Source organism: Balearica regulorum, chromosome 5, assembly GCF_011004875.1.
Source record: "Balearica regulorum gibbericeps isolate bBalReg1 chromosome 5, bBalReg1.pri, whole genome shotgun sequence".
NCBI lineage: Eukaryota > Metazoa > Chordata > Aves > Gruiformes > Gruidae > Balearica > Balearica regulorum.
Genome location: NC_046188.1, coordinates 3,606,667 through 3,719,589, shown reverse-complemented (window position 1 = coordinate 3,719,589; position 112,923 = coordinate 3,606,667). Strand labels below are relative to the sequence as shown.

The following is a 112,923-nucleotide window of genomic DNA, read 5'->3' as shown; positions in this document are numbered from 1 at the left end:
GGGTTATGGAAGTCCCCACTGCGTGGCTGGGCCAAGGGGTGGTGCATTGGACAGCATGAAAGCCCCAGAGACCTGGCTGCGGGACGGAGGTTCTCATGCTGGCTGCCATCCTTGGGCGTTGGGTGCCGGCAAGCTCCCACCCGCTCCCACCGACGTCTCTGCTGGGTGCTCTCCGAACCACGGGACATGGGGAGCAATCACGGCGTTTCTCCCAGCTTTTCAGCCTTTTGAGCAAAACGAGGATGGTGTAAGACAAGTCCTTGCGGTGGAAGGTGAATTCTCCAAATGGGTTGTTCTCAACCCATCCTGGAGCACTGATGGCCACAGTCCTTCCCGGTAAGCCTGGCTCCGTGGCCAGGCTCTCGTCTGGCTCTGCCATAGGGCTGCTGGATGGCGGAAGAGAAGGCTGTGGCAGGGAGGAGGCGGGAGAGGACATTGCCCCCAGGAGGGAGATGCTGAGCGGCAGGAGCGGGGGCACGGGAAGGACACATCTGCCTGTGCGCAGGCAGCTGCCGCGCCAGCGATTCCTGGCAGCGCTGCCAGGATGTGAAGCAGGACATAGACCTGGTGGGCTGGCTCGTGTCTCTTGAGCTCATCGGTGCCTGGTGTCGCGTGGGGATGGGGGGTCTGGCAGGGCTGGGAGGTGGCGGGGACCAGTCACTCCATCCTATCTGGCAGTTCACCCTGGCAGAGATGCTTTCTTTGCCGTCACTCGGCAGGGCAGGTTCCTCTCCAGCCTGACTTGGCCACGATCCCTGCTGCGGGGCACCCTCCCCTGCCGCGGGGCCCTGCCGGCAGTGACGGAGCCGCGGCCGGGGCTGTTGGCCCGGAGTTGCTGGGTGAGGCTGGTCTCCTGCCGAGGCTTTCTTCAATCGCCTGGGGCAGGCGGGCGGCCGGCCAGACCTCAGTCCAACCTTGGGGGTGTCCAGTTTTACAAGGGTGATGCAAACCATCCTGGGGTTGCGATCCCCATGCCCTTGGCATTGCCCGAGGGGATGGGAGAAGGGTCTCGTGGCTTGGCAGTGCCTGGGGTGGTCCGTCATGGCCAGAGGGTCCTCCTGCCAAGACCTGGGGGGGGAAACCTGGAGACAGACAGACAGACGGGCAGACGTTGGTCCAGGGGTGGGACGGGAAGCAGTTGGTGTCGTATTGGCACGGCTGGAGGTGGCAGAGGCGCTGTGCTGGGGAAGGGAGGGTGCAGGGGCAGGATGGAGCTGGGATGTGAGATAAGGGGTGGTGGCTGGGCGGGATGGGTTTCCTTGTTGCATAGAGTGGTTCTTCCGCCTTCCATTGCTAAAAATACAGCCGAGCTCCTGGTGCAGGCTCAGGGCAGGTACCTGCTGCAACCAACCCTGTGCTGCCCATGGTAGCTTGCAGGCTGCCTGTGGTGGGGCCTCCATCCCTTCTCTCCCATGCTCAGTGTGGGCAGGGTCCGGGTCTTAAGGGCACCACTGGCTCCATCCTCCTGGAGCCAGGGATCGGGATGGAGCTGGGATGGCAGCACAAACCAGCTCCTCCCTGAACACCTTCTCTATTTTCCCTTCCCAGCAGAGGTGCTCCAACTCCAGCATCTCCTTCTAGGACTACCCCCATGTCTACGGCATCCCGCTCCATCCCCAAGCCAAGTGATGCAGGTGTCCACGCAGGGACCTCGCTGCTCGTGCCACTGGCCGGACAGGGTGACACTCACACCCAGTGGGTGAAGTCAAAGCAAGGGGAGACCAGGCCAGAAGAACAGCAACCACAGTGGACCATCCCACAGCAATCCCTCCACAATGTCTTTCCTCCCTGGGAAGCAGGAGGCCCTGGGGTTCCGCGGGGCTGGGAAGGGAGCAGAGGCGGCACGTCCCCCGGCGCCACGTCGCTGGCTCCATTGTTCATTGTTCCCGTTTGGCTCGGCAGAGCCAGCGTGGGGACGGGAGGCGATAAGGGGGGAGAGGGCACCGCTCCAGTTCCTGCTCTCTGGCAGGTTTTTTTCCCCACTTGCCCGACCTCTCCTTAGGTAAACTCAGCGCTTTGCCTCCCTTAGAGTTTGCTTTGCTCTACCGCACTCATCCAGCATGGCATGGGGAAAACAGCATGTCTCTATTAATAGCCCATGGGGTTGCCAAATCCCTTCTGTATGTTGAAAGAGTGGCTGCAATACCATGATTCAGCCTTCGGTGGTAACACACGGGCCGGTTCCCCCGTGGGGCCGTGCTGGGAAGGCTCCCAGCTTTGCTCCAGATCTGGAGGGTGATGCTCAGCTCTCCGGTGGGGTGGGGAGGTGGGGAAGGGCCTTTGGTCCATTGGCTGGGGATTTCTTGGCTTGCTTGCAACACAAATAGTCGTATCGCTAAACTTGGTGGTGTTTCTCTCCGTTGGCGGCTGCCCAAGCTCACGGGCTGGACTCGCTCTGCACATGGACCCACAAAGAGTAAAAACCAAGATTCCTGGTGAGGGCAAAGCCATGGACCAGTGGGTCCTTGCACCCAGGGCTGGAGCGGGCTCTCTCTTCATGAAGCCATGAAGTCTCTGGCTCAGCCTTGCTCCATGCACAGTCCTGCCTGGAGGAGAGTGGACAGCAGAGCCTCTTGGTACAGTGCATGGAGCATCTCCTCAGGTCCCTTTTGAGTTTTAACTCTTGGAGTCTTCTCTCTCACAGCTGAGCTTGTGAGTGACCCATGTTGGGTAATGGGAGCTCTGGAGGGCTGGATTACCCTGGAGAGATGCTCTGAGTGACTCTCTGTGGACCTTGGACCAGCTATGGGGAGATGGGTGGGAGAAATGGACCATGGGGAGAGGTGGGATCCTGGATGTGGAGGTACCATGGGGCTGCTGGATGGATGCTACGGCTGGAAGAGTTCAGCTTCACACGGCAATGAGCAGAGAAGGGAGCCCCAGCTGCAAGCAGGTCCAGGCCCTAACACCAAAGCAGATATTTGGAAAGGCAGTTACTGCCCAAAAATAACTACAAATTCTTTCAGGAGCTAAGCTGGAACAGTGTCCCTGGGCAGCAGCCAGAGTCCCCCAGCCTGGGGCAGCTCCCTGCGCGGCGGACAGAGGTAGGGCAGGGACATGGCCAGCGCCAGGCCATTTATTACCCTTTCTGTGGCAGCATGTGAGGTCTATGGGGCTTCTTTTGGCTGAGCTTTTTGGACACACCCCATCCCCGTGGACCTGGCTGCTGAGGAGGTAAAAAGCAGCCTCTCCTCCCTTGTCCGAACATGGATGCTGAAATGTGGGTACCAGCATCCAGACAGTCTTGTTCGCTCCAGGAATCCGCAGCTTTAGGTTCAAATTCAACCTCTCTGTTTTAACTACAGCCAGGAGAGGGTATTTGAGAGCCTAAAGGGATTAGTGCCAGCTGGGGGTCCTTAGGCAGGGGTCCCTGTCCCCACGGAACTGCCCAAACCCGAGCGCAGCAGGGCTGGAGCCAAGGCCGTAGCTCAACCTCATTGCGGGGGAGCCAGATGTGCTGCTGGCGAGCCAGATGTGCTGCTGGCAGCTGTCTGCGGGCAAACACGGGACTGCAGCCACAGGCCGTGACTCACCAGCCAGCATATTGCATCTTCGCAACACGAGGCAGCCTGCTTGCTCCCCCTGGGTTTGCAGAACCCTGGGGAAAAGTGGGGTGCATGAGTCGCCCGGCCAGGTGCAGAGATTTCAACTCCATCATGAGACATCGGCCTGGTGTCTGGGTCACTTGGGAACCATCTGAGCTGGGAGGTGGCAGGGAAAGGACCGTCCCCTCCCAGTGCTTGAGCAGCCTGATTCCCCAGGGACTGAGCTGCTCCGGGAATCAGCCCCGCGCCAGGGACAGGAGGGGGCTGGGTGGCTTGTGGGGACACAGGGAACCTGGCAGTCGCTCTGATGGAGTATTTCCACTGGAGAGCCAGTGTGAGGATCACAGGCTTCAACTGAGCTTCCTCCCCATCCTTGCGAAGCACCCAGGTGGCCCCAAATCTTGGCCCCAAGTCCCCAATCCACCCGCCATCCCCAGCAGCAGCCCGGCCAGGCAACCGTGGGGTGGGACATGCGGGAAGCACTGACAGCGACTGTCACAGGTCTGCTGCCACCAGCTCCACTGACAGAGACCCCTCTGGGGTGGGAACCTCAGCGAGGAGCCAGGTCCCACCAAGCCGAGGGTCTGGGCACAGCCCCCCTGAGGGCATCCTGCTGAGAAGCATCCTCCAGTGACCGAGGGTAGGTTTGAGCTTCCCCGGGACTGTGTGTTCTTTGGGGGTGTAAGGGGGTAGAGGCTTAGGGATGCAGCAGATTCCCACTCCAAACACCCAGCTTGGAGCTCCAACTGGCTCGGAAAACCTCAGCCAAAGCCCCTGCCTGCTCCCGCTGAGCCAGCGCTGGGCGTAAACCCACATAGGCAGCAGCAGCAGGCGCCCAGGACATCTGGATGTAATTCCTCATCGGGGCGATGTGCCCAGAGCCCTAATCCTGCCTCTTCCCGAACCATCCCCAGACGTCGGAGCTTCCCTCCTGCTGAACCCCCCTTCTCTCCCCAAACCCCCACCATCTGCCCGGGGAAGAGCACAGCTCCCAAAAGGACACACGGTGTCGACACCCATCTCCCAGGTGTAGGAATGAGCTAAGATGACAACTGGGGTGTGGATGACTGCGGTTTGACCTGCTGGCCACCGTCCCCTGCTGCGGTCCCCACCCTGGTGGCACTCATCCTTCCTCCTTGTGCTGCAGGCAGCAGTACCCGCGGGCAGGCATCGCTGCCTGCTGCCAGCCCTTTGCACAGAGCTGGGTTTCTCCGAGGTTAACTGGCCATGCTCTGAGCCCTCCCCATGTCCATCCTCTCGCCCCCCTTCAGCACGATACCACCTCCCCCTCCCGCCCGTGATGAAGAGCATGAAAAATATGAGCTTGCAACCCTCTAACGCACCACTCTCGGGGGCTCCGGCTCCTGGGGGGGACACAGAGGCCAGCTGAGGACCCCAGAGCGACAAATCCTAAAAGCTCCAGGTCTCTCTGCCTCTCCTGCAGCCTCTTGCTCTTCCCCTCCGGTCGGGGAGGAGGCAGCAGCGAGGCACCACAGGTTCCAGGTGCAGGCAGGAACCTGCTTCATTTCTTCTTCTTCTTCTCTGCAGAGGACAGGCTGAGCTCCTCACCAGAGCCTTCCTCACCAGGGATGCACTCAAAGTTCCTTTGAAGCCTTAATTACATGCTGGCAAAAGCTGTGACGCCACATCGGGGCCGGCTGTGACATTCATGTGTCCCTGGGTCCCGCTTGGCTCTCGGGCAGTGCTGCTCCATGTTCCCACTGATCCCTGTCCCCACGAGATCAGCAAAACCCAGAATCCACAAAGAAAAAGCCACCAGAAACCCAACCTGTTCGTTTAACCTCACCCCGTGATTTGCAGCGGGGTTTGAGTCAGGAGCTGGGGACGTTTGTGGGTGCCAGCTCAGCCACGATGCCGCAGCCTCGGGCAGTCAGACGTTGGAGCAGGGCTCAGAGACTGCTCCCAAGGAGCTCAGAGGTCCCAGCACCCATGCTGGGGATGGGTCACCTCCTGTGTGGCACCATCACCAGCCACGAGGACACCAGGATGGCCATCCTGGGTGGGACCAAGACTGTATCTGCAGCAGAGACCGACAGCAGCAGTGTAGGGCAGGACGGGGTTGGCATCCAGCCTTGCCTCTCCCTGTCCATCCAGACAGACACCCAGTCCTTTCTCCCAGTTTGCAACTGGTGAGCACGGGGCTTTCTGCATCAGATGGGTCCCTCACGCCCTGTGCCTGGTCGTAGCAGGGCTGGGATGCCCGGCAGAAACTGTTCCCAGTGCTTGGACTGGGCGAACGGGGATGTCCCTGGGAGGGAAGCAGGTCAGGACAAAGCCAGGACAAGCCATGGAGAGTGAAACGGGAGGGTGGGAGCGTGATTCAGGCTGTGTCACCCAGGGCAGTGCAGCACTGGCCGGAGGAAATCCCTCTTGATTCATGGCTTGGGAAGTCCTGTGGCTTATCAGGACCGCGGTGACCCAGCGATGCCACCCCACAGCAGAGAGGGCTCTCGGTGACGAGGCACAGCCAGACACCAGCACCTCTCCCCGGCTCGCCTGCAGCCTGGCCGCAGAGGCAGCGAGACGCTGGGGGCCACACACGGGTCACTAAAATGATGCACGGGCTGAGTAAGAGAGAAAGCTGAGATTTTTTCACCAGGAGGGATTTCTCTCTTCCTTTATCGCAGCCAGGAGCACAGCACGGTCCATTTTAAGGACTCGGCTCCAGCTGAGATGAGATCTCAGATATTTTACTTTATCTCTGCAATTCAATTCCCAGGGAACGGGAAGGGCTTCACAGCACAGCCCAGCCGTCCCCGGCTCCCCGTGGCAAAGCTTCAACTATTCCCCTGGCAAGCCGTGTCCCACAGTACCAGAGGAGCGGGGCCAGCTGGCTGCTCTTCCCAGCCTTTCACCCGTGCCGATGGCCCCAGCGACCCAGCAATGCTGGAGGAGCTCAGGGAGGACACCCCACCACATCCCCTGTCCCTGCGAGGTGGGTTTTCCACCCATGGGTACATCCCTGGCGAGACCCCAAGCTCCTTGCTGCGGGGTGGTGGTCCCTCCCAAAAGGGGGTCGGTGAATTCAGGAGGGCTGGGTTCGCTCTTGGTAACTGCTGACCATCACCAGCTGAGGTTGCTCTGACTTACCCTGTCCTTGAACCCATTCCCTAAATCCCAGCTAGCGTCTGCTGATGGAGACAAGCTACAAAGAGACCTTTGGCGTGAGCCAGCAGGGCCAGCCTCACATTTCTCTCCCCAAACAGCTCCCAGAGTAGATCTATGTTTTTAAGCCATTTAATCACAACCTTCCCGCTGTCCATTTCCTTTGGAGCCCCTTGGCTTTCTCTGATTTTTTTCTTGAGCGACATCCCTCTGAGATCCCGAGGACCGTTGAAAATTGAGTTATTGGCAGAGAGGACCACTCAGCCCTGCTCTCCTCTCCCCCATGCCACGGGTCATCCCTGATCCACCACGGTGCGATGAGGGAAAACTCCTGTGGTGTGCCCAGGGATTTCCAGGGAAAATAAGTGCTCTGGCAGTGCCGGAGCATCCTGCAATCTCCCAGGAAAACAGGGCTGGGCTTTTAGCCCAGAGGGTTTTGCTTACCCTTTGCCTACAGCCAGCCAAGCCCGGTGACAGTGCTGGCTCCGCCGGGGACAGGGTCCCTGCCACTCAGCCTCAGCAGGGAGCGGGGCCAGTCTTCATTCAGAGAAATATCTTATTTTACCAAGCCTGGTCCCCCAGCCTGAGCTCACTAGCGGTGTCCCAATGCCATGGGCACATTAATGTCCCCGGTCCCTGCACCAGCCTGAGGTTATTGAGACCCAGTTGCCCCAGCTCTTTCCCCAAGCCTTTCCATCTGCTGCTCGATATCAAGGATAGGAGGTATTTTTCTTGGACTTAACACATAGATCCCTTCCATTTTCTTGCCCAAATAGAGAAAGAGATTTTTTTTGTTCCTCCCAGCCTGCAAAATCCAGCTGGCAGCGGCCTGATGACGCTGCTGTCATCGTTTTAATCTCTGCAAATCTCAGCTCTTGCTAATTGCTCGTTGCTCTCCTGGCTGTTGCCTACTTGTGGTGAGCTGCGCCTGCCCTGTGCCGCTCCAACGCCCTTTGCACCAGGTTGCGGGGGTTTTTCCAAACCGCAGCGACCATTGGTCTGTGTTGGGGCCGGTTGGGGGGTCCCACAAACCAGGGTGGGACATGCTGCAGAGCTGTGGGCTGATGGGGAGTTTTCAGCTGACTCCTCATTCCCCTCCATCCTGGCTGTCCCCTGGCGTGCCAGGCCCTGGGATGTGGGTCCCTGTGGGATGCAGCCTGCTGCAGTCCCCTAAGGACCCCCTATGAGGACATGGATGCCCTTCTGCAAGGACAGGGACCCTCTATGAGGCCAAGGGCACCCTACAAGGGGTTTAGATCCTCTGCAAAGATGAGGACCCCACAATGACCCCCTACAAGGACTGAGACACACCCCCCCCCACCCCGAGAACAGGGACCCCTAAGCCAGGACAAGTACCCACAGTGATGTCCTAAAAGGACAAGGACTCCACAGGGTCCCCTTGCAAAGACAGGGACCTCCTAGGAGGACAGGGTCTGCCAGGTTGGGGACCCCACAGATGTCCCCTATGAGGTCTGCTGCTCCAACAGCCATACAGCCCCATGGGACTGGACTTCCAGTTCCAGAAAGGCACCAGCAAGTCCAAGCCAGGGGAAAGGGCAATTAAATATAATTTTAAAAATGTACCATGTGCTGCTGTTCATAGGCAAGTCTCAAAGCAAACACACCCACAAGAAGAAATCCTTCCTGGCTTAGCACGTCCTTCTAAAAATGCAGAATGACTTCAGAAAAATGTGAGAAAAACATGAACTGATCCTCTTTGAGAAGGAAAAAAATAGAGCAAAGCAGCAACATGATGGTGTTTGCTGACCAGACCTGCGTCCTTGCCCTGGCAGGGGACGGGGACTGCGCTCCCAGGGCCTTTGGGTGGGCTGGATGGAGGTGCACGGGCATCGGCAGCAGATACCCCTGAGGACATCGCTGCAATGCCCGGGAAAAGCTGATCTCCCTTAAAAAGTTGTCAGATGCTGAATATACACTTGAATGTGCCCGAACATCCTGCGGAAGGGATGCACTGAACCAGGGCCCTTCATCTTCCTCTGAGAGAGAGGTTATTGATTATAAACTTTGCAAATCTTTGTGATTTATTCTAATAGTTACAGCACATTAATAATAAATAATTAAGAGAATCAAAAGCCTCTTGCGTAACTATTCGAGAAGCGTTTGGCATCGTGGCTATTTGAAGCCGAGCCCAGCAGCAATGCGGGATTGCTGTGGCTGGTGCTGGTAGGATGCATCGGCAGAAAAACGCCGTGCCCGGGGAGGTAGAGCCGGCTCCAGTGCCTCGGCTTGTGCAAGCAGCTCCACCAAGGGGGAAAGTGCTGAGCAAGCCGCCCCGGGAAGGATGCTCAGGTTGCGTGGCGGAGGGAAGGACATCTCAAGGGGATAACTGGCTGCTTGAACCAGCGGATATCCTGCCATGGATTTCCTGGTATTTGTTTTTGACCCCTGAACCCCTCTCAGACTTGTCAGGGGCTCTGTGTTTTGCTGTCCTGGGATGCCCCCAAACACCCTGGCGGCACGAAGCCTCCCGCTCCCAGAGCATCTTGCAGGGAACATTCGGGTTTCTCGGCTGATTTAGCTGCCAAAGCTTGAGAAGGCAAAATGCAATGAATGGGGGGCTGACGGCAAAGTACTACCTGCAGAGAAACCAGCCGGCCGTGGCAATTTCCGATGGCCAAACACACCAGGACAGAGCCTGGAAGCTTTTCCCCTCTCCCCTGTCACCTTTCTCCTTTGCCCTTCCCCTTTCCTCTTGCCCCCTTTCCCCTGTCGCCCTTGCAGAGCTGCAGGTTTGCAGACGCTTTGTGCTCTTTCGTACCCACATCGCCGACACGGTCCTGCAGCAGAAATGGTGGTCAGTGATGACCTTGCTGCGAACAGCCCCAGGGGACCGGGGCATGTCGGAGACAGCGGCGACCCGGGGTACTGGAGGAAGCAGGAGCACTCTCGCAGGATGCAAGAGGTTTCCCAAACCGATCCCCGATGCGATCGCTCCGAGTCCCTGAACAGCTTCCTCCAGCAGCCCCCCGCGGACCGCTCGGCAGAGCCCCTCAGCCAGGGCACGGGCTGTCCCTGCCTTCCCCGAGCGCTGGCCGTGCATGAGTTTGCTGAGAGTAAGCGCTGAGGACTCATCCTCACGCAGCTATGGATCGGTCTGTCCTCCGCAGGGTCCTCGGAGAGTCCTCACAGCTGTCAGTGAGCATTTCCCAGCCCCGATTGGATGAAAAAGGTCTTCAGCAGAGGAAATAGCAGCTGCTCATGACAAATAAATGTTCTCTCGTATATACGTGCACTCGGCATGACAAACTCCATCACTCTCAATTAGCTGCGTGGCCAAAGCTCTAGTAGCACGAATGTCTGGGAATAAACACAGGCAAACAAAACAGCCCTGGAATGGTTTCTTGTAAACAGAGTTATTTTTCTTTTTAAGTCTGTTCAAAATGCTGTCTGCTTTGACATTTCACATCTGTCCTGGCCAACACCATCTCCCCCTATCGAGAGATAAAACCTTGTCCCTGGCGTGCCATGGCAGCGGTATTGGGGATATTGGGCTCCCAGTAAATGGCATCCTTAGTGGTTTTTATCCATCCTGGTTCTGCCAACTGTTGCTATGCTGCTTATTCAGCATCTTCTAGGTGGTTGCTAGGGCTGAAATTACAGTGCAGCTGATAGCAAAGGAGGCCAGTGAGGATGCTGGTCCTGGAGCAGGTTTGGGGAGGGTGATGGGCTCGATGAGCTCTGGGGGTTTCTCTCACTGCCATTTCGGTGCCTCTAGGAAGAGGGCGAGGAAGCAGCAGGGAGCAGAGCCCTCCTCCCGTGCATCCTTGCAGCGCTGTGCATTGATCCTTCCCTCTCCCCGGCATCCCAGCTAAGCAACGAGGTGTGCAAAAGAAAAATAATTCAGCAGCCAGGAAGGGCCTGTTGGGAAAAGCCCAGCTGGAGATGTTTGCATCTGGTGAGTGCTCTTTGGGAGAGATAAATCCGTGGATGCTCAGCATGAGGAACAGCTCCACCAGCCCTGTGGGAACCTCGCTCAGCCAGGGCCGGCTCGGCCAGGCTCCTCTCGGCACGGCACGGTGCCGGCAGCGTGGGGCTGGCTACGGGAGGGAAAAACTGAGCCAGAGCAGGGACTGTTCATGCTGCGACAGCTGCCAATGCTAACAGGAGCAAAGCCGGTCGCAGCTGGAAGCCGGAGGAAGCCAGCAGGTTTGGGCTGGGAGAGCCCTGCGCCCGGGGGGCACATCCCCAGCCCTGGCACCCAGGCAGTTTCCCCGTTATTATTTCCTCTTTTTATTCCCTTTATTATTTTTCTGGAGTTTCCCCAACTGATGCAGGGTGCTGAGGGAATGGCCACGGGAGAGATATGGCTCCCATGCTGGGAAGAGATGTTCCCAGAGCACGGAGGGGAGGCTGAAGCAGAGAAATGCAGCGTGCCAGACTCATAGGACTGGAGGGCTGGTGTTTTGACCATGACAGGACCTCGCTCACAAACTGGCTGCTCAGAGAAACAAGTTTTTTCAGGTGGTTTGGTTTTTTTTGGTTTTTTTTTTTAGAGGGTTTTTACTTCAGCCACAAACTGGCACTTTCTGCAGCTGAGGCGGCTCAGCAAGAACCGCAGCAAAACCAGAGCGGGCAGCAACTGTTCTCAGCCACGGCGCTGGGACCCAAAACCCTACACAGATTTATGGTCTGACTTGCTCGGAAACCCTAGGACCTTTGCTCTCTTCCTTGCATACGCTCAGCTCACGAGGCTGCTAACGGGGTCCTGTGTTTACCTAATAAATGGGGTTTGCAGGCGAGGTCGCAGCATTTGGTGTGCAGGGCAGGGTGGCCAGCGATCCGTCACGCTCAGCAATGCCTCGTAACTTTTACGGCCTTTTTAAAAGCCTGGTGCTTGACATGAGTTTGACACTGTTTAGTCTCTTGTTTTTGAAGATATAGTTCGCTTTGGGAACCACACCAGCGCTGGCAGATCGGCGGCATTTCCCTGCAGATTTGATGGGCGCGGATGTTTCCACATTTCAGGGAAATCCGGTTAAAAAAAGCAGCTCGGCATGAGAAAACCTTACGACTTCCAGGAGCCTCCCCAAACACGTGCCCACCTCGGGCTCTTGAGTAAGAACCCAATGTGCCCCTTTCAAACCTCTCGTGGTGCCTTCACCCCCACGGCAAAGCCCGTGAGCATCGGGGAAGCGTGATCCAGCCCTCGCCGCCGGCTTCTCCCGCTCAGGGAAAGGCGACGTGTCTCCCTGCAGCATGCATCAGGGGTATAAAGAGCGGCAAGTGAGAATATATATTATCACGTACCCCATCTGGATGCTTTTAAGGGAGTGGACTTTCTCTGGAGGCGAGTGCCAGGCCCGCCGTGCGTGCACATCGCCGCAGCAAACAAACAAGCGGTGGCCTTGGATGTCTCGCTTCCCCGCCTAGCCACGGCAGCTGTATTTTTAGCTCCACATCCCAGTTGGGTTTGTAAAACTTTCCCTCCTTGTGTTTTCAATCAGTCGTAGATCATCTCCGAGCTCGGGCTGGATTTTTCCCAGTGCGTCGGTTGTCCCCTTGGTTGGTTTTCCCGCAGCAGCACGTCCCCCCAGCCGGAGGGCAAGGACCCGGAGCGGCTCTGCTCCCTCCAGCCCTTCCCCTGCCCGTGCCTTTGGGCTTCAGGATGGCTGAGGGGCCAACGGGGATGCATGGCTGCCCTTGCCATCCCAAGGCTCAGCACCATCCCTGGCATCCTCCGGCTCTCCTCTCGGGACACCTGGATCCGGCTGCGGGAAGAAACAAGCCCGCAGGAGCTTTTGGCAGCGGCAGGGCTGCACCTCCGTCCCACATTCCTCCCTTATGCATCAGCTCCTGCAGCCGCAGCCAGGTACCGGGGAGGGACAGAGACCTGGGAGCGTGCCGGAAACCCTCGAGCAGCCAAAATAACAGCAATTCAACCACTTTTGTGGAAAACTCAGATGAGACTTTCACCCCCCCTGCAACACTGAACCAAAAAGCCAGAATGAATTTTTTTATTATTATTCATACATTGCAAAAAAAAAAAAAAAATCTTGAAAATGTGGCTGCAGAGAAGTAATCCTGCTCCAGCCCTGCTGCTTCCCAGGCCTGGTAACCCTGCTGTGGTAATGACAGGGGACGGGCCACGAATTACTCGTTCTGGGTCTTGGTGTTGGGCAACGGGCTCTGATTTTAAACTTCGGATGTCTGGGGTATCCCCGCAGCCTTCCTGAGGAGGGCTGATAGCCTTGTTTACTGGGCTGTAAGGTAAAATACAGCCTGATTTAAACTGCAAGCTCTCCCCTCTGGGGATGCTGCAGGAGGACAGTGCTTGGCGTTAGTCCCCAGTGACCAAAAAGGGACCCAGTGAATCCAGGAAAATGGGAGACGTGGGGTGACCTGAGGGACCCAGAGGAGCTGGAAAGGTTTTGTGTTAATAAGCGGGGATGGAGAGGTCTGAAACCAGCTGCAAAAGCAGGAGGTAGCTACAGTAAAGCCAAATCTTTCTCTTCCCTGCTCTTAAGCCGTGGGGAATTGCCATCAGCTCCAACATCTGATGCCAAGGTAAGCCCTGGCACCGCTGCAAAGCTGCTTTGGGAGCCCAGCCATGCCATCTTCCTTTAAGTCACTTCCTTGCCTAATTCATTTAATCCAGTTTAATAGCTATCGCTCCACACACCCTCCCGGAGCCCGGGGAGATGGGCTCGCTGCCAGCCCTCTGCCCAGAAACGCAGCCGTCTCGACAGGGCAGCTGCCTCCTGCCTGGCTCTCCCCTTCTTCCCGGGGCTCTGCTTTCCTTCCAGCCTCCCGAAGGACCGGACCCGCAATCCCAGAGGTGCTCCGGAGGGATGCCCGTGGCCTTGGCACGCAGCACGGCACGTCACCCACCTTTGCAGGCTGTGCCTAAACGTCGCCCGCGTTTGCTGACCCCCCGTGAACGGGGTCGCGGGGCTTTCGTGATCCCCGGCAGAGCCGCGGCTGAAGCACTGGGGCTCAGCCAAGAGGGCAAAACAGCTGAAAAACGAGGGCTAGCTCCTTGCTGACAGCACACAGACCAGGAAGGGATGTTCCAAACAAGCCAGAAAAGGAGCGAGCAAGAGGGAAGCTCCCCTCCTTTCTTCTCTACTCACCAAAAATGCCCATTTTCCCAAAAATGCTGCATTGCATCGCCATCATTTCCCACCCAAACCATGTCCCTTCATGTTTTTTCTTTTTAAGGGAGACAGCCCAGAAGGAGAGGCAGACTCTGGCCTCCCCGCTGCCATGGGGAGCAACTCGGAGCCACCCCCGGGCTGCTCCGGCCGACAGGGAATGTCCCAATCCCCTGGATCCCGCAGCTCCCGGCTCCCTCCAGCAGCTGTGGAAAGTCTCTCCCCATTTTTAAGAAGTCTGGTGGGCAGGTGATGGCGTCCCTTGTCCCCAAGGGGTGATTTCTCCCTCTCTCCTCTTTGGCAGCTTGATTTCCAGACGGAAATGCAAACGTAAAGACCCGCCTGGCAGTTCCTTGCTCTAGCATGTCTCCGGCTCTGCTCCACGACATGGAAATAAAAAATCATTAAGGGTCAGCGCAAAGAATGAAATTACACTTTGGCATCTTGCGTTTAAGCTGAGCAGACATTGATTGAGCCGAAGAGAGCCAAATTAATTCGGCTTTCGTAATAGCTCCTGTGTGATGCTAATAAAAGCAGGGTTTTGTGCAGGCTCATGGCTCAGGATGCAGAGATTCATGGTCCTCCTTGTCTTTGCAGAGCTCTAATTAAGGCCTGGTTTTTCTCTGAAAATCAGGAGGGCTGATTGCTTTTTTTTTTTTTCATTTTCTGGGCTCAGGGGGTGGCAGCAACTGGGGTAACCAGTGGGCTCAGAGGTTGGGACCCAAGCGGGACACCCCACTCGGCGAGGCTGACGCCCCATCCCTCCCTGAGGAGCGGCGTGGGAAGCAGTCCCGGAGCAGAGCGGTACCCCGCAGCATCTCCGGGCGAGGGACCCATCTCTGCAGGGTGCACCACAGCAAAGGGACTCGGGTCTCGGGGGGGGTTCCTCTCCTTGCATGCACTAAGCCTCTCCCTATCTCATAACCAATTTCTCTTCTTTATTTTTGCATTAAATTTCAGCCAAATCATTTCCATGACCCCACTTGTCAGGATTGCTGTCCCTTATTGGGGACATCTCGCATCAGAGTGACTCCGCTGCAGCATTACAACCCAGTGGGATGGATGCTGGGAGGTTGTCTCCCAGCCCCGCGTTTCCTGATGAGGAGCCATAAAACTCCCAAAAAAACAAGCAGCCAGCAATTAGTGGTCAGCAGCCAAGCTGGCAGTCGGTGGGAGCAGATCCTCGGAGTGAGAGCCACCAGGAGCATCCCGCTTTCGGGTTGTTCCCCTGTGCTGCCATGGATGGCCCTGGGTCCCCTTCCCACCGCTGTCACACACCTCAGCAGGCTGGATGTGACCCCTCTGCCACTTCCAACGTGATGTTTTGGGGTTGTTTTTTTTTTTTTCTTTTCTTTCCATCTTTTGCACGCCAGGCAGCCTTTCCCTCTGGCTTAGAAAAGGATTAGGCAGCTGGTCCCAAAATTCCAGCACAAGCAACCAGGTCACAACCATCCGGACAAATAAAACGCACGGACCCACTGCTCTTCTCAAAGCTTTTGGCTGCTTTTCAAGCCAAGCGCCCACTGAGACACAATGGGGTGCACAAGCCCTGACCCCCGAAAGTGTCTTTGCTGCTGCTGCGGTACGCACGGACGGGGAAATAATTGGGGAGGGGGTGACCATCACCTCCGAGCGGCGGGTGGGAATCTGCCAAATCCGGACACCCAGGGCTCAGCAACAGGGTTAATGACTTAATTGCACGAGTTACTTGACAGCATGGGGAGCACCTCAGCGGCAGCGCTGTCTGCAGGGCACATCTGCAGTCCTCCCCCTGAAACCGCCCCCCCGAAATTTCCCCCCCCCCTCCTCCTCGAAACCCCCCAGCCACCCCGCAGCCGCAGGGCGCTGCCAGAAACCCGTCGGCAGGGCTTGAGCAATAGCAGCCCATGCCTGACATCTGCCCACACGCATTTCGGAGGCCAGTAAACTTCCTGTGGATATTGGCTGCCTGACAAAAAGTGACATAAATTCTGCCTTTTTTTTTTTTTTTTTTTTTTAGGTTGGGTATTTTTTTTGTGCGTGTATTTTGATAACAGGTAGGAGCTTTGTCTGCCTCTCCCTGGCTTCAGGATATACAAGTTTTAGGGAAGAGCTCAGAGGTGGGGGTATTTCTGTTGCTCAGGGGTCAGGTTGCAGAGGTAAGGCAAAACTGTCATCACACATCTATAAAACACAGTTTATTTTCACTTTTTTAGGAAACTGGAGGCACACATTTCCCCTCCCAGCCTCCCCTCCTGCCCTCTCTCCCCATCCCTGAGGCTTCGTCCCACTGATGCTCCAGGCATGTGACACGTTTCCTCTGGGAGCCAGATCTACCCTGAGGTGCATCTTCAGCACAAATCCACACGCGACTCAGCAGGCTCCTTTGAGAGATATTTATTATTTAAATAATAACATTTAATTTTACATCACCTCAACTAACGTATCGCAGAAAAGCCCCAAATCTCGGCACCTTTGGGCTTTCTGAGCAGAGCTGTAGTTCTCAAACAGAGGACGACATGCCCTACTTGCAATAGCACGACGACACTGCGTTTGTTGGATGCTGCATGAACAGGAGCCACGAGCCCCCCCAGCAACCCCTAACGGCAGCGATGGCCTCGGGATAAACCCAGCTCACCCGTGGGGTCGGATGCTCCTTCCCCCAGTGGGGACCAGCCCAGAGACCCAAAGAGCAACAGGCGCATCCCACAAAACAAAACAGTGGCACTGAAGGATGCTACCTGATGGGACAGGATTGATGACCTGGATGTTTCTGCACTTTGCAGATTTTTTTTTTGTTTTCTTGGTTTTAGGTTGCTTTTTTCAAATAAAATCTCTAGAGAAGAGATGCCCCTGAGCAGGTTTTTCCCAGGCTGGTGGGAGGATGAGCAAAGGCTCAGGACGACAAGCCCTCCTCTGTGCCAACCCAAAACCCATCATCAGCATCACCCTGGGTGTGGGTAAAGCCCATGGCTGTGAGCAGAACCTCCCATTCCCTGGTTGGGCTCTTTATTATAGACTCATAGACTCATAGAATGGTTTGGGTTGGAAGGGACCTCAAAGCCCATCCAGTCCCAACCCCCTGCCATGGGCAGGGACACCCTCCACTAGCCCAGGTTGCCCAAAGCCCCATCCAACCTGGCCTTGAACACTGCCAGGGAGCCAGGGGCAGCCACAGCTTCTCTGGGCACCCTGTGCCAGGGCCTCAGCACCCTCACAGGGAAGGATTTCTGCCTCACATCCCATCTCCATCTCCCCTCCTGCAGCTTCAGGCCATTCCCCCTTGGCCTGTCACTCCCTGCCCTTGTCACCAGCCCCTCTCCAGCTTTCCTGGAGCCCCTGCAGGGACTGGAAGGGGCTCTAAGGTCTCCCCGCAGCCTTCTCTTCTCCAGGCTGAACCAGCCCAACTCTCTCAGCCTGTCTCCATAGCAGAGGTGCTCCAGTCCTCAGACCATCTCCGTGGCCTCCTCTGGACTCTCTCCAACAGCTCCATGTCCTTCTTGTCCTGGGGACCCTCAAGCTGGACGCAGCACTGCAGGGGGGTCTCCCCAGAGCGGAGCAGAGGGGCAGAATCCCCTCCCTCGACCTGCTGGTCACGCTGCTGGACACGCAGCCCAGGACACAGTTGGCTTTCTGGGCTGCCAGCGCACATTGCCGGGTCATATTGAGCTTCTCATCAATCAACACCCTCAAGTCCTTCTCCTCAGGGCTGCTCTCAGTCCATCAGTCCATTCTCTGCCCAGCCTGTCGTTGTGCTTGGGATTGCCCTGACCCATGTGCAGGACCTTGCACTTGGCCTTGTTGAACTCCATGAGGTTCACATGGATCCACCCCTCCAGCCTGTCAAGGTCCCTCTGGATGGCATCCCTTCCCTCCGGCGTGTCGACTGCACCACACAGCTCAATGTTGTCAGCAAACTTGCTGAGGGTGCACTCGGATCTCACTGTCCACGTTGCTGACAAAGATGTTAAACAGTGCCGGTCCCAGCACTGACCCCTGAGGAACGCCACTCATCACTGATCTCCACTTGGACATAGAGTCGTTGACCACAACTCTTTGAGTGTGACCAGCCAGCCAATTCCTTATCCACTGAGTGGTCCATCCATCAAGTCCGTGTCTCTCCAATTAAGAGTCAAGGATGTTGTGCAGGACAGTGTCAAATGCTTTGCACAAGTCCAGGTTTATTCCCCTTGTTGGCTCCTGCACAAACAACAAGGTAAAGACAACTGCAAAACAGGTGCTCAGGAGGGGTCTCACCGCTCCTCTGGTCATCTCAGTGCAAGGAAAATGCCACAATTTGGCTTTTTTTCTGCCCCGGTGCCCCTCAGACGTGCTGGGCTGGCACCCACAGGAGCCTAAAATCTCTGTGGGTGGGGAACATACAGACAGACACATGCACACAGACCTGATAAAGTGCATTTCTTTAGGCAACCAGCCTACCAAATAAAGGGGAATATTTAGGGATACACTGCTCCCTTCCTCTCCTACCCAGTCCCTGGGGACCTGGGGGCACAGATTGGTACTTTTAGCGATGGTGGCTGCCCAGTCCCCCCCCCTCCAGGACCCGTACCCCTGTCTGCACACTGCCTTCCACCCAAAACGACCGTGGGGACCTTGCTGGGAAGCACAGCAGCAGGAAGCTCTGCTCCCCGACACGGCCCCCACAGCAGTAGTGTTATATCTTCACCCTCCCCGACCCTCCCACAACATGGCCAAACACGGCCTGTACCCTCCGCCGGGTGGGAGCAGCCCCATCTAAGGGCGACAGCGATATCCAGGTACTGGTCAGCCCTTCCAATCTTGTCCCACTGTATTTTTTGCCCTGTGAGAGACCGCACTGGCTTGCCAGGGGCTTCCCAGACACGTGGTGACACCTGGCCGGGCCACCCATACTTGACCCACCCTGCAGCAGGTACGTCTCTTTATGAGCCTTAAGGCTTCGGTAACATCTGCCAGGGCTGTGCTTCACCTGGCAGATGTTTTCTGGAATGGCTGATGGATCTACTGCCCACAGGGGTCCAGGCGTACTGCCAGTTTTGTCTTTGCGGGGGACGGAGTCCGTCTGTCCTGGCTCGCGGGGGTCACCTGGCAGCACAGCACGGAGCGCATGAACCTCAGGATCGGTGGCCTCAGGATGGCGAAGACCCAAGGATCAACGATGGAATTAACAGAGAGAAACCTCAGAGCTAGGAGGTCCCAGTCGGAGGCAGCTCCCTTGCTGAACTGGTTCACGTAGGCGCAGATCTGCAAAACACGATGGGGAGAAATAACGCCGGGTCTGGGCTTCCAGGCTCCAGCCCCTGGGCAGCTTCTTGGGGAGACTTGGGCTGTCACAGCACACTTTCTGCCTCCACCGGTTTAAATAAACTTCTCGCTAATGAAAGCCAGGCCTGTGCTCTGCTATCGGCATGCAGCGAGGCTTCGCTAATTAAGCCAGCGGTTGCTTGAGGAAACGGGTCTCACCTTGAAAACCACGCGGGACAAATAAACCTGCAAGATGGAGAGGATGAGGGGTGCTGGACCACTCTGGTCCTTCCTGCAACGTGCCGACTCATAGCAGCTGACGGGGCTTCCTGGAAGGGTGACTCAGCATTTCTTACTCATACGGGTCGAATCACCACCCCCTCACTTTGGGGGACAGGGAATGCTCAAATGGGGATGGGAGCTGGGGGCACAGGAGATGTGAGCATCCCTCCTCCAGCTGGGACCTGTTGGGTACCACCCGGGGATGGTGCATCCCAGGGCTCGAGGTGGCCACGGATCAGCCGGTCCCCGGGGCTGCCGAGAGCGCGGCACTTCCGAGGGTTTCCCCGGGGTTGGGGCTTTGTGGTGGAGGATTTTGCGGTGCTGTGGCCTGATGCTCTCTGGGTTCATGTCCTGGGCTGCTCCTCGCAGGGTGGCTGCTGCGGGCAGCCAGAAGAAAAAGCGTCGCACCAAGGAGGCAACGGCAATGTTTGGGAGCTCGGTTTGAGACTCTGCCAAAACGCAGCCCAAACACAACCCCACATGGGAGCTGGGCGATGGGAAAAGAAAAGCCAGCTGTGCTTCTGGATAAGACTATATCGGCTACCACAGGGCCCATGGGATCCCCACCAGCGGCACTTTCCCATCCCATCTGCCCCCAGCAGACCCGCAGTGCCCTGCCCATGTGTCCCCACCAAGGGGTCCCACTGCATAATGACCACGGCACCCAAACCCGGGCTTTTTCAGGACTTGGGGAGAGCCGCCCATCATGTGTAGACCTATTGACGGAAGCCAAAGCGTCTCTCAGGATGTTGAGTCTGGCTCCTGGGATGCTCGCGAGCGTCTGGACATTATTGCTTTGTCTTTTCTCTGTCTTAAAACCCAGGCAGCCTGGCTTGGCTACAGCCTGTGGTTATTTTCTTTACCCTTGGGAAAAGAAAGGGCGCACAAAGGGAAGGTAGCATCTATTTAACTTTGTGAGCACAAAATTAGCACTGGCTGCGCTCCCAACCTTGGTGGAGCTTGCTTCTAATGGGAACAAAATAACCTCCCGCAGCAGTAGGCTCGTACACATGGGCAGGGGACAGAAGCAGCTCGAGGTGCTCCAGGGTCCGCAGTGCTGCTGGTGTAATATGGCTCGGATGGACGAAAAGCAGCCCTTTGGTGGGGAGAGCCTGGCGCAGACTCAGGGGACTCGCTCTCTCCCCTTCCTCGCTTGACTGCAGTGTTTCGATCTTGTATTTCTGCTGGAAGCCTCGCGCACAGACAGCGCACAGGATGTGGGCATGACCCTTGGGACAAGGGATGCTGTGGCCCATGTGCCAGATCTCCATTCCCAGCGATCTCTCATCTCCGTGCCCACACCCCGGCGTTGTAGAGGAGTGGGCACACCCGCAGTCTACGGGTGAGGTCGGTGCTGCCTGCCCGCATCTCCAGCTCCATCCTTCCCCCTGGGATAACTCTGCCCAACAGCACAGATACCCGCTGTCTCCAGCCCAGCAGCATCTCTCATCCCCATCTTTGGATGTCTAATTTATTGCTCTGCCACCCCTCACACCTCCACCATGAGTGCCCGGCTCCCACGACAGACTGATGGACGGTTGGACTTGATGATCTTAGAGGTCTTTTCCAACCTTAAAGATTCTATGATTCCATGAACCGCAGTGATGCCATGTGGTCCAGGGGACGCCTACCCCGGACCCTGCCTGGGCCATGCTGCCTGGCCTCGGAGCCTCTGTGGGACAGGAGGGCACCTCTGCTCCTGCCACCCCATCCTTCTGCCACCCTATTGTCCTGCCATCCCATTCTCCTGCCACCCCATCCTCCCTCTGGCTCTGGGGATATGGGCAGTGGTTCCCCCAGTTGCCCAAGGGACGTGCAAACTGCCTAGAGCTTGTGGCAGAGCTGGTGTCTCCCAGGCTTCAGGAGGAGATAAGCTTTGACCTCAGCCCTTGAGGTCTGGGCAGTGGAGTGTGGGGGACCCTTACAAAGGGAGGGAGAGAAACAGGGGTGCTGGGGAGAGGGACCTCACCCCAGGGGAGAGGTGGTTGCACTCACCGTGAACGGCAGGGAGCAGATGACGAAGGTGATGGTCATGATGGAGAGGAGAAGGAGATGGTCAATCTCTTCGGCCATGGAGAACATGCGCCGGCCACAGCCGCTGGCCGCCCGGGGCTGCTCGACTGTGCCCAGCCGACGGGTCTTCTGCCCACGGCGGTGCATGCGGGCCAGGTTGGCAATGACGCTGAGGTTGCAGAGCAGTACGGAGAGGATGAGGAAGAGGAGCAGGGTGGCGTAGAGCAGCGAGAAGGTGACATCCAACTCCGACACCTCTGTGCCGCCATTGTGCTGGAAGTAATTCAGGTGCATCTGGATGAAGCACCAGGTGCCGGGGCAATACTGCACGTACTGCCCGAAGCCCACCAGCGGCAAGGAGCAGAAGGCCGCGGAGAAGGTGTAGATGGCAGGCAGGGCAACCAAGCCCGTGCGGGGGCTGAGAAAGCGCTCGTAGAAGTACGGCCGCCCCAGGGCCAGGCATCGCTCCAGCGCCATGGCGAAGAGGATGAGCATGGTGGCGAGACCGAAGAAGCTCATGGCGAAGCCGAAGTAGAGACAGATGTGTCTTCCTTGGTCTAGGGCGTTCAGGGTACGGTTGTGGTGATAGGAGGCCAGGACGAAGGGGCTGACGGAGCAGGTGCCCAACAGGTCGGTGACCACCAGGGCCAGCACCAGGACGTGGAAGAGGGAGGGCGGGCGGGCGCGGGGGCCGCGGCGGCAGCGCAGCAGCAGCCCCAGGGCCAGGAGGTTGCCCAGGAGCCCGGCCGAGAACATGATGGCGCTGACCAGCGGCTGGGCCCCGGGCGGCAGCACCCCGTCCAGCCCGCACTGCTGCTGGCCCGTCCCGTTCATCCCCCCGCCGCCGCCGCCGCCGCCGCACGACTGAGCCGCCGCCACCGCCCGCCGCCCGCCCCGCTGGCACCGCCCTCCCGCGCTGCCTTCCCCCCCCCCCCCCCCGCCCCGCTCCCGCCCCGCCCGCCGCCCCCGAGCCCGCCCCGCACCGCGCCGGGGCCCCCGGGCCGCCCCCCCCGGCCCCCCCCCCCCCCCCCCCCCCCCGCACGGATGACCCCGGCACCGGGACGGGGAGCCCCGGGGCTGCTGCGGGAGCCCCGACGCCGCGCTAGTCCCGGGGACGGGATGGGAGCCCCGCTTACGGCCAGCACCCGGCCGGGCTGAGAGTCCCGGTACCGGGCCGGGAGCCCCGAGCATGGCGAGTCCCGGTACCGGGCCGGGAGCCCTTCGTACGGCCAGTTCCGGTGCCGGTCCGGGAGTCCCGGTACCAAGCCGGTCCCCGTGGCCGTTCGGGGGTCCTGCTGCTGCTCCGGGAACGCTGGGCTAGCCCCGGTGCCGGTCTGGGAGCCCCCGGGCATGGCGAGCCTGGGTGGCGGGCGGGGAGCCCCGGGCTCACAGCCAGCCTTGGTCCGGTCCGAGAGCCCCGGTGCCGGGGTAGCCCTGATGCCGATCCGGGATCCCCGAGAGGCACAGCAAGAGCCAGTGCCGATCCGGGCCCCCGATGCCGGTGTGGGAGTGCCGGGTTCACGTCGAGCCCTGGTGCCGGTGCCGCTCCGGGAGCCCGGGGGGGGGGGGGGGGGCAGCGAACCCCAGCACCGGTCCGAGGACCCCGAGGCGTGATGAGCCCCGGTGTCATCTCCACCAGCCTGGTGCAGGGCGGGCTACCGGGGAGCCGCAGCTGAGCCCCGGCTGTGCAGGTGGGTGCCCGTGGCCCGAGAGGCACCCGGAGCCCACGGAGAACACCCTGACCCCTGGCCAGCCCCCCACCATGTCCCCATTGCCCCCCCTCTCCCATATGCCATCGGAGTTCCCTGTAGGAGTGCAGCCTGCATGGCTGCTCATGACTGAGGTGAGGGGGGGGGACATCAGCGGGAACCCCCTTTCCCATTGCAAGCCTGGCTGAGCGCAGCTTATCTGCCCCAAATGCCAGCTCCAGGAAACCTCCTTCTGTTGGGGCTTCGGGCTCGCCGGGTGGCACAGGAAGCTCTCGCTGTTGCATAGTATTTCCCCAGTCGTGACCCCGATCCTCTCCCCACCTTGCTGAGAGCGAATCCTTTGCTCTTGGCCTCCGAGCTGGGATCAGCTGGGGGCCAGGCAGGGCTCAGGTACGGCCCTTCATCCATGACCTAATGGGAAACTGTCCTCGCTAGGTGCTCCGGTCCCCCCAAACCCCGGTGAAACGATGCACCATTCATCGACTCCAGCATGGACAGGGCAGGTCGCTGCTACAAGTGCATTTTGGCTGTTATTTTTAAAACCTTGGTTTTGTAACAGGAACTTCGTAAAGGAAATATGGTATACGGCAAACTCCAGGGCCGGGTGAGCTGTGGTTTGTGACACCACCTCCATTTCCGACAGGCTGTTCCTATTCCTCGCTTTGCTTTCGTTCCTCACGCAGTTCAGAGGCTTCTTCAGCACGACACGGAGGACATGTAGTCACCTTGCCGGTGGCAAGGCACCCGCAGCCTCAGCCCTCCCCGTTCCCGTGGCCAAAGCGATGGGTGTGATGGAGGGGAAGGTGTTTCAGCTGACTCTCAGACTAACCCTCCACGCAGGTGGGCAAGAAAAACGTACGTCTCAGGACTTCTTTTAACTCCCCTCCCAGCCTCGCAGGACCTGATCCAGCAGAGCACCAAAGCATGCGGACACATCCGATGGTGGGAACAATCCTGTCGGCTTCCCGAGGGCTGGATGGGACCCCGGCACGTTCAGTCCTCTGCGGTATCCACAAAAATCAGGTTAAAAAAAACGAAGCTGAGGCCAAATCCTGGCCTGATCCATCCAAGCAGCTTCCGGAGGCTGCAGTCTGCTTGCCAGGAGACCTTTTCCGAGCAGAAGGCACCCCGTAGGGTGGTTGCTCCAAGGCTTTTCTCAGCCTCCCACTCCTTTCTGGTGTTTTGTGTCACAGCTCAGGAAGGGGTTTTGGCATCTTTTGGAGCTCATTTTCCTGGCAGCTAATGGAGCCTTAAATACCCATTTGGGGCTTCAGGCTTCTCAACCAACAATCGCCTCTGATGGGATATTTTTGCAATAATAGGGAAATTGCTAGGCTTTGGGGGTTTTTTTTCCCCCCTTCTGAGCTCAAAACCAGGACCATGCCACTTGGTACAATCTGTCCGTTTCTTGGGAAGTGTTTGTTTTCTTCCTTTTGCTTCCATGTTTATCTCAGGTGTCTTGCCTCTAACAAGGACCATATGTCCTCCCAAGGGTCGTTGGCTTTGTTTTCCCTAAAAGAAGATTTCCAGCGTTGGCCCACTTGAAGAAAAAACTCTGGGCTTGTAGGAAAGCTGCATGAATTTCATATAAACCCTGCAGCCAAGAGAACTCAACCTCTGGAGTTTGCTGCCTATAGTTCGGGAGGGCGCTGGGATCCTGCTCCATCCTTGGTGGGTTCTCAAGGACAGCTTTGGAACCACAGGCAGGGAGGAGACCAGCCCTGCTGTGCGTGGAGGGATGGACTGCATGGGTAGATTTCAGCCCTTTTAAACCAAAATCCCATCTGACTTGCCTTTAGCAGATCCAGACATCATTTTTCTTCCAAAGCCTTCCCAGCCCATCCCTTATCTCATGCACCGGTGCTGCCAGCAGCCTCACTTACTCCCCCCCCCCCAAAAAAGGCAGGGCTGAGCCACCAGCACGGCAGGTTTGAGTTTCGGTGCCTTGGCTTGTCGTCCTGTGCAAACACCTGGGTGCATGGGTTAAAGAAATCAAACCGCTCACCGGCTGGTTGTGTCTTACAGCACCCCAGGGTGAGTGCCCTGGCTCGGGTGCCCGGCAGCCCCGGCGCTGCTGCCTGCCCAGGCACGCGCCTTCCTGCTTCCAGAATGGCTGAAAAATGCAGGCAGACAATTAAAAAAAAAAAAAAAAAAAAAAAAAATTGCTCTTTGCAAGAACTAAACAGTTTGCTGGGAAATGAGCATGTGTGAAGTTGTGCCTGGATTTCATAAGCTGGAAGAAAAAAAAAAAAACCAAAAACAAACCGTGCTTGATTTAAGTCCAGGGAAGGAGCGGGCTGCAGGGTTAGGTGATGCTGGTGACACGCAGTGACACACGAGCGTGGGACAGGGCAGCCAGCGGTGCTGCAGGGTACCAGGCATGGCGCAACAGTTCCAAAAAGAGGATTGTTGGTGTGAGCCACAGCCTGGAGCCGAGCGGCGTCTCTTTATTGCCTCCATTAAGCATTAGGTCCGTCCCTTTGAGGATCGCTGGCACAGGAGCAAGCTGGCGCGGAGGGGGCCCGCAGGGAACGACTGAGCAGTGCGGGGAGCCTGGGAGGAGGATGCGATCGGGAAGGGCTCGCGCAGCAGCTCTCACCCCCTCGGCATTCGGCCGGAGAGCCCTGAGCCTCTGGGCTTTTATAATTCCTGTTTAACAACATTGACAACTAAATCCCCGCATGTTGCAGGGATTTTTTTATTTTTTATTTTCATGTTTTCCAAGCCCAGTAATAGCAAGGGGCTCTGAGCTTCGATGTAACTCTTGAAGCCCCAAACCAAATGTGTTTGGGCATTAAAACATGGGTCGCCCAAGGGAGCAACTTGGGGTGGAGAGCGGCAGCCCACTCCTTGGAGCGGCTGTGCCCAGCGTGCTCAGGCCGGCTGGGAGCCCAGCTCTGGCTGGGGACGTGCTGCCATCTCTGGAGAGGACCACGATACGGCAATCCCGGGCCCCAGGAACATGCCAAGGAGTGATTTATCTGCTCGGAGGGCAGCCTGGCGTTCAGCCGCAAGTGCAAACCTTGTTGGCTGCAGCCGGAGCTTGGCTCGCCCGGAGGCAGCGGTGGCCAGCTGGAGACTCCAAGTCTGCTCCCAGAGCAGGTAGGACACCAGTAAGGGCAGAACGCCGATTAAAAGCGCTACCGAAGCCAGATGAGCGTGTCAAGGTCGCTGGGACATGCATGAGCCCAGCCGGGGAGCGGGGAAGATGGAGGGACAGGGGGGTCACCCCGGCAGCCTGCAAGCCCCCGCCACGTTCAGTGTCTCCATGATTTCTTTCCTCTGATGATAAACTCATGGATGGGTCAGACGCCCTGGTGTGTGCATCATCTCAGGGATGGATGAAGTCTACATCCGTGCACCTTAATAAAGAACCTGTTGGGGCTTTTTTACTTTAATTGCTGCTTTCCACGGAGCACGGTTGCCCTGGGCTCTAAATACACATATCGTGGGGCAGGGACCGTTCCTGGGATGCTCTCCAGGAGTGAATCCTCACTGGGGTCATGGGCAGATGATGGTCTGTCCCAGCCTGGCCACACACTGAGCACCCACGGCTCATGTTGCTGCACGCTCCTAGCCTGGCCGTGCCTGGTCCGTCTGTCCTGAGCGGTGCGTGGATCCATACGTCGGAGGAGATCCCGGGCCAGAGGGGACAACAGCAAGGTTTTGCAGAGCCATTATCTCACCTGGCCTTCATCCTGCCACGGTGAAAACAGGTCCGGTGAAAGCCACAGCGCAGACTTGGTGCTGTTGACTCTGCGGTCCCACGTGAGCCATCTCCAAGTCAATAACACGCCAGTAACGTGAAACCGATATGCAGGCCAACCCTCGTTTCATTGCTTTCTCCTTAGAGAACCCCAATGAGAAGCACTGAGCAGGGAGCCTGCAGGTCCCCCCAGTACCTCCCCAAATCCAGTCTGCCCTTTTCTCCAGCCAGGAGAGCCTGGCCGATCAAACAGCCAGAGCCAACCTCACCTCCAAAAAGCCCCAAGATGGATTTGCATGAGTTTCTTCCTTCAAAAACAGAATCCGCTTGACACCGAGAGTAAATATCGCGTGAGAACCGGCAGGAACATGACTACACCTTGCAAGGCTTAGCTAAATAGAGGGAGAGAAGTATTTGCCCTGGCTCCTCCAAGGACACTAAGCAGATCAGGACTTTGGACATCATAATTTTTTTGGCCTAAGTAGTCACTTGAGGCAGATATTAAATCCAGTTAATATGTGTGGTTGAGGGGAAATGGATCTTTCATTAAAATGATTGTTTGCTTGCATGCTTGCACCGTGAGGTTATACATCCCAGGCTCTGTATTCTCTCAATTACTGCTCTTATTAGGTCTTAGGATCGTCATAAATACCAAATTAAAATAATTACATCAGGACAGGTAGCCATCTGAGTAACACAAATGCAGCATTAGCCCTTGGAGGAATCAATTTTCGAGAGAAGAACAAGCCGTGGCGGAGAAACCGCAGCCCTGCTCGGGGAATGCCGGCTCTGCCGGGAGGGCCAACGGGCATCCCAGGCATGGACCCCACCTGCCCTCCGGCTCCTCGGCACAGCCGTGACCTGCCGCTCAAGTTTCTGAGTCTCCACACCCCCAAAGGCTCCTTCACGCCCCCCTCACCCAGGCCAGAGACACCCCTAACCAGCCCCGGATAACCCCCTTGGCGTGGAAGGGGCTGAGGCACAGGATGAGGCGATGGAGCAGGGCTCTGAACCACTTTTATTGATGGGGACACACACCTCTCCTCCCTGCGCGTCCCTGCCGCCCTGAAGCCACACGTCAACATCCTCCTGCTTTCCTGGAGCCGGGTGCTCCCCAAACCCTCCACAAAGTGCTGCTGCTCGGTAATATTCACGGGTACCCGGGAGCCACCCCCCCCGGTTCCTCTCCGGGGCGAAACGCAGCCCGGGGAGGGGGCAGAAACACTTTGCGCCCGCCCCTTGCTGCAAGCTGGACGCTGTCCCTGCCTGCGACAGCCCCGTGCTGCCTTGGGATGCTCCGGGGTGGGGGCGCGGGGGCCGAAGGCTCGCTCCTCATCCTCACCAGCAGCCGCCAGCTTCTACAAGACCCGTGCGCTCAGGGGAAACCGAGCTGCGGGGTGTCTGTCCTGCGCCAGCCCAGGGGGCAGAACTGGCCGTCCTTCCCCGGGCCGGGCCATTTCAGGGTGACTTTCCGGGAATTGAGCCTCCGGCAAACCCTGCGGACGAACATACGGAAGACGGAGGTGCGGAAGATGATGAAGACCCAGGGGTCCACGATGGAGTTCACAGAGAGAAACCGCAGGGCGCTGAGGTCAGCGTCCTCATTAAAATCAGCGGCAAAGGCCCCCATGTACGCCCGGATCTGTTAGAAAACCAAAGACATAGGGAAAAATGAAAAAAGATGTCACTACGGGGGTAAAGCTGAGAGCAAAACGATTCCCATGGGGGCAGCAAAAGTTTTTACCCCCCAATATCCTTATGCATCGAATCAGCACATGTCGTGGGGTGCAGACCCTGAACCCGGAGTTGGGGCTGGGTCATGGACGGTCGTGGCACAGGGGCACCGTGTCCCCAGCAGGCCCAGGAGGTCTGGGCTGAAGATTTGGTCCCAAGACCTGGGGTTGTTTCATGGAGCAAAAGGAGCATCACAACCTCCGCAGGCTGCAGCAGTGGGTGCTGCTCTGCCCCTGAGGCTGGGGCACCCCGCTTTTGTTGCCCCCCCTGTGATGGGTATCGGACTAGGCTTCCGTCCGATAACTCATCTAGACCGCAGTCGGACGGTGGCCCTTGCTTGTTTGAGGACCACAGAGTTTTCACGAGGGTTATTACAAAACCAGTATGAGCCCCGTCATGCCAGGGCTGCTGGTGGCTAGCACGTCACGATATGGCTCCAGGGTGTGACAGAGGGGACAGGGAGTAGAGGTGGAAGTTGTCATCTAGGGCAGTGGTAGCACCTGCACCTCCCACCCTGATTTCGGGGTAGCCCCCTCTGCAGCACCCTACAGAGGGTGATGGCAAGGCAGTGCTGCAGGATCTGGCCCCGGGACATGGGGTACTGTCGGGGGGGGGGGGGGCAACAAGGGCTCTGTCATACTGGGGCTCTCCCACTCCCACCCCACCAGCAGGACCCCCATCCCTGGGGAAGAAGCGGGAGGACTTCGGGGAGTATTTCCCCCAGGTCGGGAAATCCAGTGTGGTTCAAAGGGAGCTGGAGCTACCCAGCACCTCGGGGGGGGGGGGAATAGGGGGGTTATTGAAGGGTCTAACCCAAGGAACAAACCTCCCCAGAAATAGGCACTTGGGGGGGGGAGTTATTTCAAGGGGCTAAAGCAATGAACCAACCCCCCCAGCACCTTCAACACCTCTGGGGCAAGCCCAGAGGAACGGGGGGGTGGTGATGGGGGGGGGGGCGGGTTGGTATTCCAGTGGGGTTAAAGCAACGACCAGAACCCTGGGGTGGGGTAGGGGACACTCAGAGGGGGGCAAAGTAATTACCCGACCCCGTAAGACCTCTGGGACAGAGTGGTGGTGATGGGGGGGGGCTATTCCGTTGGGGTGACAGCAATGAACTAACCCCTGGGGACATGGTGCTGCTGGTGCGTATTCGGGGGGGGGGGGGGGCAATGCAATGATCTGACCCTCCCTGGGACAGGGTGGTGGTGATGGAGGTGGGGGGGACGGTATTCCAAGAAGGTTTAAGCAATGAACCAAACGCTGGGACAGGGTGGTGGTGGTGTGGTTATTCCAGTGGGATTAAAGCTGGAATTAACCCCCGCATCCCAGGATGGGGTGGTTGTGCAGGGGGGTTATTCCACGGGGGGTTAAAGCAACAGCCAGAGCCCTGGGACAGGGTGGGGGACACTCAGAGGGGGCAAAGTAATTACCCGACACACCCACCCCCCCCCCAACACCTCTGGCACAGAGTGGTGGCGATGAGGGGTTATTCCATAAGGGTTAGAGCAATAAATTAACCCCTGGGGACGTGGTGGTGGGTATTCAGAGGGGGCAACCCCCCCGGAACAGCGGAGTGTCTGTTCTAAGGGAGTTAAAGCAATAACCCGACCCTTGGGGACAGAGTGGTAGTGGTGGTTATTCAGAGGGGACTACAGCAATGAGCCCCCCCCAACCCCTCCGGGAGTGGGTGGTGGTGCCAGAGTTTATTCCAAGGGACCACAGCAATGACCTGACCCCCCCCCCCCCCCCGGACTGAGTGGTGCCGATGGGGGGCTATTCCACGGGGTTTTAGGCAATGACTTGACCCGCATGGACAGGGTGAGGGACTACTCAGAGGGGGTCAAAGCAACAGTCCAGCCTCCTTGGGAGAAGGTGGCAGGGAGAGGGGATTATTTTCCAGGGGGGTTAATGCAATGACCAACCCCAGGGATGGGGTGGTGGGTATTCAGGGGGGGTGCAAGTGACCACCTGAGACCCCAGGGGCAGAGGGCGGTGTGGGGGGGCTGTTCCAGGGAGGGGAGCCAGCGGGGTTACTCACGATGAGCGGCAGGGAGCAGATGGTGAAGAGGACGGTCATGAGCCCCAGCAGGACAAGGTGGTCGAGCTCCTCCATGTGCGGGGCGGCGGCGGGGGGCCCGCGGTGGGGCTGCCGCCGCGCCATGCCGTAAAGGTGCCGCATGCTGCTCACGTTGCAGGCACCGATGGCCAACACCAACAGGCCCATCAGGCTGGCGTAGAGGACGGGGAAGCCGAGCTGGCGCGGCCCGCCGCCCGCCATATGGATGAAGCACCAGGTGCCGGGGCAGTACTGCATGGGCACCCCAAACCCAAGCAGCGGCAGGGCGCAGAAAAGGGCGCAGAGCCCCGCCGCCGCCAGCCCCAACACGGCACCCAGCCGCCGGGTGAGGTGCCGTCGGTAGAAGTAGGGATGTCCCAGGGAAAGCCAACACTCCATCGCCATGGCCAGCAGCAGCAGGGTGGGGGCCAGCCCGAAGAAGGCCATGAGGAAGGCGAAGAGCTGGCAGAGGACGCCCGGTTCGCCCTCGGAGCGCCCGCCCGGTCCCAGCTCGCTGAGGCTGCGGTTGTAGGCGTAGGCTGCCAGCACGATGGGGCTGATCAAGCACTTGCCCAGCAGGTCGGTGACCGCCAGCCCGCTCACCAGCACGTAGAAAGCAGAGACCCGCGGCGGGCGACCACCGGGGGACCGGGAACGCCTCCGGTGCTGGCCCAGCAGCAGTAATGCCAGCACGTTGCCCAACAACCCGGCGGCGAATAGCACCGAGCTGGGCAACGCCGACTGCCCGCTCTCGATGTACCGGCTGCCACGGCACCGGTAACCCTTCATCTCCATCGAGATATCCCGCGCCGGGCTGCGCCGTTACCGGGATGGGATGTTTCCCCACCGCACCGGGCTGCACCGCACCGGGCTGCGCCGCGGCTGCCGGCGGCGACTGGCCCGGCGGGGCGGGCGGCCCCCGCCGGCGGAGGGAGGGAGGGAGGGAGGGAGGAGGGAGGGAGGGGAAAGGCGGTGCGGCACGGTCGGGCACGGCCCTCGGGGCGGCTCCTTCCCGCCGCCCGGCCCTCCCCGGGCCGTCGGAGAGCGGCTGTGGGACGGGGGGGACCCGGCGCTCCCCCCGGGAGACCCGCGGCTGCGGGCGGGAGGCGAGCCCCGGGAGAGGGGGGCACGGGAGGGGGACCGGGGCTGAGTCCCGGCGGGAGTACGGGGGTACGGGGGTAAGGGGATCGCGGTTGGGCCCCCGGGCAGGGCGGCTGGGGGGCACAGGACAGGGGCTGGGCCCCTGGGGGTATGGCTGAGGGGCTCGGGGCTGAGTCCCCGGAGGGGGGGGTACGGGGAGGGAGCTGGAGCCGAACCCCTCGGGGGGGCTGCAGGTAAGGGGACAGGCCTGAGTGTCTTGGAGGAGGGGGGGTAGGGGGTAGAGGACAGGGGCTGAGCCCCTGGAGGGGGGTTAGGGGTAAGGGGGGCACGGCTGAGTTCCTTGGGGTGCAGGGGGGTATGGGGTAGAGGACAGAGGATGGGGGGGGGCAGAGCTGAGCCCTTTGCGGGGGGTTGCAGGTAAGGGGTCAGGGCTGAGCCCCCGCGATGGTCACAGGTAAGGGAGTTGGAGGGAAGCCCCTGGGGGGGTTACAGGTAAGGGGGTCGGGGCTGAGCCTGTGGGGGTGTTACGGGGGGAAGGGCTGGCGACAAGCCCAGCTGCTGCACTGGGGTAGGTAAGGCAGGGAACAGACAGAGTTACCCCAGGGCCATTTTCCTGCTGGGCCCCATTTGCTGCCCAGTACCCTGCGATCCCTCGGGGAGCAGCGTGCCATGTGCCCTCGCTCCTTGGGGTGCTTGTGCGTCTGTAGGACTCGGGAGACATCCCGCACTTGAGCCTTCAACTCGGCAAGGCATCGCTTCTACCTGCACCCCATCCTGCACACCTGCCCTGTGGTGGTACCGCTGCCGAGCCCCCCGTTACGGGGCTCCCAGCCCCTCTATGCCCATGTCAGTGCTCTGCTAGCCCAGAAGCAAAGGCTGGGAGAAGCCCCCAAAGCTTCTTCCAGGAAAAGAAGTGGCCCTTCTTTAGCTGCAGAACCACCACTGCATAATGCATACCACAGCTTACAGGATACATGTGATGGTGAATAAGCATGAAACCGTGGTTGTCTGCTTTCAGGCTCCTTTTTGCTACTCTGGATGAGTGTACATGAAGCACAGGAAAGTATCGAGATGACAGGAGGGGCAGGAAAAGTGGTCTAAGGGGCCAGACATCAATCTTGGCACGTTTTGGTGGTGGGCTGTATTTCCCACGCTGCATGAAGGAAGCTGGTGACTTCAAGCCTTCTCCTGCAGGAGAGGGCAGGGACTGTTCGTGGCTGGCGCTCTGGGCTGGTGAGAGCGCCAGTGCTGGAAGAAATCGAGATAAAACTCGTTGCAGCTCGGCACTTGCACACATGTGGTGTTGAAGTGCTGCCCTCGCTAGGGCTGAACGCAAAGCCCGTGGCTGCTTCCTGCCTGGGGCCCAGGGGAGAAGAAACTCAATCGGAGTGATATCCTTCCCCGGCAGCACCTCGAAAACACCTTTAGCAGGCCCAGCACCCTGGCTCGGCCGACTGTTGTCGGCTCCCTGCAGGTGATGAGCCGGGGAGGCTGCCGTGGAGGGCAAAGGCGGCTTACCATCGCCCCGGTGAGTGTACTGCTCTGCAGAGCACACAGCACCTCTTTGCAGGCCTGGGATCCTCCTTTTGGGGTGATCCTGGCAGTATGGAGCAGGGGGAAGGTGGGCTGGCATCCCCCAGGTTTTCCCCAGGATGAAGATTGGGAAGGAGAAGCCAGCAGCTCCAGAGAGCTGATGTACCGACTCCCAAGGGCTGGGAGGACAGCGTCCGGAGCGATTCACGCCAGCCCTGCTGCAATGCTGCAAACACCAGGGAGGATGGTCCTCGCCCCGAGCTGGGGCTTGCACATGGACAGGGCATCTCCGCTCCTTCTTCTTCCCAAAGCCGCCTTGAACCAAAAACCCACCCCAGGCAAGCTGCCTCTGTCCGCCTTAGCTGCCTCTCCAAGCCAAACTCCTGGGCTTTGCTTTCCTTCCTGCACCATGGGTGTTAGGGGATGCTGTTCCCCATCACCCGGGCACGGCGGGTCCCAGGGACGTGCTGCCGGCTGAGCGATGACGCCGCATGCTTCCGTGAAGGGCATGTCATCACGGGTCCACTCTGATGAAGAAGACCAAAGTGCTGGGCTTCCCCACCGCCTCTGGGAAGTCCCTGACGGACACCAGCTTGCCAGACAAAAGCAGAAGGCCAAATTCAGCAGAAATGGGTTGCTTGCGGAGTGGAGGAGGAACCATCACAAAATCCAGCCCTTACTGGGGGTGGGTGCTGCCCCCCAGATGCGCCAGCTGGCTGGAAACCCTGAAGGACCAGGAGATGCTGCTGTTCCTGTCCTCATGCTGCTCCATACTGGGGAGACGGGGAAAGCCTGGGATGGAGAAGGCTTTTTGGGACTGTCTCCTGGTCCGGCCATGTCTTTGAGGCGCTGGGTACAGCAGCTGCCCAGCGCGGCCGAGGCTGGGGATGGCAGAGCAGCCGGGCAGGAGGATGCTTTTCACCCGGTCCCAGATGGGAAGGGTGCTGGAAGGTCTGACGCTGAGCGCAGCCGGCCACAGTGACCGTCCTTGTCTGCGGAGGGGTGGTCCAGCCCCCAGCACCGTTGAGCCAGGCTCGGGGCAGGGGTAGGTGTGCAGCCAGGAGTGTAACCAAAGACTCAGCTCCCTCCTTCATCTCCCCTGGGAGAGAAAGCAGCGTGGGCAGCCTGATGCACCGAGTCACTGTTTAGCTTTTTATTCATTTGCATAAATTACAGCTATTTGGGGAGGGAAAATGATTTTGAGAAAGTCTCGTCACAGCGTATGACGAATTTCTCCTGTTCGTCATGCTTCCGACGTGACCCTCTTCTCGCTGGTCACATTCCTGGCGGAGAGGGGGAAAAAAAACCCCAAACCCAGAATAAAAACAACCCAAAGCGGAAGAAAAAGCAGCACACCACAAAACCCAGAAGACAAATGAGGAGCTGGAAAAACTTGAAGCATCCGCAAGGAATTTCAGGGGGTTTTTTTTGCAAAATTCTTGCTGATCCCACGTGGCTTCTCCTTGCCATCCGGAGGACGACGAGGGTTGACGAGCGGGTGCCTGCCCTGCCGCCATGCCGCGTTATTGCCAAGCCCGGCTTTCCCTGAAGAGCCGCTGCTGCCCGGAGGAGCCGTGTCTGTCTGCTCTTCATCAGCGGCACGACTCGGGGCAATTTTCTCGCCTTCCTCCAGCTCAGCGCTCGCTTTGGAAGCATTTGTAGCGGTGTCTGAATAACCTAATTTAGAGCCTGTTAGACGGGGACGGTTTTGGCAGGCGGTGCTGTGCCGGGGAGCTGGACGGAGGGATGTGGCTGGCTGGGAACGGCGGCTTTGGCAGCTCTTGCTGGATATTCGCATGTCAAGCAAAGGTGGCTGGGAGGGTCCTGCGGAGAACATCCAACCTCCTCCCTGCCTGGGAGGGCTCTGTCACCGCTGGCTGGTGCTTCCTCACCCATCCCAGCCCCGCTGCCCTTCCTGGGGATCCCGGTCCCTCAAGGCATGGAAGCAGAGCATCGCCTTCTCCTCCCCGGTGTCCTGTCCTGAGTGTTCCCACGTCTTCCCCAGCTCCGGTTTCTCCAGACTAAACACTCACCAGGCTTTCAGCCTTTCACTCTTTCCAGGTGGTGGGGTTTTTGGGATTCACAGCTTCCTGGCGTGGGCAGGTGGGTGCTCCCACAGCCCAAATGATGCAGCAGCAGGTTGGGGTGCAGGGATGGGGTGCACCCACCTGCACCTGAGCCACTGACACCCCGGGGCTTTTCCTCCTGGGATGCCGAGGGGTTTTTTGTTGGGAGGATGCAGCGAGCATCTTAAACATGCCCAAATGCCCCGATTTAAACTGGCTGATAGAGGTAGAAGTGGCAGCTGGCGCAGCCCAGCACCTGGCAGGGCTGGTCCCCATGTCCCCTCATCCTGTGACCCAGGAAAGGGGGTTTTGGGGGGGGGGGGGGGGGCTGCTCGGGTGCACAGTCCCTCCGAGCTGGAAACACAGACCCATTCTGAGTCATCGGGTGACCTAGGTGGGAGAAACCCTGCCGATTGTTTCCAGTTGTGTTATTGCAGTGCCGCTCGCTCCGGAGCGCTCAGCCGGAGGAGAAAATAGCCCTGGCCAGCCGGGAAATCTGCCGAAAGCCGCTGGCAGCGGCTGGCTCAGGTCGTGGGGGGCAGCGGGTCCAGGTGCTGCGGCCACCTCCTCCTGCTGCGTTTCAGGGAGCTGCTGGCATCGCCGCCACGGCCGGATCCTGCCAGGTCTGCCAAAGGGAAGAAAACAAGGCGGGGAAAGAAAGCAGCCCCGGGGTGGGAAGTTGTTGGGCAAGGAGGGGACGGTGGAGCAATATTTCCCCAATTGCACAAGCTCCGAAAGCCCAGGGCAGGGTTTGGCCCAGCTGTGGGATGACCGGAACGAGCAAGGAAAGTGGTTTGAGCTCGGTGGCGTTTCCAGCACAACCACGGGCGAGTCACGGGACGTCTGCTCCACACGCTGCCCCGCGGCAGTTCCTCGGGCAGGGGTGGGAGCACCGGCGAGAGCAGGGGGGTAAGGGAGAGGGGCGCTGGAGCCAGGGGAGGGGTGTCCCCTGCGCCCCGGGAGTGAGAGCGGGTGGGAATCGCCTCGCCAGGGAGGAAGGATGGGCTGAACGGGGGTGAGGGGCTGGGGTACGTGGGAGCTGCAGGGGGGAGGAAGGGAGGGAGGGAGGAAGGGAGGAAGGGAGGGAGGGAGGAAGGAAGGAAGGAAGGAAGGAAGGAAGGAAGGAAGGAAGGAAGGAAGGAAGGAAGGAAGGAAGGAAGGAAGGAAGGAAGGAAGGGAGGAAGGAAGGGAGGGAGGGAGGAAGGAAGGAAGGGAGGAAGGAAGGAAAGAAGGAAGGAAGGAAGGAAGGGAGGAAGGAAGGAAGGAGGGGAGGAAGGAAGGAAGGGAGGGAGGAAGGAAGGGAGGGAGGGAGGAAGGAAGGAAAGAAGGAAGGAAGGGAGGAAGGAAGGAAGGAAGGAAGGAAGGAAGGAAGGAAGGAAGGGAGGAAGGAAGGGAGGGAGGGAGGAAGGAAGGAAGGGAGGAAGGAAGGAAAGAAGGAAGGAAGGAAGGGAGGAAGGAAGGAAGGAGGGGAGGAAGGAAGGAAGGGAGGGAGGAAGGAAGGGAGGGAGGGAGGAAGGAAGGAAAGAAGGAAGGAAGGGAGGAAGGAAGGAAGGAAGGAAGGAAGGAAGGAAGGAAGGAAGGAAGGGAGGAAGGAAGGAAGGGAGGGAGGGAGGAAGGAAGGAAGGAAGGAAGGAAGGAAGGAAGGAAGGAAGGAAGGAAGGAAGGAAGGAGGGGAGGAAGGAAGGAGGGAAGGAAGGAAGGAAGGAAGGAAGGAAGGGAGGAAGGAAGGAAGGAGGGGAGGAAGGAAGGAGGGGAGGAAGGAAGGAAGGAAGGGAGGAAGGGAGGGAGGGAGGGAGGGAGGAAGGAAGGAAGGAAGGAAGGAAGGAAGGAAGGAAGGAAGGAAGGAAGGAAGGAAGGAAGGAAGGAAGGAAGGAGGGGAGGAAGGAAGGAAGGAAGGAAGGAAGGAAGGAAGGAAGGAAGGAAGGAAGGAAGGAAGGAAGGAAGGAAGGAAGGAAGGGAGGGAGGAAGGAAGGAAGTCCTGCAGTGTGTGTGTGTGCGGTTGTGGGCACTGCCGTGTGTGTGTGAGGTGGGGGGAGCTGGATGGGTGCGGATCAGGTCACTGTGCGTGTGTGCTCTGCAACCCCGGGGGGGGGGAACCCGGTGTGGGGAGGGGGGTACCTGGGGTGTGCGGGGGGTGGGGGGGTCCTGGCGCTTGTGTGTGAGCAGGGTCGGACCTCGGGCGGGGACGGGACGGGACGGGACGGGGGGGGATGTCCTGGCCTGTGCCCCCGGGTGGGGGTGGGTGCGTGCCCCGGGTGCGGGCCCACGCGCGGACAGCAGGCGGCGGCAGCGCTCGCTCTGCGGGACACGGGACGCGCTTCCCCCGTGGGGGCCGGTCCCGCCCCGCTCCCCGCCCCGGCCCCGGCCCCGGCCCCGGCCCCGGCCCCGGCCCCTCCCCTTCCCCGCCGCCAGCGCTGCCTCGCACCGGGCACAGGAGCCGGCCGCAAAACTCTATTTTCTTTCTTTTCTTTCTTTTCTTTCTTTTTTTTTTTCTTTTTTTTCCCTTTAAATCGGGGATGTTTGGGCGGCTTCGCTCCCTGGGCAGGGGCTGAGCTCGGCCTGGGCTCAGCAAAAGGCTTTAATTCACCCCGAGGTGGCCCCGGCCACTGCAACGGGGTGCGGACCATCACCCTGGAGCTGCACCCACCGGCCAGTCACCCTGCCCCTTCGCTCCAGCGTCCCGTTTAGTATTGCATGAGAAAGCCCCTAATTCTTGTCTGAGCCTCATGTTCCTGCTCCCCAGCGAGGCCAGAGGCGAATTCCCGGCGTGGGTTCACCCATCGGAGCACCCCAGCTGCAGTGGGGAAAGGACCCACGTCCTGGGTGAAAAGGGACCCACATCCTGGGTGAAAAGGGATCCACGTCCTGGGTGAAAAGGGATCCACGTCCAGGCGAAAGGATGCAAGAAGCCCAAACAAAGCAAGACAGCCCTCAGCAGGGTTAGACCCGCTGCAGAGCAGTCCATACCTCTGTGGGGAAAAATCCTGGGAGGTTTTGAAACTTACTGTAAGGGGAGATGGATCCTGAAGTGAAAAAAATTAAAATAGAAGGGAAAAAAAAAAAAAAAGAGTTAAATTAAAGCAGTCTGGCTTGCTTCTGTAGGCAGGGGAGGCTGGTCAAGCCTATATGTGAGAGCTTACGTCCCTCTGAAACCCGGTGGGTCCACAGAGCTCCCCTGCGGATGCACAGCCTGTCCTGAGGAACGGGCTGGGCGGAGAAGGCGGCTCCCGAATGTGCTGCCCATGTGTTTCGCTGTTTCCCATTGAATTTTAGACTAGCCCAAACACTCTGTCCCCATTTAGCTGGATCGTTCAGCCCTAAAAATCCCTTTTAGCGTGAAACGCCCCTGGGTCTGCAGCAGTCTTCAATTTAAAGAACAAATCCTATTGCCTCCATTTTGAGCTGGCCCATCTGCTGCCGGGGGGGCCGGGGTGACCTCAGTGTTGCTGGGTGCTTTATTTTTTTTTTTTTTTTTTGGTCACCGGTTTGATCACAGCAGACGGAAGGGACACGTGTCGGGGGAGAATAACCTCTTCACCCAGCTTGGAGAGGCTCCGTGGGACAAAGGCTGGCGGGAGAGCTGGAGCCAGGAAAATGTGGCTAAAAGCATATTTGCTGGAGAGGCTGTCAGGGGGAGACAAAGGCAGGAAGGAGATAAACGCAGGGAATGAGGCTAATTGCTGGGATTAGTCACCCCGGAGCATTTGGGTGCTGCAGGGGTCAGGGCTGGAGGCCCAGGGAGGTCAGGCGAGGAGAGATGAGGTAGAGAGAGGTTTTGGGGAGAGCTTTGGATTTGTTAGAGCCATAGGATGGGCTGTTTGGACAACGAGCAAGGGGTCACCAGGGCCTGGACCCCATCTCTGATGGTGCTCCCAGGTCAAGCTGTGGGGTCCCAGCTCCCCCAGGACTCCGTGCTCACCCCCAACTGGGCTGGGCAGGTCCCAGGGACATCTAATACATACAGCAAATAAAGCCCAATTCTGCAGGGGACCCTTGATTCAGGCTGCAAACACCCAGAAAAGTGTCTCAACGCCGCATCAGCTCAGCCTGGTGCATGTCGGGGGCCAGAGCCCCGGGACGGGGCAGGACCGGACCTGCTGCGGGGAGCGATGGGGAGAGGCAACCTGCGTCCGCCGTGTTTTGTGTTGCAGGAAAAAACACGAGACGCTTCCCCTGGAAACACCGGGCATGGGCTGATTTTATCTTTGCCGTGAACACGCTCCCTCCCTGCCACCCCGGCGGATGCTCCCACCCCCAGCACAAACCCATCTGGGCTGCTTTCTCCGGCAGATGAAATCCCCTCTGCCAGGGAGTTTGCTGGAGCCAGGACCAAATAAGGAACTTGTGGCCAATCTTGGGGGAACGGTGCGCAGGAATCAGTCAGTGTCAGGCGCGCTCGCGAGCTCCCTGCGAGCTCCGTGCCGAGCTCCCGGCGCACCGGCAGCGTGGGGGGGACTCGCGGGGCTCGGCTCGCTCATCCGGCAGCTGCGGTACCGAAAAACAGCTTTGCAGCAATATTTAGAGGGAGGAAGGAAGGAAAGAAGGAGAGCCCGAGAGATTACCCCCCCCTCCCCTTTACCTTTATGTCTTAAAATACATTCTAAAACCTGGAGCAATCCTTTGGGCTGGGGCTCAGATGCTTTGGGAAGCTTTTCCACGTGGGACCGGTGTTTCCATCCCGCGAGTGTCCGGCTCCCCGGGGTGCTGGGAGATCCGAGTTCCGCTACCTTTCCATCCAGGAGGGCTCAGCACTTGCTATCTCACCTTTTAGAGTAGCGGCTTAATTATTTCTCCTCTCCATGCACCAAGCCACTTTCCCCCCAATTCTGCTCCGGCTGAGTTGCCCAGGGCCAAAACCCCCTCCTATTTCTATAAACCCCTTGGTTTTCCATATTATGGACCCACCTGTGATCTAGCACCCCATCTTCCCAGCTCCCCATAAGGATAACCTCTCTCCTAGAGCATGTTTGGTGTCCTGAGCAGAAAGATCTGCGCTGGGTCACGGCTGGAGCATGTGGGATGGACCCTGCGTATGGAAATCAGCAGCAGCGTGGGTGGACACCCTCCAGGCGCTGCAGGCTGCCGTGCCCAGGCCAAAAAACCTTGGGTGCGGGTAGGTGGTTTGGGATCACTGGGTGTGCAGTGAGCGCTCTTGCTGCTTGGGGCTGGTGGCCTCCAGACCCACCTGGGCAACATGTGGATCCTTGAGGATGCACCTGAGCAAGTCCTGATGTACCTTCTGGTCCAGACCCGCCAGGGAAGGGTGTCCCTGCGCGTGGGAGCGGTGGGCCAGGGCGAGAAGGTGGTGAGTCATGAAGCGAAGCTGATTCAAAGAAGTGAGACCAAAGTCAATGAGAACCGTTCCCAAAAATGGAAATGTCGAGAGCTGGGTGCTGCGCTGGTGGGAATCAACCGCGCTGCCGCGGCTTCCCCGCTGTCAGCACCCGACGGGATGCTCCCAGGAAAGGAAACAGCCACGGGGAAGGCAGCGAGCCCAGCCAGGAGTTACGGTCCCATGGATGGAGCCACCCAGAGAGACACCTCGACATGGCCCGAGGGGGAGCAGAGCCACCCCACGGGAGGGGCACGGCCACCCGGCGATTCCCCCTTTGCCCCCGACACAACACAGAGGCTGGGCCCGTGGCGGCAGGACGGCAAGCTGGGCTCACCCCAGCCGTGCGCCCGTTGTGGATTCTCAGATGGTTCCTAAGGGTTGAGCTCAAACCCAAGGCTACGCCCACTGTCTTAGGCAAGGGGGCAGCTAACAGGGTCTCTCGTTCTCTCTCTGGTTTTACAGACCCTCAGAGATGCTACTGTCAGGTTTGGCTGAAATTTGCCAGCAGATTGCAGTTATTAAGGATGGAGGGGAAACCCTGTAGACATCTCTTTTTCTTAGGATATGAGGCCAAAAAACTTGTGCGTGCCGATTCAGGGAGCTCAGACGTGCACAACCCCTTCCCTGCGAGAGCCCTTTCCTACCAGAACCAGAAGGATGTTTAAGGCACCGATTTGTTCCTCTTCCTGCCAAATAGCTCGACCTCGAGCAGGACTGGTTTCCGATAACCAGGAGGAGAAACACTCCAAGGGCATTATTATGGTGACCCACTAACCCGGCTGGCAACGAGACGCTGCCGAGCGAGCCTGTGCCGGAGCTGGCCGAAGCCCTGCTCTTACCCTAGCCCCACACCACCCCTGCTCCTTCCCAACATCCCAAACGAACGGTCCCGGTGCATCCTGCCAGCGCTTGCTTCCTGCTGCAGCCCCCAGCCCCGCTCCGGTCACTGGGAATCAAGTTTCCTTTCCCGACCACCCCAGGAGAGATGGACGTTTCCTGCTGCTTCCCTTATCTCCGCCGGCCGCAGCGGCTCAGCGATCCCGGGGCTGCCAGGCTTTGGGGAAGAGGCTGCCGGGATTTCCTGCCTGAAACTGCCTCCGTGCCAGGGATTCGCCTGCTCTTCCTCCTCCTTGCTGGGAGCCCAGGCCAAAGGCGAGCCTTCAGCAGGACAGGGGGTTGCGGCCCCCCCCCACCCCGGCAGCAACATCTGGCAGGAGCACGTTGGGGGGGTTTGCTGGGCGGAGAGCGGTTTGTGCTGGTTTGCCCAGTTTAGAGAGTGTCTGTGGAGGTGGGGGGGGACTTCTGGGTCCAGCAGAGCATCCTCCACCTCCTCCAACTTCAGCACATCTGTTTCTGTGCAAAACGCCGCCAAGTAAATGCCTATTGATTTTTTTTTATTATTTTTTTTTTTTAATGCCCAAGCTATGAGAAAAACTAACCCCCCCAGCCAAAGGCTCTGCTGCGGCACATGGAAGCGATTACAGGGATCAGTCCCTGCAGGCATCTCCTTTCCTGGCACATGGTGTGGGGGAGCATAGCCTGGCCCCATCCCTGTCCTTGGCCCCATCCTCATCCTTGTTCCCATCCCCATCCTTGACCCCCTCCCTGTCCCCATCCCCATCCATATCCCCATCCTCACCCTTGTTCCCATCCCCGTCCCTGTCTCCATCCCTATCCCAATCCCTATCCTGCTCCCGACGCTGCTCCGTGCCAGTGGGACTCCGCTCCCGAGGCCAGAGCACACCTCCACCTCTTCCCAGCTGCTGCTTTTTTAACTGGCTGGTACCAGTTTTGCCGAGGAGGTGGTAAAAAAGCATTTTTTAGCGTCTTAAAAATGGTGTAAAAAGCCTCTGTCCTTCCAAGTGGCAGAGGGTCCTCAGGGCCCACGGGGGCACGGGGCAGCGCTGGCTGGACCCGGCGTGGGGACCTTGTGGGGTTAGCAGCTCCTGCCTTGAAACCCCGAGTGAATTTCCCCTTTAAACGTATGTATTAGAAGATAAGTGTCTTAATGAAACGTCTCAGGACAGCAGCCGCAGCAGCTCGCAAATCACCCCCCCTGAATCTTTCCCTTGCAGGAGCAAGATGTTTTATAACGGTAACTTTTCTGCCCCACTGGGGACGGCTGGGTTTGGATTTTCAATAGCCCCTGAACACCCCATGGGGCAGCGAGGCTGTCGTCCCTCCTTTCCTGCCCATCGCCACCTCCTAGGTGCCACCAAATGCCACCATTCCCCGTGGGAGGGACATCCCTGCTGGGGTCTCACCGGGCAGGGGGGCTGCCAGCCCCTCGCGGTGCCCGATTTCCCCGGAGAGCCCTGAGGCTCAAAGAAAAGCCACTTTTTTGGCACGGAGAACTCTTCGAAGGCTGCGGATGACATCCAGCTGGCCTGAACCCCGCTTGAAGCCCTAATGGTTTTCCGTGGCCAGGCGAGGAGTCTCGCTCCAAGGGCCGGAGCTGGCCAGCTGACTGCAGCCGAGGGGGGCGGCAGCCAGGCCGGATGCAACCCCCGCGGTCAGGCTCACCGGGTCAGCCGGGCTTCCAAAACGAGCTCGTTCTCGGCCCCAGCACGGGTGGGAGCTGCTTTCCAGGATGCCTGGGCCGCGTCGGATTGCGCGCTGCCCGGGATGGAGGAGACAGGGGCTACGGTGACAAATCCCCATCACTGCAACAGGGACGGAGCGGAGGGCGTCCAGCCACTTCCCCTGCGAGGATTCCTACCGGGAATGCCACGAATGTGTCCCCGATTTATCTCTCTCGCCAGCCTACGGGGTTTGACACTTCTCTCCTTGTTATCTGGCATTCCTCAGGCATGTATACATTTTGGGACAGATGCGATATTAACGCTGGCCCGGGGCCAGGGAAGCGGGGAGAGCTCCAAGAAGATGGAGCAGAGCTTTTGGCTGCTCCCAGCCTGGATTTCCAGGAGCATTCAGTGAGTCCGGCTGCCTGGATTTGGGGGTGTCCTTTCTTCTACCACCCCAAATCAAAGCCAGGGACACCCCCCTGTCCCAGCTGCCCGTCCTCAAAGCGGTGACCCCCTCCAGACCTCTCTGGGTGGAGATGGTGGAAGACGGGTCTGAGAAAGGATAAACAGCGGCGACCTCGCACCCGGGCCATCGTGCGTGGGGAGCCCGCGGTGCGGCCAGCTCCGCTCGCTGACAACTTGCCAGTTGAGCTGCACGACATATTTTGGTCGGGCGGCTGTTCCAGCTTTCCACACACCCCCCCCCCGCTCCCCGGTCCCCCGTGGATAAGGAGTCACGTTCCTGCCCGGCTCAAGGGAGCGGGATCCGGGGGGAGCCTGAGGGGAGCGGCCGAGGCCTCTCGCCCACGCCCCGGCCCCGGCCCCGACCCCGGCTGGCTGCGGGCCCGGTTCTGGGGGCGTTGCAGCGGGGGGGGGGGGGGGGGCAGGGTCCCGGGGAGCGGCTGGCCACGAAGGGGGATCCCCCCCCGCAGCAGCGGCGAGACCGCGGCCCCCCGGGATGCCACCGTGGTACCCAGCCTGGGGGGGGGGGGGGGGAGGAAACGGGGCGGGGGGGGGGGGGTTGCAGCCTGCGGCGGAATTTGGGGTTAGACCCGATTGGTCGGGACCGGGGCCGGGGGATCCAATGGCGGCGCGGCCGCGCCCCGTCCCGCCCCGCCGGCTCCGGTTCCCTCCGTCGGGTCGGGGCCGTCCCGTCGGGTCCGCTCCGCTCCTCCGCTCCGCTCCTCCGTTCCGCTCCGGTTCGCCCCGTCGGGTTCCGGTCGGCGCCGTCGAGGCGGGGTGGCGGGGAGGGGGATCCCCGTGGGCTGGCGGCGGCGGGATGCGGGCGGTGGCGGCGGTGCTGGCGGCGGTGCTGGCGGTGGGGGCAGCCCTGCCCCGCCGGGGGCTGCTGCCGCACGGCCCGGCCCGCGGCGATGCCCGGCTGCGGCCCGGCGACGACGAGAGCTCGCCCGGGGTGCCGCTCCGCCGCGCCCTGCGCCTCTACGGCCGCACCGCCCGCCGCCTCTACGTGAGTCCCGGCTGGCCCCGGCCCTCCTCCCCTGGCCTGCCCTGCCCTCCTTCCCCCCAGCCTCCCGCCGCTCTCCCTTCCAGCCAGCCCCGCTGCCTCCTCTCCATCATCTCCCTCCGTCTTCCCGTCCTTCCCTCCTTCCATCCCTCCACCCTTCTACCCCTCTCTCCATCCTTCTGTCCCTCCCTCCCTCCTTCCATCCCTCCCTGGCTCTCCACCTTCCCACCCTCCTCCTCTCCATCCCTCTATCCCACTGTCCCTCTCTCCCTCTATCTTTTCACCCCTCCATCCTTCCCTCCCTCCTCCCCAGCCATTCCTCTTGACACCCATCTCCCCTTACTCCTTCTCCCCACCCCTGCCCCTCCGTAGGTGCCTTGGCCGCCTCCACCCCTGCATCACCGCACGTGTCTTTCCGCCATCCATCCCTTTCCTCCATCCCTTTTCCCCCTCCGCCCCGCTCCCGCCATCTCCGGCCCGGTGTCTCCGGCTGCAGAGGAACAAGAGAGCTTTCTCCTTTGCAGCTGTTCCCCCGCCAGCAGCGGCTGCAGCTGGGGCGGCCCCTGAGCTGCAGCTCTCTGGGGGATGGAGAAGTCCGAGGTCTTTTGTTTTCTCCCTGGCCAGATGGGGCCACGCGGTCTCAGGGCTCTCAGCGCTGTGCCCCACTCCAGCGGGGAGGGGAAGGACACGGAGGGGGGGACGCACCGGTGGGCAGAGTCACCTCCGCAGCTTCTGAGCACCCTGCGCCGCTCTCCCTGCAGGTGGGGACCAACGGGGTCATCTCCACCCAGGATTTCCCCAGGGAGACCCAGTACGTGGATGACGATTTCCCCACAGACTTCCCCGTCATCGCTCCCTTTCTGGCCGACCTCGACACCTCCGGTGACAGAGGGAACATCCACTACCGGCAAGACGATTCTCCGGACGTGCTGGACCAGGCTGCGGGCTACGTCCAGGCTGGGTTCCCCCACACCGCCGGCTCCTTCATGCCCACCAACGCGTTCATCGCCACCTGGGAGGACGTGGGTGCCTACCAGGAGCTCTCGCAGGACACCGAGCCCTCCAAGAAGGTGAGGCCGATGGGCTGAAGTTGGCCGCCCATCCTACGTGTGTCATGGGAGGATGAGTCTTCCTTGCGTAGCACCCAAACCGCTCAGTCTCTTCCTTCTGGGCAGCTGGATGGTGGGTCCAGCCTTGGATGAGCACCGGGGGAGACGTGGAGCTTCTCCTCTCTGCTCAGAGCTGCGGCGTTGGTGGGTCTGTTGGCTTTGCTGATCAGAAGAGGTTTAGAGGTTGCCTTCAACTCCATGGTTGGAGGTGCTTAGGGTCTTCCCTGCTTTTCAGGCAAAGCTTTACAGTGCCGGTGGCTCTGGATTTGCAGGGCAGAGTTGGGCCGGGGGCAGCCAGGGGAAGCCGTGGCCCAGGTCCCCCATCGTGCTCCTGACTTTTTGCCGGTGGCTTGGGGCTGGTCCTTCCTTCTGCCCGCACGCCGATTGACGCTGCCGGCGAGGATTGATTTTCCACTGTGGGTTGATTTTGTGTCTGAAAAACAAGCTCGTAGGTGGTCCGCCGGGTCGGGGAGGTGACCTGAGCTCTCCACCCACGGGCTGATAAGGCTCCTGCGTGGGTACATGCCGGTGGACCTACAGCGCTGCCTTTCCCCGAAAACGCTGGATCCGCTGCTGAGCCATCACGTTCGGCTGATGACGTGCCGAGGAAGTGACAGTGACGCTCTGCCGGCAGGACGGGCTTCTTGAAACGGGCTGAATATGACGAGCGGCAGGAGGAGAGCTCTCGTGATGAATACCCGGAGCCGTGCGACACGTGACGGGCTCTCACCACGGTGGCGTGGGCTGAACCCAAAGCCCATCAGCAGCCACGGGGCCCCCATGGGCCACCAGGAGCCATCTCCGCTGGCCATCCCCCCGCTCCGGGGCCCTTTGGTAGCGGATTTCTGAGAGGGAAGCCAAGCAGGGGAAGAAACCGAGGTTTGGAAGGAAACAACATTTTTTCCTCTAATTTAAAACTTGGGAAAGCAGCTGAAGAGATGCCATCAGGGGCCTCGCAGCGACCTCGCAGCCATCAAAAATGCAGCCTCCCCTTCTCTTCCCAATTGTTTTTTTTTCCTCTCTGAGCAGTTGGATCAGGTTTTAAAATGAAACCGGTCTTGCTTGGAAACGAGCAGCTCCAGAGAAAGCTTCCTTCAAGACGCGCTGAAATGCAGCTTGTGCCTGTGCTTTGCTGAACTCCCCCGTAGCCAAAACTGCTAAAAATCGCCCCGAACACCACCCTTTTCTTACCAAATATGCCATTTATTGAAACGCTGCCCTCCTGCTGCGCAGAACCAGGATTGGCCTCGAAGCCTTTGCCTTCCACTTTCGGAAAGTCCTGGCTTGTCCTTTTTGAGCCTCAAAAGCAGAAACCTGGGTTAAGGTGGGGGGGGTGTTAGAGGCGCCCCGGTCCCCTGCCTTGGGGGTCCTGCTCTCCAGCTCCTTGGGGACACGCTCCTGGTCCCTGGAGTGACACTTCCCAGGGCTGCGGAGCGGGGCGAGAGCTGACTCCGCTTCTGCGGGAGCAAAAATTGCCCTTTTAGCTGGAATTTGCCCTTTGCAGCTCTTTGCCGGGAGCAGCCGGCCACGAGCCGGGGGCTGCCCCCCCCCCCCCTCGCTCTGCCCTGTGTCCCGCGATGCCACGGTGTCACCCGTGGGGTCCCCCCCTCGCCGCCCACCGCAAGGCAAAACGAGTCCTGCAGCTGCCACCACAATTCGACTGCGTGGGGGAGGAATCCGGCCCCGAGGGGGGGTTTATCCCCCCCCCCCATCTTTTTGGCCGCCTTTGCACGGGGTCTCTGAATGCCCGAGTGTGCGACGCGCACAACAAGGCTCTTTATATCCCGCAGGGCCGCCGGGAAACCCTGCGATGCCCCGGGGGCCCTTCACCCCAAAATTGGGGCTGGCACTGCGGGGGCAGGCAGGGCTCAGCTGGGGGGGGGGGGGGGGGGCTGCGTGGGGGGAGCCCCCACCCCTCCTGCCTGCTGTTTTGGGGGTGAAACCCAGAGTTTAATAATTTTTCCTTCTCTTGGGTGTCATTCCCTCCTTGGTGCTGCCGGCAGCTCCTGGGGAAGGGCTGCTCCTGCGTGCTTAATATTTATTTATTTGCAGAGCAGCACCTCTGCGGGGCGGGGGTTTGCCCTAAAGGCTCCGTGCGTTGGTTTCTCCTCATTCAGGGTGACCGTGATGTGTGTGGATTCTCCGGTGGCTCATAAGGGTTGTGCTTGCTCCGCTGCCTGCCCATCCGTGGGTTATCGCTGCAGACCTGCTCCCTGGCGCAGCCCCACGGCTCGCAGGGCTGGCACGGCAGGCAGCCAGCGCGCCTATAGCGGGACGTATAGGCGTGGGGAAGGCGGGAGCACATGCATGTTTTTTCCTGAGGAAACGAAGCTAAAATTGTTCTCCGGGGGAAGCGGGCAGGGGGTGCGTGTGTGCGGGTTTTCCTCTGGTGCTGATGGGATGGAGGGGGGCTGCTGGTGTCGGGGCAGGACAGGAGGGGAATGGGAGCAAGGGGCTGCAGCGTGCCAACCCGGTGCATGGGTTACGTCGGCAGGGATGCTCCTGGGCACGGTGGCAGCTCCAGGGGACACCCCTGCTCTGAGGCAGCGAGTGGCCTGGCTGTGTCTCGGGCTCCTACGGAGGATGCTGAGCATCTTCCCACCACGTTGCACCGGGGTTTGGCCACGCACGAGTGGCCCCTGCTCCCGCTCTTCCCCAGGAGGTGTCTGCAGGCTGATGGAAGGCTCTTCTGGGGAGGTGGCTCTTGTGTCCCTTGTCCCGTTCCCCGTCTCGGTCCTCCTCTGGGGTTCTGCCCCCCGTGACGTCCGTCTGTCCTGCTCTCCCCTCGGCAGCTCAACACCTTCCAGGCGGTCATAGCCTACGACGATGCGGACACCTACGCCATCTTCCTCTACCCCGACGGTGGCCTCCAGTTCCTGGGGACGCGGCCCAAGGAGTCCTACAACGTCCAGCTGGAGCTGCCGGCCAGGGTGGGCTTCAGCGGGGGGGACGGCGATGACCCGAAGAGGGACGGGCTCTTCCACAGCCTGGCCAGCAGCGAGCAGGCTCTGAGGCAGCTGGAGCGGTGCGTGGCGCCGGCGGGGGCCGTGCGGGGTGGGCAGGGGGAGCGGTGTCACCTTCTCCCAGCCTCTGGCATCTTTTAAAGGCTGGAAGAAAGAGGAAAGTGAGCTGGGGGGGGGGGGGGGGGGTGATGGGCTGCGTCGGGGCGCTCGGCTCCACATGCACGGCAGCTTTTTGGGAGCTGCATTTGGGGTCCTGGGGGTGGGGCCGGTGCCTTCGGGGGGGGGGGGTTTCCCACCGCAGCTGTGATGGACGTGCATGTGTGCCGCTGTCTTGCAGGGGGAGCAACGCGGGGGTGCCCGGCGTGTGGGTCTTCCACGTGGGCAGCGCGGCCCCCCTGGAGCACGTGGAGCCGGGGGGCGGCGGGGGAGCCGGCCCCGGCGTGCCGCAGAGCCCCGAACCCCACGTCCCCGGCAACGCTGACTACAGCCGTGCGCTCTACAGCCTTGCTGACCACGTGTCCACGGAGCTGCCGGCCTGGCACAGCTCGGAGGCCACGTCACCGCGTCCCAATCACGGACCCCGCGCCCCGGCGCTGCTGGGCATCGTCCCCGAGGGGCTGCCCGCGTCCCCGGGGCAGGAGCGGAGCCGCCGGCTTCACCCCGATGGGGACGGCGGCACCCGGCAGAGCTACTCCCCCAACCCCTCTTCCTACAGCTCCGGGCATCACGGCGTCGGCGTGGAGGAAGACGTGCATTTTAACCCCGATGGTGAGTGGCTGCAGCCCTTCCGATGAGCGAACGGGGACGTCTCGTGGTGGGTGACTCCCTAAAAAAGGCCTCTTCGCTGCGAGCTCATCTCTTCCCGAGCAGCCGGGGCTGGAGTTAGCGTGGGCTGGCATCGCTCCTGCGAAGCCGCTGCCCTTCCAGCTCCTCTCCTCCCAGCCAAGTCCTGCCGCCGCGGGGCTGCTGGAGCCGTACGGCCCTGCCCGCCGGCTTCGCTGCCGCTCGGCCCCGCGTTGCAAAGAGGGAAGCTCGGGGCCGGCCCTGCTGCCGAGCTGGCTGGGGAGCCGCCGGGGCACGCGCCCGGGGGGAGCAAAGCCCCGTCCCTGGCCGGCTGTCTCCCAAAAATACGCAGGAACTGTCAGATCTGTCAGATCTGCCTGAAATCAGGCAACAGGTTTGAAACCCTCGGCCTCCCAGGCGGCTTTCTTGGGAAGCGCGGCTGCCGGCTGTCTTGTCTCCTGACGGCGTTTTTGGGACCGGGGAGGGCACCCAGGAGGGGTGGCTTTGTCACCGTGTCCCCAACCCTTTCCCCTTGGCCCCAGTGTTCACCTACAGCGCGGCCAGCAAGGAGACGTGTGCCCGGCACCACGGGCGCTGCTCCCCGCACGCCTTCTGCACCGACTACGCCACCGGCGTCTGCTGCCACTGCCGGGCCACCTACTACGGCAACGGGCGGCAGTGTCTGCCCGAAGGTACGTGGGGCGGGCGGTGGGGACGGGCACCCCGTGCCTGGGCGGCCGCTGCCAGGGGTGCCCGTCTCCCCGCCCAGGGGCCGTGCATCGCCTCAACGGGAAGGTGAGCGGGAGCCTGACGGTGGGACGGGCGTCCGTCCGCTTCCAGGACGTCGACCTGCACGCCTACATCGTGGGCAGCGACGGCCGAGCCTACACGGCCATCAGCGGGGTGCCCCAGCCCGCCGCCCGTGCCCTCCTGCCCCTCCTGCCCATCGGCGGGCTCTTCGCCTGGCTCTTCGCCCTGGAGGAGCCTGGCTCCGAGAACGGCTTCAGCATCACCGGTGAGCGGGGACCCGGGATGCGCCAGCCAGCCCCGTTCTCTGAGGGACACGGCTCCTGGTGGGGTGGCCTGGCTCCGATGTGGGGTGACGTGTGGCTGGGGGGCAGGTGATGAGGGGTGCGGGTGGGGGTTCAGGGCAGCTCCGTGGCTCGTCCGGTCGCCTCCCCAGGTTCAGCTGGCTGTCACCTCCCTCTGCGTGCCCTCGTGGGTGTGCTGGAGGAGCGGGGAAGGATCCTTTGGGGATGTATCCCTCAAAATCCTACAACCGAATGCCGCCCGTTCCCTTTTCCTGCCCAGGCGCCGAATTCACCCAGAGCCTGGAGGTGACCTTCTACCCCGGAGAGGAGACCGTCCATGTCACTCAGACGGCCGAGGGCCTGGGGCCGGACAATTACTTAAGCCTTAAGACGCACATCCAAGGCCAGGTGCCATTTCTCCCGGAGAACGTCACCGTCCACATCGCTCCCTACAAGGAGCTCCACCACTACTCCAGCTCAGGTAGGAGCTGTGCTCAGCCCTGGGTTTGGTTTCTCGCACGCCGTCCATGCACGTCCCGCTCAGAGCAGCCCAAAACCACCCCGTCCCCAACATCCAAGAGACATCGATGCTGAAGCCGCTTCTCCCCCATCCTGCCGGGGCGTTTTCTTGCCGTCTGACAGCCGTGACATCCTCTGCTCAGCGGGAGTATGTCCTGGCCGCGGGGACCGCCAACCAGACCTTGTCCTACCGCCTGCGCCAGAACGTCACCTTCGCCGGCTGCCCGTACGCCCGCCTGCCCGCCCGGCAGCAGCTCAGCGTGGCGCGCGCCTTCGCCCTCTACGACGGCCAGGAGCACGTCCTGCGCTACGCCCTCGCCGCCCGCGTCGGCTCGGCACGAGGTGAGCTCCAGCACCCACTCTGGGGTGTCCACCCCAGGGTGCCAGCCCCCACCGGGGGATGCTGCAGTCTCCTGCCCGCTCCCGAAGCGGCAGCGTGCTCGATTTGCCCAAAAACAGCCAAAAGAGAGGGGTTGTTTTCCAAGCAGTTGAGCCGAAGGGCTCCTGGCATGGCGGGGGCCGCAGCAGGGGTGGCAGTGGGTGGCACAGCCATGGGTCCCTGCATGGGACAAGGGTGATGCCCCCCCCTTGCCCTGCAGACGATGCCGAGAATCCCCCGGTGAACCCGTGCCACGACGGCACGCACGCGTGTGAGGCGACAGCGCGCTGCCAGCCCGGCGCGGGGATGGAGTACGCGTGCGAGTGCACGGCCGGGTACCGCAGAGACGGACGGGGCTGTCGAGGTGAGCGGGGGCTTTGAGTGGGTGTGGGGTGACTGACCCCGTGGGGCACCAGGGTGGCCACAGCCATTTGGGGTGCTGGGACATGCCACAGCATCGCAGCACGCGTGGTCTCGAGAGCTCCTGGAGCTGCACCAAGGATTTGGGTGAATCATGGCGGGGGGGAAACTGAGGCAGGGAGTTGGGGGGCGGCTGGGGAAGCAATCCAGGAGCATTGCAGGGATAGAGGAAGCAGCAGATGTGGGGCAGGCAGCCTGGGGCAGGATGTTTCTCCCAGGCCAGGAGCAGCCAGACCCCAAAAACGTCCCACCACCGCCGGGACGTCTGGTGTCTCTCCCTTCCTCTAGATGTGGACGAGTGCACGGAGGGCCTGAGCCAGTGCGGCCCCTTCACCGTCTGCCTGAACGTGCCGGGTAGCTACCGGTGCGAGTGCCGCAGCGGGTACCGGCCGGCGGAGGACGGGCAGGCGTGTGTGCGTAAGTGCCAGCCCCGGTTCGGGGTCCCCTTGACCCCTGTGCCCCACGGGGCTCGCCCCAGCCGCTTCCTCACACCCCCCCATCTCCGCAGCACTGGCGCCGGCGAGCAACCCCTGCGAGGACGGGAGCCACCCCTGTGCGCCGGGGGACCGGGCACGGTGCCTGCCCCACGCCGGAGGCCGCCCAGCCTGCGAGTGCCTCCCCGGGTACGCCGGCGATGGCATCCACTGCTCCGGTACGGGGGCGCGGGAGGGACCGCAGGGTGCCACCGGGGTGCCCTGCCCTGGCTGATCCCCATCCTCCTCGTGCGCAGATGTGGATGAGTGTGCCGAAAACCCGTGTCACCCAGCCGCCACCTGCTACAACACGCCGGGCTCCTTCTTGTGCCGGTGCCAGCCCGGCTACGAGGGCGATGGCTTCCAGTGTGCGCACGGTAAGGTTGCCCGGCTCGCCGCTGCACCGGCTCTGCCCAGGGGCGGCTTCCCCCGTCCTCACTCTGCTGTTGCTTTGGCTCTCCCGGCAGCGGAAGGGAGCACGCAGCGACTGACGCCCTGCCAGCACGAGCGGCTGTACCCACGGGCGGTGCCACCCGGACCCTCGCCCGTGGGCGACGGGCACGTGCCGCAGTGTGACGAGGAGGGTCGGTACCGGCCCCTGCAGTGCCACGGCAGCACCGGGTACTGCTGGTGCGTGGACGCCGCGGGGCAGGAGATCGCCGGCACGCGGACGGCGCCGGGCAACACGCCGCCTCGCTGCGGGAGCCCAGGTCAGTGCTGCCCTGCAGCGCTCGAGGGGGCAAGGGGAGGCGTGTCGGGTCCTTCGGCATCGCGTTGGCATCCCGGTGGGATCGGCGGGCACCCAGCTGTTGGGGCGAAGCATCTCCCAGCACCGTGGCGCAGGAGATGCCCTGGCTGGCTGCATTGGTTGTGCTGGGTGGCAGAGGGTGTTGAGGAGGCGCTGGAGCAGGCAGAGCCCTGCTTGTCCCTGCCCGTCCCGCACGGCTGCAGCACTTCAGCCCCAGCGCTGGCAGCCCTGGGTGAAGCGGGGCCGAACCCGGGTGCCGGGTGGGTCCAGGGGTGCTGCTTGGCCCCCCCTGAGCCCGGGGTGGGGGCATTTGCTGCCAGCAGAGCCCGTCCGGCAGCTGACCCCTTGCGAACACGAGCGGCTGTACCCACGGGCGGTGCCACCCGGACCCTCGCCCGTGGGCGACGGGCATGTGCCGCAGTGCGACGAGGAGGGTCGGTACCGGCCCCTGCAGTGCCACGGCAGCACCGGGTACTGCTGGTGCGTGGACGCCGCGGGGCAGGAGATCGCCGGCACGCGGACGGCGCCGGGCAGCACGCCGCCTCGCTGCGGGAGCCCAGGTCAGTTCCCAGCAGAGCTGGGGGTGCCGTCCCCTCTCTGCAGCACCCCAGCGTCCTTAGCATGGAGGGGTACCCAGCAAGGATGGGGGGGGACCCGGGGCCCCGGGAAAGCCCTGAGCCCCCTGTTCCTGCACATGAGGGGGTTGATTGTCGCCCTCCCCATGCCAGCGCCCACAGAGCGGCCCCACACCATGTGCGAGCGCTGGCGGCAGAGCCTGCTGGAGCACTACGGGGGCAGCCCTCGCCCCGACCAGTACGTGCCGCAGTGCGACACGGCGGGCGACTTCACCCCGCTGCAGTGCCACGGGGACAGCGGGTACTGCTGGTGCGTGGACGAGAGCGGCAGGGAGATCCAGGGCACGCGCTCGGAGCCTGGCAGCACTCCGCCATGTAAGAGCTCAGCACCCCAAGCATGATGTGACGCCCTCCCCCTCCCATCTAGCACAGCATGGGTGCCTGGCACTGCACCCCGCTCAGGTGTGGAGCCAGGGGACCGATGCTCCCTGAGCCATCTCTCTGTGTGTCCCCCCCCCGGCCCCGTTTATGTGCCAGGTCTCCCCAGCGTCGCACCGCCCAGCGTCCGGCCCTCGCCCCGGCCCGACGTGTCCCCACCGGCCACGGGGACCTTTCTGCTCTACGCTCAGGGCCAGCAGATCGGCTACCTCCCGCTCAACGGCACGCGGCTGCAGAAGGAGGCGGCGAAGACCCTGCTGTCCCTGCATGTACAGTATCTCCAGCGCCGGGGTTGGGGCGCAGGACCCCCAAAGGGAGTTAGGGACGGGCTGGTGCTGCGGTTTGGTGTTTTGCATCTCCCTGGACCATCATGTCTGAGCTGTGATGGTTTGAGGGGGGTCACCTCTTGAAGGTTGATGGTGGTTTGTGAGCACGTTGGCTGTGGCAGCTGCCTTGGCGCTGAGCCGGAGGAGGAGTGTGCTCACCTCTTCCTCCCGCCGTCCCCCCAGCAGAGAGGAAGGGCACAGCGGGCAAATGGAAGGACACGAGCGCTCCCTGAGCTCCCCTGGCCATGGGCCCTGGGCTACCAACTTGCACATCTCTATTGCAAACTTGCCTTTTCCCTTCCTCGGACTCCTCTTGGAGCATGGCCATGTGCATCTCCAGCCAGGCCAGACTGAGGGAGAGGAACGCTAAAAGCTGGGCCACGACCCTCCCTGCACCCCGGGGAACTGAAACACCTTGCCAAATATTCCCTTTCCCCATCCTGAAGGTCATTCCTCGGGCTGGCTTCGCTGTTGGAGCAGTCTCTCCTTGAGCCGAAGGGTTTCAAAGCCATCTGGACGTGGGTGTGTGCCTGCGCCAGCTGGCCCAAAAGCCTCTGCTGCAGGAGTCAGCTGCGGGTGTGCAGTAGCCCATCGGTGTTGGGTTTTGCAGGAGAAAAGGGATTCGATCATTGTTCCCCATTGCTGCACCTCGCAGAGTGCCCTGGGCAGCTCCCAGCGCCGGCTGGCGCGATAAGGGTGCTCGTCAAACCTCCTGGCCGTGGCCCAGGCAGGATTTCACCCTGTGTCCTTCTCCCAACCCTGGCAGGGCTCCATCGTGGTGGGGATCGACTATGACTGCCGGGAGAAGACGATCTATTGGACCGATGTGGCCGGCCGGACCATAAGCCGAGCGAGTCTGGAGCCAGGCGCTGAGCCGGAGACCATTATCAACTCAGGTGTGCTGTCATCACCAGTGACATCTGCCCGAAGCCACATCAGCAGGTCCACGCCAGTTTGTGCCCATGGCAGCTCTGGGGCTGTCCTGTTTTGGGGTCTTCCATGCTCAGGCCCCTCGGCTGTGGGTCAGGCGGGTCGGGGCACCGTGACGGCTCCAGGAGCAGCATGTCCCCAAGCCGCTGACCGTGTCCATCCTTCCGGCAGGGCTCATCAGCCCCGAGGGGCTAGCGGTGGACCACCTCCGCCGAGCCATGTTCTGGACTGACAGCGGCCTGGATAAGATCGAGAGAGCCCGGCTGGATGGCTCCGAGCGGCGGGTGCTCTTCGACACGGAGCTTGTCAACCCCCGGGCCATTGCGGTGGACCCCGTCCGAGGGTGAGCAGCAGCAGTGCTGGAGGGATTTGCACGCAGGGGTTTGAAAGGTGCAAGAGTCGGACACGAGCGGTGGTGCCACGGGCCCATCCTGACCCTGGGAGCAGCTCTCCTACATTGCACACCCTGTAGGAGGGATCGGCTCTGTTCCCCACCACTTCTTTTATTTAATAATTCAGGATTTGGCTAAACCTGCTGTTTCAGTGTCAGGATGTACATTATTTTTAAAAGCTTTGAAAAACGCCTGGCGTTTGAAAACACAAGCTGTGCCTCTAGGGTGCCGTTGCGATACAAAATGTGCTACTCCTAAGACTCGCCCTCATCTAGGAGCTACAGTTTGGGTTGTAAACACATTTGACATCATTCTGGTTTTCTTTTAGAGATTTTTTTTTCCAAGTCAAATAAAGAGTTATTTCAGGCACTGTTAAGGGGAAAACCAGGTCTCTCTCCTGACAAGAACCAGTAATGAAGAGTAAGCTGATAAGCTCCTACCACTCCTTACTGTTGTGTGTCCTGTTTTTTCAATATGTAATTATTTCCCAAGCAACCTTTACTGGACGGACTGGAATCGTGAAGCACCCAAAATTGAAACTTCCACTGTCAACGGAGCCAACAGGAGGGTCCTGGTGAACAAGGACATCGGCTTGCCCAACGGCCTGACGTTCGACCCCTTCTCCAAGCTGCTCTGTTGGGCAGACGCAGGTAATTTCACCAAGGATGGATCAGAGTACGTCACACTATGCCTCGGGAGGAAAACCAGCTATATATGTCTTTAACCCATTGCTACCTGTGGGCTTGTCTGCCCCCTTCCACTGCTTCCCTTCCAAAGGACTTGGTGTGACGGGGCCGGGGGACTCACAGCATGAGTTGCTTCTACATCCTTACGCTGAGAAGCTGTTTCCAAACTCAGTGAATACAAAGAACACGTTTGGTGGGCGTTTTTTTTGTGTCCTGTTAACCGTCTTGTGTTTGACAAGGAACGAAGCACCTGGAGTGCACATTCCCAGACGGCGCGGGCCGGCGCGTCATACAGAACAACCTCAACTACCCCTTCAGCATCATCAGTTACGCCAACCACTTCTACCACACGGACTGGAGACGGTAAGGAAAGAAACGCCGCTCCCTCCTGTGGCTGGGAACGCTGAGCCAGTAGTTCCTAGGGCCCCGTTCCCCTAAGCGGCCAGGAACCAGCCTCCACCATTCAAAGTCCTCCATACCCAAGTCATGCTAGTGAGCAGCTCGGAGGGGCTTTGAGCCAGAGGGGGAAAACCAAATGCTGTCCCCAGGCTGCTCCCGCATCCCGGCACCTCACCAGAGCACGCTCTCGGGTCTCCTGCAGTGCCACGGTCAGCAACACCCACTTGTAAATCTCAGCGCAGAACAGTTGTTTAGAAACAACCTCAGCTTCCCCTGGGAGGGACAGAAATAGCGGTTGGGTTTGGTTGGGTTTTTTAATTTAATAAAACTTGGCACAAGTTTCTGAATCTAGATTAAATCAAAGAAAATATTCTGTCCTGCCGTTCCCTCTGCCCCACCACCCAAGGCCCTCGGCATCAGGGACTCGCCTCTATTCCCACTCCAGCTGGAAGCTCTCAAAACTTCAATCAAATCTTAGCAGATTACAACAAACACTGAAGCGCTTGCCACGCTTGGAAGAGACTCTCTGGGAGATAATCCCTCCTTGGAAGGCTGTCTCTCCAACATGCACCAAATATGCTGAATGTAGATTTTTATGGGGCAAATTTCTTTCCACTCGTTCTGCAGGCGTTCAGACCAATCTTTTTAGCTGCCTCTGTTCTAAATACATGTAGATGGGAAAAAACCCCCGAGTTCAATAGATGAATAAAGCGCTTCTACCCCTTTTATCACCAGGGATGGTGTGATAGCTATCGATAAAGAAACCGGCTCCTTTACCGATGAGTATCTTCCAGAGCAGCGATCACACCTCTATGGAATAACTGCAGTTTATCCCTACTGCCCCGGAGGTAAAAACATAACAAAACCCATTCCCTTGTCATTGTCTGACAGCAGGTACGTGCTTGATGCACTAAAGATACCCATTTCTCTCTGCAGCAAGGAAATAGTAACTGCTATTTCGAGAAACAATCTTTGCACCCAAAAGAACTTCAGACCCAGAGCACTGTCACTGCATACAACTAAGGGGGGAAACCCTTAACCAAGGCCAATGAAGCAACCCACGTTCCTGCAAAAGATCATCGACTATTTTTTCAAGTTATACCTCAAGTCTTTACTACTGTATTTTTTAAAAAAGTGAAAAACATTGATATATTACCAAAAACCCCCCAAAATGGTCCTGTGAATCTTAGGCCATTAGTCTAACTCTTGCTTATGCAAGCAAATTTGAAGTGTAGCTTTCTTATTCAAATGGTTTATTTTCTTGGAAGAAGAATGGATTAATTTTTCATAGTTTTGACAATCTGACCACCAGGTCCTTTTATGCAAAAATAAGTGCCTGCAGCAGCTCTGGATGCAGTATCTTGCTGGGTCTAAGTAACATATAGCCCTGAAGACAGAGACTGTGCGTGCTCCAAAAGTGTGCAGAACAGTTACATGAAACAGCAAAGGCATTGAAGTTTTTTCCGGAAGACAATTCTGTATTTTCACCACTGCCTCGATGCATGTCTTTTAGTATTTATATTAGAAGAATATGCTAGAATTGACAATTCATGCTTGTTTGTTCTTCTAAGTGCCTTCATAGACCTACCCAGTGTAGAGCAATACATGTTCAAAAATACCATTTACATTGTAATGCTTCACTTTTTCTACATTACTTCAATAACTGAATAAAAAATGGTTGTTTGAAGTTTCCCTTTGGGCCTAGTTTTTAACTGTTTCGGTTGTAGGGCAGACTGCGGAGAAGCAAGCGAGCAAAGCGAGAAGTGAGCTGTTCATAGGGCAGGGCCTCAGCAAGAGAAGAACCTGCAGAGCCTTTTTGTAACGCTCCCCTCTCAACACAAAGCCAAACACAATGAAAAAAAGAAAAAGTCATATTTGCCAACTCAGAGCTAATCAGAACAATTTGTCTATTTTCCTCAACTTCATTTATTTAAAGAAAAAAAGATAATCCCTTAGAAGTCAGAATTCAATTTCCTGTTTTCTTTCAAAACAGTAAAATAATACCATTTCAAACTGCATGCCAGAGTTGTACATTGATCCTAATTGTACTAAGTACACAAGAGACTAAAAGCCTTTATCTGTTCATCTCCCGACTTTGCCCAGTCTGTGGTCCGTCTTGGGATCAGCAATAATCGCCTGAACTGCTACAATGGCTTCGTTAATTTTTGTTTGCAGCTCTCGGAGCTCCTCTATATGCAGCAGTCGGAGAATTTGGGCAGCTTCATTGAGAACAGCATCTGGGTGAGTTGCAGAAAGAGAAATTTTATCAGTCATTTTCATCTGACATGAAGGTCTTGAGAAAAGCTTAATCTAAATTAATGGTCTGCACTTCAGTCATGCTTGTGGTTTTCATACTTGAAATAGGAAACAACTTTCCCCTGCTGCTAGAGAGGGACAGGGTGCTCTGCAAAACCTCGTTCAGCTTCCTGCAGCCCTTGCAGTAATCCACAGCTGGGTCGGGATGAAGCATTCTCAGTAGTAATTTAGGTGTACATGGGGCAAAAGTGAAGCCAGACTAGTGGAGTCCCAGGTCATCTGGCTGTTCCTTACAAAATAATCTATCAGGTCATGCCAGCTTGCGCTACGTGAATTACGCATCTCGAGCTGACAGAAGCAGCACAGAGGGCCTCTGCTGGTAGAAGATTTACAAGACAACAGTAACGAGATGCATTCCTACCGCCTGCAAACGCGGCTGCCATTAGAAGCTGTTGTTTAAACATTACTCTGCAACAACATATTCCACAGCTAAGATTTATGTTTTTCTGTTCCAAAACAAAATGCTCAGGAGTGCTCGTAAATAACAAGCTGGGAGGGAGCAATTCTTTCCACTACAGACTTTTTTACGGTACACATTATCTACATATTTGACAGTAATATACTTTGTCAAAGGCAAACCGCTATTTAAAAGTAACATTACGAGGACTGCTTACCTCCTGTGTCAAAACCAAGAATGTGCTTTTCTAAAGCAACAGGCAAACCCTTTAAAAAGAAAAAGCATGTTTGAATGTAATTAGAAACGTCATTTTGTTTGGAAAATAAAATCAAGTACTACAGCAGGTAACTCTGGAGGAGACACTTGAGTTTCGCTTATGTATAGACGTGTGTGACAACTTCAAGAAGTCATCATGCTTCCTTACACACGAGTGCCTTTGTGTCCTGAAACATCAAACCCAGAGTATTAATAAAGAAAAATCTTTAAGCTCAATAATCCCCCTACTTGTCAAGCGAACCCCATTGGATACACACTGCCCACATTCAATCCTTAAAAGGCTAACAACAGCACTGCAAGAGAACACCCAATCCAGAAACATCGCTACCCGGACAAACAAAAAGCACGCACAAACGAGGCGTTCTTAGAAACTGTTGCCTTTAAACAGCTGCCAGTTCTCAAAGCACTGGCTGATTTGAGAGTTGTAAAAATTCTCTGTCATCAAGTGAGTTTCTCAAGCATTCAACTTGCAACTTTCATCAATATCCCCAGAAGCATTTTCTCAAGTGTTAAGCTTAGGAATAAAACCAAACATTCCATTTTCTAAACACTTGCTGTATTAAGACAGTACAAGGAAAAGTTTTATTAGTGGTCCTTTATAAGCATTGCTCTCTTTCCTTTACCCTCTCCAGCTGTGGAGGGGAGATGCTAAACACTCACTCACCCTGTTTCAACATGCACATAAAATTAGATTTAAACAATGCAAATCTTAGAATTTGCTTTTCCTACCTCTAACTTGTTTCAACATTTGCCTTGCATGACAAAAACATTCAAGTTCAATACCATTAGCTTCTACAACAATGGGGTTGTAAACCTTCTGAACAGTGAGGATTTCTTTTAGAGGCTTTTCTATACACGTAAATAAAGAGTTGATCAAAAGAACGCAAACTAAATACAAACTGCTGACTGAAACTAACTCTAATTCCCCATTTTCAAAAAAGCAGTTCTTTTCCATGGCCTTTACAGTAAAATGGATGTTCAACTGCAATCCTGAAAAATATACCTGCATCATTAACATTTAAACAACTTAACAATGCCATTTCAAACAGACTCTAGCAATATCAGACTTTAAGAAACCCAGTTTACATATACTTTTTCAGAAACCCAGTTTAGACTTAAGGCTGCAAAGACCTCATTGCCACCCTAGCGTGTTCTCTGAGCCTCACGAGCAGCAAAGTATCAATTCAGTCGGTTCTTGTGGATGAATTCCCTGGGGCCACTGCAGGCACCTCCAACGCTGAGTGACCACAGTGGCACCGTCAGAGACGGTCTTTTGAGACACCCCAGTAGCGCAGGATTGCTTTCCCTGCCTTCCTCCCACCGTGTTAGCTCCCTTCTGGCTAGCAGAAGCTGCCTTTGACAGAGCGGTAGACCAGCCTTTCCCAAGCCCCATAGCAGCAGTATTGTGGCAGGCGCTGGGCTGTAGCAGTGGTGGGTGCCTGTACAACAGGCACGTGCTCATTTGCACAGGAGTTTCAAACAGGGAGAGAAAAGAAGCACCTTTAAATTCGTTACCACACAGACTACTTCATTTCACAGCCTCCTTCCCAAAATATTTAGTTGAAAACTGCTGCATGAAACACTTTCAATGGACCTGAGCACCGCAGCTATCTCCCCTGTAATGAAGTGTCAACAGAAAAACTAGATTCCCTGGGAGGGGAAAAACCCCAAAGCTTCCAGATTTCAGAGCAGGGGGAAAACGTACCCACTTTGTTTGTTGTGCTTGTAAACACGCCCCAGGTAGAGCTTTCAGGATCATCCTTAAAGTGATCCTGAAGGGCGTTTGTTGTACTTGATCCTACCTAGGATACGCTCATCAGGCAAGGAAAGCCCAGAAGGACAGGCTACGAGTCTGTCAGTATAAATCTGAATCCTGTCTAGACACCGAGTACATTGAATCGCCAGCCATTCAACACAAAGTCTAAAAAAAAAAAAAGTAACATGTCTTATCTCAAAAACTGTACCTTGACAGCCCAACAACATAAATCTCATTTTATTTGGTATGTCTAAACCACAAGCGCAGCGGTATAAGTTTCCTCAGCATAGTCCTCATACATATCCCACAGTCAGATAACATTTCTGTATCTGTTATCTTTTCCCCACTGCATCTTGTTGATGATCGCTGCTGGCACAGATAAAGGTGTTTTCCTGCCTCCAACCCCCTGCTTTTTCTCCACCCTGCTTGAAATTTAGCATTCCTAATGAGAATACACTCCCAGTGACATATATCACAGTTAGTGACATTTCAACTTCAGTCCTGACCGCGCTTCGAGGACCTATCGAATATAAACAATTCTTTGTCATGAAAATATTCACTGTTCCTCAAAGAAGCTAGGTCTGCCAAACACACAGAAAACCCCATTTTGATCCCTGTCAGGTGTGCAGCTATGTAAACAACAACTAAAAGCAGCTTTTTATTAACATTAGTTACAGAACCTAAAATGACTACAGCAGTCTCAGCTGCTTTCCTATTTTCCTGCTCTTTTAACAGTTTTATGGATATACAAGACCAAAGCTTTGATTTACTGTTCCAACACTTCTGGCACCTGTGATTGCCACTTAGTAAACACTAGAAGCAGTGTTATGATAATAAATAAAGCATGGACTGTTCTGAGAAGCCACCAGAAAAAGATGAAGGGACTTTTGCTCTTTGACCAGATCCAGTCGCTTTAGCGGGGACACATCTAAACATATACCTGCGGGGCAGGAGCGGCTGCCTTCCTGGGCTGTGCCTAAGAGCCAAAGCCAGCTGCTGCTGCACCAAAGGCCAGAGAGAGGAGCTGGAGAACTGGGATGTTTAAGAAATGATGATCTGAAAAGCCATAGTCATCCCCCGGAACTTCTTACAAATGGATAGCTTGAGGTTAGAAAATAATTCTGCAAAATCTGAGGTTCAAGTGCAGAAGTTGCCTTCGTCATTTCTTTTTGGGGAAGGAGGGGGAGAGGAGTTGGATGTCCAACATCCCATTCCTTCAACACATACAACGTGTATGTACAAAGCAAAACACTCCATACAAGCAACGTTTCAACCTGTTTATGCAGCCAACACTGCCGATTCTGAGGAAAAGCCAGGTCATACATTTCTTCTCATACTGCAGGTCTGCACTGAACAGCAAGGGTAATCCTCTAGCAAACACGAAGATAGGAGAACAGCAATTTACGCGATACAGGTACATACGTTCGTATTCAACCGAACCAAAAAGAGCTTTGTATACTCTCCATAATCCTCTGGGTCTTTCAGAATCAGGATGGTGAAGATAAAGCAAGTTTCCACCACCCTCTCAAGTATTTAAACAGAACTGGTTTTGACTGAGATGGCAGACGTTTACGCCTACGCTTCTTTTACTCAGTATGGAATAATTAACGCTAGACTCACGCGGTGTATATACAAACCTCCTTGGACTGACTGGCCTTTGCGATGGCATCCTGCGTCAAGCGCTCTTGAACCAAAATGCGAATTGCCTAGGAAAAACATTTAAAGGCGAGAGTAATTAATTAATGTCTTGATGCATTTCTCGGCAATTCCAAGGGAAAGGGAGCCAGTGTTATAACCTAGCATAACCTCAAACCCACAGTTTTGTGAAAGACATTTTGGAAAACTCTTTCAGACCTTAAACCTTTTCAGAAAGCGCCATTCTTTGCAAGTAGTGTCCTACACAGGTGTAGTCAACTGCAACTGTGGGAAGGCAGCTTAACCAGAAGAGGGAAGGACATTATGCTCTTAATTTTGGCCACTACTGGGCCAGAAACTGCAAAGTACTAGGAACAGCCAAGAAAACTTGCAATTCCCAGAACGAGGCCATTGCAATCCCAAAGCAGCAGCACCGTTTTTATTTTTCCAAGACCGCACACCTTTAATGCTGCAGCAATACAGCTTCTTCAGGAAGGAACTGCTGCTATTGGCATCTTTTACTAGGTGCTGAACCATCTTCCACATGCAGAGAAACCTGGGGCAGGGCTACCCACCTGGGTTTTAAAAAGACTGAGAGCAGGAAGGAATTATTTCTAGACACAGGAACAAGAACAGCCTTGATTTTAGCAATCCTGCTGCTCATCTGTTTTTACTGGCTCCAGTACATAGCATGAAATCATATCAGAACTATCAGTTACTGATACCTACAGCTGTAAATGCCTCTAAAAATAACTGAAGGAATACCACGCAGGCAGACTTCCACCAGAAAGAACCGGGTCTGTCAAACGCATTCCTTAGACTTTCCCTGATGAGTAGCCAAATGTGACAGAACAAGTCTTACTGCTTCGTGTTTCTCCCCCAAGATTTCTCCCAGTTTTGCTGAGGATTAAAGTTGAGAGGCGATACTAGAAAGTTGCCACTGAATACATCTAGAAATCTTTCTAACTGAAGGAAGTAGCCTGTACAAAAGAGTGATTTGATGAAGATTTTAAATTCCAGCAGTGAAACCAAACCCTGTAAAAGAGAATTGTGAGTGCCTTTTGCATTAGAAAAAGGATATCCAACTGTATCACACAGATGCTTTCTGATCAACTTGCCAGATTTAAATTAATAAAATGGGACTCCAAATATCTGTCTGCTCACTCTGGCCAAGGTCTGGCCAGATGTCTGTGGCACACTTGCACCCTCTGGCCCTCCCTAAGCATCCACTCCAGAGTGTCCAAGCCTGAACAGGGATCATTAATTCTCCACATGCACACTGCAAACCTGCTTACTGTGGTGTAGAATTCAAGAGTTTCACTGCCACGTTCTAACACCATCAAACCCTGAAGACTAGCATTACTGTCATTCATATGACATGAATTGCCATGGCAGGAATCTATTCTCACTGTAATTAAAAGCAAGAAAATTCAGGCTGGTTGTTTTGTCCAACCACTTCTGTCTGAAAAAAGTGAGACTAGAAATGTGGAAATAGCAACAGGAATGTAAATACATTTATGCAGAAAACACATTCTGCTTTCTCTTTGAGTTGTTAGTACCAAATTAGAAGAACCCAGATGACATTTTCTAGCCCCGAGACAATCCTGCAAGACAACCTGAAGGAACTCTAATACAGGCTGAGCTCGTGCTGCAGAACCTCAACATTGCCAGTCACAGGGTCTCTTCTCTCTTTACCTGGTATCCCTTTCCACTGGTTTTTTTGTGGAGTTTGGGTTGGGGTTTTTTTGGTAGGAGTTTGATATACAACATCTCCAGCACTCTTTAAAGATCAAGAGTTCAAGGCTATTTTGGAAAAGCAAAGGAGGATACCGTACTGGAGAGAGTGAGAAAGTGGTTGATGGGATAACTGCAGGCCATCATTTCCTTCAGAAACCAGGCTAGCATGATAATACTGTTTTAGTAGACCTGTTATAGTCTTACACTATATAAGCTTCGATACCCATGGCATTTAGTTTCTCCAAAATAAAGTTAGCTTCTGTAATGGATGGACATCATTAGCTTTTTCAGGGAAATGAGTTTATTTTGGTCCCAAACAAAACTAAGCTTATTTCCATATTATGACATGATCAAGTGGGAACTCAGGATTGCTACAGTCTCAGTAAATAGTCAGGTTCAACCCAAAATTTACAGATAACTATGGGTTCCCCCACTAAGCCACAGATTTTATCAGAGTCATAAAAAAAATGCTTTAGAAAATTAATTAGCCTATTCACTGTATTTAAAAGCCATGATTAGTTGTCAACACTAAAATAAACTGACTTCAGTAATGACAAGGAATAAACCAAAAAGGATCAAGAGGAGCAGGCGGCAGCTTTTAACTGTGGCTTCTCCCTAGGCTGAGTGTTTTAAAACATCCTTTGCATCACTTAGCCTCTACATTTTCAAGTTTCTCTTATTTTCTAGCACTGGAATACAATCTTCTCCTTTTGAGCGTGTTCCTCAATATTTCTGAGGTTCATTAAAAACACATCATATCAGCACTTCAGCTAATCTAGAGCACTTCAAATTCTGAACCACAGTTCTCAAGTGGTGGAATTCCAGGAACTCTGCTACAATTGAACTGTTTACCAAGATAATTATCCCTGCATTAATTTCCATTATTTATATTCTGTGTTCTTATCTGCTTGAAATGGCACATACAGGATGAGTTTTACTTTCTGTTTGTGCCTAAGTAGTCAGAATTATCAGTAACTGCACCCCAAGTTATTACACACATACCAGCCACTGAGGAAAACGAGGAAGAAATGAGATCTGAAAACTGAAACTCACCTTAAGCATTACCAGGTAATCATCATGTCGCTGAATTTGAAGCAGATTAGCTAAAGCCATCACTCCAGCCTTGAAATCAGGATTATTCACTGTAAGAAATAATCATCATTAAAAATATATGCCAGCTTAACTGGCTCCAAAAGACAGATTTGGCTTCCTGACTCCACGGTATTGGGCTGCTCTCAAGGATGGGCAAGGCCACGGATACACAGCAGCGAGCAACCGCTTCGTCTGGCTACAGAGCCATCAAAGTGTGCACTAGGCTTCGAAACCAGATTGCAGAATGCCATCCAAGCACAAACAGCATTGCTTTCAATGCCAAACGCATTGTGTATGTCCTATCGCACAGGAAATGTGTGTAAAGGCTTTAAAAATTAAGCCAATTACACAAATGTATTCTCTTTTATAAATTTTTCTGTCACTGTAGAGCGAACTGTGCCTGCTGGGTGACGGCAGGACCAATCCCTAGGTGTCTTTTGGTAGAAGGAGCAATGGGAGAAGACTTGGAGGATTATGGGCTAATTTTAGTAGCTATTTTCCACCACTTCCATTTATTGTGAATGTGCCTAGCCATGAGAAAAATTAAAATGATTATGAGAGGTACAGCTGGGGAAGACCGAGCCAACATGTAATACGTGACAGTACTGAAGTAAACAGTCTGCCATCATGTTTCCTTAGCTTTTTTTTTTTTAATTTAAAAAAGATATCTTAGAGTCTGTAGTTGCTGTTTCACCCTAACCCACAGTAAGTATTCATGTTTTATAGAGCTCTCTGCAAAGCTGTTAAGGTAAATACCCTTCAGTTGCTTCCCCACTGCCTGATACGAGCACTCCCAACTTACTCCTATCTGATCAATTCTCTGGGCACCTCGTTCGGCTGGGAAAATTTCTCCCCTCTGCCCTTCCGCTTCTTCCTGACAGGAAAAGCTCTGCATCGGTGCAGACACCTGGGATTCCCATGGAGCAGTTCCTCTTTCCTTTAGACTGAATACAGGCAAGTGCAAACAACTCAAAGTAACTCTTGAAACACTGTTCACAGAAAGGCAGTTTGAGCCAGCAGTAAAAGAATATATAAACCCTGCATTCCTAAAGCTTTAAAAAGTTGTATGTATCATGGTATTACAACAACTTCAAATCTGAAGAAAACACAGAGGCCACGGAACACATACATACAATGCATCCATACAGGAGGCTGCTGCACGCTTACCATCCAAGTTAATCAGCGGTTCTGCATTTTTTCCTGTATTTCCAGTATTTTTAGCACCATCGGGGGTAGAATCCTTATATTTATCAGCTGTTAAATTAAGAAGCAAACAGGAACATCATCAGAGCTAACGACAAAACGACTAGTTAAAAGTGTAACACCAAGCTGCAGGTTGCTATAGCTGTATTTTTGGGGTGTGGTACTTGCCCAAGAGCCTTCTGGGCTAATACGCTGATGTTCTGAAGCTCACTAAGGTCCCCAAAGGCCGCCATTCTAGCGAGCTTCCCTAACAGCTCCCATCTGCAGAGAACTTAAGTGCTATCCAAGAGCAGCATCAGAGCGTGCTCCACACTTAGGTAGGGAATTACGCACATGCTTAAGGCTCTTCCTTCAGTCTTCATCCCAGAAGGCTGAAGAAGCCACACCTCACAGTTCTACCAAATTTAAAATCCATCAGTTCAACTAGCATTGGCCCTCTGCCTCAATCGGCAGCGTACTTCGGGCTCAAGAACTACAGATTGGAGCTGGTTCCAATCAGTGAGGAACGCATTCCCAGTGAAGGTTTTATTTTATAGACTGCTGCATTCATCTACAACCCACACTGGGGAATTTCAAGCCTTTTGAGGATGGGACCTCCTGCCTCCTCCATTTTCCCGTAACCCTGAATCACGGGCAGCTCACTTTCTCCGTCATGAGAGACTGAGAACCAGTTCTATAGATTGCAGGTATTTATATCCCATCCCTGTCTTGTGCAGAGCTCAGCCCTGCAGGAATTAAAGGTAATGGAAAACAGCACTTTAGCTATTATTATGTTTGCCACCAGTAATTACATTTGTAGCTGCACTCTCACTATTAGGAGAGGAAACTGCTGCTGACTGTTCAGATTTAACTCAACTTCTTCATAACCTTGCCCTAGTTCCCAAGGGTTCGGGATCTACTCCCTCTAAAACAAGGGTCTAAGAATATAACTTACTTGAATAAATGTAGCACCAAAGAAAACACATTTAATACACTTTATAGTAAGTTCTCATAAAGGCAATCCCACAGGGAGAAGGGTATAAACATATGCAACAGGGTTCGCTATATCCAGAAATAAAGTAATAAACACAAGTATGCTATTGCACTGTCCCACGGGAGCTGAAGAGAAACAGTTCACATCTGAATATGGTGCAAAACTAAGCAGATTTTTTTTTTTAAGAAAATAATACATACTTTTGACATTGTTTTAATTTGACAAATACTCCATAAAATTAAAATAGAAAACCACATTTCCTTAGCATTTGAAATATTAAATGAATTCACTCATACCATTATCTCCGTACTCGAGCCTAACTGCTAAGCCGAGCAGCCAGTCCACTGTTTCTTGTCGCTCTTGTATTTTGAAAGGACAGTTTACGTCTTTCATATACTGAGGAGTAGAAAGAGGAGAAAACAAATAGATGTTATTGACCTGTATGAGTTAGCTAGGAGCACAGAACAGTTTTGTAAGAAGTCGCTTTCCCACAGACCTTACAGTTGTTAGAAGATAGTTATTAACAAGAAGCATAATTTTGAAGTGTTCTGTGGCATCTGATCCATCTGAGGCATTTTAGAGCGCTCCAATCCACCACTAACCCGAGTCTGCCATTTAGTAATGGCACCTGCTTTTTAATGCATGTTATTCATTGTCAGACTGCAACCAGAGAAACCAAAATACTCCTTTCTTTGCTCTCTGCTCATTTTACACAGTAAATGGAGGCAAGGGAAAGGACAGAGAACATATTACAGCAAAAACTTCCCATCTAAAGCAGGAAGGAGGAATGAAGCTACCTGATGTCAGTATTGTGAAAGCCTTAGAGGATTCTGAGGGGCAGCAGAAGTAATTTTCCCCTTCTTAGGGATCGTGTACAACAAGAGAAGACAAAATGTGGCTGGGACACTGTCTCTGCTCTTCTGAAGCCAAATCACAGAACCAAGCCTAACCCGCTGCCAAGACTCCCGAAAGCCCAGGACATAGTGACGTTCTGCTGTGTCCCTGTGCTGGAGGGAGAGAAGTGCCACGCAGCCTCTACTCTGGCAGGCACGCAGAGAAGGACATCCTGGCCAAGTCAAGAAAGATTCCACTGACACCACAACAGTCCCAGCAGCCAGTAATTCTAATAGCACATACACTGATGTATGTGGTAACAGAATGCTTTAGGCTCCTCCCTGCAAAGCATGAGCACTGCAACTCCAATCCTCCTGGGCAGTGAGCAAGGCAAGTAGTTCTAAGGGGGGGGAAAAAAGTGACATGAATGGGCACTGAGCATTATGGAGCAGCATCTTCAGCTCCTCACAGGGCTGTTTGGAGAGAAAGGAAATGGGAACCAAGAGGGAAAGCTCAACGGCCCTGTGGAGACTCAAAATGCTCATGAGCACACAGGAGATCGCTCACGAAGCGACGGCTGCTTGCCATGCTTTGTGCTAGCGGTGGGAAATCATCTATCTGGAATAACAAGAGATGGAGAGATGAGCTGCAGTAGCTTTTTCCCCACACGCTTGCAAAGCCTACAAGTGCGTTAGCCTAACCCATTGTCCTTTTGGTATGTAAGAATCATTAATGTAGAAAAAGCTGCTTATTTGTAAACAATTTTCCTTCTACTTCAAGAGTAGAATCAAATCAGACAAGAAACAGATTAGGATGGATACTACCTATTGCAAAAACCACAGCTGAGTGAAAATTCTGTACAAGACATTCTACCATCTCAGTAACTCCTACAGTTTGGTTTAACTAATATTTAAATTCCTAGAAATGTAAAAGTTCAGAGACAGGATAGATATTCGGAGTCATTTACATTCAACAACTACAGCAGCTATTAATCATCGTTTACATAAAACATCTTCATAACTTTAGACAGTGTTTGAAACAACAAAATACCTTTTCAAACGATTTGGGCCAGTCATCACTGTGTATGTTTCTCAAATTCCCTCGGTCTTCAATCTTGTAATGTCTGATTTTCTGGTCTTCGAGCCAGACAATAAAATTTCTGAATTCTGTTTCATCTGTCGAGAGAAGTAAACAAAGCAAGAATTAACCAATTCAAGAAACTTCAAACTGGCTATGTTTGACTCACTACACTAAAAGGCATCAGCCAACATACTGTTTTTATTGGGAATATAGTTAGAACTTATTAAGTGAGGACAGAAAGGTGAAACAACGATAGAGAAATTGAGTTCCTAACCCTGTTATCTGGACAAACATGTTACACGTGGCAGTAACCCTCCCTCTCTTCCAAAGAACACCACACACAACTCGTGACCGTGCAAAGACATTTTCTTCCCTCACTGTTGTTGACTCAACTTGTCTCGGTTGTTGACCCAACATCTCGTTATTTGGGAGCAATACAAAGGCTGTGGTCCAAACAAAGATATTCGTCCCAGATGAAACAATCAGCCCACACCTGCACTTCAGTGACAGAATTCACTTCTGGTCACAGGAGATCACAGCTCTAGCGTATCACCAGCCCCTCAAACACCAGCTGTGATATTTTGGCACTGGATGAGTTTTAATATCCTGAGTTAATGAGTTTAATATCCTCCTGCACCTCAGAGTGGGGTAAACACACCGTTTTCCCTGTCAGGGACAAGAATGATACCTTTCTTTCTCAAAGGTATCTTCTAAGTGATCTAAGCGCCCTACTTCCATCAAACATGTTGTAAGAAACAGAGACACGGTCACAACACATGTGAAGGAAACCTTTCAGTAAGAGTTTTTAAAACTTCTACAGTGTAAAATGAACTTTACGGGGGGGGGAAGGAATGTTAACCATAAGGAACTTAAGACCCACAACAAGACAAGATGCCAGCAGACAACATCTCTAGAAAGAGAAGCAAGCCTACCAGAAGCACTGAAGAAAAAGCAACCTATTAAAAGAGATGGCCCTAAGCTTACAATTGATCACGCTGGATAAATACATTTGTTACAGGGCCCTTACAAGCAAGGATAAAAAAAGTTAATTGTGGCAAAAATCAAACATCGAAGTGTTGAAAGGTATCGGCATATCAGAAAATCGCTCTAACGGTGTTACCAGACTACTCTTATTCACCAGCTGCCTCTGCCTTGCTTCGTGCGCAGAACCCGCCAGGCTCCAGGGCTAAAGGCCGGTTAACGCAGCAGCAGCCGAGGGTGTTTTCTGGGCCACGCGTGTCCGCGGGCCCTCCCAGCGCCTCAGCCAAGGCTCTTCACGGGGGGAGGCCGAGAACAGCAGCGGCACCGCCCGCCCCGGGACCGCCTCTCTCTTTCACCCCGTTACTACACGACGCTCCAGGAGCCACTGAAACTGAGCGAACCCCCTACAATGCCTGGGGGGTCCCGGTTTTCCCGGTAGAAACCTCGGGATTTTCCCTAAATATTGCGCTGCAGCTCCAACTTTGAGCCCAGAGAGCTGCGTTCAGGCCCAGCAGACCCTGCCGGCCTTGACATTCCCTCCTCGCCCTACCCCCTCCCCGCCCGGGAGACACCGCGGGGGTGACAGCGGGAAGTTTCCGAAGCGCTGAGGCGAAGGGATGGCAACGGGAAGGACGAGCCGCCCCGGCAGCCCCCGGCCTCGGAGGGAAGGGGAGGGAAGGGCGACAGGGCCGTCGGGGCGTGAGGAGACGGGCGGGAAGGCGAGGGGCGGGGGAGAAATCACGGTGCAGCGGCCCCACGGAACCCCGCCGCAGCCCCTCACCCCTGCAGTTGAAGCCGGCCGGGTTGTGGTAGTCGAGCGCCGAGAGCTTACGGCGGAACATGGTGCCGGTGCCGCCGGCGGCGCCTCCGCTGACGGCCGGGCCCAGCCGCTCGCCCCGCTTAGGCCGAGCCGACGGGGCGGACCGGAAGGAACACCCCCCCTTTCCCCGCTCTCTGCCCACCCATTGGTCAGTGCGCGCCGAGCGACAGCCTCCGCTACCAATCAGAAGGCAGAGGGGACTGCCGGGACGGGAAACGGCCTTTCATCCAGCTTTATTGACACGACGGCGGGCGGACAGCGACAGGGGCCGGGCCTAGGGCAAGGGGCTGGGCCTAGGGCAAGGGGCTGGGCCTAGGGCAGGCCGGGGCCTAGGGCAGGCCGGGGCCTAGGGCAGGCCGGGGCCTAGGGCAGGCCGGGGCCTAGGGCAGGCCGGGGCCTAGGGCAGGCCGGGGCCTAGGGCAGGCCGGGGCCTAGGGCAGGCCGGGCCGGGGTTGTAGGCCGCGCTGGGGAGCTGTGGGGTGTGTACTGGGCCGTACTGGGGAGCGCTGGGCCATACTGGGGAGCATTGAGCTCTACTGGGGAGTGCTGGGCTGTACTGGGGGAGCACTGGGCTATACTGGGGAACACTTACCTGTACTGGGGAGCACTGCACTGGGCTGTACTGGGGAGCACTGGGGGAGTGCTGGGCTGTACTGGGGAGTGCTGGGCCGTACTGGGGGAGCTCTGGGCTATACTGGGGAGCACTTGCCTGTACTGGGGAGCACTGGGGAGCACTTGCCTGTACTGGGGAGCACTGCACTGGGCTGTACTGGGGAGCACTGGGGCAGCCCCACAGCACTGCCCAGAGCTACCTATGGGGCTAGGCAGTGCAGGCCCCCCGTGGCCCTCTGCCCCCCACATCTGCCCCGGCACCAGCCATGTCCGTGTGTCCGTCCCCCCCCCAGGCCATGGCGCCTGGTGCCCCGAGGACATTTCTCAGGGCGGTTGTCCCCAGGCACTGCGCTGGGCCCTGGCCTGGGGCTGCAGCGAGGGCTGTGGGGAAGGAGGGGTCTGGCCAGCAAAGGGGGGGGTCTCCGCTGTTGGCTTTGGGGGGGATCCCAGCCCCGTTCACTCTGGTTTTAACGCCACGCTCACGCCACTGCAGTGTGGCGGTGCAGATGCCAACAAGAAGTCCCTCACCAAATCAGGCAAGAGCAGAACTGACCTTTTTAGAGGGGACAAAACCCGACTCCCCAGAGAAGGGGCAGTTGTTCTCCCTTCTCGGTGCCTGTGTTGGGTTCGTTCTCCAGAATTTAGAACTCTGGCCTTTTTTATAGTCTTCACACGTGAATCATCCCGATTTTTGCACCGATCCGCCCCAGCCCGCAGCTGGTTCAGCAGCACTCCATCGTCCTCCTGGGAAGCAGCAAAGGGCGGGGACGGGCAGGGGACGCAGCTGCCTGCTGAGCCTGACCCCCCTCGCCTTTCTGTGCCACGTCCGGCTCGGACTTACACCACTTTCCACGCGAACGCCTCTGCTGTTTTGCTCCCAGACATATTTCAGTCATCTCCAGGGGGTTTACGGCCAGGAGAAGCTTCTGCTCTGGTGGCATCTTGCATCGGTGCCAGCGGCAGGTGAAGGATGCCCGTTTAAGGGTTTTCTGGGTGTTTTTGCGTGGAGAAGACGATGAGACTTGGGTGGGAGCAAGACCACCCCCCCACCCTCCCCCCCCCCAACCCTGGCTTGGGTGGCACTTTGCAGACGTGGTGCTGACAGCGCGACGAGCCAATGCAATATTCATCCTGACATTTCTCTCCGCGCCAGCCCTTCCTGGAGCTCCAGCTGGCAGCCGGCGCAGCCACCGACTGCGACGCCACGATGGCAGGGTGACATGGGGCTGAGCCAAACCTCCCCACGGCTGCCCCGAGCCCCGGGGCGGGGGGGGCGCGGGCTTCTGCCTCCCTTCCCATTTAGGACCAGTCCTCTCCCGTAGCTCCTCTGGCTTGTTCCTGGAGAGGGGCAGGGGCTCCTCATGGCTGCAGCCCTGCCTGCAGCAGGCAGAGAGCCAGCTCTGCCTCCTTCGGCTCTCGCAGCCGGAGCCCACGAGCGTTTCAGCGTGCGGGTGACGTGTGTGCGAGCGGTGACGTGCAAGTGAGCAGTAAAGGAACAAAGACTCCGACCTTTGCAGCATCCCCGGGATCTGCAAAGAGGGGCCGCGCTTCTCCTCTTCCCACAGCACGCTGCAAAGCTGACGGGCTCGCATCTAATGAATGCAATTAGTGCAAATAGGTTTGTTCGCATTAGCGAGCCATACAGAGCCGGCGTCGGGGTGTGCGGGGCAGGCAGCAGCGTGCCGTGCAGGGAGCAAACATCTCGCCTACGCTTTCCCCAGGCGCTCCACACTTCCTCCGGCTCAGCAGATGCTGCTGGCTCGGCCGCAGTGCCACCGTTCGGGAGCTGCAGCCCCGGGGAGGTGAGGATGAAACCGAGCAAGCCTTGGAAAGGGACGAGAGCCAGCGAGGTACGGCAACAGCCGAGCGTCACCCGGCTCGGCACGCTGAGCAGACGAGGCGTCGCGGGAGCAGCGGTTGGCTCGCTCCTTCGCAGTGACGCCGACGTTTTTTTTCTAAGCCGGGCTGATGGACACAGCAAGGGATTGGGGGGCTCAGAGTCGAGCCAGCCGGTGCAGAAAAGTCGGGGCACGCTTCTGCCGTCTCCCCGGGGATGGGCAAGGTTTGCCACTCACTGAGATGCTCTTAACACACACGGAAAACTGAAATACCTACGCAGTGTCTGTGCCGGACTCGGCGGCGATGGGTTTCATTGCAAAACCCGCGCTGCCGCCTTGCTCCTGGCCCCAGAGATGACCTGAGGATAACCAGCCTCAAACCAGGGCCGTCCGCTTAGCCGGGAAATCATTCGCCTGCGAGGGCCCTGCAAAACCAGAGAGAACAGGCAGGACGTGGTAGATTCGGTAGGAGCAGGGCATCTGTCTGGGAAGCACTGGGGAAGGGAGGGGGGTGCAGGGGGGGCGTGGGGGGGATGCCTTCCTGCAGTCCTGCTCCCCATCGCCCCTTCCCCAACCTCCTACCACAGCGAGGACGGGGCTCAGACCCTCGGAGTTCCCCTCAAAGAGCCCCAGGTGAGGCCATTCCTGCTCCGGGCTACCAGCCACACCACAGCGGGCCAGATCCTGAGCACCGGGGAGAGCCTGGACTCGCTGCCAGGGATGGGGGGAGAAGGAAGGCACGGGGAGGAGGGATGGGCATCGAAACTAGAGCTTTCAGGTGCCTCTCAATTTCTGAGCCATGGTGATTTTGTGCAAGGAGCAATGTCCCACCCTGATCGAGCCCGATCCCCCCGAGCTGGCTCACCCTGCGGGCACAGAAAGCTGCGGCTCGGCGGGGGCTGAAGCCCCGAGAGGCTTCGCTTTCCCTCGCCGATGGGCACCAAAGCTCCTGCCAAACCCCACGCCCCAGCGGGGAGACACCCACACCCCAGCCCCCCAAAACCCACCGGGAGCAGAACCCAGTCGCAACCATGCTGGGAAACCGCTTCCCCAGGGGCCGGCGCGTACAGAGCATCGTCTCCAAAGGTTTGAAACAAATCCAAAATTTTATTTCCAACGAGTACACAGACCACGTGGGATGGGGATGCGCTACATCACAACGCCGACCTCCCCGCGCTGGCTTTGGGTTACAACCGCCCCCTCCCCAAAAGCCTGGCAGCAGCAGGCTGGCACCGGAGGGACGGGCTCGCCCCCGCCACCAGCAACCTTGGCAGAAATAAAGAAAAAGTCCTTTTCCAGTACTCCAGATATTTTTCTTTAAAAAAAGCCTGGGGGTAGAGTTGAAAGTCATTTGAAACCACGCTGGAAGTACAGCATCGGGATGGAGAGATGACTGGTATTTTTGTTGGGGGGGGGGGGAACGATCTTGGCAGGCGATCTCTACTTGGCTAACAAAGGCGTATCTGTGTAAATATAAATACTGGGGGGGAAATACCTGGCAGCACACCAATGTCAACACCACGACCGACATAAAATAAAGACCAGCAACGTAAAACACCTTCAATGAGTAGTTTAGGCTAATTTAAAATCTTCCCCCCACCCACCCCCTGCCCCCTTCATGCAGCTTTATTTCTTCGTTTATTTATTAAGAATTCGAGTTGTAAAATACGCAAGTCGTTAAAAAAATTATTACAAACCACTTCATGACAGCATTTGAGAAGGGTTGGGGTGTGAGCCCCGGGTCAGACCGGCTGTGCTTCACTCTCTGTGACGGTAAATCAGCGTTAAAAAGAAAAGACAAACCCGAGAGGGGGTATTTACACGTCTGCCTTGTAACACCAAGAGTGAAACCAGCTGCAGAGCAAACGGTTTCATCCGTCCTTCATCCTAAAGCTACGTGAGCTGTAGTAAAAAGATCGAAACAGGGAGGTTTGGGAGGAGGGCGGGGGGGCGAAAGCCACCGCGGGAGGGCTGGGACCATCTAGGCTACTCGTGTTGTATAAACGTTCCCAGATGCCCAAAGTTTTGAGTCCAGTGTAAGAACAACTGGTCTTCTCTCTAGAAGACTAGAAAAAGAGTATGAAAAGGTAGAAAAACCAAAATGCACTTGTTACGGGCTAGAAAGATTCGCCGGAAGGTGCCTAAAGACTATTGCCCTCTTGAATCCACAGGGGGTTTTAAGCTGATACCTGATTCAGAACTACGGTTTAGCGAGGTCACTGCAGACCCCCCCAAAACCCTACGTGACTCCCACCTAATTTTGTACGCAGATCCCCAAGTTACGATTCCCAAAGTTTCCCAGGAGCGTAGATGAGCGGGGAAAGCTGGGAGGTGTTTAGCAGCGGACAGGAGAGGCGAGCCACGTCCGCGAAAATATTAACCCGAGGTGGAGCCAAGAAAAAAAAAAGGTGGAGGGTGTCGTGTCCCCCCCCCCCCCCGAAATGCTGGCGGTGGATGAACCGGACCTGGGAATAATTCCCCAGCCTGACGTGGAGCTGAGGCTGCGTGTAAACAAGGTATCAGGCACCTCCGTGAAGGGGTGGCCCCCCGGCTTCCCCCCCGGCTCCCCACGCCGCTCCCCTGCCCATCGCGGCCAGGCGGCAGCGGGAACGGGAGAGCCGGTGGGTACGGGAAGGGGCGGAAGCATCCCGCCGCGGGGCAGCATCCCGGTCCAGTCCCGAGGGGAGGAGATGCTGCCGGGAAGCCGAAGGAGCAGGACAGGGACCAAGCGAGGAGGGCAGAGGCACAGAGGTGTAGGAAAAGAGGAAAGACCCGGAAAGAAGTGGTCGACTTTGATTTTCGGATTTCTAGCTACCCCGCGACACCCAGAGCGGGGGGCACCCCGAGCCCCCGCACCCGGGGGCTGGCACCTACCCTAAAGCAGGAGGTATTTCAGGCACGTCTAAGGCATCGCAGGAGTTGTCTTTGCTTTCGGAATCGCCTCGGTTTCCTCCCTACAGCTTCTTCCACCAGCACGTGGTGTCAAACGATAGAAAAGAAAAGTCTGGAGCGGATGAACAGAGATAAAACTCTCATGCACTACCACCGAACGTCGTCACAGGAGTATGAAGCACCAACCACGACACATGATTCACTTTTACTTGCAGAGCCGAAGCTAACCATATACAAAATGTTAGAAAGTGGGGTTCGCTAGAAACGCAGGGGTGCCGGCACGCGGGGTGCAGGCAGGAGCTGCCGGCGGCCTCGCTAACCCGCCGCGGGGCCGCTCAACCCCCGTGCTACGCTACTGCCAGAAATTAAAAAGCACAAGACCAAACATTAACATCATAGTCATCTAACCTGTCGCTATATATCTGACAACTTAAATAAAAAATAGTATTTTGGAAAGAAACCAACAATATCATTCCAAGAAGGTTATACACATCCTTAGCAGTTACTTTGCTCAGCACAGCTCTGGTGCTTTAAATATGGAACAATCAAACAATTTTGTGAGCAGAAAAGTGACACAAATTTATTCTTTACATTATTATTATTTTTTTTTTTCTTTCTAGGCAACTCTACAGACTTCAGATCTTTTGCCTCGCAATGCAGATCATCTTATTCCCCCCAAAAGGTGGCCAGGTTCTTTAAACATGCACATCTCTGTAGCTTCCAGGCCGTGTTTTTTTACTTATTTTTGTTTAAATTCTGCGGACTAGCAGGTCGTCCCCGTTCCTAAAAACTCTACATCAGTGTTCAGGGTGGCCTGAGTGCCGGTCAGGCTCCTCGAGGGTTTACAGGATCACGCAGAAGAACTTCTTCTCTCTAAAGGGGTTTTCTGAAGCCGGGACAGGGGTCAATAGGGGGTCCTCCTTGGCGTGGGCTTCGCAGTACGCCATCAGGTCTGCTGCCGCTTTTGACACCTGGAATAGAAGGAGCCCCGCGTCAGGGACAGGCTGCGCTGGGGACATCCCACCCCGAGAGATGTCACCGGTGGGACTGGGCTCGCAGCATCCCTACCGCAGGGTACGCAACATCATCCCCCGGGGCAAAGACCCGGCTGCTGAAGGGACAGCGCGTCCCCGGTGGGGTTGGTTTTACACCTCTGGGCTCTAAGCCGGGCTGTCAGCGCGCGTGCCCGTGAGCATCCTTCACATCCTTCGCCCGACTTCATCGTAGCGAGGACCGATTTCAGCGGGCGCTGCGTCCCCGCTGCCTGTCCCCCCCCATCCCTCGGCAGGGACATCCATAGCTGCTACAGCAACGTTTGCTGCCTGCAGCCACCGACTTGGCGATTTATTCAGGACACGGCGGCAGTTCCCAAGCCGCCGGAGCTCACCCCAGCCCCGAGAGGCGAGGTTTTGCCTGCAGAGCCCCAGCCGTGCCAGCAGCCAGCCCCAGAGCATCTCTCTCTCCGGGACCGGCTGTCGTCCAAAACCCCCTCAGTGGAAAAGACAAATCCCCTGGGATCTCAAGCTTAAAGCCGATGAGCTTTCGCGTGCCCAGAAGCAGCAATTCCACCGGGGTGGAGCAGAAGTGGTCAGAGCGGAGAAAGCGCCTCCCGGAAAGGACTGGGCTTTCCGTAAGCCCGAGGCTTCAGGACAACCTTGCTTTCAGGGTTTCCCCGCTAACCTCAAGGCTGAGCAGCGAGCGCTGCCCGAAGGACAGCTTGTAACAGCAGTTGCAGCAAACGGCATGGGTATAACCTGTTCCTGAGAAGGGTGAGATGCTTTGGGGGGATCCGCTCCCCCCCACCCCCCCCGGCACGGCTCCAGCCAATGCTTCCAGCTGCCTTCTCCAGGCGAGCATCTCCCGCTGCCCTCAGCCACGGGGACCATTAGACGAGCATCCCCCCCCCACACACACACCGCCCGCCGCCGCCTCCCGGCTCCCGCAACGCGCTTTTGGCAGCCGCTCAGCAGCAGGTACCGCCTCGCAGCATCCCTCTGAGCTGCCAGCCGCCCCCCCCCGAGCCGCTCTACCTTTATCCTGTCAATGTTGGCCTCCATCTTCAGCTGCTCCACCAGCTTGCGGGCTTGCGCTATGCTAGCAGTGTTGTTGCTAGCCATGGGCGGGCCAGGCGCGCTCTTCAGATGGGCTACGGGCACAAACACACGCGGGTGACCTCCTGGGCTGGGCAGAGAGCTGCTCCCTGCCCCAAAATCCCCCAGATGATGGGCTGGGGTTGCACACGTGGAGCTGTTAGAGCCGAACCGTGCGAATGAGGATGGGAAACGCAGAGCCGGGCATTTCAGCCAGCGTTTAATCCTGCGTTTGCACAAGGGCAAGCGGAGCCACCGGCCTTTGTGGGTGTGCGGGTAGTCACACGCTGCCAGCAATACCCTCCTGCGCCCTCCCCATCGCCCCCCGCGCGGGGGATTCCCTGCACGCCATGCTTAGGGGACGCTGGGACCTGGCAGAGCGCAGCCTGCAGCGGCGGGAGCCCAGCCGAGCCGTGCTTTGGCTTTCGCTGTTAGACGAAATGCCGCGGCGGCACCAAGGCAAAGGCAAGGAGAGAACGGGTTCCACCCGGAGCAGCCCCCGTGCCGCTGCCGTGCCAGCCTGGTTCCCCGGTGCCCAGCGTCTGGTGTCCCTTGGCCACCCTTGCTTTGTCCCTGCTGCCAGCTTGAGCATTGAGATGCTAAACAGGATGCTGGAGTTTCCTGTTTCTCGAGATTTCTACCCCAGGCAGGCAGGCAGGCGGGGGGGATGCTCATTAAGTCCACACCCTCACGATCACGGATGTTTTTCCGTTACCTTATAACAGCCACAAGCTCCGGCAGTGGTGGCCGGCAGCCCAGCGTTCAGCTCGTCCGGCAGCCGGTGCTTTTACAAGCAGCGAGTGTTTTACAGCGGAGGCAAAAGCCTGGTGGGGGCTGCTCGAAAAAGGGGGGTTTTCGGGGATGGTCTACAATAGCAGGGCACAGCGAGCCCCCTGCCAGCCCCTCGGGTGATGGGACAAGGATGGCACAGCCCTAAAATGAAGGGGACGAGGAGGAGGGGGGTTTTACCAGAAGCAGGTCTCTCTGGTGATTTGTGCCTCTACGGGAAGATCTGCTCCTCTTGGCCGTTTGCTACCTTTAAAGAGAATATTAAAAAGAAAAAGAGTCACGTTAGGCTGCTTTGATGGCAGTCAATGCAACAAGAACATTATTTATGGCACCAGGAAACCCCAAGCCCTGGCAGACACTGAGTCCCGTACCCCGCCGAGGAGGCAGAAAGGCTGTGGGTTTCCTTCCGTATCCCCCCCCAGCTCCAAGCACGGCCCCCAGCAATATTATTTGTTTGCATTCAGTGAGGTTTTCAGCACAGGAAGAGGTTTCAAGTCAGCGGGCAACTATCCAAGGGCTGTTGGCAGTCTGGCTTTTAGCTGTTGCCCAGCTTGCAGCGAGCCCTGCGGCACATCCGAGCAGGCTGTAGGATGCACGGCGAGAGGAGACGCAATTTAACCGTCTGGTGCACAAAGCACGTGGCGAGGCGGAAAGAGCATCCCCTGGGGGAAGGCTACCAAAATCCTTCCCCCTTCACCACAGCCCCGCTCCCACCAAGCATCCCCGACAGCCCGAGCTCCCGCCGGGGCCGCTCTCGTCGGGCAAAGCTCTGCGCCGTCGTCGCTTGAGGTTTAGCTCAAGCGTTCGCGCTGTTTCGGCGCCGGTTTTGCTCTGCTCTCCCCCAATTTCTTTGCTGGAGAGGTGTTTGAGCAGCAGGCTACCAAGGTGTCTCTCTCCTGCTTTTGCTTTCAGTTCTCCCTGCAAAAACCACCAAGTGGGTGACGGTGGCGGTGCCAGACTGTTACCGGTGCGGCAGCCGGCGCTGGGCTGGTGGGAAAGCCGGCAGCCATGTAGGTTCGCCAAGGTGCGCATCACCCAAGACACCTTTGCGCGGTTTGGATCCCACGCAGCAAATGTTATTCTTGGTGATTTTGTGCCATTTCATATAGAGGACGGTGGTCTGTTGCTGCGCCGGGGGCAGGGAGTCACTTAGGGATTGAAGTTTAATGTCATGGAAGGAGGGACGGGAGTGGGGAGCACTGCTGAGAGCTTCTGTACGGCTGCTACAGCCCTGATCTTTAAAAAAATACCTATCTCCAACCCCGCTACTGCCTTCATGCACGGAACCCCTCCCATACTCTTACTACATCTAGCCCTAGAGGCACCACGGTGGGAAAGGCATCCCCAAAACCAAAGCCCAAGAAGCCCAAGACCCCACCGGGACAGAGGAGGGGACACCGGTGCGAGCATCCCGCCGTGCACAGGGCTGCTGGGACGATGCCGGGGACCCGGGGACATCGCCAGGAGCCAGCCGCGCACCCCGGCACCGCTCGGCCCCTCTGCAGAAACCTGAACCTTGAACCGTTTTGGGGCCAGCGATGGTTTTACAGCCTTTCCCCGCCGTGAGCAGCTGGGCGTGCTTCCTTCAGCACGAGCGACAAAATAAGAGCAGGTGACACTTCGAATTGAGCTCACGAATATCCCCCACCGAAAAACAACCCGGCACCGCTCGGGCAGCAGCAAAGCTGTTCCGGCAGCTTTTTTTTATCCCAACATGAGGACACCCCACCGCACCCCTGGGAGGTCCTGGAGCCACCAGGATTAAACCCAAAGCCTCCATGCCTTTTCATTTGGAGTTGGTTTAAGCCAAGCTAAGCTGCTAGAGCATCCCTCGCTCCTTTATCCCCTAGTGCCTCTTTACTACTAATTGCAACCAACCAAACGACGCCCTGGCAGGTACCGCTGCCCCACGCGACAGCAATAAATATATTTCAGACTAGATATAAGGAGGAAATCTGTTATGGTGAGGGTGGTGAAACACCGGAGCAGGTTGCCCAGAGAGGTGGTGGATGCCCCATCCCTGGAAACATTTAAGGCCAGGGTGGATGGGGCTTTGGGCAACCTGATCTAGGTGAAGATGTCCCTGCTCACTGCAGGGGTTGGACTAGATGGGCTTGAAAGGTCCCTTCAACCCAAACCCTTCTGGGATTCTGTGATTTATTGCTCTTCCCCAAGACCCAACGAGGTGTGGGCTTCCCTGCCACCAGACCCCATGCTGAACTAGAAAATACTTGTTAGTGGGTAGATGCCAAGAGCATCAGACTTCAGACAAATTAACACCACCCCAGAAAGTATGTAAATCCTCAGATCAGAGGACAAATGCCAAAATATTTGCTGTTAGAAGGAAATTGTCTTGCCAGACAGCTTATTTCCGAGCTGTGTCATCCCTCCGTGGGCAGGCGCTGGGACGGGAGCTTTCAGACCCGGGGTTGGAAACCCGCTGGACCCTGTTTGGAGAATCCAGGTATTCCCAGCACCATGGGGTGAGGGCAGCCCTTGGACACAGCGGGTTTGTACGGGGACTGACGGGGCTGAGCCATCACGCAGGAGGGACGCGTACCGGCGCTCGCCGCATCACTCCGATTTACCTACAGGTCCCCTCCAGCTGGCAGAGCTCATCTCCTGATCCTAACCATCAAAATCCCATGCGTAAAGCTGAAAATCACCACGCTTCCCAATATTTCCTGATCTCCCCGTCGTCACGGGGCTGTTCTCGCACCCGACGCTGTTGTGCTGAAGTTTGCCTGCGAAGATACGGGGTTAATGGCACTCACAGGGGAATACAGACGGCGTCTTATTTCACTCACTTAACGGCGCGCGTGCCTGGGTGATAGGATTCCTGCCTTGGAGCCCACAGGTTAATGAGTAAGGACGCGATTTTATTTTCATGCTAATGATGTTTAGCATGTACAGTACACGGATATTGTCTCTTTTGGGCTCTGCACTGTAATTACAACTCAGGATCTCGCCAGGTTGTTTTGATACTTGTTCGTTGGGCAGAGCCATCGGGGGTTATTTACCGCACGTGGCAAGAGGTTCAGTTCGTTTAAAAGGGATGCAAAAGCGCTTGAAATAAGTGTCTAGTCTTGGAAATTTCGCTGCTGATTTTTGCTAGCTGGTACCTGTGCTCCAAGAAAACACCTAATTTATTCTTGTCGCTTTGTTTACTGAAGAGCGATTGATAGTCAAATGATATTTTCTTCATTCACCCGTGGCACCCAGCCAAAACAGGCACCAAAAATTGGGATTTAGTCGGGCAAACGGCGAGGGATGCCCTTGATGTCGGGGCACTGATCCAGCATTTACAGCTGGGTCTGCTCTTGGTCTGCTCGCTCTGGCTTTGCCAAAATTTTCAGCTTTTACCCGTGACGTGGAGCAACAAAACGCAGCCCGTGAGCTGCCCACCGTCGCTGTTTCAGCTTGTGCACAGAGAGCTGCTGCACGACGGGATGAGACTGGGGTTTCATTTGCTCTACGTTAAAAGCCACCGTTGCTCCGGGCCAAGGGACAACTTCATCCCAGTAAGCTCATCACATCTACTTTGCTTTCTGGATGCATTTCTCCCTCCCAGCACATTTATGGATCCTGTACCCCCCCCCCAAATATTCTCCTGATGCAGGTGGTGCTGGTCCTGTGCCCCTCGTCCCCAAGCAAGCTGGCACGGAGGCGCCGACCCACATCCCTCCTGCCAGCACGCAGCCCAGCCGCCAGAGACTCGTTTAAATCAGCGGTAAATTAATTTGCCAAGTTGCCTGCCGCTCCCCATCCAGCTCCGGTCCGGTGAGCTGCCGGCGCTGCCTCCTGGCATGAGCTGCATCGCCACGGCACCGCCTCAACCGAGGAGTGAGGCAAAATGCCGTGTACGACCCAAAAAAGCCACTGCAAAAGGAGCGTTTCTTGACGCCGGAGCAATCGAGCCCTCCTGCTGAGCTGCCATCCTACTCCTTCCTCCCAAACTGGGTTCCTATAGGGCTCTGGCATCCCGTGGCTGCCTGCCCTGCTTGCAAGAGTAATTAGCCTTCGTTTGCCAGCTCCTCATCAGCACAAGCTGCCGCCCGCTTTGCACGGAGTTGCGCCGAAAGGCTGCAGGGCAAGCGCTTGGGCAGAGGGGTCCCCGACGTCCGCGCGCCTCGTGCCACCTCCATCACCCCATCGCTAGCCCGAAACCCACAAAATCCGAGCCAGGCCTCCCCCCAGGTTTTTTTTTCCCTTGGGTTTTATCTCACATCGTATCTGGATGGAGACCAGATTTCTCCTAAAGATATAAAAAATGGCATTTTAAGGGTGATTATTTAGTCCAATTACCTTAAACAGGCAGCTATCAGTACAAAAGGGGTATCCGGAAGCACATCTCACGCCGGGTTAGGTCCATCACTGTCCAAAGGCAGCGCTAACCCTGGCTGACACACACCAGCATCTTTGCAAAGCGTTTTCTTACGCTCTTGAAGGTGCAAACGGGCATCGAGTGAGATTTTACAGGTGTCTCGAGATACCTCCTGCATCTCTAGGGGACTGCAGGCCAACTGCGGTCCTCTGCGGTTTTAAACCTGCGGATCACGTCCTCTCCTGTCGCCCAATTTTCCAGACTTTTTTCGTTTCCTGGTAGGTTTTTCTCTGCCTGGCAGAAAACAATTCTCCCCACGCCTCCCCGGCTGAACCGAAAGGAAAAGCGCTGGCTCCGCAGGAAAGAAACCGAAAGCGCTGACATCTGCCAGGGCAAAAACCTCGCCGTTCCTCCACCGTAAAGACCGAGAGCAGCTCCGCGTGGTATCACCCACCGCCGAGACCGGCTCCTTTTCAGAGTGAAAGCAGGAGCCTCCCTGCTTCTTGGTTTCAATTAAAAAGTCATGTTTTCCATCACTGATGCACCGGTATTTTCCACCCGGTTGGTAGCAAAGTGGGTGAAGCCTCTTAGGGGCAGTCAGGATTTTGGGGAGCACAGGGCTCAGGCTTCTTCCTACCCAGCAGGCATCACCCAGGGTTTTGTTGTTTGTTTTTTTTCTGATCCAGAAAAGATGCCAGGGTAGGTATTGTAACGGAGAGATTTGTTCCAGCTCTCATTCCTGCTGCGATTGCTCCTGGCCCCCCGCGCATCCCATCGGCTGAGGCCAGCCCAGCTCGCCGCATCCCAGGGGCACGACCAGGCGTGGGGTGAACGCAGTCCCCACTGAGGCACGCGAGCTCTTCTGCAAACCGTCTTTTTCTCCCCAAAACCAGGCGCGATGCGGCATCCAGAAGGGATAACCGAGCATACGGCCGCGCCGTCGCCCTTCCCGCAGCCGGTGCTGCCGGTCACCGGCCGGCTGGAGCGTGGGAATCCCTCACGCGGGGCTGGCTGGCTTTTCAAGCCATTCTGTTGCTTTTTGCTAAAAGCCATCGCTAAAAATAGGCGGCTCGGCTGAAAAAGAATTACTAAATATATACAGAAAAATATAAAAATATTACAGACAAAAAGAAAATAGCTAAGCCATGTTTCCAGGGGGTGGGAGCCGGTGTAGTCACATGGATCTCGACAGCAGACCTGCCTGGGAAAGGAGCCTTCGTACGCCCAAATTACATGTGTTTCATTATTTCCTTAAGCAAAGAAAACATTAAGAGCTAGATTTATGCCCGTGGGCTCCCATCACAGTGTTTTTTGCTGGGGTAAGAGAACTTAATCCTCAGCAGTGGTTACAGCCACAGCTCCCGGTCCCCATCCACAGGGATTTTATTCCCTTTTCCAATAACCGTTTTTTACGCCCGATGGCCAATACGGTATTTAAATCGCCGAAAAGCAGCTTGCGGGTCGGAGACGTGCCGGCAAATAAATAAATAAATTAAAAGGCGCCCGAGTGGAAAATGAGGCTGTTTCCATGGAAACAACTTCGTTATCACACCGGCATCTGATCCCTCCCGCCAAACAGGGGTGAGGTGGGATGGGTGCCCGTTTCGGCCCCGATGCCGATGTTTTGCCCGCTGTAGCAGGTTTCGGTGCCGGCCCTGCGGCTGATCTGGTCTCCTATTGCTTCTGCGTCAGTCGGGGAGGGTGCAAAATCCGTCGCCCATCTTAGCCTGTTCAGCCATATTTCACCCCAAAAGCAGCATCGGGGTCAGACCCAGCCTGCCACTGGCTCAGCCAGCCCTGGCTCCCCCCCCCTGCCCTCCAGCAAATCTCATTATCAAGGCAACACAAAGATTTTTTTCTCTTCCATGGGTTTGCTGGGGTATTAAATACAGAGCTCAGCACCGGAGCTGGCTCTGCGGAGCGCCTGGCTCAGGACGTCCCCTCCATCCACCTTGTGCTGCCGGAGCCACCCGCGACTGCAGCCCAGCCCCCCTTTACACCCGCAGTCGATAGCTCGCTTTTCCACGAGGTTTGCAAGCAGTAAAGGTTTTGGCAACATCATCCCTTCCGAGAGCTGGAGCGTCCCAGCGCAGCCCGCCCGGACTGAAGCTCCGGGAGGTACCTCCTTCCCAAGGGGCACGGACAGACCCGGAGAGGAGCGGGAGAAGCAGCGGTGATGGAGCCAGGCGGCTCCGGCCCCACAGGGACGTTTCGGGTCTCGCAGGGATGTCCCTTTTGCCTGGAGAAGTCACTGCGCCACGGGCGTCACGCGTAGGTGAGAATCTCAGCTTTTTGTTTTCTCACAGGCGTCCTAACGGCTCAAAAGGAAGGCAAACAGAAACGAACTTCGACTTCCTTTTCTTTTTCAGTTGTTTTTTCACTGGTTGGGGTTTTTTTTGTTGGGTTTTTTTTGAGGGTTCTGTTTTTAATAGATTATTCGGGTGAAGGACCAGCCACCAGACAGCACAGCCTGGGACATGTGCTCCGGTCCCTCCTGCCACTGCCCATAGGAAGCGCTGGGGGTACCGCACGGAGGGGACGCCGACCTGTTTCGGGGTGGGCACAAGGCTCCGACACCGCAGGAACGCGGCCAGGTTTGCTGATCCCTGTGCTGAAGTTCAGGGGTTTTAACAGCAGCATTGTTTCCCCAGCTGACGAAGCTGGAGATTTCCAGCAAGCCAAAAAGCCGTGCGACCCCCCCACCCTGCTCCAGGGCCTTCGGGGACGTACCCCTGAAAAGGAAAAGCCGCCCCACTGTCGCTTGGGGGAAAAACCTGGGAAAAGGTTTTTGGTTTTAACGTACAAGGGACAAACCCAGCAGTGTGCGCGCAGATCAAGCACCGGGAGGACTGGGGAATAAGGACCCCCAAATACTGGGGAATAAGGGTGCCCAAATACTGGGGAATAAGGACCCCCAAATACTGGGGAATAAGGACCCCCAAATACGCGGTCCCGTGGTCCAAGCTAACGAAGCTGCAGCCGAGCATCGCCTTCTTCCCATGGCCCGAGTTTTCATCCAGATTAAAAATACCCATCTCTTTGCCGACTCGCTCCTGACCTCGGGTCGGCCCCTCGTCGTGCTCTCAGCACCCACGCGCGCCCGTGGCGATGCTTCCCGGGGACGAGGGGGGGCAATGCCTGCTGGGGGGGCAGCCGGGCCCCTCGCTATATCCCCTTATGCTGTGGCATAGAAAGAAAAAAAGCCTCGGCCGTCCCGTTTCAGCGTGACACACCAGAAGGGGTAGATAAGGGCACGCATCCTGTCACGCCATCCCCAGCATCGCTTTTCGGGCTCTCCTGCAGCAGTTTCAGCACAGGCTCCACTTCTGCCATCATCACCAGCGCTGAGCAACACCGCCGCTGCAGTTCACCGAAAACGAAAATGATTTAAGGGTTGGGGTTTTTTGGTTGGGTGTTTTTTTGTTTTTTTTTTTTTATTTTATTGGTTGGTGGTTTGTTGGGTGGTTTGTTTTTTTTTTTAATTTAACAAAATGGTAAAACACACCCAGAGGTCAACGGGAGACTGAAGGCTCGCTGCGGCGCATGTGAGCGGAGGAGCCTCTGCCCTGCAAAGCCCCGGGTGGGCTCGCAGCGAAACCCTGGCAGTAAAAGACACGGCTAGTCCCCTGTTCAAGCTGCCGTTAGCTTTCATCCTACCCAGATTTAAGAACACGCTAATGCTCTCGGCTGCTTGCATTTTATTTTTATGAAACTTGCCTGAGAGGAGAACGTACAGCTTCGGAAATTCCCTAAAACCACCGGTGCTCCCCGGAAAACCTGGGTTTTTCTGAAATGCCCCACTGGTGTCCCCAACCTCCCCATCACACTGGAAGATGGAGACATCTCCACAACCTTCAAAGTCCCCCGGCCTGACCAAAGTGTCTCCAGCACACAGAGAGCCCAGTAAATACAGAAAAAAGAGAAGGAGGAGGGACTCGGGCAGAGAGGAGGAGTGCTGAGCAGGGATGTACGGCCGGGTCGCGCGTCGCCCTGGGGTCCTGCAGGTGGTTTTGGTGGAGGAGCTCACGGGAACCCCTCCGACCATCGCCCAGCCGTGCAGACCCCCCCTCCCGACGTGCCTACAGCGGCAGAGCTCTCGCCTTCCTCCCCCCTCCAAGCCAGTGTGCAGGGTTCCCCTCTGGTCCCACATCCTCCCACGAGTCAGGCGCCCAGATTTCTCCCCGTCAGGTCCACAAAAACCTTGGAAAAGCGGCCGCTAAGCCCCGGGGCATCACAAGGCGGCAGGTTTCTCCTGCGCTGGAGGGTCAGCCCAGTCTGGAGGTCAATGGCACTATCTGCAGCCCTGGCCGATGCACCTTTTAACATCGGTTAAAACACTACACAGATATCCTTGAAAATACTCGAGTATATTATTTTGCATTTACTACTGCAGCAACGGCCAAGGAAAGACCAGTTCCTTTTCTATAACGCACCGCACCCACGCTATATAACGTGGCAAACCTTTTCTTTAGGATTATTCTCGCGGCCAAACACCTACCGAGCCTCTTCCCAGGCTGGAGTGACCCTGATATAACCACGTCAGGGGCAGCTGGTGATAACCCAGCACTACCAACACCCACGCACCGATGGAGCAGCAGCTATATGGTAAAAGCACGAATGATTTCGACAAAATAATAAAAAATTCCCGTTGAAACCCCGATTCTCTCTTGGATACCAAAATCCACCCCATGAAACTTGTTTCCTGCCAACGAAGTGGCAGCAGGCTGGGTGGTCCCGTACTTCGCAGGGCAGAAGTTTCTGCGGTAAAGGAGACTCTAGGTCGAGGAAACACGCACCACCTCCCAGCTGACCAGAAAAGAGCAGAAACTCTCAAAAAAAAAGCTCTTTTTTTCCCCATGGAGAGACCTCTAGAAAACCAAAATCACCCTTTAATTAGAAGCATCATCACACCTATGACTTCTCAATTCCTTCATTTCTTGATTCCTTCCCAAAACCAACTCAGATTGACTCTGAAATAACTCCTTTGTACACGCCTTGCTCAGAAATCCCAGTTCCCTGCTCCTTGTTCCACGGAAATCTTTGGATGGTTAAAGCTGCCGAGGAAGCAATGAGCTCCTGTACCGGGAAAAGGAGTTCGACATCTGTTCATACAGCTCTGAACTCCTGACCCTTAATTAAGGGAAGCAGCCAAAGGCTGTTATTTCACCTTAATTAACTGATCCATTCTTGGGTTTCAGTTTTTAACATCCTGCTCTTAAGTATTTGCCAGGGTCAAGATAAAAGACCTTCAGGGGAAGGTGCGAAATGAGGTTTGAGGACGAAGGGAAGGAGAAGGGAGCGCTGCGAGGCGGAGCCGTTTCACCCAGCGTCACATTTGCCAAAGGATTTGGGTATTTGGCTCTGTCAACGAAGGGACAAACCCGCCCTGATGTCACCCTCCATTCAAGGCCAGGGTGATTTACCAACCACCCTACGGGGGTACAGCCCCCCCCCCCCCCCACGCCAAGGGAACTGGGGCAAGCCACTGAATTGTCCTGATTTGGTTAAAACGTCACATTTTTAGGGACACCGGGGAATCGGAAGGAGCGTGTGGATCGTGCAGTAGCTCCTGCCGTGGTGCCAGGCTGCCGGGCTCATCCTCCTCCGAAGCATTTTTCAGCCCAGCTGAACTAAACCCAAACCCGCTCCTTCCCCTCGGAACGCAAGAGCCTCGTCGTGCCTTTTCGCCCGGGTAACTTCTGCAGCACGTGAAGCCCTCAGCTGCAGAAATCACTGCAATGAGAAGCCATTCCCCGACGATTTCACCCAAACCAAAACCTTTATTAGAATTTTATTTTAAGTAACACTCACACGAAGCCTAATAACCCTTTCCAGCCTCTGGGAATCACCCAACAAGTTACATCAGCAAAGAAACAACCCCGTTAACCATCCCATTAGTTTAAGCCCTCCCTCCCAGGAATTACCTTAGACTGCTTTAATTAGGTATCCACCGTACAAAAGAATTAATTAATTAGTGATAAGCACCTGAACCACATTACTCATAAGGCTCTATTTCAAGCTTCAAATACAGCAAACAGGTCACAGCCTATCTGCTAGAGCAGAGCCAGGTCCCGGTGCTGCCGCCTGGAATTTCTCTTCCCATCCCTGCCACCAAAACAGCAAGGCTGGGAGGGTTGTGGTTTGGTTTTTTTTTTTTTTCCCCCTTCTTTCTCTCTTTTTTAGGTTTTTCACGGCATCCAGAGCTGGTGCCTTTGAGAGCGACTATTGAAATAGTGGGTGTACCAAATGGAAATGCTTTGTAATTCCTTTCTGAGATTTGGTGTGCTTTACGGGGTAAAACCCTGTATCTCGCAGCTACAGGTACCCTGCAAAGGTTTCCCTGCGAAGCCGTTGTGCTACGGCATCGCTAAGATACCCGTTAAATAAACGAAGCATTTGCTGATGGCCAGATCCCAAGCAGCGGGTGGAGGATCACCACCAAACGTGGGCGATTTTAGCTGGTTTCTGGGGGGAAAAAAAAAGAAGAAGAAGAAAAAAAAAAAAAAGAGAGAAAAAAATTCCCCATGCGATTCTGTATTTTCACAATCAATAACTTGGAAAAGTAATTTATTGTGGCTTGCGCTGGCCCCGACATTTCATGGCCTGCAACTTTCCCGCTGGCAAACATGAGGCTACCAGGGGGGGGTTCTCTGTGCGGGCAGGGCTGCGGGCAGGGATACAGGCAGGGATACAGGCAGGGATACAGGCAGGGATACAGGCAGGGATACAGGCAGGGCTGCAGAGCCCTGGTGATGCTGCAAACCAGGTTAGCTGGGGCTGGCTGGGGAGAAGTAGGTTGCTCCTCCATCCTCGGTTGGTGAGCTGACCCATATTATCTCAATTAAATTTAACTTCTGCGGCCCACTGCTGCCTCTTTTGGTTTTGGTCGTCCCCCGTCCCCCCCCCCCCCCCCCCCCCCGTTAATCTAATGCATTTTGGTGTAAAGTAGGACCCGGTTCTGGAGGCAGCGAGTACACCTGGGTCCCCCCCGATGCGACGAGGAGAGGAGGGCACGGCCATCGCGGCAGAACTGGGACACGGACGCGGAGGGGGATGGAGAGGCGGCAGCGCCGCGGGCTCGGCAGCTTCCCCCCGCTCAGCCCTGACCCACCTGCACTTCTCCTGACCACGACGCTCCCGCGAAACGGCAACATTTGCTTTTCTTTCCCGAGCTGCGCCCTCGGAGCCTTTCCCACGCTATTCCCCCGGTTTGCCGAGCCCGTTTCCATCCTCATCCCCTCTCCGGCGTGCTCATCGCTTACTAACCTCCGCACACAACATCTTGGTTTTCCCACGGAGCCCAAAATCCCTGAACCAGCCTGTTTTCCCCTTAAAACGCAGGCAAAGCATCCCCGCCACGCTTCCTGCTGAGTCAACGGCCCTGTTTTTACCACCGCACGTTATTCTGGCTATATCGTGAAATAACACACGCTCAGCAAACGCTGATATTACGCAGACGGGAGGAGAAAGCCACCCCAGAGCTGCTAGCCTGGGCGGTGTTTTTACACTTGCAATATCAAGCGTTGGGGGGAAAAAAAAAAAAAAAAAAGAAAAGAAGAAAAAAATTAGCTAAAGAAACTGTGCAAACCTCGGATTAAGCAGCACAAGACGGCGTTGCCCGTGCCGGCTTGCCCTCCCTTCCCGTGCATCGATACCTCCTGTGCCGGAGATCAGTCCGTGCTGGCCATGCCGCGGGTCCCACGTGCTTCGTTTATCCCCCCCTGCCCCGTGCCCGCTCCCGGAGCTTTAATCCTTCTCCCGAACGAGCGGGAGCCGCTCTGTTTGGGCCCCGAGCTGCTTTCCCGAGGGCAAGCGCCTTTCCCTGCCTACCTGGCTGCTGGGAAGCCTCAGCGCGGGGCTGTGCCGACGATTTCTATATTTTTCCCAGCGTGAGCTATGAAAATCAATGAAGGCAGCTGCCTTTTGGGGGGGCTGGGTTTCGGTTCCAGGTAGGATGGAGGAGCAGCATCGATTCACAGCCAGCCTGAGTTTTACATCAATTACACAGGCTTTAAAAAAAAAAAATTTAAAAAAATCAGTGCTTCCCTTATTTGCTGCTTATACCTCTCCATAAGCCTGGGTTGCTGCATTAAAATTATCTTTTTATTCCCCACCCCACCCCCTGGCATGGTGCGGAGGGGGGAGGCAGGGTCCCCCCTGCCAGCGTTAGCCGGGGAGCGAGGGAAGGAGCGGACATGAATACAAACCCCCCAAGCGAGGATGTGAGGCCAAGCAGCAATTATATTAAATCAGCTGATAAATAATGCAACGTATTTTGATGGTACCAGCCCTGCAAGCGCTGCACAAACACCATCGCGTCTCCACGATATTAAAAATACAAGGGATGACGCGCAATCAGGTCGGCGTGACTTGAATAACTGAACCTAAAGCCCTTGGGAAACGCTGTCCTTGGGGCACGCCGGAGCTCCGGCCCCACGGCGGAGCCGCCAGACCACTCTCTCTAGGCAAGGTCCTACACAAACTGATGGACTCTGCCAGACCTGGTCAACATTCGATGCTTTCCCATCCAAGGCGAGAGACCTCTGCTTGGGTGCTTTCCAGCGTGAGCAGAGCTGCTCCAGCAGCAGACACCGTCCTGAAGGCTAATGAGAAGAGGTCTGGATAGGTTTACAGGTTGTGGATGGCTGGTTCCCTGAGGAACCCAAAGCACTGCAGACCCAGTGAGGGTGTAGGAAGTCCCTCAGAAGGCATGTAGAGACATGGAGAAGACCTGGCCACATGGAGAAGACCTGGCCACGTTTCTGCAGGACGCCCTGGGGGCACCTGGACCCACATGGACTTATACGAAGCCCATGGGGACAGCACCGATCTGCCTATGGCGCTGGCTCTGCTTTGAGCTGGAGGTGGGACCAGAGACCTCCAGAGGCCCCCTCCAACCTAAACGAGTCATTGACCATGCTGGTTCATTAACAAAATCCCTGTTTGCTCACTGGAAAGCACATGAGGGATCCAGAAAACAACAGGAAAATGAAGGGAGGTGGCACAGATCCTTGGGCATCTCTCTCCATGGCCACCAGCTCTCAGGACTAACACATCCCAACCTGGCTGCTGCTGCAGCCAGAGACCTCTTCCGTAACACACCTTCATATCACAGGTCATCAACGTTATTGACCCTTTGGCTTGAACTTGATCTGCAAAACCAGCCGGCCCACTCTTTTATCCCCACTCAGGCTGTCACGGAGAGGTAACCATCTCCCCATGCTCTTCATCTAGCTCTTGCCAAAATGGGTCAAATTCAAGACCCGATACAAGCAGAAGGAGCCCTTGGAGCCAACACAACCACAATGCAAGTGAGACAAAATGGCATGATGTGCCGATGGAGCATCCTCCCAAGCAGGTAAGGAAGCCAAAACCCAACTGTGAGGACAGAACCCCACCTCCTCGTACGTGGGGGGCCATGGGTGAGGAAGCCTCCAGCATGCAATTGTGATGGTCAGATGTTTTCTGCGCAGCCACTGGGACCCCAGGAAGGAGGCTGTGTCCCACAAAGGATCTGCTGTCCTGCAGCAGCTCAGGGCTCATGAGAGCCTCACTGGGGGTGGAGGGGAAGCGCCAGCACGTGAGCGGCTGCGGTCGGAGCAGCAAACAACACAACTCTGCGCAAGAGAAACCTTATGGAGATCACGAGAGGTCTGGTTTCGTCAGATAAGAAAGAGCAGGAAGCGTCACAAGGTTTACAGCCAAGCAGCTAAAGATTGAGTCCGTTCCCCTCCAGGGTAACTAACAAGCATTGTGCAGCTCCTGGTGCATTCAGGCCACACTTCAGGGCTTCCCAAGACTGCAGAGAGAAAAGAGCCATGATAAACCCCCTCCTAACAGGTACCAGCACTAGGGCTGCCCATGACCCCATAATGCCTCTGAAAAATGGGCACTGAGAATTTCTCCTATTGCTTTGGTCCTCAGGCCACTCAGACCAACGTCTTGGTGTCCCTCCATCTGAGATGATCCTTTCAAGAGGCAAAAGGCAGGGAGGATCTGGCAGGACAGTTTAGGAGCAGTGACACAGTGAGGAGATGGTGCCCCTGGGCTCCATGACTGCCCAGGGACCTCCAGGAATATTTAACCTCCCCCAAAGCCATAAACCTCAACAGGCTGGATGCAGCCCATACCTAAGGAGCCACTAACACCATATTGACCTGAGAAGATGTCTGCAGACACGGGGGACACACTAATCCCCATCAGCATGGTCTCTGCAGGCGTGAAACCAAAAGAAGCAGCGGGGAAGAAGGTGGTCTCCTCAACTCATCCCTCATACATCTCCTGACCCGCAGTGTCCCCTGTGTGCTTGGCCCAGGGCTCTCTGCAGGACACACAGCCCCAACCCCATGAGCAGATGATGGATGCTTATTCACTCTCCTGCACCCTTGACTCCTGCTTGTTCTTCCCAAGGTCTGCTTGAGGAGGAACACATCGAAATGGAGAATAAAGTCTTGCAAGGTGATTCCTGCCTTGAAACGGCTCACGTGTTGCCTTCCTCCTGCTGACGGCAGTGGGGAGAGCAGGCTGGAGCCCTGGCCTCCCACCCCAATTTGGCTGGCAATCACCATCCTGCTCTTCTCAGCACCCATGGGTGACGGATAACTCACCGCAGAGGGTTAGAGAACCCCGTGGTGAGGCCGAGGCCAAGGCAGCCGTGCCGCAGCTCTTCAGTTTGGATTCAGCCCTTTGGAAAACCCAAATCCAGCCAACGCTGTTGAGGAAGGAGAAGGACAAGCCCCAAGCCCAAAGCTCATGGGTGCTCCTCGCCCCAGCACTAGCCCAAACCGGGCATCAGGGCTGTAAACATAACAAAGCCCTAACGATGATGTCTGCTACGCTCAGAGACATGCTGGCACCTTCCTGGTACCCCCGGTGACAGCGGGATTGTGAAGACACGTTTCTTGCCCCCCTGCGGCATTCCAGATCCATTCCCCAACTCCCAATGCCTTCTTCATCCTGCTTCCCTCCCTTCGCTGCACCTACTCCAAAGCAAACCCAAAGACACTGGGACCGAAAAGGGATTAAATCAATGCCGAGCATCTCGCATCTGCCGGCGACTAGCGCTTTCTTACCCAAACTGGCCCAAAAAGCACAACTCCGCCAAACCCACAGCTAGTGCAACGCGCTCGATCTGCAGGAATTCAGGGCTGCGGGGGTTTTTAAGATGACCAAAGCCTGAAGTGTCCCTTCAGCACCCCCCTTAAGGGGATCACACCTCAGGCTCGTGGCTCTCGGATGCGCCTGGCTGCGTTCCCCGCGCCATCCCCGGGGGGATGCCGCAACACGTTAAATGCTCTTGCGCTTCATCCATCTTCAGCTCCTGGTCTCTCCTCTGGGACACGGCTCAGATGGGAGCAAGGCAAGAGAGAAAACATGGTTTCTCCACGTCGCTGCAGATGCTGGTGGGTGCACAGGGACACCCCGCCTGTCCCCAGGTCCCCAGGCTGGGGATAAACCCGCCAGAGCCGTAAGCGCACCAGTCCCACCATGACCACGGCTTTTCCACAGCCACGAGGACTCGATGCCACATTTGCTTCTTGGCAAATAAGCCAAGAAAGATTTTTATTATGAGAATCGGCAAACCCGGGTGTTGGCATCAGCACAAATCCTGCCCTTGCGCAAAGCCCAGGGCTGAAGCACTGCTCGCATTCGCCACGACTTGGCATAAAACCCAAACCACTGGTGAACCCCTCCCCAGTTCCCACGCCACGGCGGTTTCAGAGTCCCGAGGAGGCGTAGGGCTGGGACAGGGCCACCGTGCCGGGGACGCTGCGGGGACCGATCCGGGCACAGGACCCAGCCCCAGGTGCAGTGTCGCTGGAGGAGCGCAGGTTTGCCAACACGGCAGGGCTGACACAGAGAGACACGACAGCGCTGAAACGACCCGACTACAATTAGCGCACAAACTCACCCGAACCCCGTCACTGTTTTCCCCGAGGTGCCAGTGAGGGGAGCGCGGGGGCAGGAGGAGGAAGGGGGTTTCTCGGTGCTGACTTACTCTGGACATCTTCCATAATTAGGTCTGTGTCTCTGTGCAGAGGCGTCAGCGGTGGCACGGGGCACCGACGTCCCCGCAGTCCCCCGCTGCAGCTGGTGGCTCTGCCTGCGGGGACGGGCACGGGCAGCCCTGCCTGCGGGGATGGGCACGGGCAGCCCTGCCTGCGGGGACGGGCACGGGCAGCCCTGCCTGCGGGGACGGGCACGGGCAGCCCTGCCTGCGGGGACGGGCACGGGCAGCAGCCAGACTTCAGGGAAGGGGTTGAGCCACCCCGGTCGGTCGGGAGGATGCTGTAGGCAGCAGGAGGAGGGATGCCGAGCAGCACGGCGCGGGGTAAAACCGGCAACGTGGCACAGTTTGCAGCGGGAATATCCCATGCTGTGCCGGGGATTTTTCCCCTTTGGTGGGATCGCATGCAATCCAGGGAGGAGCACTGATGCTCAGGATCCCTGATGAGCTCCAAGGCTCCGGCGAGGCCACTCCTTCCCACCCAAGTTGCTCCCCCTTACAATCCCAGGTGCCCAGCCAGGACCTTCCCGGCCAGGAGAGCATCACGGGAGGGACGGAGCCAAACTTTCCTTCCCAAAGCCCTCAGGAGAGCAAGCGAGGGCGGGATGCTAAACCTGTTAAACCGAGACACCAACTCAGCTAAAGGAGCTTATCTGCTGCGGCACCGCTCCCGGGGTGCCCTGCCACGCCGGGTACAGCACTTTGGGGTTCACAGCAGCACCCCTGAGAATAACCAGCCTGCAGCTCAGCTGGCTTTTGGATGCTAGATGAAAGCATCACCAACCACCGGAGACGCGATGCCGGTACCCACCTACCACAGTCCAGCCTGGGCCTTCCCTTGGGTAAACTAATTAGCCCAAGTTACAACGACGACAACAGGGGAAGAAAATTTCTGCGTGAAAAGCAAGGGAAGGACAAGATAAGGTGACAACTAATTGTGTTTGGTAGGATAAGCAGGTCCCGGTGCAGCTGCTGCCCAGGAATCGTGGCGGGTTTCCCAGCTGCATGCAAACAGCAAGGTGGCGATTTTTAAAGGTTTGGTACGATGCCATTTCAGGGTTGGGTTTTGGTTTTTTCTGCTGAGCATGTGAAAAATTGGCTTTGGTGTTTGAGGCCCATCATGCCTACACGAAATGCAGGAGATGCAACGTTTTAGACCTGAAGCTCAGCACGGCAGCATCCTTGCACATCCTCGCCCAGCCCAGGCGCTGCCTGCATCCAGCTCCCGCTGCCTCCCAGCCCTCAAAGCGCTGGTGATTCTCTTGCACAGCTCTGATCGAAGGCATCATTAATTAATCACCGGCCTGACCCAAAGCCCAGCCTCGACAGACACCATCCCATGGATTTCAGATGGGTTTTGGAGCAAGCCCTACTTTTCCGCAGAGCCAAATCCATGTCCTCCCGGCAGCTGGAGCCCATCCTTCTCCCCAGCTCAGACCTGCCTCTAAACGGGGCGAGTGCCAAACAGCTCGTGCCAAACGTGTGCGGAAAGCCAGGAGAGACAGCCTGCGTTCCCCCGCAGCCGTCACGCGTTCCCCCACGAGCAGCAGAAGCAGGAGCCCCCCCGCCCCCCTTTTACTTCTCCCCATGAGTTTGGAGGGGCGGGGGGGGGGCAACGCTGCTCCTTAAAGGGATCAGTTCTGGGTGTCTTTGCACCATACGTGTTGCACACAGAAGAAAAAAATATGCACGAGGAAGGGCTGAAGCCCCACTGGAAGTGAGCAAGGAATAAAACTATGCAAGGATAAGCACAAAGATCCCCTTGCCCTGGTCAGTGGCGTGGGGTAGCATCTCCCTCTGCCCCTCACACCATCCCTCCTCCCAGCAGCCGCTGTGACCCCACGAAGCAGCTGAGCCTGAAGCCAGAGGGGGAGAAACAGCCAGGAAAGAGTCTGAAAAGCAAGAAAAATTGAAAACCCACCCTAATGCCTTTGCTTATTCCTCCCGCTTCTGCGCTGGCTGCGAAAGCACATGGCCGTATCCCACTCCCGCATCCCGCTCCGGGCGCAGGAATGAAACGCTTGGAGAAGTCATGCTGAGAACTGATGCAACTCGTGTCAAAAACAGTGCTTTTTCCAGGATGAATCCCTTATTCCCAACCCAAAATGGGGCGACGGGAGGGAGCAGGCGGTGCGGCCCCAAGGTCCCCGCAGGCAGCACACATGTCACGAGCATGCCGGCCTCGAGCATCCCGACACCAGCACGTGGGATGGGGAGGCACGGCCGCCCCCCGGCAGCGCTTTTCAGGGGAGCAGGGGGTCCGTGGGGCTCCGGCGCCGGCTCGCCAGCCCTAATTACTATGGTAACAGCCTGCGCCGGCGCTTGGCTGTCCTCCTTCGGTGACTCACTGGGTTTCAAAAGGAGAAATGGTGCCTTGGCCGCCGCCGTTCGGAGCCCAAAGCACTGGAAGCCCAGCAGGCGCATCCACATCTGTGGGGCTGCCGGGTGCCGCTGCGATTGCTGCTCCTGGTCTCGGTAACCCCCGTGCTGCGAGCGAGCCAGAATTTCCCCGGTGGAAAACGATAACCCCTACGTCGCGAGGCAGCCCCGTGCCAGGCCCGGATGCACGCCGGTTATCATCCCCCCGCCCCGCCACGGCCAGCCACGCCACGGTACGGCCACTCATCCGAGCCCACATGCAAAATGTGTCCCACGGGGTCACCACCGGCTCACGATGGCTAGGAGCCCGGAGAAAATGCAATGAGCATCCTTAACATTGGTACGTGCACTGCCGGGAGCAAAGCTGGCAGCTCCCGGGAAATTTGGGAGAGAGGATGGGCATGTGCAGGCACTGCGCTAGCGGTTGGGGGACCCGTGGGTCCCCCCAGGCTGGGGATACCCCGTTTCAGAGGTGAGGCTGACTCCAGTCATCATCCAAGCGATGCTGAGACCACCACACTCGTGTCACAGGTGAGCAGCCAGCAGCACGCGGTGCCAGCGGCAGCAAGCAGCAGCCCCTGCTTCCTCTTGCAAGCAAATGCAAGGCTGAAAAAACCCGAAAAAAAAAATGCACCAAAACTGGTGCCATGGGAGCAGCGTGGCCGATGCCCAGCCTCGTGGGGCCAACACGGGAGCTGGGGCAGGATGGGGCTGAGCCATGTGCCCCCGTACCCCGCGGCACGGGGTGAGAAAAGCCCCGTTATAACCTCAGGAGCACCTCGAAACGTTCTCCTGGAGAAAGGCTTTGCCCCGGGGCTTTCCTGGCAATAATTAATTGAGTCATATTTCAATCCAGCCAGCGGCCATATGGCAGAAAAGAGGATTAAAATCGCATGCTCCAGCTGCATTCAGGGAAATCCAGTTATAAGGAAAAATCCTCTGTGCCTGGCCCCAGCCTACTGCCAGGGTACGTGCCACTGCCACTCGCACAGCCCCAGCTCCTTTCCCTCCGGCAGCCGGGCAGCGTGGGCTCACGAGCAGAGCGATGGTTAGTCAGAAATTTTGGGGGGCCCAGAGAGAAGCAGGGGAATAAATAATACACAGAATCTGCAGCAATGCCCTGCCCTGCACGCAGCAGGTACGGCGGTGGCAGATAATACACGCCCTGGGTCGCTACCCTTTGGGGTAGCACCCTTTAAGTTCATTAGTAACTCATTAGTAATGGGTAGGGGATCACTGTGCTTCACGATTTTCCCAAAATATAAATCCATTTTCCACCAAGGAGGCAAGAAGGCAAAAGTTTTTTTGCCGGATTCCCCTCCGGCTGGGGCCAGCGAGCCCCAGACCGGGTTTCCCCGAGCACATCTTCCCGGCTGCCCAGCGGTTTTGCCAGGGTTCCTTTCCCCAAAGTGCTCACCCCACAAACCGCCGCTGGGAAAAAATAAGGATTTCAATGGAAATGATGGAGAAAGAGCCGCCGCGGTGGGGATGGTGGGGTGGGGCGCTGGGTGCCCCTCTGCCTGTATGGTCATCACCCCCAAATCCCCCCCCAAGCCAGGCTGGGGGTAGATCCATCCCAGCTGAGGTTCCTGCAGGGATTTGGGGTTAGGAAAGGCTCACCCTTCCTTCCCAGGGAATTAAAAAAAAAAAAAAAAAAAAAGAAAAAAAGAAAAAAAGAACGAACAGTACGTCTCATTCATCCGCAGAAAAAGCCTTTCCTGTGATGGCAAATCAGTTGATTAACTGAGGATCAAACCCTCTAAATCAAACCTTTGTTGGGGAGACCGAACTCTTGGTGCGAGGTACCTTCCCCCGGCTCCCGGCAGCCCCCCGCCCCCCGCAGGATGGGGACCCCCGCCCCCCCCCCCCCCCCCGCAGGTGCCATCGCCACCCGAGGCCGCGGGACCCCCGTGGGGCGGGCAGCGTGGGGTGGGGGTGATGCGGGCGTTGGTACCCGGGGGGGGGGGATTTTTCTGCTGATTTGGGCTTGCGGGCGAGCGGTTTGGGGGCCCACGGGGGCCACTGGCAGCGAGCGGCCGGGCCCGGGGACCGCCCTGCCAAGCCCCAGTGCTGCCAGTCTCAGTCCTCCCAGTGCTCCCAGTACCCCGAGCCCCGGCTTCCCCCTCGACCCCGTGTGCCCGGCGGTACCTGGAGGCGGGCGGTGCTGCCCCGAGTCCCCGCGGGGCGGGCGGCGGCGGCGGGACGGAGGGATGGATGGAGGGACGGAGGGATGGATGGAGGGACGGAGGGATGGATGGAGGGATGGAGGGACGGAGGGAGGCAGGAGGGAGGCAGGAGGGATGCGGGCTGGAGGCAGGAGGAGGGTGGTCAGCAGCAGCCCCGAGCAGCGAGTCCCCACCCAGCTTTGTCTGCGCTCATCCCTCTGCCTACAGGAAGCGGCTCGGCCCCGACTTCCTCCTCCTCCTCCTCCTGCTTCTCCTTCTCCTCCTGCTTCTCCTCCTGCTTCTCCTCTCCGATCCCCCGGGTTTTGCAGATCGTTTTTTCTCAGACCCGTAACCTTCTGCCCCTGCCCCTCAGCCTGCCTCTGTCCCTCTCCCTGCCTCTACCCATGCCCCTGTCCCGGTTCCTGGTCCCTGTCCCGGTTCCTGGTCCCTGTCCCCCTTCCTGGTCCCTGTCCCGGTTCCTGGTCCGATCCTTGTCCGGTTTTGCCCCAGTCCCTTCCCCTGCCCCTTGGCCCTGTGTCCCCCCCCCTTACCCCCGCCCGTGCACCCCACACACCAACCCCACAACCCTCACACCCACCCACCCGCTGCACCCCACATCCCCCTATGCCCATCACACACCCTGCACCCCACACATACCCCCACACCCCCTTGCACCCCATCACACACCCATCCCTGCACCCACAGCTCCCCTGCACCCCGCCCTGCCCTCTCTTGCCCCCCCCCCCCCAACTCCAAACACCCCATGCCTGGATCCCCTCCTCTGCCCCCCCAGAGCCCCCCCAAACCCCTCAGCTCTCACTCCTCTGCCCTGGTGTGGCTCATCCTGACCGACACAGCCCCTCAACACCCCCAGCCCCCTCCCTGCCCCCTCGAGCCCTTCCCAGCTCCAAAGGTCCCACCTGAGCCTGTCCCTTGGGTGCAGCTCAGGGGGACACCCAGCACTCGGTATTTTCTATTTTCTTTTTAATCAATTAAAGCCCACATGCCGAGTTTTTAGGATTTCAGGTGGAAGATTTCAGAGGTCCAAGAGAGCTGGCGAGCGCTGGTTGTTTTTGTAGAAGAAACCTTTTTCTTTCCTCCATCTGCACCCCAAAACATCTGCAGCCCCCCCAGCTGTCCACCCATGGCTGTACCTTCAAGCCAGCTCTCTGGAGATCTCAACAGCCCTGCGTTACACATATACATTGAAAGGATGCTAATCTGTTCCCCGGGCAAGGTTGGGGCAGGGGGCACAGCAGAGCTGGGGTGCAGCACAGGCCCCCCCCCCAAAACAGTGCACTGCAAGCCGTGCCAGTGCCCGCAGCAGCAGCAGCGCCGCGGGATGCAGCTCCCGCGGGCGGTCAGCACGGGCATCCCACGAAGGGTGGCAGCGGGAGCCCCCTGGGGCTGGCAGCGATGGGGTGGGGTGGGGTGGGGGAGCTGCGTGTCACCCCTTGGCTGGCTGAGCTCCGCAGGGTTCCCGGCAGAGAGGCTCTGCCTGCCATAAACCGGGTTTCCCCTCCCGTTTCCACAGCAACACCCGATGACTGATTTCCTTCGCTGCCCCGCAAGCTGGACGAGGGAGCTCAGCCCTGGCACGCTGCCTTGGCACTCAGAGAGCCCACCCGCAGCTGCCCCTGGGGCCCTGGCACCCTCCCAGGCAGCACCCAACACGGGGCCAGTGGGGTCCCCCCACCCCAAACACGTTGAGCCACTGACCCCAAACACAATGCAGGGGACGTGCGATGCTGCGTTAAATAAAAGCGTTGCATCCAATGATCGTTTCAGGGTGCGGAAGGTCCCCGGCCTAAAGAGACACTGGCGCATGGGGTATTTTTGTAATTATCACCAATTAGTCATTGGTGCCTGATTGGGGCGATGTTGAAGGCTGTGTGCAGCAATGCTTGTTCTGGAAGGGCTGATAAAAGGAGGATGCTCTGCAAGGGACTTGCCTAGGGACAGCCATGGCTGCATTGACGACAGAAGAAAGTATTGCTGGTTTTAATCTGGCGGCAAAATTTAAAAAAAAAATAAAAAATTACTGCTGCAACATTTCATTTTTTTTAGAGTGCATTTTGCAATTGGCTCCATAAAAGTGGCATTTGCCTGTTGTACCCCACAAATCCCAAGTCTTTGACCTCTCAGGCTGCCATGAAATGATGGCAGGAGATGCAAAATCTGGAAGCGGAGCGACTGAAGATGAAATGGCCCAAGTTCAGCCTTTTTGGGAGAGCTTAAATTTGTGAAACGGTAACGCAGAGCAGCACAAGGGCTGCCAGCACCGGGGAGCATCCCAGGGAAAAGGCCAGCGTGGGTGCAAGGCTGCCTGGGGACACGCCGGAATGGGAACCGGGATGGGAACTGGAGGACCTTTCCCCCCCCTGGGGACCTCTCCCGCTGTGAGATGAAGGAGCAATGGGGACCAAGCCATCAGATGCCTTGAAACGGAGCAGGATTCATTTAACAGCGTAGCTGGGGGTACTAACCTTTGCTAAACACAGCCTATGGGGAGGGGAGAGCCCCCTCCCCTCCCTCTCCCCCCTGGCTGGCAGGGCTGGCTCAGTCTCCAGGCTTGGGTGAAAAAAACCTTTAACATCTGGTTTTAGGAAAATTTCCTTTTTTTTATAGGCCAAGGATGAAATCTGGAGGCTATACTTAGTAGCAGACAATGCAACCCTGCTCCCAGAAATCACTCGCTCCATCGTGCTCCTCCCTCCCTCCCTCCCTCATGAGGCAATTAGCTGCCCCAAAAATGTCCGGTCTTAGCAGCAATCAGCAATTAGGCACCGAGACCCGCAGCTGCCCGACGGTCAGCGTCTGCCTCGCTGGGGACGAAGGCTATTTTTGGAGGACAAAGGGAAATCGCTGGTAACATACAATTATTTGCAGAGCCCGGACAAAAGGCGCAGGATGCTTCTTGGCATCGCTCTGCCGTGGATGCCGAGGGTGCCAGGGGAGGGGGGGCAGCGGGGATACCCTACGCCAGGGGTGCAAAGCCCCACGTCTCCATCCCCATCCCTCTCCCAGGGGTGTTTGGAGGAGGGATGGATGGCGAAGGCTCTAGTGCAAGTCCCAGCGATGCCCCTGGCTCCTGGGGGGGTGGGCGGTAGCCCCAGCGGTCCCAGCGTTAGCCTGGCACGTGGTCACATCCAGGCCCGCAGGACAGTGGCGTGTGCTGGGAGGAACCACTCAGGAAACTTTACTGATGCTGCTTCCCCATGGGAGACCAGGCTCTTCATCCTCTTCATCTTCTGCAGGAAACAGGGATTTTGCTGCTAATAATGGCCAACTCATCGCATCAGCCCGAGCAGACGGCCCTTATCTTCCTTCTCTACCGCTTGTGGCTCAGCAGTCAGGAGCAGGTTGGGTGCGAGAGGGTAAATATGCTGAAGATCAAGAGCTGCTGGGGTAACTGGGAAGGGGGGGCACGGGGTTATCGGTACCTCACCCAGCACCTTTCCTCGGCTGGAGGAAGGAGGTGCCAGGATCAGCAAACCTGGTAAAATCAAGAAGAAAAGAGTTGGCTAATTATGATCCGAGGAGTTTAATTAGCGCTAGTGGCATGGGAGATGGGAGAGTGGCCCTGGGCGTTGGAGAGGGGGAAGGCTGCAGCACAAACCCTCTATCAGACACTGGAGAATCCACACGCTTCACCCAAAAACATCGACTCAGGAAAGAGAACGTGAAGAGCCTCCCCTGCCCGCACGCTTGCAGAGAGCGGGGCCTCGGGAAATCCTCGCTGGGTGCCTGGGAAGGAGCAATCAGAGGCGGCAGCTCTGCCAACATCCCCGCACTCGGCCGAGATACTGTCCCGGGCTCTCCGGCAGGATCCTGCTCGGATTCGTGTCTTTAACACACACGGTGGAGCTTCCTCCCTTGGGGAAACCCACCCCGGCGCTGCTCCCAAATACCCATCCCACCCTCCCTAAGCAGAGGAGAAGGGAGAAATGGGGATTAAAGGGGTGGAGCGCGGCAGGCAGAGGACGGCCTCGCTCATCACACTGGTGACTGCCGCCTCTCCCACACTGCCCGAGGCGGGGAGCCGAACCCCAGCTTACCGGCAGCCCCCCGGCCGCAGCCCAGTCCCGCAGCCCCTCACCGTGCTGCGGTGCCGCAGGATGGCAGCAAATGCCGCCGCTCCGCGCTGCCAGCCGGCCTGGAGGGGGGGGGAACGGGACTGGGGGGGCCCTGGGGACTGGCTGTGGACCCCCCCAGCCCGCTGCAGTCCCCACGACCCAGGGCCCTGCTGTCCCCGTCACCCACCCAGGCTGAGGGGTGACACCCGTGCTGGGCTTCTCTGCTCTGGAAATGGGGGAGCATTATTTTGGGGGGGACTCATTAGGAAAAAAGCAAATCACGCCTTGCTCAGCAGTCTGCCAGCATGGGGACACTGCGAGCCGTGGGCTAGTGGCCCGTGGGGATGCTGGAGCCCAGCTCATGTCCTGGGGTGGCCCCTGCTGCAAGGAGGGGGGGTGCCCCAGCCTCCCCCCGACCCCCCAGCAGGGACTGCTGGGCCCACCCAGCTCTGTGACAGCAGCCACCGAGGAGGGGCTCAACCCCTCGTGCCAGAGCAGAGCCCACAGTGTCCCCTCCAACTCCTACAGGTCGGGACCCCCCCCCCCCCAGCACCCCACAGGGGGCTCACCGGGGTGCACGGCCGGAGCCATCGGCGTAGCACGGCTGCAAGGAAAACAGGCGCTCCCACCTGCAACCCTTCCTGCGGCCACCCCCCGGACCCCCACTTATTTCGGGAGCTTAATCCTGGTGACGGTTCCTGCAGGTCCCCCCGTACATCCTCCCAACACGGGACCCCTGGAACCGGATCCTGCTTTCAGAGCACTCACCAAAAACCAGGACCCCAAGGACCAGCCCCTCCGTTCCCCTGCTCCAAGCAGCAGTTCCCTTAACCCCTTCTCCGGAGCCCGGCGATGCTGGAGCAGGGAGCACAATAAACGTATCAACACGTTCGTTAAACTCATACGTGTTTCATCACTCATTTAAGCCCAGGAGCATTTTTTAAAGAGTCAAAAGTAACGCAAACAACTGTCACTTTATTGTCATTTCCAGCCGTACCGCAAAAGGCACACAACAAACTTCATTGGTACAAAATCATTTCGCCGCGGGGTTTTTGTATAGTATTCCTTGTGTTTTTCTTTTGCAACACAGTCACTGGCTCTCCCATCGCCCTGATGGGAAGATCCTTTCACAGAAAGGACTATTTCGTTCGTGCAGACAGATAGCTCATTATCGCAGCGGGAACGGCACGAAGGGCAGGCGGGCACGGCCACCCCGTCCCCCCGCGGCCGCCCCGGCCACCTGCAGAATAAATGGCACCTCTGTGTCGTCCCCCCTGCTCCCCGGCACGGCCCCGCCAGCTCACCCGGCACCGTTCCCGCTCGCCCGGGGGTGAGCTCCGTCGCAGCCCCCGGCATCGCTCCAGCCCCGGCTGGGACACTCTGGTTCGGGTTCAGCTGCAGGATAATGGGGTGCTGGGGGGGGGGGCAACATATGGAGAGGTGCTGGTCTAGCTGCCCCCCCCCGCTCCCCCTCCATGCTTTCTGAACAGCGTCGAGCATTTCTTCACATTTCTTACGCTTTCGTTCCCTCCAGCTACGTGTTTCGTAGCGGGCGAGGGTCCCATGGAGGGCACCCAGGGCTCGCCGGCGGAGGGGGTGCCAGCAGGACCCCCCAGCTGGGTGCTGCGGCCCTGCTGACTCACAGGGGCTGGCGGGGGGGGGGGGGGGGGGGGGGGGGGGGGAAAGAGGCTGGCGATGAATTTTGGGGATTTTCCCACCCGTAGCAGCCCGTGGGGTCCCAGCAGGGCGGAGGCACGCTGCCGGTGCACGCACCGATCCCCCCGGCGTGCCGCTAACCGGCCCTGGATGGGGGTCTGCAGCGGGGCTGCCGCTCGCACGCCCTGGCAGCCCAGCCTGGGATGTGATGCCCACAAGAGAGGCGTTTGGGGTGTTCGCTGGGATCCCCCCCCCCCAAAACCAGAGCCCTGAGCCCCCACGCAGCGTCCCTCTGCCTGCCCCGGGCGGTCTCGGGAGATGAAGAGAGGCTTCAGCAGCCACCAGCCTCCTGCTCGCCCCGCCGGCGTTCGGCTGTCTACATGATTTGTCCGTAATATCCCTCGTGCCGGGCGAGATCAGGCTCTGGGGGGGGGGGACGACACGCGCCGTGCCGGTGCCACGGTCCCGCGGCACAGAGCCACGGCAGCGCCCGACGCCCTCCCCTCCCAGCTCCCGCATCGTGGTCACACTGAGGGGTTTTTTGCACCGTGCCGATAGCTACGCTCCTTTTCTTTTGGTACCAGTTCCCCCTTCTTGGCTCCCTCCCCCAACGTTTCTTATAAAAATAAGATTGTGCTTATTTATAAAATAATCATTATTTTTTTTTTTTTTTTAAGAAAAGTTTCCAGTTAAAAAAAGGTGGTATATCAAAATATGGCAAAACTTTGGCCGTCAATCGCTAAACTCTAATTAAAAATATCGACTAAAAAGGCATTGTGCTGTGAATATTAGCTGCTGTAATGCTTTACCCTCCGGTACCGATGGTAAATATTACACCCGGGCAGGTCAGCTTCCCGAGGAGACACTCGGAAGCCGCCCTTGGGTTTTTCTAGCACATCACCATCATCCTTTCGCAGAACTATTCAAACTGTAAGAGACTTAAAGACGCATGAAAAGCCTTGGTAAAATACAACGGAGGCTGCGCCGGGAAGAGCCACACTTACAACGTGGTTGCGTACATATTCTTCTGGAGAGGAAAGTCTGTTTTCTCACCTTAGTGCTTCGAAAAAAAAATAGGATTGTTTATATGGTTCATTAAAGAAGAGAGGCAGACCCTTTGTATAAAAGGTATTCTAGAGCAGGAGTAGAATGCAAATGGGTCTATAAGATCCAGACATATATAAACATACATACCTCGATATATTTATATATGTAATCTCTATATATTCAAAGTTTGGGATGGATTATTGCAATATAATACAGGTGACCTTACAGGTGACCTATTCGTTTCCATTTTCCTTTGCTTTTGCTTTTCTTGGGTGGGGTTCTTTTTTTGGTTTGGGGGTTTTTCTCTCTCAGAAAAAAAAAAAAAAGAAGAAAGAAGAAAAGGAAAAGAAAAGAAAAGAAAAGGAAAAGAAAAGGAAAAAAAAAAGGAAAAAAAAAAGGAAAAAAAAAAAAAGCTGCAAATGGCTCCAAGAGCTCCCAGCCGCCGTCTGCCTCGCTGGGACCGCTCTGGCCTGACCTCCAGCACGTGGTTTTTGGAAGAACTGGGTTGATGCTCTGCCCCAGCAGCCGCTGGCCGTGCCTTCCTCCACCGTACATCACCTGTGCCCGGAAATCTCCGGCCGGTTATTGCTTAATTCTGCCTTCCCATACTGGCCTTTAGGGTATTTACATTTCTTTGGCTTGACTTGAACGCGACAGTCTGGCACTTTCTCTCCGGCGTCGGCCGCCACCAAGCCACCGCCGGAGCCACCGGCAGCGCTGAGGATGGGGACAAAGAGGAGAAGAGGCCACCTCGCCACGAGGCAAGGAGAAACCACGGGTTGGCTTCCGCTAGCTCAAACGAGTTGCGCTTCTCCCAGTCGAAATAAGACAACCTGTGTTTTGCACAAACTCATCTGGAGGAGAAAGGATGCTGGGGGACCGCCGGTGGGACTCCGCCGTGCCCGGGGGTCTCCATCCCGCCCGCCGTCGGGGCGATCCTCCGAGCGCAATGGTTTCCACGGCCTCGGTTCGCAGGGAGCGGTGCGGGGAAAGGCGGCATCGACGGCCCCCGATGCAGGGCAGGGAGCCCCCAGCCTCTCCCCCCGCTCCGAGGGCGGGCAGCCAGTCCTGCCCCCCGCGGCGCTCAGACGACGAACTCGGGGACTTCGTCGTGGGTGAGATCCAAGGAGAAGTATTTGCTGGTTCTTTTGACGGGGAAGGTCTCCTGGATGTTGATGCACTGCTGGGCCAAGCAGCCGTTGCAGTAGAGCCCTTCCTCCTCCAGCCCGTGGGCGCAGCCGAAGGTGTAGCTCTGGGCCGTATCCTGGCAGAGGTTGGCCAGCTGCAAGAAGTCCTTCTGGTAGAGCCGAATGTCATCCAGGCTCAGGCTGTGCCGGTCCGTCGATGTCTTCGGTTTCCTGCACGTCGTCTGGGCGAAGCACAGAAGGGACCTCAGGACCCGCCGGGAAGCCAAGGGGGTTGGGGAAACCCAAAAGCCTGGTGTCACCAAACCCGTCCCACCAGCACCACGTACCTGGGGTAAGGAGTCGGTGCTCTGTCCCCGCAGCTTCACCACCGTCTCCGAGGAGCTGGAGGTGGAAGAGCTGATCTCTTTCACGATAAGTCCTGCGCGGGGGAGAGAGGAAGAGGAGGGCGCGAAGGTTATTTTGAGGCTTCGAGGCTCTCTTGGGACCTGTGCCCGCTGCCCTCGGGGGCTTGCCCTTGCTTCAGGGCCCCAATGGCTCTGCTTGCAACCAGCACTCCCTACAACGCATCCCAAATTTGCACCGAAACGGCACCCAAAGCCATCCCCAGGGAGCCTGGCACCCCAGAGACTTCCCAGTAGCACCCAGCACGGAGCTGGAAGTGCAGGTGACTCTGGGTGCTGGCACAGTTCCGGAGAAGTCAGGCTCACACATGTGATAACAGCACCCGTGCTCAGGCAAACAAGCAAGGGAGGTTCTCATGGAAATGAGAGCGGGGGCCAGCAAGTGAGAACATTGCTGAAACTACGTCTGTTGCCCGTGGGCAGCTCCTGCCGTCGTCCCCTGGTATCTCCAAATAACCCGGTGTCCTTGGGCACACCCCCCCGTGCTACAGGGTGGCCGCACGGAGCATCGGTCCTGCTCAGAGTAAAACCTGCACCTCGCCTGGGAAACCCCTTCTTTTTATAGTTTCACCAAATTTACCCCATCTCTCCTTCGACCCGCTGAGTAAACGGCTGTTCCCCGCATCCCAAATGGACACCTTGGGCTAATTCTGCTCCGCCGAACACCAAAGCCGTGACTTACATTGAGGAACTGGAATTAAAAGCGGCCGCCGCCTTACCCGAGTGCCCGTTGAACTTGCGCGACAGCAGCATGTCCTCCGTGATGTAGACGCACATGTCGGGGCTCACCTCCATCTCGCCAGCCTGCTCCAGCTCCCGGGGGTCATCCACCAGCATCTCGATTTCTGCAGGTGAGGAGGAGGTGGGACGAGTCATTGACGTGCACCTTCAGAGCACCCTCCGACCCAGTTCCCCGGCGAGACCCAAGCCGAAAAGCTCGTGCTCGGGGCAGCTGGTGTCTCACCATCATCCTGGGAGTCCTCCTCCAGCCGGTCCTTCCCACCGCTCTCCACCCCGGAGGTGTGGGAGCTGCCGTGGCTGGTCATGGAGCTGCAGGTCTTCAGCTTGCGGTGGGCACCGGCACCCGAAAAACCATCCTCGGGCCCCATCTCCCTGGGTTTGGGGTCGGTCTCGATGCCTGAGGTGTGGGAACTGCTGTGGCTGGCGGTGGAGTGCCGGGAGAGGCGCTTGTGCCGGATGCTGCCGGCGCTGCTGCCGCTGGCCCGTGAGCGCTTCTCCAGCTGCTCCATGTCCAGGTCCAGGGTGTCGCTGATGTAGGACTCGCGGTACTGCTTCTTCTCTGCGAGGCCAGCAGCACGCTGTCGGCACGTGGCAGCCTGCGCCCCAACCCCCCGGGCACCCTGGCCACCCCCCCCCCCGGCACCCAGGGGCACCCAGGGGCACCCAATCACCCGAGCCCAGCGGGGTGGCACACCAGGAGCCAGCCCTGTCCCGGTGGCATCTGGGGATTGGGAGCCTCAAACTTGTGCTCTGTGCTGTGCCATCCCTCCGAAGGAAGATGAGGAGGAAGAGGAAGAAGAAGAGAAGGAAGAGGAGGACGACAAAGAAAATGAGGAGGTGGAGGAAAAAATAGAGGAGGAGGAGGAAGATGACAACGAGGAGGAGGAAGATGAGGAGGAAGAAGAGTAAGATGATGAGGGCAAGGAGGAGGAAAAAGAGGAGGAGGAAGAAGAGGAGGATGAAGAGGAGGAGGGGAAAGAGGAAGGTGAGGAGGAAGATCTTACATTTGCCCAAAGGCTTTCTGAGCGTGGAGATGGGACGCGGGGCACTGGGAAGCACTCCCTTGAGGCACTGGGAGGAACTGGGCCATCAGGGACCACGGCGGGGCTTGTGCCCATCCCTAAGCCAGGGGGGTCCCCGCAACACGCTCCCAGCCCCGGGGCTGGCCCAAGGACCGGGCGTTGGTAGGGGCAGAAAAGCCGGGTGGGAGCCTGGCACCGGTGGGATTTGCACCCCGGGGGGGCACCTACCCTCGTTCTCCTCCAGCTTGCGGACCTGGCGCAGGACGGGCTGCAGGTTCATGTAGAGCCGGTGGCTGCTGCTGAGCAGCTGCAGGAGGTGGCGGGAGCGCAGCGGGCAGCCCGTGTAGTAGATGAGCTTCCTGGCCGAGGGCAGCCCGTCCGGCAGGATCTCGAACTTCTTGCCCTGCGTGGGAGAGGGGGAACATCAGCCCCGGAGAGAAAAATCCCCTAATTCTCACCCGGTCCTGTTGCAGCCCATCTATTAACCCCCCAGGTTGTAATCGTCGTGCCTGGGGTCTGTGCAACACCACCCCGTGCCCAAATCGGAGCCCAGGAGCGACGCGGGCAGGGATGCTCCGCCACTCACCACGAACACCAGTTTTCCCACGTTTGTCCAGGGGAAGTCGTAGAGCAGCTGCTTTTCTTCATCCAAGTTCTGCAGAAAGAGAGGGGACGGGCTCAGCTGAGGATGCCGCAGTGGGCAAGGAGCCGAGCGGTCGCCCTCGCCCAGCTGCCTACCTGAAAGATCTGGATGCCCCGTGTTGTCAGCCCCAGCGTCAGGGAAGCTTCCACCTCCCTTTTGTCCTAAGGGCAAAATAAAGAAAAAAAGATGCTTTTAAATACACACTTTGCACCCTGAAGTGGATAAATCTGCTCCCCCCCCCAGCCCAAGCATCCTCCTGTAGTCACCCCATCTCCCAGGCAGCAGCAGCAGCAGCCACGCCGTAGGTGCCACGCTAATCATAGAACCATTTAGGTTGGAAATGACCCTTAAGATCATCGAGTTTAATTAACGATGCACACACAGCGCCCGGTCGCATCCTCTACCACCCTCCCCAGTCTCACCCCCAGGCACCTGCTGCCCCCCTCCCCGCTCAGAAACATCCTCGCTGAAGGGTCTGGAAAAGCGGTTTAACCTCAGAGAACTTGGAAGGACCTTCAGAAACAGAGCTGGGGTGCTTTTACCCTTGAGCCCAACCTGGTCCTACCCCGGCGTCCCGTGCTCTCTTCTCCTCGTTAACGTAAGGATGCTACAAAATGGTTTGTGAAGCACCAACTCCCAGCAAACAAATCACTTTGTTCCCAAGATCCCAGAAACGTCACGGCTGCTTCCCCGTGCCCCGGCAAACCTCTCACCTTTCCGTAACTTGTAGAAAATGGCAGGACTATAAAAAGCTGCGTCTCCCTGCCTTGGGGAGCGAAGCGCTGCCCTCGAGACCGCTCTGCTCCAGCCAGCGAGCGTCAATTCAAACGCAGCTCTTCCCAAAACACCTTAGGAATCGCTCGGCAGTTGCTCCTTTCAATACAAAGCAGCCCTCAATCCAAAGCCCAGCCCGGGCTCGCGGCCGGAGCTCACCTTGTACAACCTGTAGTAGTGCACAGCCACGTCGTCCAGCCGGACGGCCTCCTTGATGTACTTGAGATGGGCTTCGGAGGCCGTCAGGGCAAACTGATCTTTGTGCATGTTCGGGACGTGCTTCAGGATGTAGTCCTTGCCCCTCTTGGCAACCACCTGTTTGGAGGAGAAGAGAAGCTCGTCCAGGGGAGCTGCTCCGTGCTCCCTCGGGGCCGGCCGCCAGCCCCGGCGCTCCCGGACAGTGGCGATTTCCAGGGAAAAGGGAAATCGGAGCAATACGCTTCGTTTAGAGGGACCTGCAAGCAAAAAATAAAATAGATACAGCAGCCACCACCAACTCGCCAGCAGGATTTCCCAC

General features: G+C 57.1%; 6 protein-coding genes across 10 annotated transcripts in view; 1 reads left to right on the top strand and 5 right to left on the bottom strand.

Moving 5' to 3' along the window:
• Nucleotides 1-16,144: 16,144 nt before the first annotated feature.
• Nucleotides 16,145-22,197, bottom strand: PTGER2 (prostaglandin E receptor 2). The gene is made up of 2 exons (XM_075753183.1): nt 21,284-22,197; nt 16,145-19,006 (listed from the first exon to the last, which is right to left on the bottom strand). Exons 1-2 carry the CDS (start codon nt 22,133-22,135, stop codon nt 18,764-18,766), a joined length of 1,095 nt encoding a protein of 364 aa, XP_075609298.1. The 5' UTR covers nt 22,136-22,197; the 3' UTR covers nt 16,145-18,763.
• Nucleotides 22,198-27,716: 5,519 nt separating this feature from the next.
• Nucleotides 27,717-31,424, bottom strand: PTGDR (prostaglandin D2 receptor). Its single transcript, XM_075753204.1, has 2 exons — nt 30,489-31,424; nt 27,717-28,358 (listed from the first exon to the last, which is right to left on the bottom strand). The coding sequence occupies exons 1-2, from the start codon at nt 31,299-31,301 to the stop codon at nt 28,092-28,094; spliced, it is 1,080 nt and encodes a 359-aa protein (XP_075609319.1). The 5' UTR covers nt 31,302-31,424; the 3' UTR covers nt 27,717-28,091.
• Nucleotides 31,425-44,231: 12,807 nt separating this feature from the next.
• On the top strand, nt 44,232-58,394 carry NID2 (nidogen 2). Its single transcript, XM_075753181.1, has 22 exons — nt 44,232-44,534; nt 45,293-45,601; nt 48,433-48,665; nt 48,941-49,371; nt 49,929-50,078; nt 50,156-50,401; nt 50,698-50,898; nt 51,060-51,278; nt 51,536-51,679; nt 52,024-52,152; nt 52,244-52,387; nt 52,466-52,585; nt 52,676-52,918; nt 53,280-53,516; nt 53,685-53,906; nt 54,069-54,238; nt 55,062-55,191; nt 55,397-55,568; nt 56,110-56,267; nt 56,543-56,666; nt 57,438-57,550; nt 57,639-58,394. Exons 1-22 carry the CDS (start codon nt 44,346-44,348, stop codon nt 57,647-57,649), a joined length of 4,095 nt encoding a protein of 1,364 aa, XP_075609296.1. The 5' UTR covers nt 44,232-44,345; the 3' UTR covers nt 57,650-58,394.
• A 161-nt stretch (nt 58,395-58,555) lies between these two features.
• Nucleotides 58,556-71,982, bottom strand: RTRAF (RNA transcription, translation and transport factor). The gene is made up of 8 exons (XM_075753182.1): nt 71,764-71,982; nt 69,972-70,096; nt 68,384-68,483; nt 67,079-67,165; nt 65,873-65,961; nt 63,085-63,153; nt 59,633-59,681; nt 58,556-58,939 (listed from the first exon to the last, which is right to left on the bottom strand). Exons 1-8 carry the CDS (start codon nt 71,822-71,824, stop codon nt 58,785-58,787), a joined length of 735 nt encoding a protein of 244 aa, XP_075609297.1. The 5' UTR covers nt 71,825-71,982; the 3' UTR covers nt 58,556-58,784.
• Nucleotides 71,983-75,339: 3,357 nt separating this feature from the next.
• Nucleotides 75,340-101,208, bottom strand: GNG2 (G protein subunit gamma 2). Of its 3 annotated transcripts, none has more exons than XM_075753179.1 (4): nt 100,882-101,208; nt 80,204-80,270; nt 79,175-79,290; nt 75,340-78,115 (listed from the first exon to the last, which is right to left on the bottom strand). In XM_075753179.1, exons 3-4 carry the CDS (start codon nt 79,259-79,261, stop codon nt 77,987-77,989), a joined length of 216 nt encoding a protein of 71 aa, XP_075609294.1. In that variant the 5' UTR covers nt 79,262-79,290; nt 80,204-80,270; nt 100,882-101,208; the 3' UTR covers nt 75,340-77,986. The 3 variants fall into 3 exon arrangements, with proteins under 3 accessions (XP_075609294.1, XP_075609295.1, XP_075609293.1); XM_075753180.1 differs by lacking the exon at nt 100,882-101,208 and adding an exon at nt 80,395-80,599; XM_075753178.1 differs by lacking the exons at nt 80,204-80,270; nt 100,882-101,208 and adding an exon at nt 79,950-80,082.
• A 6,844-nt stretch (nt 101,209-108,052) lies between these two features.
• The window catches only part of FRMD6 (FERM domain containing 6), a 16,967-nt gene continuing 12,096 nt past the window's right edge, over nt 108,053-112,923 (bottom strand). For all 3 annotated transcript variants that reach the window (XM_075753199.1, XM_075753200.1, XM_075753201.1), the window contains 8 exons: nt 112,566-112,721; nt 111,728-111,793; nt 111,576-111,644; nt 111,218-111,392; nt 110,191-110,526; nt 109,946-110,071; nt 109,152-109,243; nt 108,053-109,046 (listed from right to left, as the gene is read on the bottom strand). In XM_075753199.1, coding sequence (XP_075609314.1) covers nt 108,762-109,046; nt 109,152-109,243; nt 109,946-110,071; nt 110,191-110,526; nt 111,218-111,392; nt 111,576-111,644; nt 111,728-111,793; nt 112,566-112,721 — 1,305 coding nt within the window. In that variant the 3' untranslated portion in view covers nt 108,053-108,761. The remainder of the gene's footprint in view (nt 109,047-109,151; nt 109,244-109,945; nt 110,072-110,190; nt 110,527-111,217; nt 111,393-111,575; nt 111,645-111,727; nt 111,794-112,565; nt 112,722-112,923) is intronic.

Bases quoted from the DNA above. Each gene is read 5' to 3' on its own strand.
- RTRAF (XM_075753182.1), bottom strand. From the start codon at position 71,824: ATGTTCCGCCGTAAGCTCTCGGCGCTCGACTACCACAACCCGGCCGGC. The intron at 68,484-69,971 runs GTATTTTGTTGT...TCTACTCCTCAG, and splicing joins GGCCCAAATCGTTTGAAAAG to TATATGAAAGACGTAAACTG. The intron at 67,166-68,383 runs GTATGAGTGAAT...TTAATTTAACAG, and splicing joins GCTCGAGTACGGAGATAATG to CTGATAAATATAAGGATTCT.
- NID2 (XM_075753181.1), top strand. From the start codon at position 44,346: ATGCGGGCGGTGGCGGCGGTGCTGGCGGCGGTGCTGGCGGTGGGGGCA. The intron at 56,268-56,542 runs GTAATTTCACCA...GTGTTTGACAAG, and splicing joins GCTCTGTTGGGCAGACGCAG to GAACGAAGCACCTGGAGTGC. The intron at 56,667-57,437 runs GTAAGGAAAGAA...TTTTATCACCAG, and splicing joins TACCACACGGACTGGAGACG to GGATGGTGTGATAGCTATCG.
- PTGDR (XM_075753204.1), bottom strand. From the start codon at position 31,301: ATGGAGATGAAGGGTTACCGGTGCCGTGGCAGCCGGTACATCGAGAGC. The intron at 28,359-30,488 runs GTGAGTAACCCC...GTTTTCTAACAG, and splicing joins TCTGCTCCCTGCCGCTCATC to ATCCGGGCGTACATGGGGGC.
- GNG2 (XM_075753179.1), bottom strand. From the start codon at position 79,261: ATGGCTAGCAACAACACTGCTAGCATAGCGCAAGCCCGCAAGCTGGTG. The intron at 78,116-79,174 runs GTAGAGCGGCTC...CTTCTATTCCAG, and splicing joins CCAACATTGACAGGATAAAG to GTGTCAAAAGCGGCAGCAGA.
- PTGER2 (XM_075753183.1), bottom strand. From the start codon at position 22,135: ATGAACGGGACGGGCCAGCAGCAGTGCGGGCTGGACGGGGTGCTGCCG. The intron at 19,007-21,283 runs GTGAGTGCAACC...CGTGTTTTGCAG, and splicing joins TCTGCTCCCTGCCGTTCACG to ATCTGCGCCTACGTGAACCA.